At 41.7% G+C, this 133,778-nt stretch overlaps 5 protein-coding genes across 15 annotated transcripts; 3 read left to right on the forward strand and 2 right to left on the reverse strand.

Moving 5' to 3' along the window:
• The first annotated feature begins 1,302 nt into the window (after positions 1–1,302).
• CHGB (chromogranin B) lies at positions 1,303–14,994 on the forward strand. The gene is made up of 5 exons (XM_008995722.5): positions 1,303–1,475; positions 5,982–6,028; positions 6,507–6,600; positions 11,656–13,412; positions 14,603–14,994. Exons 1-5 carry the CDS (start codon positions 1,427–1,429, stop codon positions 14,678–14,680), a joined length of 2,025 nt encoding a protein of 674 aa, XP_008993970.3. The 5' UTR covers positions 1,303–1,426; the 3' UTR covers positions 14,681–14,994.
• Positions 14,995–20,996: 6,002 nt separating this feature from the next.
• Positions 20,997–33,688, reverse strand: TRMT6 (tRNA methyltransferase 6 non-catalytic subunit). 3 transcript variants are annotated; one of them, XM_035298330.3, is made up of 12 exons: positions 33,428–33,688; positions 29,225–29,352; positions 27,625–27,734; positions 26,988–27,079; positions 26,777–26,860; positions 26,395–26,519; positions 25,299–25,657; positions 24,831–24,916; positions 24,497–24,643; positions 23,827–23,929; positions 23,638–23,724; positions 20,997–21,879 (listed from the first exon to the last, which is right to left on the reverse strand). In XM_035298330.3, the coding sequence occupies exons 1-12, from the start codon at positions 33,553–33,555 to the stop codon at positions 21,688–21,690; spliced, it is 1,641 nt and encodes a 546-aa protein (XP_035154221.2). In that variant the 5' UTR covers positions 33,556–33,688; the 3' UTR covers positions 20,997–21,687. The 3 variants fall into 3 exon arrangements, with proteins under 3 accessions (XP_035154221.2, XP_035154222.1, XP_078227454.1); XM_035298331.3 differs by lacking the exon at positions 24,497–24,643; XM_078371328.1 differs by lacking the exons at positions 24,497–24,643; positions 27,625–27,734.
• An 80-nt stretch (positions 33,689–33,768) lies between these two features.
• On the forward strand, positions 33,769–75,533 carry MCM8 (minichromosome maintenance 8 homologous recombination repair factor). Of its 3 annotated transcripts, none has more exons than XM_078371325.1 (19): positions 33,769–34,389; positions 35,130–35,282; positions 35,543–35,647; positions 37,455–37,537; positions 37,948–38,097; positions 39,974–40,077; positions 41,018–41,216; positions 45,112–45,197; positions 48,951–49,102; positions 49,343–49,538; positions 53,335–53,365; positions 54,383–54,523; positions 58,105–58,246; positions 62,964–63,159; positions 64,757–64,976; positions 65,892–66,101; positions 67,234–67,310; positions 73,976–74,165; positions 74,739–75,533. In XM_078371325.1, the coding sequence occupies exons 2-19, from the start codon at positions 35,135–35,137 to the stop codon at positions 74,829–74,831; spliced, it is 2,523 nt and encodes an 840-aa protein (XP_078227451.1). In that variant the 5' UTR covers positions 33,769–34,389; positions 35,130–35,134; the 3' UTR covers positions 74,832–75,533. The 3 variants fall into 3 exon arrangements, with proteins under 3 accessions (XP_078227451.1, XP_002747384.1, XP_008993972.1); XM_002747338.7 differs by having other exon boundaries at positions 33,769–33,898; XM_008995724.5 differs by lacking the exon at positions 54,383–54,523 and having other exon boundaries at positions 33,769–33,898.
• Positions 75,534–82,654: 7,121 nt separating this feature from the next.
• On the forward strand, positions 82,655–116,636 carry CRLS1 (cardiolipin synthase 1). Of its 6 annotated transcripts, none has more exons than XM_008995727.5 (7): positions 82,655–83,365; positions 85,891–86,028; positions 92,030–92,159; positions 107,249–107,334; positions 107,948–108,016; positions 110,935–111,026; positions 113,463–116,636. In XM_008995727.5, exons 1-7 carry the CDS (start codon positions 83,240–83,242, stop codon positions 113,545–113,547), a joined length of 726 nt encoding a protein of 241 aa, XP_008993975.1. In that variant the 5' UTR covers positions 82,655–83,239; the 3' UTR covers positions 113,548–116,636. The 6 variants fall into 6 exon arrangements, with proteins under 6 accessions (XP_008993975.1, XP_002747387.1, XP_054111184.1 ...); XM_002747341.7 differs by having other exon boundaries at positions 82,655–83,082; XM_054255209.2 differs by lacking the exon at positions 92,030–92,159 and adding an exon at positions 96,885–96,981 and having other exon boundaries at positions 82,655–83,082.
• On the reverse strand, positions 115,994–130,322 carry LRRN4 (leucine rich repeat neuronal 4). 2 transcript variants are annotated; one of them, XM_078371326.1, is made up of 5 exons: positions 130,159–130,322; positions 128,442–129,095; positions 127,032–127,236; positions 120,803–120,940; positions 115,994–118,460 (listed from the first exon to the last, which is right to left on the reverse strand). In XM_078371326.1, exons 2-5 carry the CDS (start codon positions 129,088–129,090, stop codon positions 117,587–117,589), a joined length of 1,866 nt encoding a protein of 621 aa, XP_078227452.1. In that variant the 5' UTR covers positions 129,091–129,095; positions 130,159–130,322; the 3' UTR covers positions 115,994–117,586. The 2 variants fall into 2 exon arrangements, with proteins under 2 accessions (XP_078227452.1, XP_002747388.4); XM_002747342.6 differs by having other exon boundaries at positions 116,634–118,811.
• Positions 130,323–133,778: the final 3,456 nt, after the last annotated feature.

Raw genomic sequence — 133,778 nt, forward strand, 5'->3', positions numbered from 1 at the left:
AGAAAATTAAACTGAAACCTCGCTTGAGCTGTGCATGCAGACATCTTCATTCCCTGAATGAAGAAATTCCAGTGAAGTCTCACTCTGTTCCGAAAAGCTTGTGTTACTCTTATTCTGTGCAGATCACCTGCCTAATGCTTTTTCCCGATTCTTCATTAGGCCGAGGGAACCCACATCAAAAATATTCTGCCAGATGCTTTCACCTTGTTCCCACACATAATAACAAAAATACTTTACTGCCTCAATTTTAAAGCGAGAGAGGATGCACAGGGTTTGTAGTGTAGACAACTTCTTACCAGCAGGTTATTACGAGCCCCACCCCTGAGACTAAGGCTATGTTGTAAAGGAGTAATTAAAAACCAAAGGGGAACAACCTGAATAAATGCCCATTAGAAAAGGAACTGGTTAAATAAATTCTATTGTATCCATTCAAAGTAATACATCATTCAAAAGAAGATGCAGCTGTATATGTTCCAAAATAAGTCAAACCTAAATTACAGAGAGTAGTAAAATTGTGTTGACTGCAAAGAGGAATTGAGGAACTTGAGAACTAGAAATAAAGGAAGAAGGGAGACTTTTATAATAAATCCTTTTGTGCCGTCTGATTTCCTTTTCTTTTTTCTTTCTTCTTCTTCTTCTTCTTTTTTTTTTTTTTTTTTTTTTACCATGTGTATGTGTTATGTATTCAGAGGGAGGAGGGAGACAGTCATGAATAGGAGATAGAACCATGGATAGGTAGATAGACATAAAGACGAAAAGAAGTTTGAAGGAACAGCAGATCCCATATTCTCTGACTGCACTTTTTACTTTTAAAGCCATCACTGTATTTTCCATTTCCCTGACCAGCCGTTTAGTTCTCACTGGTTAGCAGGAGTCTTTTCCTCCGCTAGGTCGAGGAGACACAAACAGACCTCGTCATGCACACATCTCAGCACAACCACACACATAGTCTCAAACACACGGTTTTAGATTTGAAGGTGTAGGGGGGAGTGCAGGGGAGTTGGGGAGCAGGCTGAGACGATCTAAGCGGGACCTCCCGCCTCCCCCACCGTCTCAGATCTTCACTACTCCTCCCGCCCGTCCATTCTCTGGCGCGCCATTCGCCCCCACCCCCGCTCCAGACCCCGTACCCCAGGCTACTGGACTGGCGTAAATTTCCGCCCATTTGCGTCTCCGCCCTGTGGGGGCTGCTTCGTGACGTCAGGGCTGAGCTAGGGGGCGCCCGATCCTGGCTGCCCGCCCCTCCCGGCCCTGCGGCCCCCGCCTGCCCTTTAAAAGAGCGGGGCCTGCGCCAGCCGCGCCACACCGCGGGGACCAGGACGCACGCTGGTTTCCCGGGGCCGTTCCGTCGCGCCTTCCTCCTGCGCCTCGCTTCTCCGGTCCAGCCGCCATCTTCCTCTCCGCGCAGGGGCCGGCGAGCGGGGCCATGCAGCCAGCGCTGCTTCTCAGCCTCCTGGGAGCCGTGGGGCTGGCGGGTGAGTGGGCGCGGCGGGCCGGTCAGCACCGCGGACAGCGCCAGCATCGCTGTTCCCCGCCGCTCCCGCAGCCAGGCTGGCGGATCCCGGGAGAGACGGAGGGTTGAGGGGAAGGCTTATCTCTTGCTTCATTTCTTCTCCTTCCTGGGTGTTTTCCTTCAACTCCTCCCGCCCCTTTGACTTGGAAAAAGCTAGAGGGTTTCCCAGCCCAACCAGGGGAGCCTCAGTCTTTTTATATCTGAGTTTTCCTCTAGATAGAAGGAAGAAAACGTGCCGCACCTCCAAGGAAACCCCACATTTTGTATTAGCTTCTAAGATGTCATGCTCTCTCTGCCCGTCCTGTCGAGACTCTGTCGTAGTCTGATTCTGTAACTGTTTTGGCTTTTTAAGGCCAGGCGGCTACGGAGAGGCAGGAATACAAGTATGATGTTATTTAGCACCTGCATAATTTCCCTTATTATTGTTATTGTCGTATAAATATGATGTGATAAAAGTGAGTCCCATATGTATATGAGATATGTCCCTTTTCTTAACATGTCCATATATAACGTGTGTGTATGTGTGCTCATGTATGTACAGGTTTAATATAATATGTTTCTCTATTTTGTATTTCCATCTCTCGAGACATAATCTCACACCCAAAGGAATTTTTTTTTTTTACCTGTGAAAGCCTCAGCAGTCCTAAGAACATGTGCCCCTCATTTTTAAGTTATGAATGGAAACCGCAATATTTTGACTTCTGTACTCCAGGAAAATTATTAGAGTACAAAATAACCACAAAAGTACCTTCGGAGTAGTAAAAAAAAAAGTTTTAGTCGATTCAGGAGGATGGAATTTTCAGTAGTAGATATTTGACTGTTTCTCTTTTTGTGTGAAAGATTGTAGGATTAATCTGTCAAACTACTCTGAATCTCAAACAAATGATCTCTGAAGATCTGAAGTGTGTGTGTGTGTGTGTGTGTGTGTGTGCATGTGTGTTGGAAATAGAGTCACCTATGGGTATTGAGATATTGAGACTATTGCAAAGTAAGTATGCCAGCACCAATTTAAACCACAGGTTTTCTTCAGCTTTTAATGATCTTTAGAAAATTGTTCATATCTGAAATTGAGACTCCTACCTAGAATTGAGATATTGCCATCCACGAAGATGGAGATTTTATTGGCAGCAATTACTAGATCCAAAAGGTAGAGACAAAATGAAAGCCAGTCATAATTAATTTTATTGTAAGCTACGTACATTCAGAATTTGTTAAAATTCTTGTCATTCTTACAAATTACAAATAAATGTTCTCAATTTCATTAAAGAAACCCAAATGAATATTTAGAATTATTTCTGGTCAAAATACTTTCAGAAAGGAATTGCTTTGCTTAGGAGGCTGTAAATCACAAAAACAGTGACATTTGTGGGATTTATTTAACCATTGTGGTATAATACTTACAGATCTCTTGTGTAACAGAATATTTTAAATACAAATTTGTATTTTAATAGCAGCTAAAATGAAGACATGATAATCTTTTAAAAATTGAGCTATAATTTATATATCATATAATCCACCCTTTAAAAATATGTAATTCAGTGGTTTTTCGTATGTTCACAGATCGTGCAACTATTACCACTGTCAAATTTCAGAACATTTCCATCACCCCAGAAAGATACCACAAACCCATTAGCAAGCACCTCTCCATTCCTACCTCTCCACAGCCTCAGGCAATGAGATTTGTTAGCCTTCAAGTAGAGCTGGTTATTTGCAAAATCACAGGGCTGGGGGAAACCTCAAGCTCATTCGCTTATCCTTAAGAGCTTCTGAAAGGAGATCCACAACCTTCTATGGAAGCTATTGTGCACTCTAAAAATTAATATAAGGGAAATAGTCAAATGATATCCATAGTTTTGTTTTCTGTTCTTTTTTTTTTTTTTTTTTTTTTTTGAGACAGAGTCCTGCTCTATTGGCCAGGCTGGAGTGCTGTGGTGTGATCTCAGCTCACTGCAACCTCTATTTCGAGGGCTCAAGCAGTTCTCCTGCCTCAGTCTCTCAAGCAGCTGAGATTAAAGGTGTGTGCCACCACACCCGGCTAATTTTTTTTTTTTTGTATTTTTAGTAGAGACGAGGTTCCACCATGTTGGCTAGGATGATCTCTATTTCCTGACCTTGTGATCTGCCCACCTCAGCCTCCCAAAGTGCTGAGATTACAGGCATGAGCCACCACGCCTGGCTAGGAAAATGGTTTCTATATTCAGAAGAGCTTGTTTAACTTATTTTACAGCTGTATTTTCAATCTGGGAATCAAACCTTAATAGTCTTAGATTATTAGACTGAGTTACTCTCAGATTTACCACATTATTTGATAATTTTTTTTACCATTTGATTGCTTTACTTTTAGCACAAGCATTAGGTTTTCTTTTTTTTTTTTTCTTAAATCCCTACAGAGAGCATTAGGTTTTCTGTTGTGCCACCTGAATCTTGCCATATGCAAAAGTAAGTTGAAGTGCTTTAAGGATGACAACATGCCTTTGGCTATTACTTTTTTTGTCTTAGATTTTACTGGAAAAATACAGAAGCCCTAGATGTCTTACCAAGATGTCTAATATATGTTCAAAAGCAGACCCTCGTTTTTTTTTTTCCATCAAAAAGAGATCTGAAGAGCCTCAGTCAGAGAAACAATGGTTCTATAAATACAAACATGAGCTATGAGTTATCTAGAGTAATAAAAGAAAAATCTTTCTCTGTCCGCAAATCTGGTAACTATTAATGCTTTGGCAATACCAGTAGTTAATAAAAGCATCTATTTCACATTTGTAAAATTAAAGAAGAGTATTAGCAAGATATCAAAGGCTTAGTAAAGCTGGATTTTTAAAAAGTCATTTGGTTTGTTAGGGGAGTTATTGTCTCATAGTCATTGCTTTCCAGAGGATTTCATAGATTTCTGGCGGAAAAAGAAAATGCTGAAGTGGGTGTGTTCTCAAACAGCCATTTGGAGGATGAAAGAACAGTCCAGTATATTGGACCTTGGGTTCGAAAAGTGGGATCTTGCCTGATAAGCATTTCAGGAAGAACTTGGGGTCTTCACAGCTTGTTAGCTACTTCTCAAATATTTTTTAACGATTTCAATAGGCTGCATAACTTTGGGCTTCTTGAAACAATTGAAGTAGATCCCAGATTATGCTTTGAGAAGAAAAGTTTAGTAAAGTGAGTAAATGAAATAGGTGTTTTATTTCCAGGTTGAGCCCCATGATACGTAATTGATAGCAGGTGGAGAATGTTTAAAGAGGCTTAGAGCAAAGCATTGTGGAAGGAAAGGTCGGGTTGCTGCATTTGAATAGCTTTCCTGTCTGATGTCTGAGAGCTTGCCCCAGCTAGCTCTACTTTCTTCTCAGGGACTTAGAATAATTTTCTGCACTGAGCTTCTCCTGCCATAACAGCAGTTGCCTGCTGCAGGGAATGCCAAGAGAACTGTAGAGATGGACTTATATGTAAATGCTTTGGGCTGTTCCAATGGAAAGGGCTTACACAGAACAAAGTCAAAGTGAAAAAACAATCAAAGCAGCTTCGAGAGAAAAAAAATGGCACTGAAAAATTAAAATTACCTGAAGTATTTTCTAAGAAGACAAAGCAGCTTCAAACAGTGCTTTAAGATAGGCAGAATCTCATGAAATTTTATTGAAATAATTAAAATTTTTCTTTTAAAAAAGAAAAAAGTCTTTTAAAAAAGTCTTATAAACCAGTGGTTAACCATCAATTTGCATATAATTTAACGGACTTGATGCTGTACTACGAGGGTTAGGTATCTGCCATGTTTTTTACATGACTGTAAACAGTCGTTGAGGAAGAGAAACATAATGTTGATATGGATGCATGAACAAGCTTGTTCAGGCAAAGACCTTGCAGATAAAAAATGAGGTAATTAATTATGGAAGACAGTCATAACCGTGTCTTTGTCATGGAAGTAAGTTTTGGGAGGATATTTTTTTGGAAACAGAGATAGGGAGAGAGAGCCACACAGATCTTTACCCATTTGGGGTAGGCAGAGAAGGGTCAAGGAGGGCACTCATTATATTAGACTTAGTTTGGTTTATACTTTTAATTGAAGTAAAATATATAGAAAATTGAAGAGGTCATGAATATACAGCTTAATAAGCATACCTATGTAACCAGCACAGAGATTAAAAAACAGAACATTTCCGGTATCCCAGAAGCCCCTTCCGTGTCTGTGGTCAAGATTTGATTATAATAATTAATCACCTTATTGTTTACCCACAAGGCCTTTGCCTGAACAAGCTCATTTATGCCTTCCTATCAACATTGTGTTTCTTTTCCTCCACACTGTTTACAATCATGTTAAAAACGTGGCAGATTTATACTGGATCTAAAATAGCATTTGTTTCCATATATATTTAAGACATTGCCAGGGGGGAAAGCAACAACTCACGTGGGGTGATTTTGTGAGTCTGAGGTCACACAGCTTCCAAAAGCCAACTCATTTTCCATTCTTTTTTCTCCTTCAAAGCTGTCAATTCCATGCCAGTGGATAACAGGAACCACAATGAGGAAATGGTAAGTTGCAATGTCGATCTTAGAATCTAGGCTTGTATCTAGACTCTAGATTCTCCCAGTCTCTATTATACCAAACCAAACACATGCACATGTGCACATGCACACACACAAAAAACATAATCTTACAAAGCCAGGTTTTCATCCCTGACAGAATGTGGGCAAGGGATGCCCCTCCTGCACTGAGCCCCTGTCTCCTGTCAAGATGGTTTAGCACCCCCGAGGATAGCTGTGCCATTGCTTTGGAAATAAACGTTTATTTCCCTTCTCCTGATAATCCCAACTCAGTGCTTTCTTGCATTGTTCTGTGTAGAGGTTTGGAAGATTTCATTCTGTTTCTGTAAATCTGTATCTCCGCCCTAAGAAATACTGCATTGGCACAGTTCAGGTAGTCAAGCCTTCCTTGACAGCAGCTCTGGTTTGAGTAGTCTGTCATCCAGTGACACCAGCTTCTCCAACCTGCTTTTGGGTGTTTCTCCAGGTGACTCGCTGCATCATTGAGGTCCTCTCAAATGCCTTGTCGAAGTCCAGTGCTCCACCCATCACCCCTGAGTGCCGCCAAGTCCTGAAGAAGAGTAAGTGTCCCGCACTGTGAGCAGATCTTTGTCGCTGCAGTGATCCTTGTTCCTACTCCCCACATCACCTTCCACTTTATCTACAAATGACCTGGGGGCATAATACAGCAGGAAGAGTGTGGATTGACTAGGCCAGTATCTGGGAGACAGTGAAATGACTCCTAGTTCCTGCTTTGCCATTTTGCAGCTGTGTGACTATGGGAAAGGCCCTTTGCCTCTCTAGGTTTATTTCCTCAAAGTAAAATGAAGGAGTTGGACTCAATGATAGTCTTTCAGATGTCTATCCCTCTTAAATTCCTTAGTTCCATATTTTGCATTTTTAGGACAGGACTTCAGCTGGGTGGACAGAGGTGTGGGAAATGCTGGTTTGTGATTAGATGAGGAAGGGGTTTCTGGAAGTGCTGGAAGATGATAGAGGGAGATTTAAAAATCATTCTTCTCTTTGCCTTTTACTCTTCTGACACTGAGAAGCAGGAAGCTTAGGTGACTTAAAATTTCTGGCCTATTTACACAATAAATTAGCTAAGATAGTTTAGTGCACAGCTTACTAGAAGAGAAGGTACCACCAAATGGTACCAGGAGTTCCAGGTGAGGCAACTAATGACTTTCTGAGTCTCTGAAAGTGTTCTCAATATGAAACCATTTCTGCTGAAAATAAAATTTGAACAGTGATATAAGCAGTATCCATTGGAAACTGACAGTATGAGGTGAATTTTACAAGACTATGCAGTCTCTGTTATACATGATGCCAAACTGATTCAAACAAATCCAGGAAACACTGCCCTCTTCAACGCTGTCCTTTTCTTTTAAACTTTTAGTCAGGCTGGGAACAGTAGATTTTATCCTATATTTTCACCTTTAAAAATTTCTCAGCTGGGTATGGTGGCTTACACTTGTAATCCCAGCACTTTGGGAGGCCAAGGCAGGCAGATCACCTGAGGTCAGGAGTTCAAGACCAGCCTGGCCAACATGGTGAAACCCCATCTCCACTAAAAATACAAAAAAATTGGCCAGGCGTGGTGGCAGGTGCCTGTAATTCCACTACTTGGGAGGCTGAGACAGGAGAATAGCTTGAACCTGGGAGGCAGAGATTGCACTCTAGACTGGGTGACAGAGTGAGACTCCGTAAAAAAAAAAAAAAAAAAAAAAAAAAAAATCTCTCATTGCCACCAGCCTGGCCAACATAGTGAAACCCCATCTCTACTAAAAATACGAAAACTAGCTGGGCATGGAGGCAGGTGCCTGTAATCGCAGCTACTCGGGAGGCTGAGGCAGGAGAATCACTAGAACCTGGGAGGCAGAGGGCGCATTGTTTGTGCCATTACACTCCAGCATGGGCACAGCCTGGGTGGCAGAGTGAGATTCCATCTCAAAAAACAAACAAACAAAAAACCCACCAAAAAAACAACTCTCACCGCCAGACAAGACACTCTTGGCTATTGCTACACATGAGTCCTCATGCATGAAATAGTAAAAAGCAAATAGTGATTGGCCAAAAGAGAAACCTGAGGCCTTTCCCTTCCTTTGTTTGCTAGACCAATGCAAATGTGAGGGGTCTGTCCTGTCAGGTCACCAAAGAACCATAATTGCTTAGGAAAAGTTGCCTATGCCTGCCTGCCAAGATCTTAGCCCTTAGATTATGGCATAATAACTCTAGCCTCGGCTCCAGCCCTCATTATGCCCTGGGGTCTTTCGATGTCTGTTGAGCAAGACGTAGGGAAACTGGGAAAAAAAATCAAATGACGCTGGAGATGTTATACCCAGAGAGTGACAGAATGCTGAGATGGGGAAGGTTTAAGAGCTCCTCTGTGGCTGAGTCTTAAACACCAGCCAGGGCTAGGCAGATAAATAACACAAAGGAGTAAGGCAGGACAGGAAGTGACTCACAGACTGGAGGGCACATGCCTTTTCTGAGGGGAAGCAGATTATTTCTCAGCTCTAATCCCATTATGGAGAAATACAGACTCTGCTGTCAGATCTTGAGATTCTTGTTTCTTTTGAGACAGAGTCTTGCTCTGTCTCACTCAGACTGGAGTACAGTGATGCAGTCTTGGCTCACTGCAGCCTCTGCCCCCCGGGGTTCCAGCGATTCTCTTTTCTCAGCCTCCTGTGTAGCTGGGATTACAGGTGCACACCACTATGCCCGGCTAATTTTTGCATTTTTAATAGAGTTAGGGTTTGGCCATGTTGGCCAGGCTGGTCTCGAACTCCTGACCTCAGGTGATCTGCCACTTTGGTCTCCCAAAGTGCTGGGATTACAGGCGTGAGCCACTACGCCCAGCACATCTTAGGATTTTTCAAAAGAAGTTAACATTTTGATTTTTAAAAGACATCTGGTATTTTCATATTGCCTCTGAATTCCAACATACTAAAACCGCTATTTAGGTAAAATAGAATTCACCTCTTTGGCACCAGTTTGCAACTTTTATCCTATTCTAGTTTTCTCGCTCTTGTTGGTATATCCTAACTGATCAGAAAACTGGTGGAGCTTTTGGCCTACTGGTTGGATGAATGCGTTTCTACAGCCTCTGTCCACCCCAGGCCTATCTCCACTACCACTCTTACCTGCTTGTTTCTGAGTCAGCATATACTCACTGAGCAAATGAATATTTGGGAAGTAGGACAGAATCATTGTTTTACGGATTTAAGAGACCTCAGGGAAGACATAGTCTAATTTCTTAACAGGTACAAGAATGTCTTTGACTAGGGTTGATCTGGTCATCCTTACAACATGACAGATGCATTTCCCTCTTTTTGCTTGAAAGTAAGAGTGAACTTCACATCTTGGTTTTACAGATTGATGATGAGTGTGTGCTGCCAATCACAGACCTCTCCAGGCTCACCTGCGTGGGCTTAAGGCTAAATTTAGTAGGAAGTGCTCAGCCTCAGGCCATGCTGCTCAGGCAGTACAAATTTAATTGGGAAAAAAATTAAAATACTTCTGTTCCTGACACTTAAGACTCACAAACCAGTAGGCAATAGGGAAGGGGCCACAGTGACTCTGCCCCTGGAGGCTGATACCTTGTCTGATCAGCTCTAGTTCAACTGACTCTCAGAATAACATTATTGTCTTGTCTGTCTTAGTCAGTCAGCTCAGGCTGCTATATCAAATACCATAGATTGGATGGCTTAAACAACCAACATTTATTTTTCATAGTTGTAGAGGTTGGAAGTTCAAGATCAGAGTGTCTGATGAGGGCCCACTTCTTGGCTTGTAGATAGCTGTCTTCTCTCATGGTATCCTCATCTGGTGGAGAAAGAAATCATCTCTTTCTCATACCTCCCTTCTTAGGGCACTAATCCCATTATAAGGGTTCTACCCTGATGACCTGATTACCTTCAGAGGCCCCACTTCAACATGCTATCACATTGAGGATTAGGGCTTCGACATTTTAGAAGCACACAAACGTTTAGTCATTGCACTGCCCAGAGCCACCATGCTTCCCTGTGCCCTCTGGCTAGCCGTGCCTCAATGCTGTATGTACCACCATTGGCTTTTAAGAGGCAAAGAGACTGGTGACAGATGGGTCTTCCCTCAGATGCGTGGAAAAGGTCAGGGACATTTCTTTTGCCTCATAAACATGAGATTATTATTATCATGTCAGGCTGGGCTTGAAACAGAGAGGTATGGACAGTCTACTATTTCTTGGACATTTTTACAAAACAAACCAATTTTTTTTCCATTTTGCAAATATCAGTTCAAAATGACTCATCAGTGCCACCCACCAGAAATATTTTGTGAGCCACAAATATAATTTCAAATTTTATAGTAGCCACATTTAAAAAAGTAAAAAGAGATTGCATGGAAATTAATTTCAATAATGTATTTTATTTTAATCCAATATTTTTTCTAATACATAATTTTATCTATCTAATCTATTTGAAATATCTATTATCCAATACATCCAAAATATTATTTCAGCATATAATGATGTAAAAATTGTTGAGATTATTTCACATTATTCTTTATTCTCGGAAGTCTGATGTGTAGCTTACATATATAGCATGTCTCAGATTGGGCCAGCCATATTTCAAGTGCCCAACAGCACTTGGGCTTATGGCGCCTGCAGTGTAGACCCAGAGCTGTTAGTGGTCTTGGCTTCAGGGATTTTATCTGAACTCTGTGACACAGGTTGAAATCCAAGCCCTCCTAGCTAACAACTGAGACAGTGCCAACTGCATATCTCCTTTCATGGGGTGCCCGTGAGGTCAGAAGGATTTAGTAAGGGAGCTATTGATATTTGGAAAACATGGGCAAGAACAGCATTCAATTAAAATATCAGTTATCCCATCTACTCTGACTCAGGAAACACAAAGATAACTCAGTATACTGAAGTTTGTCCTCAACACCTGAGAACATGTTGGGTAGATGGAACCTGAGTGAAAGAAGGAATGGCCCTTTCTATTGATGTGCAGTTTTCTCAGGGAAGAAATGTACACCCTTCTTATCACCAGCTACTGAGTTATGTATCACATATTGCGAGGTTGAGTCCACAGGTGATTGGATAATAAAAGTCTGATACAAACTGATCATTTCAAATGTTTAAATTCTCCTTTGAATCTTGCTATTTCTTATTTTGGCTAATTATCTAGTTGGATTATTGGTAAAGCCATTCATATAATGCTAACTTTTTAGCTCCTACTTGGAGAAAATATGGAAAGAATGGTCTCGGATTATACCATGCTGAGTCTCAATGTCTTCAAAAAGAAGAGGTTGGACTGGATTACATGAATTCTAAGATGTTTTCTGCTTCTAAATTCTAATATTTCATAGATCTTTATCTGGGTTTCAGTTTGATCATTGGTAGTACCAATGAGAGAAGCTGGTTGAATATTCTGAAGACATAAAAATATAGACAATTTATTACTATTTAAACAGTCAAGGAGCTTTCATAGCATTTACTTTCAAGAGGAATCTGAGTATATTCTTCATTAAATTAAATAATTATTCAAGCAATTTTCAGTGTCCTCAGGATTTGTAGTGATTACTGAGGCTAGTTCTTGTTGAATCACAAGCAATTCTGAAGTTATAACTACTCTTCTTTTTCATTATAGATAGAAAAGAGGTCAAAGACAAGGAGACAACTGAAAATGAAAACACGAAGTTTGAAGTAAGATTGTTAAGAGACCCAGCTGATGCCTCAGAAGCCCACGGGCCGTCCAGTAGGGAAGAGGCAGGAGCCCCAGCGGAGAAGGACACTCAAGGCCTGACACAGGCAGACACAGAGCCATGGGCAGAGGGAGGCGGGCACAGCCGAGAACGAGTGGATGAGCCCCAGCGGAGCCTCTATCCCTCCAACAGCCAAGTCTCCGAAGAAGCAAAGACGAGCCATTCTGAGAAGAACGAGAGAGAGGATGAGGAGGAGGAAGAGGGAGAGAACTACCAAAAAGGGGAGCGAGGGGAAGATGGCAGTGAAGAGAAACACCTTGAAAAGCCAGGAGAGACACAAAATGCTTTTCTTAATGAAAGAAACCAGGCTTCAGCTACAAAAAAAGAGGAGTTAGTGGCCAGATCTGATACACATGCTGCTGGGCACTCTGAGGAGAAGACGCATAGCCGGGAGAGGAGCAGCCAGGAGAGTGGAGAGGAGGCAGGGAGCCAGGAAAAACAGCCGCAGGAGTCAAAAGGCCAACCCCAAAGCCAGGAAGAATCTGAGGAAGGTGAAGAAGATGCCACCTCTGAGGTGGCCAAACGACGCACGAGGCCCAGACACCATCATGGGAGGAGCAGGCCTGACAGGTCCTCTCAAGGAGGAAGTCTTCCCCCTGAGGAAAGGGGACACCCCCTGGAGGAATCTGAGGAGTCAAACGTCGGCATGGCCAGTTTAGGGGAGAGGAGGGACCACCATTCAACCCACTACAGGGCTTCAGAGGAAGAACCCGAATATGGAGAAGTAAAGAGTTATCCCGACGTCCGGAACTCCGAGGACCTGGAGGGGGAACGCTATAGGGGCAGAGGAAGTGAAGAATACGGGGCTCCAAGGCCTCAGAGTGAGGAGAGCTGGGATGAGGAGGACAAGAGAAACTACCCCAGCTTAGAGCTCGATAAGATGGCACATGGATATGGTGAAGAAAGTGCGGAAGAGCGGGGCCAAGAACAGGGAAAGGGACGCCATCACAGAGGTAGGGGAGGGGAGCCACATGCCTATTTCATGTCTGACGCCAGAGAAGAGAAAAGGTTCTTGGGTGAAGGACACCACCATGTCCAAGAAAGCCAGATGGACAAGGCAAGGAGGCGTCCACAAGGTGCATGGAAAGAGCTGGACAGAAATTACCTCAACTATGGTGAGGAAGGAACACAAGGGAAGTGGCAGCAGCAGAGAGACCTGCAGGACACTAGAGAAAACAGGGAGGAAGCTAGGTTTCAAGAGAAACAATATGGCTCCCATCACACGGCTGAAAAGAAGAAGAGATTAGGGGAACTGTTCAACCCATACTACGACCCTCTCCAGTGGCAGAGCAGCCATTTTGAAAGAAGAGACAACATGGATGATAATTTTCTTGAGGGTGAAGAGGAAAATGACCTGACCTTGAATGAGAAGAATTTCTTCCCAGAATACAACTATGACTGGTGGGAGAAAAAGCCCTTCTCGGAGGATGTGAACTGGGGTCAGAGAAACCTCGCCAGGGTCCCCAAGCTGGACCTAAAAAGGCAGTATGACAGGGTGGCCCAACTGGACCAGCTCCTTCACTACAGGAAGAAGTCAGCCGAGTTTCCAGACTTCTATGATTCTGAGGAGCCGATGAGCACCTTCCAAGAGGCAGAAAATGAAAAGGACAGGCCCGACCAGAGAGTTCTGACAGAGGATGAGGTACAGTGTGAGGCTTCTGTTTAAAATTACTTACTTTGGTCAATGCTAGTACATTATGTTCAAGACTATCCCATATTAATGGGGAGAAGTTGACGGGAATTAATCACTATGAAAATGGTGCACTAGTGGGGCCGGGCGCGGTGGCTCACACCTATAATCCCAGCACTTCAGAAGGCTGAGGCAGGTGGATCACCTGAGGTTAGGCATTCAAGACCAGCCTGATCAACATGGTGAAACCCTGTGTCTACTCAATATACAAAAATTAGCTGGGCATGATAGCAGGTGCCTGTAATCTCAGCTATTCAGGAGGCTGAGGCAAGAGCATCACTTGAACCCAGGAGGGGAAGGTTGCTGTGAGCCGAGATCACACCATTGTGCTCCAGCCTGGGTGACAGAGCGAAACTCCGTCTCAAAAAAAAAAAAAAGAAAGAAAAGAAAATAGTGCCCTAGTAACAGAGTGGAGGCCGCCTTGGGGGTCAGTTTTCACCTACCTCTAGCCATCGTCCACATCCTTGCCCACTCCCTCAGTTGCACTGCTTTTCAACCTTGTCTGCACACTGGGGTCACCTGGAGAGCTTGAGAAATTACTTTATTTGGAACCCAGCATCAGAGATTCTGTCTACTTGGTGCCTAGGGTGCTTCCTGGTCATCACGATATTTTAAAGCTTCCAGATGGTTGCAGCATTCAGCCAAGGTTGACAACTACTGTTCTGGTATCTTCCCCCGGTCATCTGACTGTTCATCACTCTCCCCCTGAGGTAGGGAGAATAGGTGATAGAGAAATTTACTTGCTAGACTATTTACTTTGCTATCTTTATTATTTCAAGCCCCCCTGCAGTCAGAGGTAACGTTATTGGAGCTGTACCTATGCAAACAATGTTTTTTTCCTGATATTTTTTATTTAGGTTGGTGTTTCTCAAAGTTGAATGTACACCAGGATGATTGAGGGATTCCTAGCCCCCAGAGTTTCTCATTTAGTAGGTCCCAGGTGAGACCCCAAAATCTGTATTTCTGACAAGTTCCTGGCTGATGCCACTAGTCAGGGGACCACACTTTGAGAGTTACTGATGTAGGTTGATTAATGCAGCTTTTAACATGCCTAAAATTCCCCTTTCCGTTCATACTCCATCAAACTACAGCAAAACAAATCGGTTTGGGACCTCATGCCTCCACTTTTCTGTATTTTCCAGGAAAAAGAACTTGAAAACTTAGCTGCAATGGATTTGGAACTACAGAAGATAGCTGAGAAATTCAGCCAAAGGGGCTGACTGTCACTGGAGCAGTGGGCGGTGTTAAGAAGCAGCCCTTGCATGATCTGTTTTTTTACCACTTCACTGAAAGACACCATTTATCTATCCAAGGGCAGAAAGTAGAACTTACTATTCATTCCATGTTTGACATAACTGGAAATGTCTTTAATTTTTGCCAGAATGCTATTGAAAATGTGAATAGCATGACTTTGTAGCATATTCTTTTTTGCAAAATAGACATATTAACATGCTTGTGACAATGACTGTGCTACTCTCTTTGGGAAAATGTTTGTCTCAGTTGGAAATAATAAAAGATTCACCTGAGACCAAAAGCTTCACTGTTCTTGGCTTCCTTTGGGCAAAGAGGGAGGAGTGTGACTTTTCAAATCTATTCTTTAAAGTAAATTGCAAAAGATGGCTCTAGGATTTGTTGTTTTTGGATGCATAATAAAATAAAAAAGCAAACCTTTTGCAGTAATGTGCAGGATATAAAGAGAAATAGATTGGAAAAAGACATCTGCTCCCCATGCTGAAAGAGATTACCTAGGCTTGAAAAACCTGTTTCAAAAACAATCATAAGATATTACCTTGAAAATTATATTATCTAAAGAGCTCTAGAAGCAGCCAGCCAGAAATCATTTTTCAGGGCTGAGAAGAAAGCTTGGATAATGGGAAGAATTCTGGGGTGGGAGTGAAAACATCTGGCCTGTCCAGACAGATCCCTGGTCCCTAAGATCTTGTCAGATTTCTACTCCTTAAGATAGAGGCTAGGCATGGTGGCTCACACTTGTAACCCTAGCACTTTGGGAGGTCAAGGTTTGCTTGAGCTCAGGAGTTCGAGACCAGCCTGGACAATGTGGCGAAACCCCATCTCTATAAAAATTAGCCAGGCATAGTGGTGTGCACCTGTAGTCCCAGCTACTCAGGAGGCTGAGGCAGGAGATCACTTGGGCCCTGAAAGTTGAGGCTGCAGTGAGGCGGAGGTTGCAGTGAGCCAAAATGGCTCCACTGCACTCTAGCCTGGGCACAAGAGTGAAACTCTATCTCAAAACACACACACACACACATACACACACACTATAATCAGATTTCAGGTGCTGAAATAATTAACTGTAGTAATTACAATTCTGCAGTCCAGGATCCTGACACTCAGATACACGACAGGCCTCACTGAGAAAGTATCTGTTGATGAAAGACCTAAAGAAAGGGCATGAGCCATGTGGACACCTGGGGGAAGGACATTTCAGGCAGAGGGAAGAGCAGGTACAAAGGCCCTGGGATGGGAATGTTCGGCATATCTGAAGAAGAACAAGAGGCCCAAGTGGGAGACTGTTGGAGGAGGTGAGCTTCGAGAGGCAGCAGGGGCTAGGTCATGCAGTGCTCTCTGTGGGTCCTGGTAAGGACTTTTGCTTTTGCAATTGGTGAGTTCTCAGTGGATGACTGATAGGATTTGCTCTATGTTTATAATGACACTGACTGCTGGATTGAGAGATGGCTGTAGGGGAAGTGAAGGCAGAAACACAGAAACCAAAAAGGAGGGCACTGTAATCACCCTGCTGAGTCATTGTGAAGGCAGGGTCTGGTGTGGTGGCACTGGGAATGGGGAGAAGTGGCAGGATTCTAGTTCTATTCTGGAGACAGAGTTGACAGGTAGGGCTCCTGGGTTTGGTGTGGCCTGAGGGAACAAGAGGGGGACACCACGGCTTTAGGCCTGAGCACTTGGAAAAACAGATGGGGGAGATTGCGCGAGGGACTGGTTCGGGAGGGGAGAGATGGGGAGCTCAGATTTGAACATGTTAAGTTTGAGGCGTGAATAGATAGCCAGTAGAGCTGTTGAGCTGGGTATATGAGCTGGTGCTGGAGGAAAAGGCCTGTGCTGAAGACTGAATGTGGGAGTCATCATCATAGAGATGGAATTTAAAGCCTTACAGCTGGGTGAGATCATGTAGAGTTATATAAGAGAGTCAAAGGTGGCCTCTGGATATTGGCTTAGAGATTGTTTATTTCTTCATTGCAGGCTGACACTGATTAGTGCAGAAGCCAAACTCAAATTTTCATACATCCAATTATTTTAAGCAAATTATAAGCCAATTTTTTAGCCATTCAGGGCCTTCCTGGTACACACCCAGTGAAACTACACCCAGTAACTGTTGACTGTTGATAACACATAGCCTTGTGGTTATAAGACCTCAAGTGCGGTGGCTCATGCTTATAATCCCGGCACTTTAAAAGGCCGAGGCAGGCAGATCACTTGAGCTCAGGAGTTCAAGACCAGCCTGGGCAACATAGTAAGACCCTGTCTCTACTAAAAAATACAAAAATTAAGCTGTGTGTGGTGGCGTGTGCCTGCAGTCCCAGCTACTTGGGAGGCTGAGGTGGGAGGATGAGTTGAGCCTGGAAGAAGGAGGTTGCAGTGAGCTGAGATCATGCCACTGCTCTCCAGCCTGGGTGACAGAGTAAGACCCTGTCTTAGAAAAATAAAGCCAAAAACAAAAAACAAACCTCAAGCCGTCCCTGCCCTTTGGAGCTCCCTGACCCAGAGACTTTCCGCGGCTTTGTTAAGCACCACCACCTAGACACGTAAGACTTGTTTCTGACCCTCCTTTCCCTTGGGGGTATCCTTGCTCTTTCTTCTCTCCTTCCGAGTAGCAACACCTACAGTGTAGCCTTTGGACAGACTCTTGCTGTAAGGGACATCCCCCTGCCCCCATGCAAATCTGCCAGAGTGCTGCTGCCATCTTGCGGTCATATCTTTCTCTTTGATCAGTCCCCAAATCCCTCAAACACCCTAGGGAGTGAGTGTAGACAAGAAAAGGAAGGAGTGCAAGTACTGAGCCCTGAGGCATGCCAACATTTAGAAGTTTCAGAGATGAGAAGGAACCAGCAAGAGAGATACAGAAAGGCTGGAGACGTATGAGGGAAACCAGGAGAGAGTGGCTTCCTAGAAGCCAAGTGAGGAAAAGCCTGGCAAGGAGAGGGACGGACGGTGTCAAACACTGCTGATGGGTCCAGAGACCCGAGAAGGAGCTCTGGATGTCACACGACTGTCTATTGTTGCTTGCTGCTCACACCAAACCCGCTCCCCACTGTGGCTGCTCCAAAGTGCTGTTCTTCTGTTTCCACCTATGCTGCAATCCCTCTCATCACACCACTGAAATCAGCAATCAGCAAACTTCACAAAGGCCCAGAGAGCGTTTTAGGCTTTAGGGCCATATGGGTTCTATCACAATTATTCAACTTTGCTACAGTGTCAAAGCAGCCATCGACAATATATAAACACATTGGAGTAGTTGTGTTCCAAAAAAACTTGTTTGAATTTCATGTAATTTTCCCATGACACGAAATTATTATTTTACTTTTCTGCTCCAGACACTTAAAAATGTAAAAACCTCTTTAAGTTAGAGGCCATACAAAAAATTTTTAGTGGGCCATATTTGCTGCCCCCTGATTTAAAATTAATGATATTCTTTCTTATTTTTATCTCCTCTCTTTCTTGAATTTGTCACCATATAACTTTAATTTATATAATTCATTCATTCATTTATAAGAGAGTCTCACTCTGCTACCCAGGCTGGAGTGCAGTGCCTCACTGCAACCTGTCTCCCAGGTTCAAGCAATTCTCCTCCCTCAGCCTCCCAAGTAGCTGGGATTATAGGTGCCCGCCACCACATCCAGCTATTTTTTTAATTTTTAGTAGAAATGGGGTTTCACCATGTTGGCCAAGCTGGTCTCAAACTCCTGACCTTAAGTGATCCATCCGCCTTGGCTTCCCAAAGTGCTAGGATTACAGATGTGGGCCACCAAGCCTGGCCTATCTCATTTAATTGTATGCCTATTTTGTGTCACTCACAGGTGACAGGAGAGCACTGAACTGAGACCACCTTACTCACCTGAGCATTTGATTGAGGAAAAGTACTCCCAAAAGGCAAGAGAATGCCTGCTATCATTCCCTCTGGATTAATTTCTCCACTTTTTAAGGTTTGCTGGCTTAGAATTATAACAGTATGTAGACCAAATATCCAACAGATTGATCTACCTGTTTCAAAACAAAATGTCCATAGCACCTTGTTACCTGTCAAAGCAAAAATGAAATGTCAAAATCTTTTGTCTTAATATCTCAGCTAAAAGTAAAAAAGAAAAACAAGAAACAGACAAACAAACAAAAAAAACCCCACATTATTAATAGAACTGTAAAACGGCCTCCCAACAGGAGTGGGTAGAGTATGATATTAATTTCCTGTGCCTCAAAGATTTTGCCCTTCCTCATAAAAACTCAAATAGCTGTGGGTGCCTAGTAACTGTTAATTAGGTAGTTAAAAGGTTACTAGTTGCTGTTTAAGTAGCTATTCAGGGACTTACCTCTCTCACCATCTGACCTGTGCTACATAGGTTAAGTTCAAGAAAAATCTATAATCCTTTTTACAAAAATTAATACTAGCTAGAGGCAACATTATATTTCAAGTACAGTTATTAGATACACTGTTCCTTTCTAGCACTGCACCTAAATGCATTACAAAATCAGGACAGAGTAAAGTGAATCTTGACCATGGATTTTTAGGACATGTGTTTTAGTATTTAGTATTGTTCTTGCAATATTTACAATCAACACTTTAAAACAACATGCAAACACTCCTTTTTTTTTTTTTTTTTTCAAAACTTCACTACATATTGAGAAAAGACTGCATTTTTTGGTTTTTCAATATACAACTAATGCATGAACGATTGCCCAATATTTGCTTCATACAATTCTAGTGTACCTTTAAGCTAAAAAATACCCTGTAATGGGTGCCATGCTATATTGCTAAGTACTCTAGTCCAATGGAGGAATAGGATGGATGTTACAAAATGATTTCTTTGAAATTCTGATTGCCATTCATTAAAGTGCTATTCTACATAACTCTCCTGGTGGCTAGATGTCCAGAAATCATAAAATTATCCATTCATCTGCTCCAAAGGTGAATATCCACTTTAAACACAAGACAAAAACATCCTGTATCTAGCTGTACTGGTGATGTGCACGCACACAATAGTCGTTCCTGGACCAACAGCACCAATGTCACCTGGAAACTACTTGAAATGCAAATGCTCTGCCCCACCCCACAAATACTGAAATCTTATTCTGTGGGGTGGAGGGTCCAACAGCCTCTGCTTACCAAGCCCTCCAGGGGATTCTAAGTTTACCAATGCTGTTTACAAACCACAGAATTAAATAATCTGTACTCAGAGATAAACTAAACCAGATGAATAAGAAAAAAAACACAGATTAGATTTGCTGTTGGTATTATTGGTAAGATGAGTTTAAAAGGGAACATGAGAATGCAGGGCCTTGGTAGCTCAGACCCCAGACCTGCTCAGGGAACTCAGACCAGATTTAGGGAATGGAACGCAACTTGGAAACTAGTGATCACGAGACCAGCCACTACTGGTTCTAATCTATATTCCGTTCTCCTTGCCCAAACTTGACTAGCTACATATGTCTGACAACAGCTCACAACATGTTCTGTGAGGTGCCAATCCAGGCATGTTCTCTACAATACACAGGCCATATGTCACAATTGGCTGAAAGCCAACATGACATCACTGATGGCATGAGTCAGATGAGTCACAGTAGATAACTATTTTTTTTTTTTTGAGTTTCACTCTTGTCATTCAGGTTGGAGTGTAATGGCACAATCTCGGCTCACTGCAACCTCTGCCTCCAGGGTTCAAGCCATTCACCTGCCTCAGCCTCCCAAGTAACTGAGATTATAGGCATTAGCCACCACACCCGCTTAATTTTTGCTATTTTCAGTAGAGATGGGGTTTCACCATGTTTGTCAGGTGTTTCTTCAACTCCTGACCTCAGGTTATCTGCCTGCCTCAGCCTTCTGAAATGTTGAGATTACAGGCCTGAGCCACCACGCCTAGCCAACATTTTTATTCTTTAATAGCAATTAGGAAAAAGGACTCAAAATCTTTCAAATGAACAAGAGCCTTGTCTGATTCTAAACACTTTCTTTGCTACAGCAGATGAGCAAATTATTTGACTAGAGTTTTTCAGAGTTTAGAAAGAATAACCATGTAATCATGCCAGAGTTCAACATTCATAATCAAGAAAGGCACTTTAAGTACATCTGACAAGGAATGACACTAATACAATGAGAACTGCTCTAAGTCCTGTACAAAATTTTGACATAGTTCAAATAGACTGCAGGCTGTCTCCATGTGCATATATATATTCATACAAGTGGTACAATCTATGTTTCCACATGTATGTATATATATCTATGTATATATATATCATCCATATACATATGTATGTGTGTGCAAATGTGTATCCATAAGACCGGGGGTGGGGAGAAACATTTCTGTTTCCTTTAATTCAATAATACACAAAAATTCTAGTCATTTTATTTAGAACAAAGAATAAGAGCATGGGCAAACTAATGCAAAGAAGTACCCTACTAAACCTCTCTATGCACAAAAAAGAGCAGTAAAATAAATACTCAGAACTTTCCCAGGTTGTCAACTATTAAAATAAAACCTTAGCATTTCAAAAAAGCTTATTCCACTGCAGGGAACATGGCAGACATTTTTGGTACCATAATATATCACACATTCACACATCCATATTGCTTAGGTTGAAGAGAACGGAATGAACAGAGGAAATTTCTTCCACGAATCACCCTCCTTTCGATACCCATCATGTTTTAGCTATCTTGTATTATTCTACTTAGCTTAAAATATAAAGTCTTGTAGAAACACATTTTTAGGTTGAAGTTCTCAAGATATTTGCACAGAGTATTTAGAAGTACTTGGAGTTTTGTTAAATGCAGTTGGTCATACTACATACCCTATGGCTGCAGTTTTGATAGATCAAACACATCTGTGTCAGAAATAGACAAAAGGCTTACTCCCCCTGCCCAGAAATGGGTACACAGACATGTTCTTATTCTTGGGATATGAAAAAACGTGTAGTGGCATTTAAAGTTTAATTACTAACTGTGTAATGCCTGAGAACAAAATTCAGAACAATTCTCAAGGGGTTAAGAGTTAGACTCCAGGCATTTCCGTTTTTTAGCTGCAGGCTCCTCAGTCTCGTGGGATTCTAAAGTGCTTGCATTGGATTTGAGGCTGGTGTCTGCTTTAAGGTTGTCCATGGCAACGGTGAAGCCAGAGAGAAGGTAACCCCCACCTCCACTCATCAGCAGTTTAGGATGACTTCGATCGGGCAAAACCTAACAAGACAGAAAAGACATTTATGCTTTCCCAAGACAATAAAGTCCATGCTAACAACACATATACCAAAAATAAATTTTTTTTTTTTTTTTTTGAGACAGAGTCTTGCTTTGTGGCCAAGCGTCAGGCTGGAGTGCAGTGGCGCGATCTCGACTCACTGCAACCTCCACCTCCTGGGTTCAAGCAATTCTCCTGCCTCAGACTCCCGAGCAGCTCTGACTACAGATGCACATCACCACTCCACCCAGGTAATTTTTGTATTAATCCGCCTGCCTCAGCCTCCCAAAGTGCTGGGATTACAGGCATGAGCCATGGCGCCAGGCCCAAAAATCAACATTTAAACAACACAGGTTCTCTTGATGATTTAAATGGACCAATTTCTTTCTTTCTTTTTTTTTCTTAAGAGACAGGGTCACACTCTGTTCCTCAGGGTGGAGTGCAGTAGTGAGATTCTGGCTCACTGTAACCTCAAACTCCTGGTCTCAAGTGAAACTCCTGCCTTGGCTTCTCAAAGTGCAGGGATTACAGGTATGAGCCATGGCACCAGGCTTTAAATGGACCAACTTCTAAGGAACTAATTCCTTCACATTACAATGCAGAGAAAAGTACACAAATTGGTTAAATTGATTTTCTTTTGAAAAATAAAGCTGAAGCAGTTTTCAGTTCAGCACAGGTTTCTCTGGAACCTGAAGCATGTTTCTGCTGGGGAATGGGGAATGGTCTGGGCAGTACTCTAGAACTGTGCATACAGCTTTCTTTCTCTTGGCTCCAGGAAGCTTCATGGCCAATAATGGAGCTCGGGTCTATGGAGAAATTGTTATTGAATGTACGACACTCCAAACCTCCCTTTCCTGCTACCCTGTTAACTCTGCCAAGGCAGCTTCTCTCCTCTTTCTCCTGTAACCTTAGCTAACTAAGACAACCTCCACAAAGGGCAGGGTTATTCACAGCTCAACAGCTCCCCACTACAGTATGATACAACGTGGAGCAACCAGACAGGGCCTGTGGCAGCATGGAGGTGCTCTCCTCAGATCCCCCCTCACAAGGGAACTGGCTGCAAGGCACTCAGGTAGTAGAAAGCCTCCAGCTGCCGCTCCTTTGGGATCCACTGCAGCATTCATACTGAAGGAGGCCATGGGCTGCTTCCAGTCAGTAACTGAGCGTGGGTACCAGGGCTGGAGCATTTCTGCTTCACACAGGGCTCCTCAAATGGGTATCTTTGCACCTGGGCTCGCCATCAGCCTCACGGAGACTTTCTCAGAGCAGCATCACAGGATCTTCCTCCCCTGTCCTCCTTTCAGATATATCTCTATTTTTATTTTGGGTTTTTTTTTTGAGACAGGGTCTTACTCTGTCACCCAGGCTAGAATGCAATGGTGGTACCTCAGCTCACTACAGCCTCGACCTTCTGGGTTCAAACAATCCTTCCACCTTAGCTCCTGAGTAGCTGGAATTATAGGCACCTGCCACGATAACTGTTCAATCAATTTTTATATTTTTTGTAGACACAGGGTCATGCCCAGCCAATTTACATATATATGTTTTTGTAGAGTAAGGGTTTCACCTTGCTGCACAGGCTGGTCTTGAACTCCTGGGCTCAAGTGATCTACCTGCCTCAGCCTCCCAAAGTGCCGGGATTATAGGCATAAGCCACTGTGCTTGGCTGAGAGATCTCTATTTAATGACTTCTAGTACTACAGCAAGGAGAGGCAAGTCTCGGGAGGGCAGCTCTTGGGAATGGCTCTAAGAAAACGTACCTGGTAATTTCTGAGCCAGGTTTCAGACAGCCTGAGGTTGATGACCCCTCCCCTCTCCCGCAGTTTTGTGTAGCATTCCAACAGAGGCTGCAGGCAAAAACAGAATTCTGTTAAGAACTACTTTCTGGGCTGCTGTGTAAGGATCAACATTCAGACTTAAGATTTCCTTCCCATTCCGTTCCATGTTACCTCTTTGTACTGACAGTAGACCACAAACGGCCTTGAAGGGGCCACAAAGTCCAGCAAAGACAGCAGCAGGGGAGTAGGATGGAAACGACTAGCTACAATTAAACTGTAAGGAAAATGTCAGACAAATTATTTCTCTACTCCTCCCAAGTGGAGCAATGTTTCAAAATGCATTTAAAATGATCACGTATTTAATCTGCATGACTCACACAAAGAAGAGATTTAAATATAACATTCTAAAAATCCAAAACAGAATAAAATCATGAGCTATTTCTTTCTAGGAAACACAAACTGGGTTAGAAGCTTTTGTGATGCTTGGCAACTCTAAGTGGCACTTAATGATATTCTTGATTTTTTTTTTCTTTTGAGACTGAGTCTCGCTCTGGTGTCCAGGCTGGAAGTGGCATGATCTCGGCTCACTGCAACCTCTACCTCCCTGGTACAAGCAATTCCCCTGCCTCAGCCTTCCAAGTAGCTGGGATTACAGGCGCAAGCCACCACACCTGGCCAATTTTTTTGGATTTTTAGTAGAGATAGGGTTTCACCGTGTTGGCCAGACTGGTCTCGAACTCGTGACCTCAGGCAATACACCCACCTTGGTCTCCCAAAGTGCTGGGATTATAAGCATGAGCCACCGTGCCTAGCCAACATTCTTGATTTTGAAAAAAATCACCTGGAAACAAATCCAGCACTGCATATGCTCTTTGTGGATATGTTACTGTCTGTATTGCAGCGTTTGAATGTTCCATCCCCTGCATCCTGGGGGACCATAAAGCCCGTCTTGATGCACTGTGATGAAGGTTCAATATCTTCTGAAACTCTAAAACCAGCATCATCAATTCCCCAGCCCTGTCAGCCTCAGCCTCCTTTCTTTAAAAAACCCCAAGACAAAATCCTCATCTCGGGTCCCATTAGAATCAAGGCAGATAAGGAGAAAGAGATGCCAATCTGTCTAAAGCAGAGCCCGCATGCACCAAGGAGTCTCCTGCCTTCTTTCACCAACGCACCCATCTGCGTTTCTTTCACTCAGCAGAGCGGCAGCCTCTAAATGTCTTTTCCTCTGCTCTTCTTGTCTCCTCTGTTTTTCCTGAATCTTCAAAAAGAAAAGGAAATCAATGACCTGGATTCATTCAAATTTATGGAAATGCTCTGGTCTACCAAAACATTTCAACAATATTTATCAACTTGGACTCAACCACTAGAAGAAGGTTGTTTATAAGGAAGTTGAAAGAAAACAAGAAAGGCTATACACTGTAAAAACTATTATTAAGCTGTCTATGCAATGCTTCTGTATCTAAAGCTCCATCTCAAAGACTGAATCACACACTTGTGTACATGTACACACACTTGTTCTGTTTTGATAGTTATCACCTTGGGAGCTAATACACAAAAGCCAAACCAAATCTCATTACATAACTGAAGTTAACTGAGGGCCTGAGGTTATGATGAGGGTGGTGGGGACTATTCATCCTTACATAATCTTTTTTGCTTCCTCTCTCTTTCGGCCCCATATGTTCTGCATCTTGAGAAATGGTTTCCACCGTTTCCTGGTCTTCTGGGTGGTTGCTCTCTGGGGCCTCTGCCATGCTGTCTTCATTTTCTTGTTCAGAAGCCTGTTTTTCCTCCAGTGTGCCATTTCTTTCTTCAACCAAAGCACTGTCTTTTGGCTCTGAAGATAACATCTCAGCAGAAAATGTTCCCTGTAGAAGACTGTCCACTTTGTTGAGAGGGAATTCATAAAGACCACTGAGGAAAGATTTGGGAAATCCAAAACATGCTGTTGCTGCCCGAACAGGTCCACCTCCAGGGTATAGCTGAATAATGGAGCCAAAACCTGAACAGATAAAAGAAGTAAACATCTGTCCATGGAGTGACTCTAGACTATGCAAACCCTGAAGGTCTTTCTATTATTACTTTGTTCAGAGACTAAAGGATGCTGCTACTAAGGGGGACTGTTAGGAGTCTATGAATATTACCAATGGAGGTGATATAATTCTAAAGCAGATAGCAGGAAGTCAAAGAAGCTTACCCCCACTTGATACTACTGTAAAACCCTATGTCTGCAAATCTGGATGTCACATGATTGGTGACTGACTCTATTTCCCCTCACTCTAATCCCCAAATGAAGCAATGATAAGTTCTTATCTTCTATGGGGTCAGAGAAAAAAGACAAATCAGGTTGTGTTGTATTCTTCCAGAGAGAATACATGCTTAGTCATCTTCCCATTCAAGCCCCTCAATCGAGGCCTAATGAAATGAGCACCAGCTACCCAGGAGTTTACCAAAAATCACTGTCCTGAAAGCCCTAGCTAGCCACAGGCTCCAGCATCATGCCTACCAACAGTGAAGCTGTAAAGGACAATCGCCATGGGTTGGGGGTACCCATGAGTGGGTATCTGGGTGACAGAGACTGTGAGAGAAGGTCCCCAGGCCAGGAACTGTGCAGGTTCACCCAAGTTACTTCATTAACCTTGAAGTAATTCAGTCTGGCTTTCCAGGAGTTTACATTTTTGGACCACCTTTATTCCCATCAGGGTGGGGTTTGTTGAAAATGAAAATACTAAATCTTACCTCCCATTCGTTCCATCATTGCACCCAGCACCAAGCCTGCACACGTCTCCATCACAATCATTTTGTTGCCAGCACGAATATTTCCCAACGTCAACATTTGGGCTAGTGTATCGTATCTCATGTGGCTAAAGTAAAAACAACAATTGATTCATTTTTTGCTAAGTAAAGCCTATCATTTTAATCATTTTTCAAGTGTTTGCTTTATTAAAATTATGTTGATAAGATTATTGATTGCTTTGGAGGTGACAGTAAAAGGACTTACAATTTATGAGGTAGGAGGATACTTTATGCAGGTGAGCAAGTTTTTCATTTTACTTAAAATCATGACTTTCTTAAAGACATATTTCCCCCAATTATACTTTTGAAAGGAAACAAAGCGTACTTAATTTTTCCAGGTTCTCTTGCATAATACATAATTGAAAGAATACGTGTGGATGGCTTCACAACAGTAATGATGGCTTCATATCTGGGGGAAGAAAAAACAGAACACCGACTTGAAAAAAATGACTTAAAATGGTTTATTTGTAATAAAATGTATATAAGTACATAAAAAGATTTAATATTGTCAGCCTTTTAAAATAAAAACTACTTACTTTTTTTTCTTCTTTTTAATATATTTATCTTGGGCAAATTCTGTCTTGTCTCGGAATGTTGTACTATTTTCAATTAACTGCTGAACTATTTCCTATAAGAAAAGGAGCAAGTAGATTTTCTGAAACTTTACTTCCACAAAACAAGTAATTTCCAAAGGCTTCTTACCCAAGAATGGGTCCAACGGTCCGATTCTCCAATCCCTTTTCCACAGAAGTCCAAACAGATGAACTTTGTATTTCTATACTCTATTTAGAATTTGTAATAAAATACAAGTACTTTATAACTCCATTTAAACCAAGGTAAAATGACAGAAATATCCAATAAAGGGAGAAGAGAGGTAAAGGCAACTAATTTCTGAAGACACTGGCTGAAAACATTACTGAAAATGAACAGTTAAATCCTGGTATGCACTGTCATGACATTTTCTACCACTAATATTAGTAATATCATTCACTTATATTCCTGTATATAAGACATCAAATTTTTGAAACGTTGAGTTTCACATATGTTTCAACCTATTTCTAAAAAAGCTATAATGTTATTTTTCCATTTTACCTTAATTACAGTCTGCTTTAAAAACCAGTTTCCTAAATGCCAAACAGACAAAAACAAAACTAAAAATCCTTTGAATATTACCTCTCCTTTAATGCCCTTGTCCTTCAAAGCTTTTATGTCATCTTGAGTAAGTTTCTGAGATTTCCCATCATCAACTATATTTCGATTATCAGTGCCCGCTTCTTTAGTCTCTAAGGAAAGAAATTGCTCTATTGACATTTATGGTCTGAAATTATTTGACACTTTCTTTTCCTGAGTTCATATCCACATCCAGTCCATTAGCCACTCAAGTCTGGCCTCCCAGCTGCACTGCCCCCGTCACACTATTCCTTCCTGCCATAAATATTCCAAGTCTCTAACTCATCTTCCCACTCCCAGTCTTGCCCTGCTACTATCCACCTGGATGCCAGAGTGCTCTTTGTTTAAATGCAATTTGACTAATCTATCCGATGCTTAACACCATACAGTAGCTTCCCATGGCAATGAGAATACATTCCAAAGATGACCTACAAGGTCATAAATGATCTGGCCCCCGCCTTTCTTTCCCGGCCTGATTTCCTGATACTTTAGCTTCAGCCACAACGCCCTTCTTTCTGTTCCTTGAACACACCCATCAAGGTCCCACAGCAGGCTTTTGGCACCTGCTGCTTCCTCTGCCTGGAAGTTTCTATGACAGATCTCTGAGTGGTTGGATCTTTTCTATCACTTAAGGCTGAGCTCATCCTTTTGCTTCGCCAAATTAGTACACACCCCCACTTTATTATCTTCACAGCAGGTGTCACACTTCGCCATCAGAAATCATGCTGTTTGCTTGTCTACTTGATTATTTTTGGTGTTCCAACTGGTAATTACATTTTATATGCCAGTCTATCTTATGAACTACTATAACTGCAGTGCCAAATTATACCTGGCATATATTTGGTGCTTAGTAAAAATGCAGATATTAATTTAAATGTACCTAAATAACTTGTTTGACTCAAAACTTTAGTAGTATTTATTTAACTTCAAATAATTACTTGTGTTTTAATTTTATTAGTAAGATATCCTCTATGTTCATTTTAATAAATATTTAACTATAATGAATAATAACAGCTTTTGGACAAGAGGGTGTTAATAGTAATAGCCAAAATTATGGCCCTTACTAAAAGCAAGACACTGTTCAGAATTTCCTGAGTCATAACATTGAACACTCAATACAACCTAGGCATTAAATGTCTTTATGACCCTATTTTATACATATAACTATGTAAGACTCACAGATATCAAACAACTTGCCCAAAGGTATAAGACAAGTAATGAAGCTAGAAATTGAACTTAGCTGGATCCAAAGCCAGACCTCTTAACCACTACACCATATGCTAACCACCGTGTAGCTGTTACATAACTTCCAGGCACTGAAAGAACTCTACATATGCTTTTGTAATGAGGCAGCAATGATTCACAGGATTAAATGCCTGGCCCAAGGTCAGAGAACCAGTTAATGGTGGGCTAGAGCCAGAATCCAGGTTATCTCATGGCCAAAGGTAGTACCTGCTTCACTACATTAAGCTACAGTTCTTAGATTATGAATTAAGATTTCTTTTGGGATAGCCTGGTCTAGCACTTGGGAATTAAGTGGAGGTTGAGATATTTCTGACTAGTCAGTTGGAGAACATCTATTTCATGCATCCAAAATGTGCACCTGCAGTAGGCTCTTCCCTCTTCTTCTTGGGCTGCAGACTTCCTCCGCTGGTCACTTCAAATGTGGTTCCGTAACTATGGCCAATGACGTTATCCAGGTAGAACCATTGTTTTTCGAAAGTTACTTTTCTAGAGAAAAAAGCAACCAATTAACTGAATATCTTTTGTATTCACTACAGAAAAGACATGTTCACTACAGTTTATTTTGAAAGTGGTCTCCACAATAGATGATCAGCAGCATTACCTCTGAGCATAAAGCAACAAAGGAACTAGAGAGAATCTGGTTGGGACAGAGACATAAAATGAATGAATGAGCCACAAGAACACTGAATTTTGGAAAGGGGAAGCAAAGACAGAAGACATTCCTCTTCTGGTGGACTGGGCTGATCCCACTTTGCACTGTCTAGCAGGATGTCCAAACGCGTAGGCTCTGCAGATTTCCTGAATGGCAGATGGGATCCCCAACATTGCCAGGCCTGGATACACACTGTGACACCTCTTGCAACTTACACCAGAAAATCTCAAAACTGAACAGTCATTGAGGTAACAAAGATTTAACAAATTTCCTGGGCTGGGTCTGATTGGCCATTTTATTTGAAAATTATCTAATAAAAGCAAATTATATTTGCAAATAACCACTGACGATCTACACACTTGGAAATGGAGCCTAACACTGACAAGACAATGCTCTACTGAGGACCAGCCAGCTTGAGGTCTTCCTATGATGCAGATTTTTTTATCTTATTGCAATTCAAAAGGAAAATCCCACAGAAACACAAACAAGAAGGAGACATGTCCTGAGTGACAATCAGGCAGTGTGTGCTAGGTGTGATTCATAGTTTTTCATTTAATTCTCAAGGCAATCCTGGAACATAGCTCTTTCCAGAAGAGCAATCTGAGGCCCAGGGAGAAGTATCTTGTCCAAGATTCACAGTTGTAAGGGGATTCAAATCCAAATCCATGTCTGACCCCAAGCCTCATTCTTTTCACTATGCCAAACAGGCTACTCCAGCAAAGACCTAATGACCTTAGAAAGCCCCACCTAGCTTCAGGACATGGACCATGTGCACAGAATGCTGAATTCTGGGAATCACGTAGTGGTTAATTGTTTGTGCCCCATCCCACTCCTTTTCTTCCTCTCTCTGTATCCCCAGGAAGCTATGACAGAATGTACTGTCACATCACCTACACTTCTGTATCAGAGGCTCCCCACCATTGCTGGTCTCTGGCTGTATCACCTTTACTGATTCCCTAAATCCTGCTACACTTTTGTGTCACATATTCATTAAAGCTACTCAAACCATGAGGGAAATCCTGCAAGATCATAAGTGATTCAGATATGGCCAATTCTTGCTCTTTGCTGGGTCCCTCGATACTTAGACACGATAGAATATAACAGACTCAGAATATTTCCTAACATAAACATCCTCAGATGTTGAAACTCAGCTCAGCCAGATGTGTGCCCCCCACCCCGATCCTTCAACCACCTAGGTGCTATTAAAGCCACTGGATCTGGATAGGTATGGTGGGTCACACTTGTAATTCCAAACTGTGGGAGGCCGAGGTGGTGGGTCGCTTAAGTCCAGGAGTTTGAGACCAGACTGGCCGACGTGAAAAAACCCCGTCTCTAACAAAAAATACAAAAATTACCCAGGTGTAGTGGCACACACGTGTAGTCCCAGCTACTTACGAGGCTGAGGCAGGAGAGTCACTTGAGTTCAGGTGTTTCTTTATAAAAAGTACAAAAATTAGCTAGGCATAGTGGTGTATGCCTGTAGTCCCAGCTACTCAGGAGGCTGAGACGGAAGGATTGCTTGAGCCCAAGAGGCAGCAGTTGCAGTGAGCCAAGATAATGCCATTGAACTCTAGCCTGGGCAACTGAATGAAATCTTGTCTCAAAAAACAAACTAGCAAAGCAAACAAAAACACTGGATCTGAAATGGGTGGGTTTACCTCTCTGCAAGCCTATCTGATGTGCAGAGGGGATGGGGGTGTCTCTCAAAACTGGCTGGTTTGACAGGTCACTGTGCCAGAGGGATAAGGCGGCCACATCTTCACTGGGAAGAAGTAAGATTTGCAGAGTCTCCATCCCAGAGAGCCCGGGCTGTTTTCTGCCCAGCCAGAGGAGCACAGCCCCAAGGGTGATGAGGAAGTCTGATCTGTGATGCAACTGAGCATATAGAGTCATTTTCTAAGTAAAACAGAAACTGCCACTATGACTCTGCAAAGAAGAGGGCCTGATGAAAAGTATTTCCAAATAAATGTTTAGGGCAGTGGTCCCCAACCCTTTTGGCATGGTGAAAGGGAAAGGCCAGGTGCAGTGGTTAACACCTGTAATCCCAGCACTCTGGGAGGCCCAAAGGCAGCTGGGCACGGTGGCTCACACCTGTAATACCAGCACTTTGCGGGGCTGAGGCAGGCAGATCATGAAGTCAGGAGTTCAAGACCAGTCTGGCCGACATAGTGAAATCTCATCTCTACTAAAAACACAAAAAATAGCTGGGCATGGTGGCACGCCCCTGTAGTCCCAGCTACATGGGAGGCTGAGGCGGAAGAATCACTTGAACCTGGGAGATGGAGGTTGTGGTGAGCCAAGATCACACCACTGCACTCCAGCCTGGGCAACACAGCAAGACACCATCTAAAAAAAAAAATGGTTAAAGGCTGGTGCAGGTATTACGTTTCTGGACTAAAAGAAACATAGCCCTCACAAAAGAATCTTTTTTTTTCTTTACTGAATTAGTGCTTGTTCAAAAACCTTGTTTATCACTAGCTTAAAGTCATGGAAACTTGTTTCATGACTATTTTATGATACCTGCTTCACCCTAAATACCAGTCAACAGTTTGCTTAAACCAGGAGTAAAATAATTTCTGATAAGTACTTACTTATCCGAAATTCCAAATCTCATACTTCCTAGTCTGCAGAAAGCTGTTCTCCTGATATTGCATTCAACTTATCTCCATCAAAAGTAATACAATAACCTAGCTCAAAAGAAACTGTGGCCGGGCACAGTGGCTCATGCCTTTACATGATCCCAGCACTTTGGGAGGCTGAGGCGGGTGGCTCACTTGATGTCAGGAGTTTGAGCTTGGCTAACATGGTTGTCTCCACTAAAAATACAAAAACTGGCCGGGCGTAATGGTGCCTGTCTGTAGTCCCAGCCACTCAGGAGGCTAAGGCAGGAGAATTGCTTGAACCCGGGAGGCAGAGGTTGCAATGAGATGAGATTGCACCACTGTACTCCAGCCTGGGTGACAGAGTAAGACTCCGTCTCAAAAACAAAAACACTGTGGTTGTATTTCTTGGATAAATTAATCCAAACATCCCACTAAATTTTCACCATTAATAAGCTATTAGGACTCACCAACCTCACCAGCCCTTCCAGAAAGTTATCAAAATCCCACTTCTATGCTATTATAAAACACAGTGATAATAGTCAGCACGGGCAAAAATCAAACCTAATTTTGAGTTCTGAGGTCTTGAGCAAATTGCTTTCTATCAGTTTTCCCAGTTTTGGATCCTTTGGTGTAAAAGGAAATTCGAAGTGACTCCACATTCTACGGGGATTGTCTCCTTCACTTATTCTGTGTATCCTGTTTGGGTGGAGAAGAGGCTGGAAAGCCAGACTAGGTAGGAGAGGTTTCATTTTTTTTTTTTGTGGGATAGATCCTGGCTCAGGGATTAGGGAGGAAGGAGGATCTATGGTGGAAGAAAAAGGGGAACCTGAAGGAGACTCTGGGAGACAAGGATGAGACCCTAGAGTGAAGAAAGGAGGGAGTGTTTGTGGGAAGATAGAAAAAAGATCCCAAGGTCCCAGGGAAAGAACTTCAGGACAGGTGATTTAGGGGTGTGGAGAGGGAGGCATTCGGGCACCCTAGGGCCAAGAATGGATGGAATTCTGGGTTAGAAACTCTGTGGAAAGACTGAAAAGGATGCTGAAGGTGGACGGCCAGATAAGAAATCATGGAGGGGGTCTCTGTGGAAAAACAGGAAGGTTAGGGGAGATTACGAGGTTTGAAGATAGGATCCTGGTGGGAAAGCCCTCTGTGACAGAAAGACCCGAAGAGACAACGAGGGCGTGGAACGGGGACCGAGTGGGCCAAGAATGGCACCCTGGCGGGAGGGATCTGTGGAGAGACCTGGAAGGAAGGGATATCTACAAGGTAGGGGCGGGGGACCCCTAAAGTCAGGGACCCGACTTACTTTCTCCGCTGGACTTGTACTGCTTTGAACACATCTTCTCGTTTCAGCACCACGAAGTCACCGTCGCGGATGCGGTGGTCTCCGGGATGCTGTGATTGTGGGCCCGGCTGCTCCCCTGAGCCCTCCATGACTCTCAGTCGGTCGCCGTGCTCCACGGCGTCTCGCCCCTCCTCCTCCGGTGTCGCCACCGCCGGCCTAGCTTTCCACAACCCCGCGGACTTGGAGCCCTGCTACCGGCACCGCCCCCACGTGTTGCACGCCGCTTCCGCTTTCCGGTCCAGCCCTCAAGACGGCTTCCGGGAGCCTTACGGCTTCCGTCTGGCCAAACTCCTTGATTGGCTACACTTCGTCCCGCCTCTCGCGTCTTGCCGCTTCTTGGAGCGAAAGTTGCATCACAGAAGCGCCAAAAAGGAATTTAGGGGAAGACCTAACTTTCCTTTGAGGCGTGTTTGCGGCGTTGTGCGCTTACAGGTACATTCTGGAAGCTGTGGTGGGGAAACTGAGGTTACCGAGCCGTTGAGACAGATGGGATTCAGCCCCGCGCGGGGACGACAGGAAAGCTGCGGCTGAAGAGAACCGCGGACTTGGCGGGAGTTGCCTGGGAGCTCAGATCCCGGAGACTCCTCGTAGCCCCGTGGTGCTTCCCTACGGGAGGGAGGGAGGGAGGGAGTAGCCTAAAGCCGGCTCAGCTGTGCACTAGAACAGCTTTGGGACCTCTGTCCCGAGCAAGAAAGAACTAAGCCTTAGAAGACGTAAATAAAGTAACGAAGCGCAGCTGCCCGACTGTGGCTCTTTTACTCGTTCTCCAGTCCTACTTCTTGGGTTTTGTTGGATTTGTTACTGTTCACCAGATTGGCTCGTTTGAGAAGGGTAGGCACGCGGCACGCAGCGTTGTTGAAGGGGCACCTCAGGTTGGGAGCCTGAAGGAGTTTTATCTGTACTGTCAACAAACTTTGATCTTGGTGGGTTTTCTTAATTTCTTTGAGCATCAGTTTCGTAATGCGTAATGCCTAGTTAATTATCGGAGCCCTGTCGTGCCGTTAAATCGTGAACTTTCTAGTTACTAACTTGTTGATTAACTAAAGCCCTTTAAGGATTTGGGTAAGTTCTTTTGTAATGAATTGCACTACAGCCTACAGATAAATCTTTATTTACTTTTATGCTTTGGATAGGAATCATTAAGTAGTCTTGTGTTTTAAAAGAACAGTTTTGGGTTCACAGAAAAATTGCACAGAAAGTGGATGTGACACTGCAGGACTGCCTGTATGTAAGAAGCTATGATCATGTATCCCTAGAGTCTCACAGGCCAGAATTATGTTCATCCTGTCCTGTCCTTTAAGGCTCAAATGCTGCAAACAAGTTTTCATAGAGTTACTTACCTGTCCTGTTTTCATTTCTGTGATGGAGACTTCTTGTAAACAGATACAGTACCTTTCCTTATTTTTAGCCTATGAGCCTCTAGTATAAACGATATTTAATAGTTATGAAACTATTAAATTATGGTATACCTTAAAAAGCAATAGAGATTAGAAACCTAACTGCAGAATATTTGAGTCTTGCATCATAGGTGTACAACCTTGCAAGACTGTTTGCTAGTATCAAAGCTAGAATACATTAATTTTTCCCTTTTTATTACCTTAACACATTTTTAGGAGCACTATTTACAGCTTGAGTGAAGACCTTTTAAATATCTATCTTTTAGGAGGGATGAATGGAGAGTATAGAGGCAGAGGATTTGGACGAGGAAGATTTCAAAGCTGGAAAAGAGGAAGAGGTGGTGGGAACTTCTCAGGAAAATGGAGAGAAAGAGAGCACAGACCCGATCTGAGTAGAACCACAGGAAAACATACTTCTGGTAGGTGTGGTCAATGATTGTTCAATTTTTTTTCTCTTCATGGAGGAAGCAGTTTGTGTCTATCATACAAGGTGGTTTATCTCATACTTTGGTTTGTCTTTTATACTACTCCTTAGTAAGTATTTGAACACTGATGTCCCAAATTCTTACTAAAACCTCTAATTAGATACTCTATTAATCAGAGTCTCATTTGGAAACAGAAGCAAATTGGAAAAATGTTCACTCTGTTTCTCCTAACCTAGTATTTTTTTTTTTTCCAGAACAAACCCCACAGTCTTTGCTTTCAACAAAGACCCCACAGTTAGTACAGTCAACATTGGATCGACTCATACCATATAAAGGCTGGAAGCTTTATTTCTCTGAAGGTAGGGTTAAAAAAGTGCAAAAAGCACCATAAATCATATTTCTTAAGTTGTCTTCGTATGCTACATCTCATATTACTATAATTTACTTACTGACATATACCTGCTTTAATCTTAGTTCACCCAAAGAACTAAATGATGTTTATGTTTCAAAAGCATTTTAGGTTTTATATCAGTCAGGAAAGCAGAAACCATACTATGTATTTCAAAAAGGGAATTTAATGCAAGAAATTGGATACAGAAATGGAAGACCGAAAGAGCAGAATGAAAATATTGAGGTAACCCCCTAGAAAGTAGTAACTTTGGGAAACAGCAAACCATCCTTATAGCTAAGAAAATAAAAAGTTCTGAGGTTACCAGAATGTAGGAATTCAAAGGTGGGAGAGATCACAGGATAGCTGTTATTTTGACTTCTGAGAGGCACCCTGCAAAGCTATGCTTGGGTTTCTGAAGGCTACCTTACAGAGCTGTGCTCAGACCACCGAGGCAAATGAAGCTGGTTGCCACTGGTAGCTGAGGGGGCATGACTCGGTGGTGCTTGGAACTGGAGGCTAGCATTATAGTTATCTTCTGCAGCTGCAGAGATGCTAAAAAGAATTGGAAACAAGAATAAATTCCTTTCTTGCTTCCTGCCACCCTCCAGTCTCTAAAGTACCTTCAAATGGCAGAATTTAATCTGAGAGATGTAGGGTACAGGTGTGAATTATAGCATCACAGAGCAGAAAATAGAACAGTGGGCTTGAAATCAAGGTAGAGTAATCAATACAGCTTGTGTAGAAGCACTGGTAAGGAATCTCCCTTTGATAATTAAGAATACCAGTTAACCTACATCAGTCTGTATAGGCGCTGGGAACTATCTTTTCTGCACTGTTAAAATATCGATTTGTTTCTTATGTCTCATGAGGGGTGTGTGTGTGTGCGCGCGCGCGCACATATATAAAATGCCTCATGAAGGATGTGCGGGCGCGCGTGTGTGTGTGTGTGTGTGTGTGTATGTTTGTGTTTTAATCACTAGACTATTGAGATCCAGGACCCTCCCTGCCCCCCAGGCACTCAGTAATCATTTTGTGAATGAATACTTTATAAATGTTTTCTTTATTGAGAATCTGTTTGATTTTTTCCATCAATAGAATCTGTTTCACGAATGATCTTTTGTTCCTTTAGGATGCATTAGCCACCAGCATTCACATTAGTCCCCTAGCAGGTAGTGTAGAAAACTATACGTGATCTTTGGACTGTCCTAAAGATGGAGTTCAGGAGGTGCCTTAGCCTTGACCATTTGTACTTCCTAACTACTTTATTATACTGTTCTTCTGTGGAAGACATATTTGAAAATACAGAACTTTAGAGTATTAAAAAAAAAAAAAAGCTTCAGTTTTGCCAGCAGAGTCAAGTGGTCTGTTGGTATATCTCCTGATCTCAGGAAAGACTGTGATTATCTTCAGCTCTGTTTCAGAATAAGAGTAGTTTATGTGTCTGGCTTTGGCTTTATTATAATTTTTGGTTTAAGTTTATTGTCTAAGTTATTTGAACTAACATGTCCTATAGGTGTCAAAGATTCAAAACAGTGTTTCCCAAATATTGGGGCTTTTAGAGAGAGACTTTCTGTCTGCATTTCACATTATGAATACCTAAATTTGTTTTAGAATCTTAAGTGTAAATTCTATACCAGTTCTTATATGAATGCAATCAAAATGCAAAGCAATTAGAAAAAAATCATCTACCATGTACATAGTACTGCTTTTGTTTCATGAAAAATATGTTTGTACATGTGTGATTATTAGTGTTAATGCCTTATTTGTTGGCTTAGTTTACAGTGATAGCTCTCCTTTGATTGAGAAGATTCAAGCATTTGAAAAATTTTTCACAAGACATATTGATTTCTATGACAAGGTGAGATTCCTCTACAGTAAAACCACCAGTCACGTGCCATCTTATCAATGTATTTGAGGTGTTGGTGATTATGAACAAGGCGGGAGTCATACTGCCTTGGTTCAGAACTCAGTTCTTGCCACTTCCTGCAGTATGGACTTTAATTAATTACTTCTCTGTTTCTCAGTTTTCTCTTTCATTTGGAGATAGAGGTATAAATACCTATCTCAAAGGTTTGTTAAGAGGCATCAATAAGTTAATGATTTTAAAATATCAGAATCATGCTTGGCACAACGCTTTTACTTTTATTGTACTTACCATTATCACATATAAACATCATAGGCTTTCTCAAAGTGTGTAATTAGAATGCTCAATCGTGGTAATTGACTACAGAAAAGCAATTATTGTTTTCACACTTTTATATTTTATAGGATGAAATAGAAAGAAAGGGAAGTATTTTGGTGGATTTTAAAGAACTGACAAAAGATGAAGAAGTAACTAACTTGTTACCAGATATAGCAAATGAACTAAGAGATGCACCTGAGAAAACCTTGGCTTGCATGGGTTTGGCAATACATCAGGTAACTATTTGTCTTATGCATACTTTCGTTTAAACTTTTTTAATGTATGCACACACACGCACACTTTATCTAAGTTTAAAGGAAGATTTTACAGTGACTACTTTCTCAAAGAGAAACTTAGTTTTTATGAAAAGACATTGGCTAGAACTGAGAGGTTACAATTTCTTCCTGAAAGATACCATTCATTCTATATACAACAGCTTCTTTAAATTAAATACTTCTAACTTATTTGGATTTGCTTAATTTTGCTAAAGATTGTGCAGAAATTAAACATTGCTTTCAAGAAGTTATACAATCTCCTAGGGAAGATAAGACAAGGAATCATGGTGTTATCAGTTATGAACTTAGAGCAAGACAGAGCAACCTTAGGTTTAGGTTCTGTGGCACGAGGCAAACCACTGAGTGTCCCCGTATATCAAATGGAAATAGTTTGTACTATGCCTGCCTGAGTTTCTTCCAGGGTCAGGTAACACGGCATATATGAAAGCACTTTATAGGATAGCAAACATGAATACTTCAAGGTAAAGAGTAGAAAATCGCAGGACAGGCATACACAAAGTGCTGGGACATTCAGAGGGGCATTCTCCTACCTCTTGCATATGCTGTCCATTCCACATAGAATCCCCTTCCCCTCACGTAGACAGATTATTTGGGCCTAGCTCAATTGTCTGTCTTAAAACCTTTCTCATGACTAGTTTTCAAAACTTGCATGGTATTTTGTCTGTACATCTTTATGGTCCCTATAATAATTACAGCTGTATATGTACATCATAGGTTGTCAGCAAACTACAGTACACAAGTAGGTATTAAATGTTTGTTTATTTATCTATTTCGAGATGGAGTTTCACTCTTGTTGCCCAGGCTAGAGTGCAATGGCATGATCTTGGCTCTCTGCATCCTTTCGCTCTTGTTGCCCAGGCTGGAGTGCAATGGCATGATGTTGCCACACTAAAGCTCCCAGGTTTAAGCGATTCTACTGCCTCGGCCTTTCAAGAAGCTGGGATTATAGGAATGCATTGCTATGCTCAGCTAAATTTTGTATTTTTAGTGAAGATGGGGTTTCACCATGTTGGTCAGGCTGGTATCAAACTCCTGACCTCAGGTGATCCACCCACCTTGGCCTCCCAAAGTGCTAGGGATACAGGCATGAGCCACCGCGCCCAGCCTGTTTATATTATTTAATGTAAAATGCCAAGGGAGTGAGTGTTAGATAAATTTTAATAGTCATCTTTATTTTCTCTGTCTTGATTAATCAATGAATATAGAGAAGTAGGAAAGTGTTTTTTTGTTTTTTTTTAATTAGAATCAAGAGGTTATGGTTTTAGGGACTACTATAAGGGCTTTTAATGTTAGGTTTAGTTGGAACAGAAAATAGCAGATAGGGATGCTGGAGTTTTTCAGTTCGGGGACAGCAAAATCCAAAATAAAACAATCCACCATAAAGTAAGTAGTCATAATTAAATATTAGGAGCCGGGCGCAGTGGCTCACACTTGTAATCCCAGCACTTGAGGAGGCAGAGGCGGGTGGAGCATGAGGTCAAGAGATCGAGACCATCCTGGCCAACATGGTTGGTGCATGCCTGTAGTCCCAGCTACTCGGGAGGCTGAGGCAGAAGAAACGCTTGAACCCGGGAGGTGGAGGTTGCAGTGAACTGAGACTGCACCACTGTGCTCCAGCTTGGGCAACAGAGCAAGACTCCATCTCAGAAAGAAAAACCAAAAAACAAATAATTAAATATTAGATTTTTAAAGGGCTGTTAAAGTTTTCCGTTTTTATTCAGTTTTTGTTTATAAACTTTATATTCTCTATAAAATAGTGTTCTGTAAAAAGAGTATTTTGTTTTCCAACTTAAGAGTAAATGTCTGTCCTGTTTAGGTATTAACTAAAGACCTTGAAAGGCATGCAACTGAGTTACAAGCCCAGGAAGGATTGTCTAGTGATGGAGAAACAATGGTAAATGTGCCACATATTCATGCAAGGTGAGGAATTTGATGTATTAAAGTATTACTTAGAATGGAGCATTGAAGGCCATTTAAGAATGAGAACCCTCATTTTATAAAAACAAGGAAATCAATAAAAGCATATGAGTTCCTTGCCATCTCATTGATCATCACACTGAAATAAACTCATTGAAAATTATTCAAAGATATCATGACAGGTATTTCCTAAATAAGGAAGAAAATGTTGATTTCCTAATGTGCAAATTTTTTAAACATTGATTTTGGATGTGAACTTAACAAGGTCCTGCCTTGTAAGTTTAATAATCCATGTATGAGTTGAGTATCCTTAATCCGAGTAAAATCAGAAATGCTCTAAAATTTTAAAATTTGAGCCATGACATAACACTGAAAAGAAATGTTCATTGGAATGTTTCAGATTTTTGAATTAGGGATACTCAACTAGTAATGTTGCAAATATTCAAAAGTCCAAAAAATCCAAAATACTTCTGGTTCCAAGCATTTTAGATAAGGGATATACTCACTCTGTAATACACTAAGTGGTGTGTATTTTGTTAAATTACTAGGTTTCTATTAGATATTTAGTTTTTCTTGAATTCATCTTTAAGATTTTAAATTTATTGGAAGAATCCATTATAGATGATCATCAGGTTTTGTTTTCCTTTTCCAGAATTTATAGAAGACATTTCCTAGCAGTTCTTTAAAAAGAACTTAAAAACTCAAAGGTTTTTTAAATCTGTAGATTTTCCTTTTGGCATTATTTTTTTCCTTGAGAGCAGCCTATGAGATAAGAAGAAAAAGGACGATTTGACATCGTTTCTTTTTAAGAATGGTTTAATTTTTGTGAGATTTCTGATGTATCAAATGGATGATTTGGTTTGGGAATTCCATAGTTGCTCCCAAAAGGAACTTGTGAAAATATAAACAACCTAAACTTTCTGTTCATTACTTCCTGTTTTAGAGTGTACAACTATGAGCCTTTGACACAGCTGAAGAATGTCCGAGCAAATTACTATGGCAAATACGTTGCTTTAAGAGGGACGGTGGTTCGTGTCAGTAATATAAAGCCTCTTTGCACCAAGATGGCATTTCTTTGTGCTGCATGTGGAGAAGTTCAGAGTTTTTCTCTTCCAGATGGAAAATACAGTCTTCCCACAAAGGTAATACTGTGTTCTTTAACTGCTTCTTTATCTTGATAAAGAAGGCAAATCAGAATACAGAAAACTTTTCCCAATGTTTTTGGACACAGAGCTTGTTTTTATTTTTTATTTTTGATGTTCTGCTTTTATATTATGAAATACTTCTGGTTAAAAAAATGTAGAAACAAAACATTCCACTACTCATCACCCCAAATTTACATTTTTCAACTCCAGACACATTTTTTAACAATATAAAGCGTTACTGGCACAATTAGTGTCTGTGTTTTACCCTTTCCTATAGCATTCCCAGGGATAATCATTTTCCTGAAGTTATAATATGCATCCCTTCCATTCATATTTCTGTTGACTTCTAGGTATACACACCAAGTTTTTTTTTCTCTTTATTTCTTCTATTTGGAAGTGATTTTTAAAAAATCTTTATTAACTTTTTTTAAACTAGACTTGAAAACCGTAGAAAACTGCAGAGAATAATGTAATTAACACTTACCTACTCTATGATTTGGCAAAATTAATATTTTGTTATTTTAGCTTAAATTTGTAACAAAAATATGGTTATGTAGTTAAATTTGAAGTCTCTCTGTTCTCCTCCTCAGTTTTATTCCCTTTATTTACTCCCCAGATACAGCCAGACTTCTGAAATTGGCATGTATTCTTTAAGTTTGCATTTTCATTCTTGACTATATAAGTAGGGTTAGTTTTTTATATTGTGTTTACATAAATAGTATACTGAATGTAACATTATGCAACTTTTTTTTTACTTGGTTATTTTGGAGTTCTACCTATTTTAATACATACCTAATACTTTCCTTTTTACTATTGTGGAGTGTTCCTTTAAATAAATAGCCACTGTTTACCCATTTTCCTGGAGGTAGACAATGTGCTGTTTCCAGTTTTTTATAATTACAACTGATGCTGCTGAGAACATTCCTGTATATGTTTCCTTAGCAGAGGAATCCTAAGTTGTAGGTTGTACTTATTTTTAACTGTACTAGATGCTGCCAAATTACTGTCCGGAGTATTGTTCCCAACTTACATCCCTTCTAGTCGTGTTAAGCAATTTCCATTTCTCCATATTTTCATTAACACTTGGTATTGTTGGACTTTTACATTTTTGGCAGTTTGGTAGGTGTAAGTAATATTGCATTTATAATGCGAATTTTTCTGATTTCTGTTGTGACTGAGCATCTTTTCATATCTTACTGGCCATTCAGTTTCCTTCTTTATTGAATTTTCTATTTCTGTCTTCTGTTCATTTTCCTGTTTATTGGTTTATTTTTTATTTTTGTTTTTTAGAGATGGGGCCTCATTCTTTTGCCCAGGCTGGAGTGTAGTGGAATGATCATAGCTCGTTGCAGCCTTGAACTCCTAGGCTCAAGTGATCTTCCCATCTTGGCTTCCAAAGTAGTTGGGACTACAGGTGCCAGCCACTGTTCCTGGCCCTGTTAGTTTTTTGGTTTATTTATAGGAGTTATTTATATTCTAGATACTAATTATTGTTGACTATATACATTACAGATGTCTTCTCCCACTCTTGGGTTTGTCCTTTAACTTTGTGGGTTTTTTTGTTGTACAGGTTCACATTTTGATATGATCAAATTGATGTCTTTTCCTCCATAACTTGTACATTTTATGCCCTGCTTAAGAAACCCTTCTTGGGCTGGGTGCAGTGGCTCACACCTGTAATCCCAGCACTCTGGGAGGCCGAGGTGGGCAGATCACCTGAGGTCAGGAGTTTGAGACCAGCCTGACCAACATGGAGAAACCATGTCTCTACTAAAAATAAAAAATTAGCCAGGTGTGTTGGCACATTGCCTGTAATCCCAGCTACTTGTGAGACTGAGGCAGGAGAATCACTTGAACCTGGGAGGCGGAGGTTGCGGTGAGATCACGCCATTGTACTCCAGCCTGGGCAACAAGAGCAAAACTCTGTCTCAAAAAAAAAAAAGAAGCCCTTCTTTACTAAGCATTATAAATGTATTTCCTGCATTTGCTTCTGATATTCCTAAGTTTTGTTTTTTATCTTTAGATCTTTTGTCCATCTGGAATTTATGCCATTGGTGAATGGCATAAAACTAGGGATTTAAGCTGGGCACAGTGGCATGTGCCTGTAGTCCCAGCTATTCAGTAGTCTGAGGCAAGAGGATCGCTTGAGTCCTGGAGTTTGAGACTAGCCTAGGCAGCATAGTGAGACCCCCACCTCTTAAAAAAACAAACTGGTGATCTAGTTTTTAGGCAAAAAGCTATTTGTCCTGACACCAGTTGATTAATTAAGCCCTCACCATGGATGCATTATGCTTTTTCGGTGGTGCCTGCAGTCATCTCTATCACCATTGGGCTTTAGTAAACTTAACATTTGCTAAATTTTTGCTCATGTAAAGGGTTGAATCCTTTGTGAGGTAAATAATCATTTGAAGAATTAAAAAGGGAAACGTAAAATGTTTATGTTTGAAATTTCTGATTGTATGTGAAATTCAGCTCTTGGTTCTGAATAATAAGTGGTGTTGATAGATGGGTTTCATCTACTATTTGTCTTGGCTTGAGGTTCAAGATACAGCCGTTATCTCAGAGGCCAGAATTTAAATCTTCTTCGTTTTTTTTTTTTTTTTGAAGACGGGGTCTCACTCTGTTGTCCAGTCTGGAGTGCAGTGGCACGAACACACCTCACGGCAGCCCTGACCTCCTTAAACCAGATATTTTCTAGACAGTATTTGTTCAGGGTATATTCATGCCCTCTAATAAAGTAAGTAGTAGCATTGACTCACGAGTGGTGTGAAGAGGTCCTCCATGTGTCTGAACTGTAGGGATTTGAAGTGACAGAAAGATGGCTGTTTCAGGTGATACCTGTTCTAGCCACTATTGCTGCATAACACCTCACCCTAAAATTCAGTGGCCAAAAATAAGCCGATCATTTTATTAGTTCTTATGATTTCTGTGGGTCAGGAGTTTGGAGGAACTACTCACCTGGCTAGTTCTGGCTCCAAGCCTCTCATGGAGTTGTAGTCAGACGGTGGCAGGGGTACAGCAAGGTGGCTGGGGACTGGCCAGCCATTCTTCTCTTTTCCATGTGGTCTCTCTAGGTGGGCTAGTTTGGACCTCTTGCACATAGTGTAGCAGCTCAGGGGACTCAGCCTGCTTGTATGGTTGCTGACAGCTTCAAAATAAGGAAGTCTAGGTGGTAGGCAGAAATGGCCTTGTTTTTTGTGAGCTAGTCTCAGAAGTCAGGCAGCATCACTCTGTCACATTCTGTTGGTTGCAAAGTGAGTCACAAGCCTTCTCAAATTCCAGGAGAAGGAATTAGACTCCATTTCTTAATGGAGGAGTAGCAAGGTTCTCAAAAGGCTTGAAGAGAAATATTGTTGCAGTCGTATTTGGCAAATACAGTCTGCCGCAGTCTGAAATTGTAAATGCTTCTTGAGATCCAAACACCAAACAGAGTGCCTGTGTGATGTGATAAATATTACACTGTACAGAAAGTGCAAAAGGAGCCTACCTGAGAAAGCTGAGGATTAAAGAAAACTCTGGAAAGGTTTTTAAAAAGGAGAGGATTAGCATTGGGTATGTGGGACAGAATGAGAGGGGGCATTGAAGGAGCGGGAGATGGCATGGGCACAAAGGAAGCAGTAAGTGCTTAGTGTGGGAGGCGAGCAAAGCACCTTGCATACCCATAGCCAAGTAAGAGCAGTAAGCAAGAAGGATCAGTTGGAAAAGTGCCTCAAAAGCTCTTGATATTCAATTGTTGCAGGAGGAAATAGAAAGTCATTAATCTCTCAGTGGATTTTACTAGCATCCTGAGACCAACTTTTAAAACAATATTAAATGAAATGTTTTAACTTGAATTTTACTGAAATGTGATTATAGTTTATCAAGATCTGAATGTGAATTACTTTTGTTTCAGTGTCCTGTGCCTGCGTGTCGAGGCAGGTCATTTACTGCTGTCCGCATCTCTCCTCTCACAGTTACAGTGGATTGGCAGTCAATCAAGTAAGCAATCAGACTTCCATAAAAGGCAGGCTTTAGCTGTCCCACTGTCAAGTAAATCCATAATTTTACTGTATTATACTGTGCATTTTATCTAAACAATGACAAGGTGTATAGTATAGTAGAAGATTTATTTGATCAAGAGTTTGTATGTTGAAATAATAATTGTCTTTATTTGAAATTTATTCTCTGTCAGATTCCAGAAAGGATTCATTATACAAATATTATGTATTACTGATAAATAGTTGACTTTAGATCTCAATTATGTGATTAATTGAACTGGATATAGGCCATAAGCAAACCTATGTGATTCCTTTCATAATGAGCTATGATAGAAATAATATTGTTTTGAAGTTTTCAGATAAAGAATCCCTTAGAAATGGCGTGTTTCATTTTGTGTTCTTACTGTCGCAATGGGGCATTTTACTAAGGTTTTTTTAATAGCTTTCTTTTTTTGCAAGTCAGAGTTTTCTTAGTGTATGTATTTTTCATCCCATAAATGATACCATTTTTTCTAGCCATAGACTAATAGCTCATTCCTAAATATAAAATAATGGATGGTTTTGAAGTCAGTGCTTTCCAGGAAACCTGGGTGAAATAAGATTGTCCTAAAAACTAAGAACCTAGGGAAAAGATGAGATGGTTTGCTACTAACTGCTTTACCCCCTTCTTTGAAAAATTAAGACCAATATGTATAATAAATAACTGTACTATACGGAGACTTTTACAAATATCCCATTTTTTAAAAGGGGAAATGTTTAGGGACTCTTGGCTGTGATCATATAGCCCATGAGTATATTAGAGCCTGATTTCCTGCCCAGTCTGTGGGACTTTTGCCACTTATGAGGGGACAAAGGGTTATTCTGGAGGTAATGAGTTATTTCAGCTATTCACAGTCACTTACAGATCAAACTCCTTGTTCTATTCTTTCCTCCCTTCTCACTACTGCACTTGACTAGTCTTTAAAAAGCCGTATGGGGGGCGTGAATTGACAGTGGAGTGGCGAGTGATCCTGGAGCAAGGTTTGAAGTCATGCAGGTTAGGTGGATGCCAATGCCTGGCCCATGACCTGAAAAACATTGAGAGGTAATCTAGATGTATGATGAATATATTCCAAAGTTATTATTTTAATGTTCAATGATTGTACTTACATTAATTATTTAAGTAATTAAGTAAAAAAAGCTTTAATGTAATAACATATACTTGTTTTTAAAAATTCAATCAATGTGGAAGGGCTCAGTCCCCACAACTTGCTGTTACATTATACATAACTGTAGATACCATTCTTACATGTCTTTCATCCTTCACTTTACTGCATCCATTCTGTGTGAGCTGAGGACATTAGAAACATACTTGTTCTTACATCTTCCACTCCTAGACTTTCTCAGTTCTGGCATTACTTTAGATTGTTAAAGGTTACCTTCTGTCTTCTAATTATAATTGTCTTCCAGGCTTTACTTATAGGTCATGTCAAATAAAAACAATAAACAGGCATTTACATTTTGATGTTAATAGAAATTCCCCAGATAAGTAATATGAGCTTCTGACTTCTCCCACATCTTTTCTACTGCTCCTTGTGTACTTAATAGTAGAAGCCAGTTCTGGAACTGGCTAGGCAGTACCTACCCTTTTAGTAGGTAACCTAGCATATGCAGAAGCCTCTGTGGATCTTAACCATCTTCTTGCTCCACTTGGCGGGTATCTCTTCCACTTCAGGGGCTATTAACTTTATTACCAGAATTATTAATATAAAATCCCCAGCTCTGTCCCAATATCAAACACCCCTTTTCGTCTGATAAGTCCTTATTACAGCAGTCCTTCTACTCCTTTCCCTTCCCATTTTATTAACATAAAGATGTAAATAAAGTTCAACGAAGAACCAAGTAAAGTGATCAAATGCCAGGCAAAGGAGATACAATTTATGTCACTGGGTTTTGCTGTTTTGTTTCGTTGGTTTTTACTCTTTAAATGAAAGTGGCCCAAGCATCAAATTATCTTTTCTTATACTCTGCTAGTTATTTGGAATTATCCCATATTTTAGTGTGCATCATATTTAGACTATAACTTTGTTGTTTAGTACTTCATTTTTCCTAAGGCTTCTAAGTGCTGGTTTTACATCTTAGAATACGCCTGTACCATTTCACCATAATTTTCCATTCTCTCTTCAATACTATGGAATATATGAAATCCACCTTTTATTCTAAAAAAAAAAAAAAACACCTTCCTCCTGCTTGAGTCTGGATCAGTAGTTCTCTAGTCCTGCATTCCTGCTTCATCCTGGGATCTTCCTTCATTGCACATTTGTTTTTCTAAGGAATATTCTTAGGTAAATTTTCAGAAAGTATGCATGAGAGGCAAAAAGTTCTAAGCACTTGCATGTCTGAAAGTGTCTTTATTTGGATCTTAGTCTGGCGAAGAGCTTGCCTGGCTTTTGAGGTCGCTTGGTTTTAATTTTCCTTGCCGTTTATGAGAGGGCTGGTGCTGGTCATTCCTTTGAGGACTGGACTTTTCCTCCTCTTTGTAACCATTTTATCTATGGTGCTCTGAAAGGGTGAGAGTGTATCTAATTGTCTCTATCCTGCTTGATTGGCAAGATCTTTTGTCTTCAACTCTAGAATATCTGACGTTTTCTCAGCTTCCTATCAGATGTATCCCTTGGATTATTCATTTGTTTTAACTTTTTTCTCACCCTTTCATTTTGTTTGTGCTGTTTTCTAGATTTGTTTAGCTTTTTCTTATATCCTCTCTACAAGTGTTTGATTTTTACATACATACTTTAAATTTTTTTGATTTTGTACTTGTTTTCCTATAGTTCCCTTTTTATAGCAGCTTATTCTTGTTGTATGATGGTAATATTTTCTCAAAACTCCTAGGCAGTTTTTTGTTTTTAATGCTCCCTGAATTATTGACATTTAGTTTTCAAATGTCTGATGAGGAATGAGAAAGTAGTTGAAGTAGGTAGGATAGATTTTCTTTGTAATTTTGTAGATAGTAGTTTTTTTCTCATAAGACTTCACCCCTGAATACAAAGATAGGGGTTTTGGCTATCAGATTTTGCTTTATAAATGTTTTTTTGAATTGGAATTTGGGTTTTCAAATGCTAGAACAGAGTCTTTATTCTGAGGCTCTGATATTCTCACTGCACACTTTAGCTCTCTTCACAGAAGGGAGGGGTTTGTTTTCTTATAACAGTGCTCTGGTTTTTGCCAGATGAAGAAGTACTCAGTCTTCCCTACCCACCTGTCCACCCACCTTCTCCAGAAACTGAACAGCTATTCCATGACTTGTCTTTCAATTGATTATCCTGTTTTCTTCCAGCCATCCACTTCTGCCTTCCATTCCTGCCACATCCAACTTGGAAGCTTCTCTGAGGCTCTGCTAAGAACACTGGGTCTCACTTTTCTTGTAGGTTTATAGGTTTTGCCTGTGTGTATTCTGGACTTCATTTTATCTGTCAATACTTTACCATTTGCTGTTTTCAAAAATTTAATTAATATCTCATTTGCTGATGATACCTCTACATACCACAAAATTTTTGGTGACTAATTTCGGTGGACATTTTGGAGGCTAGGCAAATACATATGCTCATTGTGCCATCTTGAATTGGAAACTGCTGAAGTAATTTTAGATACACCATTAAACTGTTCATAAACAAATCTGCCTTTAGCTCAGCATCGTGTGGACCCTGCAGAGTTAATATCTCACAGAAACCATCTAAAGTAAGTATTCTAACTGAAAACTATTGTAACTTTTTAGAATCCAAGAGTTGATGTCTGAGGATCAGAGAGAAGCAGGTCGGATTCCACGAACAATAGAATGTGAGCTTGTTCATGATCTTGTGGATAGCTGTGTCCCAGGAGACACAGTGACTGTTACTGGAATTGTCAAAGTCTCAAATGCTGAAGAAGGTATGGTACAACTCTTCATTATTTCTCTCTCAATAATGATTTGTCAATATTCATCTTTTCTAAGATGTTCCTGAATCTCAAATAATTTGAGGATTTCTTGTTCCTTACATAAGATGAAATGTCCCCTTTAAAAAAACATTTATTTATATAGCTCACTATGACTTTGTTTTATATTCTAGTTGAGTCATTGTAGGGAAAATGAAAATACCAACTGTCATGTTTAATACTTTGAATTTACAGGTTGTCGAAATAAGAATGACAAGTGCATGTTCCTTTTGTACATTGAAGCAAATTCTATTAGTAATAGCAAAGGACAGAAAACAAAGACTTCTGAGGATGGATGTAAGCATGGAATGTTGATGGAGTTCTCACTCAGAGATCTTTATGCCATCCAAGAGATTCAAGCTGAAGAGAACCTGTTTAAACTCATTGTCAAGTATGGATGCAGTTATTTGAAATTCTATTACATAAATGCATGTTGGGGGTTCTCTTGGCTACAGGTAACAAAAAACTAGTCAAAATGGTCAACTACAGTCCATGTACCAAAATCCATCACACCATCCACTTGAGTATGGCCCATGAACTAAGAATAAGAATGATTTATATATTTTTTTAATGGTTGAAAAAAATTAAAAGAATATTTCACAACACATGAACTTACATGAAATTCAGATTTCAGTGTTCATAAATGAAAGTTTTATTGGGACACAGCCACACTCATTCATTTATATAGTGTGCTGCTTTTGTGCTACAGTGGCAGAGTTGAATAGTTGTTACAGAGAATATATATATGGATCACATATTTTTGCTCTGTCCTTTTATGGAAAAAATTTGCTGATCTCTAGTTTAAACAATAAGGAATATTTAAGCTTACACAGGAAGTTTGTTGCTCAACAGAAGAGGGAGGGAACAGTGAATTCCAAAGCCATTTCAGTTAATTGTATGTAGGGTGGTGTTCATAGAGATTCAAATAGAAGTTACTTGTATTCAATAAGTATTTGATAGTTTTATTTCCATGCTATTGCCATGCCACGGAGAGGAAGCAAAGTATAGGCATTTTTTGCTGTAGTGGTTAAGAGCTTTTCTTTGGAGACAAACCTAAGTTAGGCTCCTGCTTTGGGCATTTACTTCCAGTGTGATCTGGGACACGTGACTTAATTTCCCCTTTATTTGTATCACCTTAAAATGGAAATAATAAGACCTATCTCAGAAGGTTGTTTTAAAGATTAAGTGGAATTTTATGATGTACTTGCCATAATTACCGCAACATAGTGTTGTTACTTTTGATAATTTTTTGACAGTTTTGGGGATAATTTTGAAGAAATAGGAGAAAATGAGAGAGACTGAATAACAGATATATCTAAGAGAGGTAAAGAACTGAGAACATTTTAATTAGCTAGGCGTTGTGGCGCATGTCTGTAGGCTGAGGCAGGAGAATCCCTTGAACCTGGGAGGGGGAGGTTGCAGTGAGCCGAGGTATGCCATTGCACTTCAGCCGAGGCAATAGAGTGAGGCTCCATCTCAAAAAAAAAAAAAAGTGATCTTGGCTGGGCACCTTTGCTCACACTTTTAATCTCAACACTTTGGGAGTCCTAGGCAGGTGGATCACCTGAGGTCAGGAGTTCAAGACCAGCCTGACCAATATGGCGAAACCCCATCTTTACTTAAAATACAAAAATTAGCCATGCGTGGTGGTGGGTGCCTGTAATCCTAGCTTCTCAGGAGGCTGAGACAGGAAAATCTCTCAAACCAGGGAGGTGGAGGTTGCAGTGAGCCATGATCATGCCACTGCACTCCAGCCTGGGCAACAGATCAAGACTGCCTCACACACACACCAAAAGGTATCTTCTTCTCTGCTATTCATTAGGCTTACGTTTATAAGAGGATTTGATGCTTTTTATTCCTTACTTCAGTATGTTAATTAGCTGACTGAGTAAAGAATAGTGCTCCACTCGGGTTTTTTGTCCTTAAATTCTCAGAGACTTCCCTCTGAATAAATAGCCACCAGACCCACCCTGGAAGAGAGGCTGCTCTAAACTAGGGTTGGGGGCTGGTCTGGGAGTGATCCTTTGAGCAGGTGGCCAAGGAAGCAACCTGGTTGAGAATTCAGACACGTCTTTGGTTCCTCTTAATGGTTAGAAATTAAAACTGAACATTTTTAGTGGTCCCTCTTCTCCCATACTTATAGAAAAATAAGTATGAAAAACTTGAGTTTTCTTCCCACAGTTTGTTTTTTTCTCCCCGTGTTAGTGATTTCAGCACCAAAACTAGAATTTTTCATAGTCCTTCATTAGCCTAGCAGAGATTGGCAAACTAGACAGGCTGCCTGTTTTTGTAAGTAAGGTTTTATTAAAACACAGTCCCACCCATTTTACTTACATTACTGTTCATAGTTGCTTGCACACTACAAGTTGAGTAGTTGTGACTGAGACAATATAGCCTGCAAAGCTGAAAGTACTTTCTGGCCCTTTAAGGAAAAGTTTTTCAACCCCTCCTAGGCGACAGTAGAAGTTTATATTTTAGTTTAGTTTCCTTCAGAAGCAATGACTTGGGTCAACATAGTTTACTCGGGAGGTGATTCTGGAGTTACTGGTAGGGAAATGGGGAAGTGATGGCAGCCATTGTATGGTGCCTTAACGAACAGGCGACCCACTAGCATCTGGGACATAATCTTCCTGGGCCAATAGAACACCCCACTGTGTAAAGCTAGCCTCAGTATTTTCCCATTTAAGGGCCAGCATTGGGGTCTGCCCCCAAGAGTGTTAAATACCTCAGCACTTCTGGCCTGCCCATCCTGCCTGCTGATGATGCCTGTGTGGCCATAGAAAGGTCTTTGGCAGACAGGTGCAGATGCCAATAGGAAGCTGGCAGTGATCATGAAGGCGCATACTGAACAGTAAGTGCCAAGGGGATACAAGCGCGACACCACCTCCTTCTGTGCTTACATATATTAAAAGGGAGTAAAGACTCACATTTAACTCCTGATTGTCTCTCCCACCCTATTTTTGTTTGTTTCTTGTTTATAGAATTGACAAATGTAAATATACTTCTTTATACTCTTTTTCTTTTTTTTGGAGACAGGGTCTTGCTGTGTTGCCCAGATTGGATTGCAGTGGCACAATCACAGCTCACTGTAGCTTCAAACTCCTGGCCTCAAGTTATTCTGCCACCTCAACCTCATAAGTAGCTGGAACTAAAGGCATGTGCCACTACATCTGGCTAATTGAAACATTTTTTTTGTGGATATCAAGGTCTCACTTTGTTGCACAGGCTAGTTTTGAACTTTTGGGCTGAAGCGATCTTCCCCCTTCAGCCTCCCAGAGTGCTTGCTGGGATTACAGGCATGAACCTGTAAATGAAAAATAAAATTCTAAGGCCCCCCAGCCATCTGAATGGACTTCCTCCTCAGCCAGGGCTCTTAAAATTTAATCTGAAAGACTGATTCAGGCCATGAAAGGAAGTGGGGGGTCAGACATGCCTTATTATACCTCTCTAGCATTTATGTCAACACAACAGTCTGATAAGAAACATTTTACAGCCTGTTCTCTCTGAAGGCTGCTAGCTAAATGCTTCATCTGCATGATAAAACTTTGGTCTCCACAACCTCTTATGCAACCCAAATATTCCTTTCTACTGATCTCAGGTCTTTAGACAAATTCAACCAATTGTCAACCAGAAAATGTTTAAATTTACCTGTAGCCTGGAATCCCATGCTTTGAGTTATCTCACCTTTCTGGTTCTACAAAACACTCTACTCATTTATTTAATTTGATCCTTTGACTTGAACTGAAAAAAAATGACATTTTATTCCATCTTACAGTATTATATATTAAGTTCACTCCTTAGCCTCCTTTCAGTGACTTGGCTGCACAGGTCTAAAGATGTCTATTCACATAAAATACAGTATGATCCTGTATCCTAAAGTGGAAGAGCATGATTGTGATGCATTTTAAGGCTAGATCTGTAAGAGCAACATTATATTTGGTTACTTATGATGCTTTGCAAGTATCCTCTTTTCCTTATGTAGGCAGTTTTTAAAACATTCTAACCTTTATAGATTAACCAAGAATTTTGAGAAATTTACTGTAGGAATAAAATTTGAGTTGAGGGGATGTAAATTTTTTACATTTATCTTTTGATATTAAATAAAGCAAGTTAAACAAATTGTAAAGGAGATCTAATGGGTCAGTGAAGTATAAATTAGAATTCATAAGTTGTGTTCTGTTTTTCAGCTCGCTTTGCCCTGTCATTTTTGGTCATGAAGTAAGTATTTTACTTAATCTTTACTTAAAAAGTATATAAAGTTAGCAAAAATAGCATATAAAGACTTTGCAGAAAGTAGCAAATTTCTCTTGGCCATTTATATTATACGACGAATTTTTATTCATAAATTAATGATATGGAGACAAGCCAACTACAGCTCCTTTTATTTATTTATTTTTTTTAAGACAGGGTCTTGCTCTGTCACCCAGGCTAGAGTGTGATGGCGCAGTCATGGCTCACTGCAGCCTTGAGCCTTGGGGCTCAGGTCATCCTCCTGACCTCAACCTCCTGAGTAGCTGGGACTACAGGCATGCACCACCATGCACAGCTAATTTTTAAAAAAAATTTTTTAGCAATGGGGTTTCCCCATGTTGTACAGGCTGGTCTCTAAGTCCTGGTCTCAAGTGATCCACTCAATTTAGCCTCCAAAGTGCTGGGATTATACGTGTCAGCCATATAGCTCCTTTTAAGAAAAAGCTCTTACCAATGAGAGTAAGTAGAAATGGGCTTTTATTTTATTTATTTTGAGATGGAGTCTTGCTCTGTCACCCAGGCTGGAGTGCAGTGGTGTGATCTTGGCTCACTGCAGCCTCTGCCTCCCAAGTTCAAACAATTTTCCTACCTCAGCCTGCTGAGTAGCTGGGACTACAGGCATGCTCCACCACAACCCAGCTAATTTTGGTAAGAAATGGGCTTTTAAAGTGACCAGATACTGCCAGTATTAAAGCAGAAACAAATGTTTCTCATTTTTGTGGAGTGGATTGATGTTTTGCAAGGTAGGTCTTGGTAATTTCTAAGATACCTCTCTGATCTTATATCCTTTCAAGTTTTTACTTTTTAATCATTTATATCATAGAAGTTTGTTTTTAGATTTCCTTTTCTTAGAAAAAAGAATTAACATTCAATCATCCTTTTAAAACAATCACCAAACAAATCAGTGTCATAGAAGGAGGACCCCTTTGCTAGTCATCTTTATGTTTTCCTTACTTCTGTTTTTTGTTCTTTTTCGCACTTGAGCTTGTTAAAGCAGGTTTGGCATTAGCACTATTTGGAGGAAGCCAGAAATATGCAGATGACAAAAACAGAATTCCAATTCGAGGAGACCCACACATCCTTGTTGTTGGAGATCCAGGCTTAGGAAAAAGTCAGATGCTCCAGGTAGAAAATCAGTCATTTAATGTTTGGTCTTTTGCTTACAAAATGCATGAATAATTCACAAGTGAATTTTCTCAAAGCATATAGTATGTGTGTTCCAGAGGACATTGTTAGGTGGTATAAGTGAATTGGAGTTTGTGTGAGTAATATGTAATTTATATCTGGCCGTATTTTTAAATTGAGCCAGTTTCCTGTTACACAGGCTGTACAGACACCCTGGTCTGTTGAGACATCACCTATTAGGAAATATTAACCGTTTCTCTAACCCCATAGTAGAGATGGGGTTTTGCTATGTTGCCCAGGTTGGTATTGAACTCCCGGGCTCAAGCAGATCTGCCTGCCTCAGCCTCCCAAAATGCTGGGATTATAGGTGTGAGCCACTGCGCTCAGCCAGTGTGCTTTCTAAAAATGCCTATGACCCCCTTCTGTCCCACTCAATGTGGAAAATTGACCAGGGCTTCCCTGGCCCTTTGGTAAGTTGTAGTAGTGTGACTTCTGAATCTTTGTCCAAGGATTGAGACTCTGGCTGTACATCACAATTACTTTTGGAGCTCTTTGAAAATACCATGGCCTACCACAAGCCAATTGAGTTTAGAGTTTTCATGTTAGGGTCTTAGTGTCTGTATGTATACAGCAGTGCACAGATGATTCTGATACACAGCCAAGCTTGACAACTGCTTTGATCTTGTCATTACATTGTAAACCCACTGTCCTTCATATCAGAGTCATCCTTTTTTGCCTGTGGTTGAGTGTTGAACCAGTCATCATTTTCATTCCTTCTATAACATTTCATATATATTTGGTTCCTTTTGGCCAGCTGAGGCTACTTTTTTTTTTTTTTTTTTTGAGACGGAGTTTCGCTCTTGTTACCCAGGCTGGAGTGCAATGGCGCAATCTCGGCTCACCGCAACCTCCGCCTCCTGGGTTCAGGCAATTCTCCTGCCTCAGCCTCCCGAGTAGCTGGGATTACAGGCACGCACCACCGTGCCCAGCTAATTTTTTTGTATTTTTAGTAGAGACGGGGTTTCACCATGTGAGGCTACTTTTTAAAAAAATTCTACTCTGAGACCTCACTATAAGCCTGACGACTGAGGTACAGGGTACCCCTTATAGGTGAAACAAAATAAGCCTTATAATGAACAGGAATCTGGGCACAGTGGCTCACACCTATAATCCTAATACTTTGGGAGGCCAAGGCGGAAGGATTACTTGAGGCCAGGAGTTCAACACCAGCCTGGGCAACAAAGTGAGACCCCCCCGCCCATCTCTACAAAAAAATAAAAGAATTAGCTGGGCATGGTGGCACACACCTGTAGTCCCTGCTACTCAGGAGGCTGCAGCAGGAGGACTGCTTGAACCTAGGAGTTGGAGAATGCCAGGAGCCATGGTTGTGCAACTGCACCCAGCCTGGGCAATAGGTCAAGATCTTGTCTTAAAAAAAAAAAAAAAAAAAAATGAAAACAGTATATTTAGAATATGTAGGAAAACATGCAGGTGGGGATCTGAATTGTTACAGCTTTTTTTTCTGCCTTTTGTGGTGTTGTACATGTGCATATGCATGTAACTTTGGAATTAGTGAATTATAGGTGGGAGCCTGCTTTAACCCCTAGAGTGTCTTTATTATCTGTACAAATCTCATAATTTATACATATTGCTTGCAGTATATACAACTTCCATTTTTTTGCTCTTTTTTTTTTTTCCAAGAAATGTTTCTTGGCAGATAGTTGTTCTAAAATATATCTAGTGGTATTGAAAGTGTTAATACCAAGAAGTTACATTGGCAGTTTTTCTTGTTTTTCAAACCTGGAATAATGCCTTCAAAACCCTTGACTCAGTTTAAAAATAGAATCTGTAACATTAATGGAAATTAAACATTGTGAATAGTATAGAGTATGACATGTAAGCCACACTAAGCCAGGGTTTTTAAAAACTATACTAACAGGCTGGGTGCGGTGGCTCATGCCTGTTATCACAACACTTTGGGAGGCCAAGGCAGGAGGACCCAGCTGGGCAATATAGTGAGATCCTGTCTCAAAAAACAATTTTTAAAAAATTAAGTGTGGTGGCATGTGCCTGTAGTTTCAACTACTCAGGAGGCTGAAGTTTTGGACCAGCCTGGGCAACATAGTGAAACCTTGATTCTACAAAAAATAAATTAGCCAGGCATGGTGGCATGCTCCTGTAGTCCCAGCTACTAGGGAAGCCAAGGTGGAGGATCACTTGAGCTCAGGACTTCAAGGTGGCTGTGAGCTATGATTGTCCCACTGCACTCCAGCCTGGATGACAAAGTGAGGCCCTGTCTCAAAAATAATAAATATAAAAATTAAGCTAAAACAAACAGTTAAGAACTACTTACTTTATATTTTTAATTCTCTTTTCTTCTGACTACTTAGTAAACCATCATACTCTTGTGTTATGAGATTTCTTATAAAGACTAATAACATGTATAAGTAGCAAAAATAATGATAATTACTACTTATTGAGCCAGCACCATAGGATAGCAGTGGGTGTTTGAGATATGAATACTGTCCCTTGGAATTGGGCAGTGCATTGCCATACACAGTGGTTCTACATTGGGCACTTATATGCCAGGTACCAAATTAAGTGCCTTGCATACATGATTTCACTTATTCTTCAGGGCAATGCTGTGATAAAACATGAGGAAGCTGAGGCTCAGAGAGGTCTGAGAGCCACACAGCTGGTGCATGATTTAAACAGGTCTGCCTGACTCCAGAGAGCTATCCTTTTTTTTTTTCCCCCTAAGACGGAGTCTCACTCTGCTGCCCAGGCTGGAGTGCAGTGGTGCGATCTTGGCTACTTTTAACTCTTGTGCTATTTACTTTTCTTCCTGCTATAGCTTGTCTGCTCAGAAGGTGAGCATGTATTGAGCCATTTTATTACCTGATGTTTAAAGAAGCATTGGAACCTTCAAAATTAAAATTGGTACTCATGCTTTTGCTTTTTGAACTTGAAAATGAAGCATAAATTGGAATTGTGTTGAGTATTTATATGACCACAGACTTCAGAATCAGACTACCTGGGTCTGATTGAATCCTGACTTTCCACCTTCATAGCTGTATAGTTCCTCATTCACTCTTTGTTGGCCTTGGTTTTGACATCAGCAAATCAGGATATAATGATACCTTCCTCTGATGGTGATGGTGCACCTTGTACCATAAAGTTCTTAAAAGGAGGCCTAGGCGGGCAGATCATGAGGTTAGGAGTTCAAGACCAGCCTCGCCAATATGGTGAAATTCCATCTCTACTAAAAATACAAAAATCACAAAATAAAGAAAAAAGAAAAAACACAACAAAAAATACAAAAATTAGCCAGGTGTGGTGGTAGGCACCTGTAGTCCCAACTACTCGGGAGGCTGAAGCAGGAGAATTTCTTAAACCTGGGAGGCAGAGGTTGCAGTGAGTGGAGATCGTGCCACTGCACTCCAGCCTGGGTGATAGAGCGAGACTCTGTCTCAAAAACAAACAAACAAACAAACAAACAACCTAACGTTTGTGAGCACTTGCGGTTAGCTATTACTTCCCTTTTGTTTTGGATGATTCTCTTAAACATTTTGTTTCCATAGGCAGTGTGCAATGTTGCTCCACGTGGCGTGTATGTTTGTGGTAACACCACAACCACCTCTGGTCTGACGGTAACTCTTTCAAAAGATAGTTCCTCTGGAGATTTTGCTTTGGAAGCTGGTGCCCTGGTACTTGGTGATCAAGGTGAGAAGCCAAAAGGAATAATTAGTGATTCTGGGGCTTTTTAAAAAGACTTTCCTTTTCAGTTAATTTTTTTACATTCTATTTAAGAGACATTTAGATAGCACAGTCCTAACCAGTGACTTGACACTGTCGGAAATAATCATTGGAAATGCAGTATCATCATTTTTATACTACAGAATTGAAACTGTACTTAATGTCATTCATTTTCAGAATCTTATAGCAGTTACAAGTATGTGTAAAAATCAAATAAATATGTGTAGTTCCCTAAACTTCCCATTTCATACCACCCATCACATTTGTGATCATTTTTTTTTAAGCCTGTTTTGAAGCTTTATAGTAAGCTCCTTGGAAGGTGAGATTTGGATGTCTTGTGGACTGCCATGTTCCCATTGCCTAGTACATAGGCATACAGTAAATACATATATTATTTAGTTTAGAATAGTTTAGAAACCTTGGCACTGATAAAAAAGGTGGATGTCATCCTTTGCTCACAGAAGACTTGCAATAAGAGATTAGAGCTGTTACTCTAGATGTTTTTTTCTTTTTATGAGACAGAGTCTTGCTCTGTCACCTACGCTAGAGAGCAGTGGTACAATCTCAGCTTGCAGCAACCTCTGCCTCCCAGGCTTAAGCCATTCTCGTGCCTCAGCCTCCTGAGTAGCTAGGATTACAGGTATGTGTGACCACATCCAGCTAATCTTTGTATTTTTAGTAGAGATGGAATTTCACCATGTTGGCCAGGCTGATCTCGAACTCCTCAAGTGATCTGTCTACCTCATCTCCCAAAGTGCTGGGATTACAGACTACAGGCATGAACCACCGCATCTGGCCTACTTCAGAATGAATAGTTTTGCTATATTGTAACCCAACTTGTTTTTTTCAGGATTTGAGTGATAGGTGATAAGAAATCCAGGCGTAGGCTCAGCAAGAAGAAACCTACATTGGGCTTTGCAACCTAAGTTTCTCTTTGTGATGCCTTAACCTTATTGAAAAACACATGTTCCCATTGCATGTGTCAGGCAGTGCCCAGATTCCAGTCCAGTAAGGTCATTCGTTCTTTCTGGTTTGCCAGTGACTTCCACATTTCTGAACCTCGTACCTGGTAGCCACATTTGACACAGTTAATCACTCCCTCCTCTTTGAGACCCTTGAAACTCTCCTTGGTTTCCAGGCCACTTTATTTCATTCTTTGCTTCTTTCTCAGTGTTTACTGGTTCTTCATCTCCATAACCTCTTATCTGTTGTTAACTAAGGTGCTTGCTTCTTGGACCCTTTGTCTTGTTGGTCTATATTTACCTTCATGTTGATCTTATATCATTTCATAGCTTTACCTCCCTATCTGTGAAAAATTCTAAATTTATTATCTCCTTTCCTTTAAACATCAGGCACATATATTGTCTACACAGTATCTCCACAAATTTCTTAAACTTAGCATGTCTAAAATTAAAATCCTGATTTTGTCTTTCAAATCTATTTTCAGTCTTCCTCATCTCAGTAAATGACAACTCTCTCATTCTAATTGTTCAAATCAGAAAACATGGAGCCATCTTTGACTTTTTCTCATGCCCCACATTAATCTGTTGGCAAATGTTGTTGACTCTACTGTCAAAACATATCCAGTATCAAACCACTTCTTCACCATCCTGTCTCACATGGATTATTACTGTAATCTCCCAGTTGGCATGCCTGTAACCACCCTTGCCCCTTCCTGTTATTTTTAATACAGTAGCATAATCTCATTAAAATTAGATTATGTTATTCTTTTGCTCAAAACCCTCTAGTAACTGCCCATCTTGCTCAGAGTGAAAGCCAAAGCCTTGAGAGTGGCCCAGGGCCATTCATGTTCTGGCCTTTCACCTCTTTTGCCTCCTTATCTGCTGCTTCCCTGTTTCCTCTTCTCTAGGTCCACTGGTGGCCCTACCTTAGACACCAGCAGCACACCAGGCAGGTCACATTTCCTCATAAGGGCCTTTGTACTTGCTGTTTGGTTTGCCTGGAGTGTTGTTACCCCACATATAGCTGCTAAGGCTTGTTTTCTTTCCCCCTTCATGTTTTGCTCAAATGTCCTGACCCTAATTAGGCCTTCCCTAAATATTGTATTTTAAGTCATAACCTCCCCTGCCCCTGCTGCCACCTTAGCAGACCTTATTCTCCTTACCTTACTCTATGTTTTCCTTCCATAGCACTTTTCACCTTCTATATGGTTTACTTTTTATTGCCTACCCTGCATTGGCTGAGTAGAACGTAAGCTTCACAAAAGCAGGGAATTTTGTCTTTTCACCGTCATACCCAGCATGCCTAGAACATAGTACTGGTATATAAAGGGCATGCAGTTTATTGAATTTATAAATCTATTGCATTTATATCCAGTAAGTATTTGCTGAAAAACAAATACATAAAACATGTATCTGGTTATTATATAGCTCATCAGAAGTAAGAATCTCTTTGCTAAGTTGCCAGGTGAAGAAAGTGTAGTAATAAAAAGGTAATAATTATTAAACCATGAAACTTTTCATTAACTAGCAGTAGAAGGTGATTTGGAGGGTTTTTAAAATTTTTTAATGCCAGCACTTTGGGAGGCTGAGGTGGGTGGAGCACTTGAGACCAGGAATTTGAGGCCAGCCTGGCCAGCATTGCAGAACTCTGTCTCTACTACAAATACAAAAATTAGCTGGGTGAGGTGGCGCATGCCTGTAATCCCTGCTGCTCAGGTGGCTGAGGCACAAGAATCACTTGAACCAAGGAGGTGGGGGTTGCAGAGAAACATGATGGTGCCACTGTACTCCAGCCTGGACCACAGAGTGAAATTCTGTCTCAGAAAAAAAAGTTCAAAGTTTATGTTTCATGCTTTAAAACAAGGGGTCAGTAAACTGGTCCATAGGTCAAACCAGCCAGCGGCCTGTTTTAGTACAGTCCACAAGCTAAAACTGGCTTTTTTGTTTTTAAAAGATTGTAAAGTACAAACAAACAGAAAAGCCCAAGAATATTTAAGATTGTGCATGGCGTGTGAAACTTAAAATATGTACTTCTGCCCCTTTGCAGAAAAGGTTTCCCAGCTCCTGCTTTACACTTTGAAAAGTGACAGCCAAAGTCGGAAGTAGCTTGACTTTCTTCCTACCCCATTCCCATCTCTGAGGAATGTGCTAGTAGTCTTGAAAATTTCCGATAATACCATGAATCCAGAGGTATAGGCAGACAGAGCAATGGGCAGCTCAGGGAAAGGTGGCAATAAAGCCTTTGAGTGTACCACTGCTAGGATCTTAGCAGAGGCAGGGAAGGCTCACCACGTCCTAGAGCTCCACATTGAACAGCGGGAACAGACTAATGCACTGGGATCCTCTGGCATGAATATGGGACACATTCCAAACAGAGGGGTGTGAACCCTCTCAGAAGAGACATCAGCAAGAAAGGTAGCACACAGTTCAACAAAGTTCCCCTTACCTCCCCCTTCTAAATCATTAGGTTACCAAAAAGTGCAAAATGTAGCTGGAAAGGAGAAAATGGGTCAAAATTACATTGAGAAGAGTATTGACAAGAATTCATGTATACCATGTTGGAAAAAATAGGTTTGCACAGAGCAGCCATTATTTTACATGAGCAAGGTAAAGAGACAGTATGGCAGCTATGAAGAAATATTCTTACATACACTTAATATGCCAAATAAAAGACCTCACTCTAGACAAAATTATAATCTAAGGAACAAATGAAAATTTCCCGTGAATGTTTCATGTTTGATAAGAACATGAATTTAATGAAATAGCTCAAAACAAGGAGATGATAAGGATATGAGAGACAAATTGACAGCTAACAATGTTATTAAACTTATATATAAAACTGACATTGCTGAATGAAAAATTATAAATAAAGGAAAGCCTTGAGATAAAGTGAATGGAAAAGAGCAAAGCTTAATACAATTAGAGGGGAAGTAACAGAGATAGAGAACAAAGGAAATTCAACATAAAGTAGGAAACCCAAACATAAAACCAGAAGTGCATTCAAGGATAGAAGAAAATGTGTTGAAATAAACTAAAGGCATTGTATGTACCAGGAATGTCATGTCTATTGCACAAGTTATTGGGGACTCTCTAACGTTACCTTGTAATATTTGTCTTTCCTGCTCCCCATACCAGTTAGTTTAGCAGCTGGGTTTCAAAAAGACTAAGCAGTTTTTTAACTGGTATGGGGAGCAGGGAAGACAAATACTACAAGATAATGTTAGAGAGTCTCCAATAACTTATGCAATAGACAGGACAATTCTGGTATATACAGTGCCTCTAGTTAGTGGTGGTCCATTAGATATGTTTAAAGAGGTTAAGTGATTTCCCTATGTGTATATACAAGTGTATAGTCAGTACATGAATATAGGTTTTGAAATACCCTTATTAAATGTGTGTGTGTGTAAAATCTCACCTGTTTGAATTTAAGTCCTTAAGCATTTTGAGGGTTACTCTTATTTCTTTTTCATTTTCGTAATCCTCACAACATAGTGCCTTGCCTATGAAAAATGCTAAAGGAATAACTATTACACAAAACTTAGTTAAATAAGACAAGTGTGTTACTTGCTGCGAAACAAACAGTAATTCTTCATTGTATGACATTTTATCATTTTAACTGCTGAAACAAATGGAAATAATTATTGTGAAACATTTTCTATCCTATAAAATTTGGAACTCAACCAAAGAAAAAATTTGTCTGCATTATTCTACTTTGATTGTAGGTATTTGTGGAATAGATGAATTTGATAAGATGGGGAATCAACACCAAGCCTTGTTGGAGGCCATGGAGCAGCAAAGTATTAGTCTTGCTAAGGCTGGGGTGGTTTGCAGCCTTCCTGCAAGAACTTCCATTATCGCTGCTGCAAATCCAGCAGGAGGACACTACAATAAAGCCAAAACGGTTTCTGAGAATTTAAAGTAAGTCTGTTTAAATATTTATACCTTTAAGATGGAGTCACTCTAATCAATAAGAAAAATAAATAAATAGCTCTCAGAACTACATGGGGAATATATGGATAGTTCACAGAAGTTACATGTGTCCAATAAATGCACAAAACATGTGCTTAAACACTCCAAAGTAAAACAATGAAGTACCACTGATAGTGGCAGACATTTTAAATACTAACATTATTTGCAAAGTAGTGTGGAAATGTTTTCTCACTGACGGGCCTGGTGGCTCATACCTGTAATCCCAGCACTTTGGGAAGCTGAGGCAAGTAATCACTTGAGGTCAGGAGTTCAAGATCAGCCTGGCCAACATGGCAAAACCCTGTCTCTAGTAAAGACATAAAAATTAGCTGGGCCTGATGGCAGCTGCCTGTAATCCCAGCTACTTGGGAGGCTGAGGTAGGAGAATTGCTTAAGCCTGGGAGATGGAGATTTCAGTGAGCAAAGATTGTGCCACCACACCCCGGCCTGGGTGACAGAGGGAGACTCCATCTCAAAAAAAAAAAAAAAAAAAAAAAGAAATTGTTTCTCACATACACAATTTAGTATTTTGAAGGATACCTTGGTGTGTTAATCATGATTCTAAATGTACATTGTTTGTTACAGCTACTCTACTTTTAGGACTGCTGTTCAGAGAGGCACACAAGTGCACAATGAGGTTTATAGCATGGGTATTGTAGCATTATCGCCACCAAAAGTTGGAAACACCGTAAAACTAAGTAACACTGTACAGTGGAAAGCAGCGATTATGAGAACAAAAGGGCTTCGTATGTACTAATAGGGGAACATGGCTGTGCTCTACTGTTAAGTGAGAAGAGCACATTAACTTACTTAAACATGTGGTATGGTTCCACTGTTTTCAAAACCAACGTTTATATCTGTATTATGCTTTCTCTTCTAATGCACTCTGTATAGGTTGGACAAAATGTTTGGAAAAGGAAAAATGTATGTAAGTGATAAAGTGAGACAAAAGAGTGCCTCCTGAAAAATTAGAGACTTTAGTGTGGGTGGAGCTAATTTTTTATTGTTTAATAATGTATCAGTATAGAAATATTCTTTGATACATAGTGAAATACACAGTTTATACTTGGAAATTTAGGATATTTCTCTACCACCACCACAAAAAGTCAACCTACTAGTAGTTGTTCTTTAGTAAAATGACAAGGTGCTATATTAGAAAAATCAGAAAGATCTACTAAACAAAAATCCAGGGGACTTGGATTCTGTTTTTAATGGTATGAACAAACTACTGAACTAGCTAACCTCTGATATGTCATGTAGCAGTATTGCCAGTTAGTGATAATAGGACATGAAGAAGAAGTCAGTGGGTTTGGTGGTGTGAGAAAGGGCCATGTCCTCAACCTACCCAGGTTAGGTACATGTAATTCTTGTGCCCATGTTGCAGTGGGCGGACATATCAAATCCAAAAAGCTGTTTGCTTATTTCTTTAACCTAAAGTTTGGTTTTTCAAGTTCTACATGGAACTTGAGTAGTAAACAAGTGAGTAAACAGTTTTCTAGTTTTTCTTTTTGATTCCAATCATTGTTTCTTCTTTCATGCTTTGTAGAATGGGGAGTGCACTCCTATCCAGATTTGATTTGGTCTTTATCCTGTTAGACACTCCAAATGAGCATCATGATCACTTACTCTCTGAACATGTGATTGCAATAAGAGCTGGAAAGCAGAGAACCGTTAGCAGTGCCACAGTAGCTCGTATGAGTAGTCAAGATTCAAATACTTCTGTACTTGAAGTAGTTTCTGAGAAACCATTATCAGAAAGACTAAAGGTATAAATGTTTCTTCTCCTTAATCATTCAGTTTGGTTCTGTTTGAATGTCAAAGTTCAGTGTATAGAGTACTTATTGTAGAGTCATGGGATATAACTTTTTTACCAGAACTTTTTAATGTTTCAGTACTAGAGTTTCAAACTTCATTTGAAATAATCTAAGTCGGCTGGGTGCAGTGGCTCACGCCTGTAATCCCAGCACTTTGGGAGGCCATGGCAGGAGGATCATGAGGTCAGAAAATCCAGACCATCCTGGCCAACATGGTGAAACCCTGTCTCTACTAAAAATACAAAAATTATCTGGGAGTGTGGGGCATACCTGTAGTCCTTGCTACTTGGGAGGTTGAGGCAGGAGAATTGCTTGAACCTGGGAGGCAGAGGTTGCAGTGAGCAGAGATCATGCCACTGTACTCCAGCCTGGCAACAGTGATTTCCTTCTCAAAAAAAAAAAAAAAAATCTAAGACAGCTAGGAAGAGAGCTACAGATACAGTGTTTGGTTGATTTGGAGATTCTTTTAGAATTATATATTTTTCTAAACAAGTTATTTTATTTTATTTTTGAGACAGAGTCTCATTTTATCACCCAGGCTGCAGTACAGTGGCACGATCTTGGTTCACTGCAACCTCCATCTCCCAGGTTCAGGCGATTCTCCTGCTTCAGTCTCCTAAGTAGCTGGGACTACAGGCACATGCCACCATGCCTTGCTAATTTTTGTATTTTTAATAGAGAACGGGTTTTGCTGTGTTGGCCAGGCTGGTCTCTAACTCCTGACCTCAGGTGATGTGTCCCTTGACCTCTTAAAGTGATGGGATTATAGGTGTGAGCCACTGCACCTGGCCTAAACAAATTATTTTAGCAGACAGATTTTATTGGCTACTTATCTGTGTTATCTTGGTCCTTTTGATCATGCTTCAGGTGGTTCCCGGAGAAATAATAGATCCCATTCCCCACCAGCTATTGAGAAAGTACATTGGCTATGCTCGACAGTATGTCTACTCAAGGCTATCCACAGAAGCTGCTCAAGTTCTTCAAGATTTTTACCTTGAGCTCCGGAAACAGAGCCAGCGGTTAAATAGCTCACCAATCACTACCAGGCAGCTGGAATCTTTGATTCGTCTAACAGAGGTTTGTTTCTTTTTATGGTCATGCTTTTTTGACTTATAGGGGAATGGTATGCCATGACTTCTCTTTTGAACTGTCGTCTGCATAATTGACTCAGTTTTTCTTTCTATTGAGAAACGTTAGAAATGGATGGATAAAAGTTTTTTAAAAATATTTTTGTCATATCTGTAACCTATCAGTGTATAATTACTTCTAGTCACAGAATCAATTACTTAGCATGCAACTTTTCTTTTTCTTTGAATGACACTTAGGAGCTCCTGGAATGTCTGAAAAGTGGTTAGGTTAACTAGGATTCTGAGATCCCCAGTTGAATATATGGGAACATGGAATGTGTCAGGTATCTTGAGTGTTTTATTTCATTACATGACAGGTTCACAAGGATAGTGCCTGGGTTTTTAATAGCAATAATATCTGCTTACAGTTGCAAAATACTAAGAGAACTCTGGCAGTTAAAATTAACTAGCTCAGAGTTTGGGCTTTTTGCTCCTAAAATCTGATTAGCTCCCCTTTGTTATTTTACCATATTGGTTAGGCATGGTTTCCTCAAAGTAAAAGGCAAGTATATTTAATCATTAAGTCTCCTGAAATGAACACCCAGAAAGATATGTTAATAGGTCAAAATGAGTTTTATCCTATTTTAAGTGAGTTATAATTTTCATATTCAAGATTTTAGAGATTTTTTTTTTTTTTTTGCCCTGAGTCAGGGTCTCCTTCTGTCATCCAGGCTGGAGTGCGGTGGCATGACCAAGGCCCATTGCAGCCTCTCCTCACAGGCTAAAGCAATCTTCCCACCTCAGCCTCCCAAGTATCCGAGACTGCAAGCATACACCACTGCACCCAGCTAATTTATATGTTTTTTTGTAGAGATAGAGCCTCACTTTGTTGCCCAGGCTGGTCTCAAGCTTCTGAGCTTAAGTGATCCTCTGGCCGTGGCCTCCCCAAAGTGCTGGGATTATAGGCGTGAGCCACCACCACTGGCCCAGATAATTTTTTTCATATTTTGACTTCTGATGTTATAACCTTCCTCACCTAAATGTCAGTTTTTGTGTAAAATGAGTAAATGAAATAAAGCTTAGACATACTATGGTAAATATATTTATCTTTTGTCATCTGAAAATGGTGTTTTATTTCAAAGGCACGAGCAAGGTTGGAATTGAGAGAGGAAGCAACCAAAGAAGATGCTGAAGATATAGTTGAAATTATGAAATATAGGTAAGATAGAAATTTCAAATTGTTTTGAATGAAATACCAGTTATCAAATTAGGTAATAGGCCAATGCTACTTTTGTTTAGCCATTGGGTCACTTATTTTCCTCTGAACAGAATATCATTTCTTTAAAATATCTCTCACTGTGTAAGTAATCTTTACATTAAAAATTTTTTTAAATGAGTAACTCATTTACATAGTGCTAAAATCAGTTGCAAAACCTACTGGAGAAGGGCTAGCTCCTATTCTGTTTACCACCTACTCGCCCCCTTCACCCAGACACCCATTACTTTTCCATACATAGTCTAGTATTTACACTCTTCTCTACCAGTGTTGAATTTTAACAATATATCCAGAAGATCTTTTCTTTTTTTTTTTTTTTTTTTTTTTTTGAGACGGAGTCTAGCTCTGTCGCCCAGGCTGGAGTGCAGTGGCACGATCTTGGCTCACTGCAAACTCCGCTTCCCAGGTTCAAGCGATTCTCCTGTCTCAGCCTCCCTAGTAGCTGGCATTACAGGCGTTCCGTCACCACGCACAGATAATTTTTGTATTTTTAGTAGAGATGGAGTTTCCCCGTCCATCTCTAGTTGGCTAGGCCGGACTCGAACTACTGAGCTCAAGTGATTCGCCGGCCTTAGCCTCCCAAAGTCCTGGGATTATAAGTGTGAGTCACCGTGCCCGGCCTTAGAGATCTTTTCTTACTAGAGATTCTTTTATTTATTTATTTTTTTTTACAGCTACAGAGTATTCTGTTGTGTAGATACATTATGTAGTATATTTAGTCAGTACCCTTATTACTTGACAAATGAACATTTTCCATTCTTGTGCTTTTAAATAATGCAACAATGAGTAATGTTCTACGTAAGATACTTCATATGTGGGTAAGTTGTACATCTACATGATAAATTTTCAGAAGTGGTTTTTTGGGTCCAACAGTAAATACCATAGGTTTTTGGTCAATATTGCTAAATTGTATCCTTTGCATTTTGCATCATTTAGTAGTTAATGATTCCTAAAAGATAGAAAAGAAAAATTAATTGTAGTTCTTTCTGCTAGCCAGTGGCAATTCTTAGCAGTTTTTTGTGTAACTACATATCTGTATATTCTTTTTTCCCCTTTGTAGACAAAGAGTAACTATAACATTCTATACCTTGCTTTTTTCATTTAAATTGCATTTTTAATATGCTCTCATAGAAATTAAAATATATATCTATTAGGAATCTACTTTTCCAAGACCAAAAAACATATTAAAGATGAAATTATCTTATTTTGTTAAGTAATTTCTAATTCTTCCAAGGTAGATGGATTCTTTTTTCCTAGTAGCTGCTGATTCTGGGGCTTGCGTGATGTCAGAACCAGGTGGTTTGCCCAGCTAGTCCCCTTTGGCTGTGAATAAAAGTGGTGCAGCACAGCTGGAAGAGCAAGGGCTTTGGAGTAAAACCTGGAGCTGCTATGGCAAGTTACACACTGCATCTCAGTTTCCTCTGGTGTAAAATACTCCACAAAGGAGCGTGCTCTGAGGTGTCATGTAGTGATTTCTATAAAGTGAGATAAGGTTCTGATACATTAGAAGACACTCAGTAAACACTATTTACTGTCAAGTCTTTTTTTTTTTTTTTTTTTTTTTTTTTTTTGAGACAGAGTCAGGCTCTGTCACCAGGCTGGAATGCAGTGGTACTCTCTTGGCTCACTGCAACCTCTGCCTCCTGGGTTCAAGTGATTCTTCTGCCTCAGCCTCCCAAGTAGCTGAGACTACAGGTGTGTGCCACCATACCTGGCTAATTTTTGTGTCTTTAGTAGAGATGGGGTTTCACCACGTTGGCCAGGCTGATCTCAAACTCCTGGCCTTAAGTGATCTTCCTGCCTTGGCCTCCCAAAGTGCTGGGATTACAGGCGTGAGCCACCATGCCTGGTCCGATAGTGCAAGTTAGTTTTGTTGATAATATTCAGATGAGGCTGAGCAGATCCCCTTTTCTCTGAGTCATAAATCAAAGGCCTCAAAAACTGGCAGACCTCACCCTAGGTAAGAAGTTTCCAAAATTACTCTTTTCAAAGAATTTTTATGGTTTAGTCCTCAATGCTATCCATTTAAATTGTCCACCATGTCTTAGCTGCACATCCTTTTTTCCTTGTCTCTTCTTAAAGGGTGAGACTTTACCTAGTTGTCTCGTTGTCCCCAGGCAGGTACTGGCCCATCCTGGAGGCTGCTTTCTTTTCTCTGCTGCCTCTAGAAGTATGCGTCTGGGTAGAAGGGCACCCATGCCACCTCCTGAAGGTGCAGTAATCTGTAGCTTGTTTCCTGCCCTTATAGGGAGTCCATGGAAGAGGAACCTTTCTCCTTAATTTGGTCTCTGAGTTTGTAAGCAACAGTGAGGTTCTGCTGGCTGTCTTTGAAAGCTTTAAAGATTCTAGAATTGACAGTTCTTAATTTTTTGTCTCTGGCACCAAACTGCACGACACCTCAGAGCACGCTCCTTTGTGGCCTATTTTACACCAGAGGAAACTGAGATGCAGTGTGTAACTTGCCATGGCAGCTCCAGGTTTTACTCCAAAGCCCTTGCTCTTCCAGCTGTGCTGCACCACTTTTATTCACAGCCAAAGGGGACTAGCTGGGCAAACCACCTGGTTCTGACACCACGCAAGCCCCAGAATCAGCAGCTACTAGGGAAAAAGAAGCCATCTACCTTGGAAGAATTATAAATTACTTAACAAAATAAGAAAAATTAATAAAAATGACACCCATCCCTTTCAGCTAATTCCTAGCAACTTACCTTCTCTGTCTAAATATCCTATTGGTATGACGTTACACAGTGCTTTTTTTTTTTTTGAGGCAGAGTCTTGCTCTGTCTTCCAGGCTAGAGAGTACAGTGGTGCCATCTTTGCTCACCGCAACCTTCACCTCCTGGGTTCAAGTGATTCTCCTGTCTCAGCCTTCCAAGTAGCTGGGATTACAGGCATGAGCCACCGTGCCTGGCATCACGCAGTGCTTGACCCATTAGTTTTCTCTCTTTATGTGATTCAGTACTAGGGTTTGAGTGATATTGTAGCTGAAAATTTTACCAACCTGGCTTTGGTCCCTCTCCAGTTGATCTCATTATGTTAGAGACCCTCCAGTTGCTATTTATAAGCAACCAGATACTCTAGGAGTTTACTAGACTGTCTCATACAATGTGCTGCTATGGGCTTGGTGTGCTAGCATATGAAGTAAAAGAATGGCCACAAAATCTTGTTGTCTACCTGACTTCTTGTGGGTGTGGCTTTCTGGGAGACCAGACTAGAGACTGACCAGCAGAGAGATTTTTTCCAATTAGGAAAGTAAGTCACAACCCCACCAAAATTTCAGATTTTTTTATTTTTATTTTTTTATTTTTTTTGAGACGGAGTTTCGCGCTTGTTACCCAGGCTGGAGTGCAATGGCACGATTTCGACTCACTGCAACCTCTGCCTCCTGGGTTCAAGCAATTCTCCTGCCTCAGCCTCCCGAGTAACTGGGATTACAGGCACACACCACCATGCCCAGCTAATTTTTTGTATTTTTAGTAGAGATGGGGTTTCACCATGTTGACCAGGATGGTCTCGATTTCTTGACCTCGTGATCCACTCCCCAGCCTCCCAAAGTGCTGGGATTACAGGCGTGCACCACTGCACCCGGCCAGCTTTTCTTTCTATAACAAAAACAAGGACCAAAAATAAGCCATTCTTATTTAATGATGATAAGTTGTCTGTTGACTTACAACATAGAATGTCTGCATCTTGTTTTCTCTGCATCCTGCACTTGAACTCTCCACTTTTGGGAATGTGGCTAAGACTCCCACTGCTGGCTTCCTTTTCCTTTTAATGACTTCTGTCCCTCTGGGTCTTCTGGTGGCTGGCTCTCCTGAATGTCACATTTCTACTTTGTAGACTGTTCATCTGTCAAGCAAATCAAGGGGTACAATACCTTGCTCCTTTTCTCTCTTAACCTGTAGCATTCTTTTGAGGCTTTACCATTGCTCAGTTTCTACAGGCCTAGACCTCAGGCATTACCTCAACTGTCTAGTGTTTCTCCACAATAAATTCACTGGTCTGTGGACACAGTAGCTTAGTTCTTCTATTTGAGCATCATGCTTAAGCAAAGTAAATTAGGCTCTAATTACCTTTTCAATAAAAATGCTATATTGCCAATTTATGGTTGGCTTATAGTTGGTGTAAGATTTTTTCTGCATGGCTGAATACCCATGTTGGACAGTGTTCGCATATGCTTTCCTGTTCAAGAGGAATGCTTAGGTCTTATCTCGTGGAACTCTGTACTGCTTCTCAGAGTTGCTTTGCTGGTAAATTTGAGCAAGTTTTAGATCAGTTTACATATGGGCCCCTGAAAAAAAAAGAGGTCTTATTAAGTGAAACAGTACCCATATGAGATTACCAGATTGTTTCCCTGAATTGTCTCAGTATGTTTACTGGTACTCATAAAAATTTTCAGGCAAAAGAAAATAGTTTGATAGGAATTACCTGGCACTATGTCCACAGTAGAGATCAGGATCCAGTGAAACACACTGAAATTAGATTATGAATTATCTGTTTGTTATGCTTAACATGCATTCTGTCCTTAGTGTATGAGAGCAGGGACCTTATCTGACTCACTTACCAGTATATTCCCAGGGCCCAGAATCATGCCTGCCATAAAGTAGGCCTTTGTTAAATGTCCTGCATTGATGGTAAAGTTGACCTTAGTAATCATTATCCATTTATTCATTAAATCTTCCATTTCAGAGTTTCATTTCTTCACTTTCATTGAATCTTTGCCCTTAATGTGGTTTTAAACCTTTAAGGTTACATTTTAACTGGGAAGCCAACACCTGAATAAGAAAGTTCTTAAACCGTGACATAGCTTGACTGAGTCTAAACAAAGCACTTAGCTATATTTTAAAAACTAAATGTTTACATTTAGTAAACAGTTCACATAAGCTTTCTTCTAAAATTGAAAATATACAAGGTAGCAGAATAGAACAGAGCCACCTTCAAAGATGAGAGATCATTGTGAGTTTTTTTTTCCATTTCAGGAAACTAGCTCAAATATTTTACATAGCCTTTTAAAATCTGAAGTAGTGTAGCACAGATTCAAATCTGAGATATGCCACTTACTAGTTGGGTAACTTCTGGCAAGTCACTTTAATGTTAGCCTTGTTTGGTACAAAAGTAATTGGGTTTTTGCCATAAGAAAAAAATCTAAAAATCACTATTACTTTTGCGCCAACCTTATAAGAATGTTCTTTCATTCGTAAAATGGGAATAAGAATAGTTCCTAAGTCACAGGATTGCTCGGAGAACTACGTGGAATAGCCTATGGTAAATATAATTAAGATAAATGTTACCCATTATTATTAACCTGAAGCTTTTTAAAATTTGAGTTGGAGTCTCGCTCTTGTTGCTCAGGCTGGAGTGCAATGGCACGATCTTGGCTCACCACAACCTCTGTCTTTTAGGTTCAAGCTATTCTCCGTAGCTGGAATTACAGGCATGCACCACCGTGCCCGGCTAATTTTTTTGTATTTTTAGTAAAGATGGGGTTTCTCCATGTTGGTCAGGCTTGTCTCTAACTCCCAAACTCAGGTGATCCGCCCACCTCGGCCTCCCAAAGTGCTGGGATTACAGGCGTGAGCTACCTCTCCTGGCCTACCTAAAGTATTTTTAACAACTTTGTCATGAGAAGCAAGCATATGGGAGGTTCATCATAAAAGAGATTATGCTGTATTTCAGAGGAAAATACTTACCCATCTTATTGTTTTATCATTTTGAATAGTCTTATTTGAATGACTCATTCTTACTGTATAATGTAGGCTCTTAACTCTATTCAAGGAATGAAATGAAGCTTTATTGTTTATAACCCATTAAAATCATCCCTGCATGCTTCTTAAGGGGAGGAATTATACCTGTTTTGTTCACCACTATAAGCCTATTGCTCAGCAGGTGACCAGTATGTATTTGATTAATTAATTCCTGATTAATTAACAGTTTTGCCAGTTATCCTGGCTGTGAAATACAGCTGTCCCATTGGTCAAGCAGGGAATCAGCAATAGGGTTGGATTAAACAGGTTGGTTAATTGTGTTTCTAACTGGTGTTTCCAGACTTCTAGCTAAAATTCACTATCAAGTATGTATTTCTTTCCTTGGTGATACTGTGAAAATAAGAGAAAATAGAAGAAATCTGGCAGTAATAGGTGTATCCTTTAATATCTAACCATTATTACTGCAACTCAGCATAACCTTTCTAGTTCATCCATAGGATATTTTCAATACCTTTTATTTGCCAGATGCTGCACCAGGAGACTGGACACATTTTTATTTCGTAAAGTCTAAATTTATTATATTTAGAATTTCTTTTCTTCATCAGTCAAAAAGAATGTCCCAGGTATTTATATTGTAGTTTGTCAATTTTGTGTTTTTATGCATTTCTCTCTTGAAATTTAGAAGTTTCTTAAAAATGGTAACTGTGTCCAAAATATTTTTATCCCCTATCAATCCATATCATAGTGAATTTCAAAGTGACCACTCAGTAAACACAGGTTGAAATGTTTGTTAAGTGAGCCATGTAGCTACTTCAAAATTTTTCTTCTATAACCTGAAAGCCCAGAACAATAGTTTCTATGGCAGTGCCACGTTGGGTAATTTTTTCTTCCTTTCCTTTTAAGCATGCTAGGAACTTACTCTGATGAATTTGGGAACCTAGATTTTGAGCGATCCCAGCATGGTTCTGGAATGAGCAACAGGTCAACAGCAAAAAGATTTATTTCTGCTCTCAATAACATTGCTGAAAGAACTTATAATAATATATTTCAATTTCATCAACTTCGGCAGATTGCCAAAGAGCTAAACATTCAGGTATGTTAAACTAGTTAATCTCTTCTGTAACAATTTCTGGAGGTCTTTATTAGCATATACTAGAACAGAAACAGTTTTTACTTATTTAAAATTCATACCTGCTTCTTCTCAGTCTTTTTAGCATCTTGATGGTCAGAGGGAAACATTGTAGTAAGACACAGTCTCTGTTTTTCTGACAGTCTCTTGTGGATAAGTCATTTTAACATCAGTTCCCTCATCTGTTAAATGGACATAATTATACCTGCTCTTCCTACTTCAAAGTTCTCATGAAAATCAATATTATAGCACTTCAAACATGTGCTATTACACATTATTGAAAATTGCCTGCTTAATTTCAAAAGTCTGATATTTGTTTTTCGGCTAATCTAAAATGTAAAATATTCTCTGCCCAATGGAATTTTTATTTAGGCATTATAGAATCCAGAGCTCAAATGTAGGCAGTTTGCTCTATAAGAAGAAAAAATATTGCCCAAGAAACTTTACGGTTATATATTATTGTTTGAGAGATTTATTTTAAAAGTAGTATTTTGACATGTTACTTAATGAGATAAACTTTTTGATGTTTTCTTCCAGGTTGCTGATTTTGAAAACTTTATTGGATCACTAAATGACCAAGGTTACCTCTTGAAAAAAGGCCCAAAAGTTTACCAGCTTCAAACTATGTAAAAGGACTTCACCAAGTTAGGGCCTCCTGTGTTTATTAGCAGATTAAAGTCATCTCAATGAAGATATGTGTGTGTGCACACACACTGAAATACTGTTCTCTGAAAAGTGATGTCCCAAAAGTACTATAATAGGAAAAAAAGCATTAAATATAGTAAACTAATTTAGGAATTAATACAATCTCCTGATGCAGTAGCTAACACTGTAATCACAGTGACTCAGGAGGCTGAGGCGAGAGGATTGCTCAAGGCCAGGGTTCGAGACCAACCTTGGGCAACATAGCAAGACCCTATTTCTTAAATTAAAAAAAAAAAAAACTTAGCTGGCTGTGGTGGCACATGCCTGTAGTCTCAGCTGCTTGTGAGGCTGAGACAGGAGGATTATTCGAGTCAAGGAGTTTGAAGTTACAGTGAGCCATGATCACACAACTGCACTCCAGCCTGGGCAATAGAGTAACTTTTGACTCAAAAAAATTTAAAAAAAATTGCAGTGATAGTCTTTGTGTTAATTGTTAAATAAATTCTCCAAAAGGCTAAAAGTAAATTACTTATAAATTATTTACAGTTATGTTTTTGACCTACCTTTTTATATGTATGAATATTTCATAGTTTTGCATATCAAATATAGGCATTCAGACAAATACATAAACCAATGAACATATTACATATTCTGTGTTCCAATAAAACTTTATAAAGGACACTAAAATTTGAATTTCATAAAATTTTCCCATGTCAAGAATACAAAATACTTGATTTTTGGTTTTAGTCATTTAGTAATAGGCCCCATTTAGTCCACAGACTGGTTTGTAGTGTCTTCGTTACAAACAATAGAAACTGACTGATTAAACAGAATTTTTTTTGAAAGAATTTTGGTTAGCTTATGGAATTTTTAGAAGGCAGGTAAACCAGAAGGGTAAGCTTCCAGCAGCAATTTGTAAAACCACGCCTTCGAACTGTACTAAAGAAAAAGCTGCTGATGCTTTTCTGCCACACAGGGCAGTAGAAGAAAGTGATACTGCCTCCATGCCCCACCTTTGCCACTTCTGCAGCAGGAATAGGTAGAGGAATGCCCCCACCCACACTGGAACAGCAACAAAAAGATTCTCTGTGAGGCTTCCCTAAATTGCTGAGTTCAAAAAGGAAGTCTCATCCAAAGACATCTGATTGAAAAAAGCTATTTTATATACCCTTTTCATAGGCTGCTAGGGAGTTTTCCCTGGTTCTACCTTTGGGTGGTGGGATCAATAAAACCAGAATTTCTCATATGTTGTGGGAGGATTCAGATGTTACAGGGTTGCCAGCCAAACTATCAATCATGTATAAATCTTAACAGTTTGTAACATACAAGAACTCAGGAAATGTGAACCATTGCTGGAGAATCTACTAAAAATTCAACTTCCAGCAAACCAGAAGATGAATGGAAAATGTAAATAAAAAGAACTGGCAGTGTATATCAGATGTTTAACTTTAGGACCAAAACTAAAATGTGGAGACTGTTGCCATAGACCACAATGTAAACTTTTTTTTAAGTAAGGAAGGAAAAATCAGGAATCAAAAGAGGCCAGGTGCATTGGCTCACATCTGTCATCTCAGAGCATTGGGAGGTTGAGGCTGGAGGATTACTTGAAGCCAGGAGTTTGAGGCCAGCCTCTACAACACATTGAGACCCTACCTCTACAAAAAATAGACTGGGCATGGCAGTGCATGCCTATTGTCCTAGCTACTGTGGAGGCAGAAGTAGGAGATTCACTTGAGCCCAGGAGTTTGAGGTTACAGTGAGCTATGATTATACCACTGCACTGCATTCTGGGCAAGAGCAAGACTTTGTCTTTTAGAGAAATAAAAGGAGAAAGTAGATAGGAGTATAAATAATAGTGAAGTCTTTATGAGTTAAAAGATCTATAAAGCAAATTAGCCAGGGATGGTGCATGCCTGTAATCCCAACCACTAAGGAAGGCTGAGGCAGGAGAATCACTTGAACCTGGGAGGCGGAGGTTACAGTGAGCCAAGATCACACCACTGCACTCCAGCCTGGGCAACAGAGTGAGACACTGTCTCCAAACTAACTAAATATATATATTTAAAGCTAAAAAAATTATTAATAGAATTTAAAACATTTCATAAAAGTCAGCACATAATATCAACCATGATAAAGTGGTAGACAGAAGAGGAAACGTACTTACTGTTTAGAGGAAAATGAGTCTCAAAGGTTAGGGTTATTATGTAAATTTATTTTAAAAAGACATAAACTTATATTTTCAGAGGAAACTGTTTCATGTTTCCTTAGATTCTGTCTTTAGCATCCATTAATCACAGGGCCAGACTAAAAAGTTTAGCTTTCCCTTACAATACAGCTTTTGTGGGTATGCAAACATCACATTACAGTCCCTCCAACCCCAAACCCCGACATCTAGTATTTCACTTCCTGCCCAATAGGGGTGTCCCCACACCTTTCAACCACTACTGCAATCAAGCTCTCGCCTAGGTTTTTCACTTGCTGCTTTACCTCCTGACTGACTTTCCTCATGTGGCCTGGTGTGGCATGGCAAGCCCTCTTTGGAGATGAAAGTCCTCTTTTTTTTTTTTTTTGAGATGGAGTTTCGCTGGAATGCAGTGGCACGATCTCAGCTCACCGCAACCTCCGCCTCCTGGGTTCAAGCAGTTCTGCCTCTGCCTCCCAAGTAGCTGGGACTACAGGTGCGTGCCACCATGCCCTGCTAATTTTTGTATTTTTAGTAGAGACGGGGTTTCACCATGTTGACCAGGATGGTCTCAATCTCTTGATCTCGTGATCCACCCACCTTGGCCTCTCAAAGTGCTGGGATTATAGGCGTGAGCCACCGCGCCTGGCCAAAAGTCATCTTTCATAGGCAATTGTTTGTGTCACCATTGCTGATTAAAACAATTCCTAAGTACAAGTAGAACAGAAACATGCAAAGCAAGAAAATACTACATCATGAAAGTTTTCTTTTAAGAGGTGGTGGTCTAGCTGTGTTGTCCAGGGTGGACTTGAACTCCACAGCTCAAGCAGTCCTCCCACCTCAGCCTCCTGAATAGCCTGGACTATAGGCATGCACCACTATGCCTGGCTGCAAAAATATTTTATTAAGAGATGGTCTTGTTCTGTCGCCCAGGCTGGAGTGCAGTGACATGATCAAGCCTTGATCTCTCAAGCAGTCCTCCCACCTCTGCCTCCTTAGTAGCTGGAACTACAGGAATGTGACACCATGCCCGGCTAGTTTTTAGAGATGAGGGCTTGCTTTGTTGCCCAGGCTGGTCTCAAACTCCAGGGCTTCCTGAGTAGCTGGGACTACAGGTGTGAGCTGCCATGCCCAGCCTCCTCTTTCTACCAATATTGTGCTAAGTAAATTGTTTGGTGGTAATCAACTTGATCATTTCATCCTTAGGATAGAGGATACCAAGGCGAAAGTATAACTGAACCAGAAGAGGAATAAACACCACACTGTGATTGAGGGATCTTTATAGCTCCCCTTTGATAAAGAAGGCAAATGCTGTACTTACATTAACATACTATAGTTGCTGTGGCTATACAGAAGAATATTAAACAATATTTGTATATTTATGAATGCATTTAATTCATAAACAATTATATGGGCCAGGCGCGGTGGCTCAAGCCTGTAATCCCAGCACTTTGGGAGGCCGAGGCAGGTGGATCACCAGGTCAAGAGATCGAGACCATCCTGGCCAACATGGTGAAACCCCGTCTCTACTAAAAATACAAAAATTAGCTGGGTGTGGTGGTGTGCACCTGTAGTCCCAACTACTTGGGAGGCTGCGGCAGGAGAATTGCTTGAACTCGGGAGGTGGAGGTTGCAGTGAGACGAGATTGTGCCATTGCACTCCAGCCTGGCGCCTGGCAACAGACCAAGACTCGGTCTCATAAAAAAATAAATAAATAAAAATATGGATATGAATTAGCCAAAGGGATAGATAATAGTAGATAGAGTAATACAGTGATTTGGTATTCAGTATCCATTCTACCCTCCTAGTTTGCTTCCTACAATGCAGAGGCTGGAAGGTGAGAAAATAACCACATTTCCCAGACTCCCTTTGCAGGTAGATTTCCAGATGTGAATTGGGTTTCACTAATCGGATACCCATGTGTGAGATTTGGAAGGTAGACTTGAGGATAGAGCCATCTTCCTCTTGCTTGTGTTCTGGTGTCATGTGTGGTTGAGGAGACATTTCCCTGTAGCAGAATTCTTGCTCTGTGTTCAAAAACAAAATGCTTCACGTGGCTGAGCGAAGAAAAAAGTGGTATGTTTGCATTCCATTTGCAGGTATTACATAACCCCATTTTAAATAAAGTGCCTAGCTTTCGGTGGGGAAAAAAATTGTCTCATGTTCACATTTGAAGGTTCCTCTCAGAAATAAGCCATTTAAAGAGACCACAGTACCGGTGGTTGGGGCAGAGGGAAACAAGTGGTTTACCGTCTTTCGAAATTCAGTCACATGTTGTGAATAGGAAGACAGTTAGATGTAACATTAAAACAAGGCTTTCTGAACCAGCAATCCCCAACCTTTTGCCACCAGGGACTAGTTTTGGGGAAGACAATTTTCCACAGACTTGAGTAGGGGGATGGTTTTGGGATGAAACTTCCACCTCAAGTTATCAGGCATTAGATTCTCATAAGGAACACACAACCTAGATCTCTCGCATGTGCATAGGGTTGACACTCCTATGAGAATCTTATGTGCTATTGATCTGGCAGGAAGCGGAGCTCAGGTGGTGATGTTTGCCTGCTGCTCACCTCTTGCTGTGTGGCCTGGTTCCTAACAGGTCATGGATTAGTACTGGTCCACAGCTCGTGTAACAAAAGGAAAATAGTATGGAGGAAGCGAATGGAAAATAAAGCAAGATGTACACTAATTGATGTTAAAAATCCCTTTATCACCTTTAAAATATTATAAGCAGAGGGGAAAATATTAAAACCAACCCTTTTACTTTCTTATTTGTAGATAATCCCTGCCTATTTTTAAAGGTTCCGAAAGTACCATATAAAAACTTAGTAATGATTTAATTGTTCACATATTCAAGTGACATCAATACTTTTTCAGGAAGAAATATGGAAAGGCTGGCATCAGAAGTTGACATAAGAATTAGTTTAACCAGATGCAGTGGCACATGCCTGAAGTCCCAGATACACAGGAGGCTGAGGCAGGAGGATTGCTTGAAGCCAGGAATTCTGGGCTATTATACTGTGCTATACTGATTGGGTGTCCACATCAACATGTTGACCTGGGAGTGGGGGACCACCGTGTTTCCTAAGGATGGGTGAACCTGCCCAGGTCAGAAATGGAGCAGGTCAGTAGTGGGATCGCACCTGTGAAAAGCCACAGCACTCCAGCCTGGGCAACATATGGTAAGACCTTTTCTCTTACCTAAAAAATAATAAAAATTTAAAAGAATTAGTTTCGCTCTCTTGATAATTTAAACAGTAATCTAAATTATAGAGTATAGGTGGAATTTATGTCTGGAAGGCCTTAGGAGCTATGCCCAAGATTGCACCACTGTACTCCAGCCTGGGCAACAGAGACTGTCTAAAAAAAGAAAGCAGGGACAATAGAAAAGGAGAGAGATTGTGGTGAGAAAAGGAAGAGGTCGTGACAAATATTAACAGCAGCTAAACTCTGGTAAAAGAGAGGTAAAAGCCAATTTAAGAGGCTATATTTGAAGCATGTTTGGAAATGCCAAGTACCAAGGCAAATGCTCTCCTCTGTCTGCTCTCCAAAATCTTCAGTTAATTCTATGTTGCCCACCGATGCTACTGCTACTAGGCAGGTGGAATTTTGTTTCTATGAACCTCAAAGAGAACAGCTGAGGTTACAAAGAAAGATGGCATACAACTTTTATTAACATAAAACTAGTTTCTCTCAATTCTCAATAAATATTGAACAAAGCTTTTCAAACATACATTAGTTTGAAGAGGCACCAAAGCACTGCCCATCTGGATGCTCATATACATCTCAAACCGACCTTGTACAAGAATATACTGTATCTATTTCTCCTACTAATTTTGCCCTGCTTTAAAGTTATTCCTCCATCTTTTCCACCCTTCTCTCAACTATGCTTTTATGCAGCATGAAGTTTTTCTTTCTTTCTTTTTTTTTTTTTAAAGAGACAAGGTCTTGAGCTCCGTTACCCAGGCTAGAGTACAGTGGTGTGATCATAGCTCACTGCAGCCTTGAACTCCTGAGCTCAAGAAATCCTCCTCTCTCAGCCTCCCGAGGAACTAGGACTACGGCACATGCCACCACACCCAGCTAAGTTTTAAATTTTGTGTAGAGAGGGGGTCTTGCTACGCTGTGCATGTTGGTTTCAAACTCCTGGCCTCTCAAAGCACTGGAATTACAGGTGTAAGCCCCTGTGTCCAGCCAGTTTTCTAAGGCATTTCAAAACTTTTATGAAATAAAGTTGCTGATAAATACAAATAATGTCATACATGATGATGGCTAGCCAGTCCACAAAAGCCCTTCTTTTATAAAATTATTTTCCAGTTTTAATCTGAGATCATCTGAATAAATCCTCCTCTCCTCTACCAAAACCGACATTGTGGTATCAAGGAGCACTCCTCTTTGTTCATCTGCTGAGGGAGTAGAAGAGGAAGGATGTTCAATCAGCCCAGGGCAGAGTATTCTGCAGGGCCATCAGAGAGGTGTAGAGCAGAGACAGAAAATAAATCTGTGGGGTACCTGCAGCTTCCTGCTAGCATGAAACCTGAGCAAAGCTATGACTTCTACATGCTCCCTGGTCATGTATCCCAGTTCCCTGGGTCCTAACAACTGGCCACTGTTGCCCCCTCTATTGGGAAAACCAACTCTTCGCAATATTTCTCTTTATCCCAATACAAAGAAAAGTCATCTCAGATCTCCTCTCCTTTATTTCTACCCCTAAAGCAAGCACTCAGCTCTTTGGAAATGTCTAAGGGTGTTTCTCCGTTTCAAAAAAAAACCACTTTAAACTCAACTTTAAGATGGGTCAGCCATCATAAATGGGGATGGAAGGGGGACAGAGAGGCGGCAAGAACCATTCAAAATCAGTTCAACATTGAGTTCAACAAGAAAAAATTCGGTAACATTGCAAAATAATACTGATATATCAATAATGTTTAATATACTAATCCAAATATATTGTTAATGAACTGATTCATAACTATCGGATATTATATAACAAGCAAGTTTCTTAACCTCTCTACACCTAGGCTTCCTCATCTGTAAAAATAAAGGTAATAATGGAAACCTAAAGGTAATAATGGGATGATGCACTACAGCCTGGCTATAAAGTAAGCACTGTTTCAGCAACACAATTAGCCATTATCAACATTTTCTAATATTTTTGGCATATGCATCTTTATTCAATGCTCAAAAAGAAGAGTATTAGAGGGCCAATATTTATTAATCATTTCTTCCATACCAGATACTGTAAACCACCCACAAGAACCCTAGGGCGCGACATACACCTTGGAGGGGGCCTTTTCGCCGGCCACCCGCCTCGGAGGGTTTCAGGCCAGGGCCTGGGGTAGCTCCTGTCCCTTCGGGGCTACGTCGGCTGCACGGTCATGCCACCTCGTTCGTTTCTCTCCTTCCCTCCCCACCAGCCTTGGCTCCTGGCTATGGACAAAAAAAGGAGGGCGCCGGGAACCGACTGCTTCCTAAAACCCACCGGGCCCGACGCGCGCGCCTCAGCAGCGCTGGGGGCGCCGGGCAGCCCGACGGCGACGGTGTCGTAAAAGCGTCGCAAAGGCTTCCGCCCTTGGCGGCTCCCTGCCACCTGCATAAATGGAGCATGTTGAGGGTGTGAAAACTAGTGTGGAGGCAGAGGCGGCGCGGGTTGTGTTGGTTCTGGGTCTCCATGTTGAAGCAGTTCTCCAGTGTCCCAGGCTGCTGAGATCTCACCGGCCGAGTCCCCGCGGCGCGGCCGCAGTGCCATGCTAGCTTCGCGCGTGGCGCGCGGTTCGTGGGGGGCCCTGCGTGGCGCCGCTTGGGTTCAGGGGACGCGGCCGGGCAAGGGGCGCACCTGCGGGGCCCTTCTGCCACCCGTGCCCTGCTGCTTGGGCTGCCTGGCCGAAGGCTGGTGGCTGCGTCCGGCCGCGCTTGGCTTGCGGTTGCCCGGGGTCGGCCAGCGGAAACACTGCTCGGGCGCGGGGAAGGCGACCCCCAGGCCAGCGGTCGGAGCGGGCGCCGCCGCCGAAGATCCGGGCAGCCAGTGGGGCCCGGCTAGCGCTCCTAGCCTGGTACGTACGGACGAGGCGGCGGCGGGCCGGCACCGGGCTGGGGTCGCCGGCCCTGGACTAGAGTAACGTGCTCTGGGTGGTGCAGCTCGCACGCTTCCGTTGCCTAACTTTTAGACCGTCCGCTGAAAAGAAGTTACTGGCAGGTCATTCTGTCGGGATGAATTTTAGAGTTACAAGCGGGACCACCTACGGTCTCGGTGGTCAAGTTAGAAACCCTCTCTCATCCCCCTTCTATCTGCACCCGTTGGTGAAAGGGCCTCCACTGCATACTGCATTGGTAAAGGTAGAGCTGGCTTGTCTTACTAAAAGCTTATTTTTAATTCTTCTGAAGCGAATCCCCAGTATTTAGGGCAAGTCTTTGGGAATCTTTAGAAAGGTGTACAGGCCCTTCGGTTTGCTCATGCAAATTTCGTTCACCATCATTTGACCTTTGGTAACTTTACACATTATAGGATGAAGGCTAATTAAATAATTTAGGTCGTAATTAAAAGATATTTGAACTTATAGAAAAAGATTTAAACTATTCTTGGGGTGACAGAGGGAAATATATGTCCACTTGTTGATATGTTGCCCAGATAGAAGACACCGGAGCATGAGTGTGGTAGAGCTTTTGATGTCATGTTAGCAAGACTCATGCAATTATTACATCTTCAATTGTTATGTCTTCCGTGGCCCCTGTACTGCTTTCATCAGTTGCACAGCATGGGTTGAGGTGGCCAGATCCTGGCAGGGGTCTCAACTCCACTAATAGCTAAAGCATGTTGGGGTTTGAATGCTGGATACTTTGAAGTTGCCATATCCTGACTGAAGTCCTTCCCAGAACGGCATTAGTTGGTCGAGTATGCCACAGGTTATCTGGTTGAGTAATCTGAGATTAACTCTCTTAATGTTAAGTTTGAAACGTTTACAGATTTAATGATTACAAATTAATGAGACACTTTAACTGAAGTACTTTGTGTGGAGCTAAAAAGAACTCCCTTTGCTGTTCCAGCAACGTTCAGTTCCGTTTGTTAATTCACCAGATGAAATGATGTTTCTCTTTACAACTTTCTGAAGTTAATTGGGTGCTCTTTTTTCTGATCTTTTGCTTTGTTACTGCTTTTTCGCAACCGTGTGCCCCTCCCCACTCTTCCCTGTAGTTGCTCTAACCTTTGATCAGTATTTGACTTATTCTGTACCAGACTATGGTCAACAGACTTATCTTTTTTCTCTGGACTCTGAAACACTCTTTTGAACTTGAATTTGGGATGTATTCCAAGAATGTTTTTATTTCATTAAATAATATGGATTACTTTCAGTAAAATACCTCATAGTAGAGGTTTGTATTGCTTCTTGTTTGTGATTGCTCTTCAGATAATTTGAAGTTTTCCTATAGTTTTCAATGACAGTATTCTGCCACTTAACCCCAGCAACAGCTATTTAATTATCCCTTCAAGCTGAGGTGCTTTCTTACTGGGTTCTTTTTATAAACACAGACATAATATCTTTAGAGAATACCTTTTTTTTTTTTTTTTTTTTGCTTAACATGATAGTTCATGGAATTTTAAAAGATGTCTTTAGAAATGGACTTTGCCACCTTTTTTACAATCAAAATTAAGATTCAGGCAAGTTTGCTAGTACTGATTAAGAAAGGTTAAATGGGGTTCTAGTGAAGAGAAAGTCCCATGAGGTGGACTTGGCAGTCTTGACTCAGTGGAGAAAAAAAATCTATGCTTCAGGGAGAGGCGTTTTCTTGGTGTTATTTCTGTACCCTGTTGTGCAGGGTGTCTTAACTCTGCTGGGCTGAGGCTTTTCAAAATTGAAATACCCTCTCATGAGTCAGATTCTGTTTGGCAAGGAGGGGATGCCCTTCAGACAGCTGCCAAAGAGCTCTTTTGTTAGTGCCAACTTCAAACAGCTTGGCTCCAAATGAAGTTTCAAGGAATCGCAAAGCCCCCATATGGGAACTGTGAAAGCCCTTAGTTTTTAGTTGAGGTTGTTTACATTTCCTTGACTGTTTTGAACAAATTTACAAAATTTCTCGATTTCCAAATATTGCGATCCCTATTCCTATCTCCATTTTCGTCCTGTAATTCTCTGACTTAATGATGAGGTTATAGAATTAAGTGTTTTTATTCTCTTCATTCATACCTCCATACACTGTATAGCATTTAGCATTCTTTAGATGTGTATGGGGAGTGAGGGACATTCTTTGCAGTAAATATTTGAAGCTGAATGCCTGGTGTTGATAATTTGGCTTCTGTGACACTTTTGCTTCTAAGTAGACACTATTTATCTGCTTACAAGATCTTCCTGAAGTTTCACCTCTTTAAAAGCAGAGTGTTGAAAGTTCTGAGTTCTTGCAATGAAATTATATGTTAAAGGCTTAGCTTATATGGCAATTATTACATGTTTTCTGTTTTCCCTCTTAAGAAAACCTGTAAGATCCCTTAGTCTGTGTTTGCGTATGTGATGCATCTTCATTTTCTGTATTCTTTTTTTAATTAAAGAAATTGAGATGGGGATCTCTCCATGTTTCCCAGGCTGGTCTCTAATTCCTGGGCTCAAAGGATCCGCTTTGGCCTCCTAAAGTGCTAGGATTATAGGCATGAGCCACCACACCGAACCATCTTCTGATTCTTGAAAGATTTTGGGAAGATATCTGTAAAAAGAACACAATGGATTTAAAAATTCAATTTAATGTACTAAAGTTTATGTAGCTTCTGACTCAGGCTGATGACTGATGAAGTATATTTTTCTAATGAATATAGTTATTCAAAGTATGAATTCCTTGTATTTCATTTAAATTTTTTTGTCTTTGTGTTTCAGTATGAAAACCCATGGACAATCCCAAATATGTTGTCAATGACGAGAATTGGCTTGGCCCCAGTTCTGGGCTATTTGATTATTGAGGAAGATTTTAATATTGCACTAGGAGTTTTTGCTTTAGCCGGGCTAACAGATTTGGTAAGTTGTAAATGCCCTCCCATTTTGCTGTCCTTCCAAATTCCCGGGTCTCTACTGCTACAGCGAAATAGCACACCCTTAGCCTGCTTTTCCTTGGGAGGAAATCCTCAAGATGAATTTGACATAGTACTTTGTGTGAGGACTTTGTCTTTAGCATCTGTATGGGACTCTTTTTTTTTTTTTCCATATGATCTCAGGGAGGAAGTGAAGTTTGTAGGGAAGTATAGGAGGGGATACTTTTTATTCTTGTTTTTTAAGAGTAAAAGAAATACCTTTAGAAATTCCCAAAGAGCTGAGTGCTTGCCTTAGGGGTAAAAATAAAGGAGAGGAGATCTGAGATGACTTTTCTTTGTATTGGGATAAAGAGAAATATTGCGAAGAGTTGGTTTTCCCAATAGAGGGGGCAACAGTGGTCAGTTGTTAGGACGCAGGGAACTGGGATACATGACCAGGGAGCATGTAGAAGTCATAGCTTTGCTCAGGTTTCATGCTAGCAGGAAGCTGCAGGTACCCCACAGATTTATTTTCTGTCTCTGCTCTACACCTCTCTGATGGCCCTGCAGAATACTCTGCCCTGGGCTGATTGAACATCCTTCCTCTTCTACTCCCTCAGCAGATGAACAAAGAGGAGTGCTCCTTGATACCACAATGTTGGTTTTGGTAGAGGAGAGGAGGATTTATTCAGATGATCTCAGATTAAAACTGGAAAATAATTTTATAAAAGAAGGGCTTTTGTGGACTGGCTAGCCATCATCATGTATGACATTATTTGTATTTATCAGCAACTTTATTTCATAAAAGTTTTGAAATGCCTTAGAAAACTGGCTGGACACAGGGGCTTACACCTGTAATTCCAGTGCTTTGAGAGGCCAGGAGTTTGAAACCAACATGCACAGCATAGCAAGACCCCCTCTCTACAAAAAATTTAAAACTTAGCTGGGTGTGGTGGCATGTGCCGTAGTCCTAGTTCCTCGGGAGGCTGAGAGAGGAGGATTTCTTGAGCTCAGGAGTTCAAGGCTGCAGTGAGCTATGATCACACCACCGTACTCTAGCCTGGGTGACAGAGCTCAAGACCTTGTCCCTTTAAAAAAAAAAAAAGAAAGAAAGAAAAACTTCATGCTGCATAAAAGCATAGTTGAGAGAAGGGTGGAAAAGATGGAGGAATAACTTTAAAGCAGGGCAAAGTTAGTAGGAGAAATAGATACAGCATATTCTTGTACAAGGTTGGCTTGAGATGTATATGAGCATCCAGATGGGCAGTGCTTTGGTACCTCTTCAAACTAATGTATGTTTGAAAAGCTTTGTTCAATATTTATTGAGAATTGAGAGAAACTAGTTTTATGTTAATAAAAGTTGTATGGCATCTTTCTCTGTAACCTCAGCTGTTCTCTTTGAGGTTCATAGAAACAAAATTCCACCTGCCTAGTAGCAGTAGCATCGGTGGGCAACATAGAATTAACTGAAGATTTTGGAGAGCAGACAGAGGAGAGCATTTGCCTTGGTACTTGGCATTTCCAAACATGGTTCAAACATAGCCTCTTAAATTGGCTTTTACCTCTCTTTTACCAGAGTTTAGCTGCTGTTAATATTTGTCACGACCTCTTCCTTTTCTCACCACAATCTCTCTCCTTTTCTACTGTCCCTGCTTTTTTTTTTTTTTTTTTTTTTGAGATGAATCCTCTCTCTGTCGCCCACATTGGAGTGCAGCGGTGTGATCCCGGCCCAGTGCAGCCTCTGCCTGTGGGGTTCCATGAGTTCTCCTGTCTCAGCCTCCTGGGTAGCTGGGATTATAGGTGCACGTACCACCACACCTGACTAATTTTTGTGTTTTTAGTAGAGATGGGGTATCACCATGTTGGCCAGGCTGGTCTCAAACTCCTGACCTCAGATCATCCGCCCACCTCAGCCTCCCAAAGTGCCAGGAGTACAGGCACCCCTGACATGTCCCTTCTAATCTCAAGGCCTCCACTCATTGTTAATATGATCTCCAAGTCTGCCAAAGGGCATTATACAATAACAACTTCTTTTCATATAGCAGACGATCTTTTTCAGTTCCTGTAGTCACTTCTGTCTGCTACTTTTTTTTTAAGCTGCCAAATGAGATTGCAGTATTCATTGACTGTTAGAGAGGTCCCATTAACATTTTCCTAAATACGTTAGATGATGTTTGTGGAAACCTGGGTTAACAGGTGCCACATTTCACCTTTGTTCCATGGAGGTGTTAGTGCCTTTAGATTGGCCACTTGGAGATGGCTGGACTCATCAGTTTAAGTCAGGGAATAATGGAGTCTGATTGGGTTGTATGTGGAAAATGGATTATAGATAGGCAAGAGTGGAAGCAGAGTAACTGGTTAAGGGGCTGACCATGATCTAGGGCAGCAGTGGTGGGAGCTTAGACTGGGGTTGGAGTTTGGAGTTAGAGAGAGGTATGTGGGTTTAAGATGTATTTTAAAGACAGAGGTACTATGTTGGTAGATTAGATATATGGAGTGAGAGTAGGAAGAATGAAATATGAATACTAGGCTGCTTTTTTTTTTTAATTCTCTTCTAAAATCAGGTGCTGTCGGGCATGGTGGCTCACGCCTGTAATCCCAGCACTTTGGGAGGCTGAGGCAGGGGGATCACCTGGGGTCAGGAGTTGAAGACCAGCCTTGCCAACATGGTAAAACCCTGTCTCTACTAAAAATACAAAAATTAGCTGGGCGTGGTGGCGCATGCCTGTAATCCTAGCTACTGGGGAGGCCGAGGCAGGAAAATCGCTTGAACCCAGGAGGCAGAGACTGCAGTGAACTGAGAACACACCATTGCACTCCAGCCTAGGCAACATAGGGAGACTGTTTCAAAACAAAACAAAACAAAAACCAGGTGCATGGAAATGACATTTTCTGTGATGGGCAACACTTGGGTAGGGCAGAGTTTAGTGGAAAATACTAAGAATTCTGTTGCCTATCCACATAGAGGTATTGACTGGGCAGTTTAGCAGTTTGGAGTCAGAGGAAGTCATCCTTACAGAGAGAGAAATTTGGGGGCTGTCAGATACAGATGGTCGGATATGTGTAAAATCATTGAGGCTCAGGTAACAGAAATGAAGGGTTAGAGAAATGAGCAACAAGTCGAGTACTGGAGAAGAAGCCAGTCGGGAACCCTGAAGGAATAGCTGGCAAGGAAGGAAGAAAATTAGGCAGTAAGATTTCCTGGAAAGTGGAGAAAGTGCTTCAGTTGTGTTGAGGTCAGTTATTGTCGGTGACCTTTATGAGCCTCACTTCTGGAGGGGTGGGGACGATTGGAGTGGGTTGATTAACAGGTGTGAGATGGTAATGACATGTTGCTTTGAGGCAGTTTTGCTTTGTAGGGGAATAGACAAATAGGATCACAGAAGGGTCTTTTAAAAAGATATATTGGGGAATTATACATATATATTATATATAAAAATATATATGCCATATACATATGTATATATGTGTATATACACGTGCATGCACGCGCGCGCGCGTGTGTGTGTGTATATATATATATATATATATATATATATATACATATATATATATATATACATATCCTTTTTTTTGTTTTGGAGGGGGAGTTCTTTTATTTTTATTTTTTGAGATGAGTCTCATTGTGTTGCCCAGGCTGGCCTTGAACTCTTGGCCTTAAATGATCCTCCCACCTCAGCCTTCAAAGTAGCTGGGACTATAGGTGTGCCACTGTGTCCAGTGAATTTTTGTTGTTAGTTAACTGATTAATTAAATGATCAAGTAGAGAGATTAAATTAAAGGAAAGGGAGAGATTGATGGTGCAAGGGGAGATGGGGAAGAGGGAGGCAGGTCCCAGAAGGTGAGAGGGCTTGGGAACGGATCAAGGAAGGCAGAGAGAATGAATGGATGCAGGTAGGTGGGGGATTTGGTGATAGAAATATGAGGATGGGCTGACCCTTTTTCTTTTGTCTTAAGGAAAATATAGACATGGCCATGAACTAGAGGGATGGAGTTAGATCTGAGGTGAGAGCAGAGACAGTGTGAAGAGAGGGTAAATACAGTCAGCAGGTGTGGGATTGCTAGACAGTGAGTGCCCATGGGATATTTGTGTTCACCGGTTTGAAGTGAGACTAGTCTTCCCATTTGTCTGTTTTCCTTAAGCATTGTTCAGCTCTTAGGTGCAGGCCCAGAGTACATGGAGAGTTGTTTTTAAGCAGGGCTGAAGGAGAGTGGAGTAAAGGAAAGTTACAGATGTTTGCAAAGGAATGACGTTGATGACCTTGGAATCTAATCTGGGTTAGAGGAATGGTGAAGACGAGAGTGTGATGATGGCAAAAAAGTGAGAGGTTAAGTTCCCTGAGATGAGAAACCGAACTAAACCTGATCTTCCAAGGTCCCAGCTCCCCAGTTAGTAGGCTTTCTGTTAGTAGGCTTAAGAAGAAAATAGCTTTTTTTCATTGTGATAGTGATAGCTAGTAACTGCTTTTTTTTGAGGATTTACTAAGTGCTAAGTGCTGAAAAGTATTAATTACTATATGTGCTGAAGACAACCAACCCTTTGAGGTAGGTAATTTATCTCTGTTTTACAGATGAGGAAATTAAGGCTTAGGCCAAATAACTTGTCCAAGGTCACACAGCTGGTAAGTGGCAGAGCCAAGACTTGAACAGCTGCTGTTCTGCTACAAAGATCACATTTTTTTTTTTTAACCCCACGGTCCTGGACTACTGCTGTCTCCTCTAACTCATTGGTGTACTTGAGATAGGGACAACTTATTCATTAAAATGAACCGTGGTTAATTACATCTAAATTAATCTTTTTTTCCCTTAGAAATAGTATTAGAGAACTCAAATATTTGTTTAAGCTTGAAGTTAAATGAGTAAAAGCCAGGAAGGGACTTGGATAAACCAGAAAATATCTGCCTTGTTTAATGTGGATAGGCAATATTGGTTTCAGTCCATTTTGTGGCCCCAGAGATCTGTTTTTTTGTTTTTGTTTTGTTTTGTTTTGTTTTGTTTTGTTTTGTTTTTGAGTTGGAGTTTTGCTCTTGTTGCCTAAGCTGGAGTGCATTGGCTCACCACAATCTCCATCTCTGGGGTTCAAGCAATTCTCCTGCATCAGCCTCTTGAGTAGCTGGGATTATAGGCGCACGACACCACTCCCAGCCAATTTTGTGTTTTTTAATAGAGACAGGGTTTCTCCGTATTGGTCAGGCTGGTCTCGATCTCTTGACCTCATGTGGTCTGCCTGCCACTGCCTCCCAATGTGCGGGGATTCCAGGCATGAGCCACCACACCCAGCTGAGACCTGGGTTTTTATGGGAAGATTTTTGAATACTTAAATGTTGATTACTAATTATTGTTTTTAAAAGCTCTGATAGATCAAACAGAACCAGCTTGCAGGCTCCATTAGGCCCAGTCGCAACTAGGTACAACTTGTGCCTTAAAATATGGTTTCTTTTTCATTGTAATAAATACTATAAAAATAAGTAATTTAAGTATCAGAATTTTAACTAAGCCAGGTAGACAGGATTGAGCTTTTAACTCAAATGTAGTTAATGCAGATACAGTCAGAATATGGAATAAACAGTGATATTGAGCAAAATAAGTTGAAAAACAGAAAAATAGTAAGTTTTAACAGTTGGATTATATTATTCTCGTCCAGGCTCTGCCATTCATGCTTTCTTTGAGTTTTCTTTGGGTTCTTTATATCTCTAAACACATCACTAAATGTATCTCTAAATGTGTGTCTGGGTTCATCCCACAAAGGGGCCTTGTGAAAATACTGAGAAATAAGTAGGCCTTGAGGGAGAAAAAGAAAAAAACGCATTTATTTTAAGACCAGTTGCTAATTTAAAAATGAAATGTATACCAGTGAAAGAATAACAATGTTTGGGGTAAGAAACAGAAAAGATTTTGTTAACATTTTATGAGAGTATAATTGTTATTCTGGTGTATCTTAGGCTTCAGGATATCTACTTTGTTCCTGTTATGACATTTATAAAAAAAAAACAAACTTCTATTTTCAGTTGGATGGATTTATTGCTCGAAACTGGGCCAGTCAAAAATCAGCTTTGGGAAGTGCACTTGATCCACTTGCTGATAAAATACTTATCAGTATCTTATATGTTAGCTTGACCTATGCAGATCTTATTCCAGGTAAGAACGCATCATGCGTACTTTTTAATAGCACAGGGAAGAATGAAATTAGTCAGCTTAGGATTTATCTTGAGAGAGAAATAATTTTTGTTCCAAAAATATATTTTTCAACTTTAAACTGTTTCCCTAATTTTAAACTGTTGAACTATTTTGTTTGTCAAACTACTTGTGGATTTTAAAATTTATGTCCTTGTTTTACTTGTAAAATCAATTGCTTTCCTAGTAAGATTGCTTAAAATTAAAATTGAGCAAGTATTTCACAGTGCCAATTCATGTCACTCTGGAATTTTTTGGTGCAATATTATTTATTTTTAGTGCCTAGCTTTATGAAAGCAATTTAATTTTCCTAAGTTTATTATTACCTTTATTAATATAGTTTATTCATAATAAATGAGAACTCTGAAATCCTGAAGATGTCTATAAAATTTCACATTGTTATTTAGATCCTATTATGCAATTTTTAAATCATTCATATAGTTTATACATTATATGAATACTTTTCCTAATAAGATTTTAGATCTTTTACTTTGTATTTTGCATGTGCTTTTCTGATTGTTCATTTTCTACTTCAGCTGTGTTTCTCAATCAGTTTTTCTCCCTCAGACCAGGTTAAACTGTTTTTTCCCAAGAGCTAGGAATCATATCTGATCATGCTGGGACTTCCCTTCACTGTCAGTCTTAGAGTTTGCATTTTTGAGGGTTAGAAGAAGAAAAAACAAAAGGAAGAAAGAAAGAAACCCTATCTGAGAACAAAGAAGCTGCCACATGGTCCCTCGGTATCATGTTATTATTGACACTTGGTAGAAAGAAGTATAGTGGCGTTCGGTCTAGTGTACTAGAAATTGTTTTTCTTTTAGTCTTCTAAATTCTCACGCCCAATTAAAAATAAATTGGACCAATGTTTACTTTTATGTGCTTCTTTGAAAGTTAGAATTGAGGTGTGGTATGTGATTGGGGAATGGGTGTGTGTGTGTGTGTGTGTGTGTGTGTGTGTGTTGCCTAGGCTGGTCTCAAACTCCTGGGCTCAAGTGACCCTCCCTCCTCGGCCTCCCAAAGTGATGGGATTACAGGCTTGAGTCACCATGCTTGGCTCCTCCTATTTTTTCAAAGTTATATTGTATTTTGATGTATTGTTTTCCAATGGCCTTATAGAAAAATATAAATTTTTCAGACTCAGTGCGAGGTCATTTCTAAGTTGTCTGTTTTTTTCCCCATTGATTCATCTGTCTTTGCATCAGTGCCACTCTTCTTATTGCTTTGCTAAAAGTCTCAATATCTGGTAGAGCAAATCCTTCCACATCTGACATTCATAGCCCTTTCCGTTTGTTTCCATTTGTTACAAATTTTAGAATCAACTTTTCCAAGAATTGGCAATTTTCCAGAGAAAAATCTGTTCGGATTTTGATTGGGATTGGAATGAGTTTATGATCTGTTTGGAAGAATTTGCTTCTTTGCAATATTAAGTCTTCATGCTATATCTACTCTATTCAGGTCTTTTTAAAATATCTCTCAAAGTTTTATAGTTCTCTAAAGAAAGATAATAAGCATTTTTTGTTAGACTTATTTGTAAGTACGTGATAGTTCTTGGTGCTTTTACAAATGGTAGCTTTTAATTTTCATTTCTGGCGGGGCACAGTGACTTATCCCTGTAATCCCAGCACTCTGGGGGACCGAGGCAGGCTCACTTAAGATCAGGAGTTCAAGAGTAACCTTGCCAGCATGGTGAAACCCTGTCTACTAAAGGTACAAAAATTAGCCATATGTGGTAGCATGTGCCTGTAATCCCAGCTACTCGGGAGGCTGAGGCACAAGAATGTCTTGAACCTGGGAGGCAGAGGTTCCAGTGAGCCTAGATTATACCACTGCACTCCAGCGTGAGTGACGGAGTGAGACTCTTTCTCAAAAAAAAAAAAAGAATTTCATTTTCTAGTAACTCCGTGTTATGAAAAAATCAGTTCTGTTTCTAATGTTGATTGTTGTGTCTAGTGAAACTTGCTAACTCGTGTTCTAATACTCATGTTCTAATAATATACATATAAATTATCTTGGATTTTTTTTATATGCTCAATTATGTCTTGTATGTAATTAATAACAGTGTATTTCTTCTTTTCCAGTCCTTATACTTTTTGTTTCTTTTACTTACCTTACTGCACTGGGTAGTACAGTGTTGAATAGAAGTGATGTCAATGTTTTATTCCCAATCTCATAGAGAAGCTTTTAGCATTTCACTGTTAAAAATGATGTTTGCTGTTGGTTTTTGTAAGTATCCTTTTTCAAGTTAAGACGTTCACTTCTGTTGGGAGTTTAAGAGTTTTCTCATAATTGAGTACTAAATTTTTTAATGCTTTTTTTGTAGAGATGCAGTTTTGCTATGTTGCCCATGCTGATCTTGAACTCTTGGCCTCCCAAAATTCTGGGATTATAGGCATAAGCCACCACCTCTGGCCTGGATATTAAATTTTATCAAACTTCTTTTGTGTATTATTATGATCATATAATTTTTCCCATTAGCTGTTAATGTCTGGTGAATTACACATATTAATGTAAACCTGTGATTTCTGGTATAAATCTAACATTCCCATGATATATTATAAAGAGATTGCTGGATTTGACTTGCTAATATTTTGTGGAAGATTTCACATTTTAATTCATAAGATTGGCTTGGAATTATATTCTCCATATATTCTTGTTGGGTTTTCGTATCAAATTTATAACAAGCCTCATAAATCTTCCATTCTTGGAAGATGTTTGATTATGAATATTTCCACTTAAATGCTTAGTAGAATATTTTAAAGCCATTGAGGGCCTGGAGTTTTCTTTAGGGAAGAGTTGTAAAATAGGTAATTTATTTACTTTGTTACAGGATGATTCAGGTTTAAAGTACATCTTTGTTTTTTAAACCTTCAACCAACTCACTCCATATTACATCTTTTGACCATTTTTTAAGTTGTGATGTTTTTTCTAGGAATTTGTCCATTTGATCTACATTATAAAAAGTTTAGACAGTATTTATGGTAGCCTCTTTATTTATTTATTTACTACTACTTGTGGAGCAGGGCTACCCCATAGGCAGTGTGCCCAGAATAGCTCTCCATTAACTTTTTGATGTTTGTAGAATATGTAGTAATGTCCTTCCTTTCCTCTTGGTTATTTTTTTGTTCCTTTTTTTAAAAAATCCTTTTTGCCAGAGGTTTGTCAGTTTTATGAATCTTTTCAAAGAACCAACTTTGAGTTTTGTCAGGCCTCTCTGATATGTTGTTTACTACTTCATTAAATCTTGCTGTTTTATTTTCTTCTTCTTCTTCTTCTTCAGGTTTTCTTTGCTGTTCTTTTTCTAAATTCTTTTTTTCTTTTTTTTTGAGTGCAGTGGCATGATCTCAGCTCACTGCAACCTCTGCCTCATGGGTTCAAGTGATTCTCCTGCCTCAGCGTCCCAAGTAGCTGGAATTATAGACATGTGCCACCACACCCGGCTAGTTTTTTTGTATTTTTAGTAGAGACAGGGTTTCATTATGTTGCCCAGGCTGGTCTTAAACTCTTGACCTCCCCTCCTCTGCTCTCAAAGTGCTAGGATTGCAGGTATGAACCACCACGCCCAGCTCTGATTTCTTTAGATCAATTCTGTCTAGAAATAACATGGAGATTCATATGTAACTAAAAATGCTTGATAGCTATTTTTAAAAAAGGAAACATGAAAATTGTAATAGTATATTTAATTCACTATATAAAAAATATTGTCATTTTAACATGTAATCAATAAAAAATGATTTTTTTTTCATATCACACCTTCAAAATCGTGTGTATTTTGAATGATTCGGGTATAGATGGATACTTAACTTGTTTGTCAGCTTTTCTTTTCTAAAGATTGCATATAAGACTGTATATCTTCCTCTAAGTATCGCTTTCTTTCTTTTTTTTTTTTTTTTTTTTTGAGACAAAGTTTTGCTCTTGTTTTCCAGGCTGGAGTGCAGTGGTGCGAACTCGGATCACTGCAACCTCCGCCTCCCAGGTTCAAGTCATTATCCTGCCTTACCTTTCAGAGTAACTGGGACTACAGGCACGCACCACCATGCCCAGCTAATTTTTGTATTTGTAGTAGAGATGGGGTTTCTCCATATTGGTCAGGCTGGTCTTGAACTCCCAACCTCAGGTGATCTGCCATTGGCCTCCCAAAGTGCTGGGATTACAGGCGTTAGCCACCACCCCTGGCCTAAGTGTCACTTTCATTGCATCTCCTATGTTGGTTTCAGTGTGTCATTGTGCAGTATAGAATATTTTCCTAGTTCCATTATTATTCTTTCACTGACCTGTTAGGTTAAAAATAAATATATCTTAGTTTGTCACCAATTCGTGGGGAATTTTTTAGTTATCTTTTTGTTATTATTTCAGTCATAATAACCTTGTGTTCAGAGAACATTCTTTGTGATTTCAGCCTTTCAGCTCAGTAGAGTCGGATTTTATAAATAATCCATGAATCCTTCAAATGAATGTATATTATGCAGTTCTTGAGTATGATGTTCTTCATATGTCTGTTAGATCAAGTTTTTAATCCTGCTATTTAAGTCTTCTGTTTCTTCACTGTTTTTTTTTTGTTTGTTTGTTTGTTTTTGCTTTTGGTTTGTTCAGCAGTTAGAGTGTCCTACTGTGTGTCTATTTGTCTCTGTAGTTGTGGTTTTGCTTTGTATATTTTTTGTTGTTGAGCCAGAGTCTTGCTCTGTCTCCCAGGCTAGAGCGCACTGTTGCCATCTCAGCTCACTGCAGCCTTCGCCTCCTGGGTCGAAGGAATTCTCTGCCTCAGCATCCCGAGCAACTGGGATTACAGGTACCCGCCATCACGCACAGCTAATTTTTGTATTTTTAGTAGAGACAGGGTTTCACCATCTTGGCCAGGCTGGTCTCGAACTCCTGAACTCGTGATCCACCCACCTCGGCCTCCCAAAGTACTGGGATTACAGGTGTGAGCCACTGCACCCAGCCCTTTTTAATATTTTTTAAATTATATTTTCTTTCACTCCACCAGTTTGAAAGTTTTACACTGTTCCCATTCAGTTTTCCTCCAATTAAAACATTCATCTTTATCAAGATATGATCTTAATAATTCTGTACTCATGCTGATCATGGAAGGCACCTTCGGTTACTTGAACTCCCAATTATTTATCTCAGCTTAGGTTACTGTTGTCATACTTTAATTTTACATAATTCTTAAACTCACAGATATGTTTATACAACTTAAACATTTAAATTTATCTTCATAGTTACTACTTTTTGCTAGTCTGTATTATTTGATGTATTTCAGACCTCCCATCTGAGATCATTTTCCTTTTGTCTGAAGTATGTTCTTTTGGAATTCTTTTTAATGTGGGTGTACTGGTAAGTTCTTTTTCTCTGAAAATGTTTTTATTTTGCCTTTATTCTTGAAGAATATTTTTTGTTGCCTATAGAATTCCAGGTTGGTGTTAATTTTTCTTAGCGTGTTTAAGGTATTGCTCAGTTGTCTTCTTCCATTGTTGATAATAAAGAAATCAGCTGTTAATCCATTGCTTTTTTTTTTTTTTTTTTTCCAGACACGGTCTTATTCTGTCACTCAGGCTGGAGTGCAGTAGTATGATCTCTTCTCCCTGTAGTCTCTTCCTCCTGGGTTCAAGCAGTCCCCCTACCTCAGCCTCCTGAGTAGCTTGGACTGTAGGGGTTTGCTACCACACCTACCTCATTTTTATGTTTTTTAGAGATGTGGTTTTGCCTGTTGCCCAGTCTGGTCTTGAACTTTTGAGCTCAAGCAATCCACCTGCCTTGGCCTCCCAAAGTACTGGGATTACAGGCAAGAGCCACCATACCTGGCCACACTGCCTTTTTTGAAGGCAATTTTGTTTTCTTCTGGCTATTTTTTAAGATTTTCTTTGTCTTTTGCTTTTCTCAGTTTCACAATAATATTTCTTGTTGTAAGTTTATTTTTTATTCTGCTTGGGATTTATTGGACTTTTAAATCTGTGGATTAATATCTTGAAGTCAGTGCTAGAAAATTCTCAGCCACAATCTATTTAAATATTGTTGTGTATTATTTCTTTTCTCTACTCTTGGGACTACAATATACCTATTGTAGACATTCGTCCTGTATCCATCACATCTCAGTGGGTTTTTTCTGTGTTAGCTCATTTTTCTTTTTGAGCTCTATTCTGGGTGTACTAATAGGTTCACTATTTTTCATTTCATTACTTCTCTGTTTAGCTGTGCCTATTTAATCTTAACTTCTATGTATTCTTCAGCTATAGAACTTCTATTTTATTCTCTTTTGGGCTTGCTAAGTCACCTTTTATGATTTTGGGTTCCATGCTGAAGTTTTTAATGTTGACTTTTATCTTCTTGAACATCCTAAGCTTGAATTTTTCATCAGATTAAAAAATCTCACATCTTTTGGTAGTCTCTTTCATTTGTCTATGGTTCTGTTTCTGTTGATTCTTACTCATGGTATTTTAATTCTTCGTTATTTTTTACTTTGAAAAATAATTTGGAGGAATATTTGATTCTCATGAACATGGCATTACTCACCAGGGGAGATTTTTTTTGTTGTACCAGGTGCCTAGGAATGCTAACAGTCTGGGACCACATAGACAACCAGGTGATCAGACAATCCTGGGAGTCCTCGTTTACTTTGTGCCATCTTTTCTCCCAACCTTGTGGGAATAGTTATTTAGATCTTAGCCCCAAGGTGGGACGTAGTTTATCAGAGCCCAGCCTCGAAGGCTCTGGACTTTGACTACTGTCACCCCATCATAACTGAGCTTCATGGATTGAGTCCCTTTTTTTCTTTCAGATTTTATTTTAAAAATCTTTGTCTCTTTTTTCTTCTGAAAGATTCACCCAACATTACCATTCACCCCTTCTGTTGACTATTTTTTGGCTCTCATTTTGAATTTTCAAGAGCTCATGTTCTTTGTGCTCTTTAAAAAAAAAAGAATTCTTAAATCCTGGATGAATGTTATTCAGGATATCTATACATACATGTGCTTACCTCTTTTTATTACATTTCATTTTATCGCACTTTGCAGTTTCATTTTTTACAATATTGAAGGTTTGGCAATCCTGCGTTCACAAATCTGTCAGCACCATTTTTCTAACATATATGCTAATTTTGGCTCTCTGTGTCACATTTTTTTTTCCCCTGAGATAGGGTCTTACTCTGTTACCCAGGCTGGAATGCAGTGGCCTAATTATGCTTCACTGCAGCCTTGACCTCTTGGCCTCAAGGGACCCTCTTGCCTTAGCTTCTTGAGTAGCTGAGATTTACAGATGTGTGTAACCACACACCTAGCTAATTTTTAAATTTTGTATAGAGATGGGGTTTCCCTATGTTGCCCAAGCTGATCTTGCAACTCCTGGGCTTAAGTGATCTTCCCACTTCAGCCTTTCAAAGTGCTGGGATTACAGGCGTGAACCATAGCACCTGGTCTCTGTGTCATGTTATAATAATCCTGCCAATATTTCAGACGTTGTCATTATTAAATCTGTTATGGTGATCAGTGATCTATGATGTTACCGTCTAATTGCTTTGGGATGCAATGAACCCATCAAAGTCATCCATGAGGGTTGGAATCAACTTCTTCCAAAATCCTGTTAATCAAGAGTGAACTTAATTGATTAATGTTGTATATGTTCTGACTGTTCCACCAGTCTGTGGGTCCCCTATCTCTGTCCCTCTCCTCAGGCCTCCCTGTCCCCTGAGACACAGTAATATTGAAATTAGACCAATTAATAACCCTACAGTGTGAAAGGAAGAAGTTACATGTCACTCACTTTAAATCAAAAGCTAGAAATTATTAAGCTCAATGAGGAAGGAATTTCAAAAGCTGAGATAGGCTGAAAGCTAGGCCTGTTGTGCCAAATTGCTAGCCAAGTTGTGAATGCATAGGAAAAGTTCTTGAAGGAGATTAAAATTGTTACTCCAGTGAACACACAAATGTTAAGAGAGCAAAGCAGCCTTGTTGCTTATAGGAAGAAAGTTTGAATGGTCTGAATAGAAGATCAAGTCAGCCAAAACATGCCCTAAGCCAAAACCTATTCTAAAATCAAGGCCCTAACTCTCTTCAATTCTGTGAAGGCACAGAGAAGTGACTAAGTTGCAGAAGAAAAATTGGAAGCTAGCTAACTTGGTTTGTGTACTTTAAGAAAAAAACCATCTCCATAACATGGAAGTGCAAGGTGAAGCAGCAAGCACTAGCAGCAAGTTATCCAGAAAATCCAGCTAATGATGAGGGTGGCTACACTAAACAGATTTTCAGTGGAGACAAAACACCCTTTTTATTGGAAGAAGATGCCCTCTAGAGCTTGTATAGCTAGGGAGAAGTCAGTGCCTGGGCTTCGATGGACAGGCTGATTCTCTTGTTAGAGGCCAGTGAAGCTAGTGAGTTTAAGTTAAAGCCAGCGCTCATTTACCATTCAGAAAATTGTAGGGCCCTTAAGCATTATGCTAAATCTACTCTGCCTGTGCTCTAGAAATGGAATAGCAAAGCATGAATGACAGCACATCCATTTACAGCATGATTTACTGAGTATTTTAAGCCTACGGTTGAGACCTGCTCAGAAAAAATGATTTCTTTAAAAATGTTACTGTTGATCTGGGCATGGTGTGTCAAGCCTGTAATCCCAGCACTTTGGGAAGCCGAGGTGGGCAGATCACCTGAGGTCAGGAGTTCGAGACCAGTCTGACCAACATGGAGAAACTGCTGTCTCTACTAAAAATACAAAATTAGCCGGGTGGGGTGGTGTATGCCTGTATCCCAGCTAATCAGGAGGTTGAGGCAGGAGAATTGCTTGAACCTGGGAGGTTGTGGTGAGCCGAGATCGCGTTTTTGCACTTCAGCCTGGGTGACAACAGTGAAACTCTGTCTGGAAATTAAAAAAAAAAAACTGTTACTGCTCATTGACAACAAACCTGGTCTCCTAAGAGTTCTGAGGGAGATATACAAGAAAATTAATATTGTTTTCATAGCTGCTAATGCATCCATTCTGCAGTCCTTGTTATTTTGACTTTCAAGTCTTATTATTTAAGAAATACATTCCCTAAGGCTATAGGTGCCATAGATAGTGATCCTCTGATGGATCAGTTCTAGATGCCATTAAGAATATTGGTGATTCATGGGCGAAAGTCAACATACCACCATTAATAGGATTCTTGGGAGAAGTTGATTCCAGCCCACATGGATGACTTAGGGGTTCAAGACCAGTGGAGGAAGTCACTGCAGATGTGGCAAAAATAGCAAGACAGCTAGAATTAGAAGTGCAGCCTGGGGATGTGAGTGAATTGCTGCAATCTCACAATAAAACGACCTGAGTTGCTTCTTAAACAAAAGAGGTTTCTAGAGATGAAATATACTCCTGGTGGAGATGCCACGAACACTGTTGAAGTGTTTAAAATACTAAACAGAGGATTTAAAATACTAAACAGACTTAGTGGTTAAGGCAGCCACAGGGCTTGAGAGGATTGACTTCAATTTTGAAGGAATTGTAGCGTGAAAACAGCCATAGAAAAGATACAGACTAGTGATTGTGAATATATTTTGAAAGAAATTAAATAGCAGTGCATGGTACAGAGAAATCTTTTGTGAAAGGCAGTGTCAATTAATGTGGCAAACTTCATTGCTATCTTATTCTAAGAAATTGCCACAGCCACGCCAGCCTTCAGCAACCACCCTGATCAGTCAGCAGCTATCAGCACAGAGGTAACACCCTCTACTAGCAAAAACATTGATTCATTAAAGGTTCAGATGATCATTAGCATGTTTTAGCAATAGGGTATTTTTAAATTAAGGGGTGTGGCCGGGCACGGTGGCTCAAGCCTGTAATCCCAGCACTTTGGGAGGCCGAGGCGGGTGGATCACGAGGTCAACAGATCGAGACCATCCTGGTCAACATGATGAAACCCCGTCTCTACTAAAAATACAAAAAATTAGCTGGGCACAGTGGCACGTGCCTGTAATCCCAGCTACTCAGGAGGCTGAGGCAGGAGAATTGCCTGAACCCAGGAGGCGGAGGTTGCGGTGAGCCGAGATTGCGCCATTGCACTCCAGCCTGGGTAACAAGAGCGAAACTCCGTCTCAAAAAAAAGAAAAAAAAAATTAAGGTGTGTGTGTGTGTGTGTATAGACAATGCTATTACTGTACACAATAGATTACAATATAGTGTGGCTACAACTTTTATATGTACTGGAAAACTGAAAAATTTGTGTGACTCACTTTACTGCAGTATTAGCTTTTTTGCAGTGGTTGGAACAGCCTTCAGTATCTCTGAGGTATACCTGTATTTATTTAAAAAAAAAAAAAGCCTCTGCATTGTGTCTGTTTCCTTCAGATTCTATTTTTTGTTTGTTTTTGCCTCTCTTTTATGATGGAGACTTTATTGAAGTGCATAGTGATCCTTGGCTACTGACTTATATTTGAATGAGGCATGAAAAATTCATTGAGAGCTCCCTAGGCACTGGCGTAAAGGGCCTGAATTCTCAGTATCTTTAAGCCTGTTGTGTAGATCCTAGTTCTCCATCTGCTGCTTGGGGATTATGGAGGCCTTCGCACTAGGGTTTTGGGAACTAAGCTGTGGGAGAAGCCTGGGTTCTCAGTGTTCAGTATGTAGACCTCTGCTTGATCCCTACTGCACTCCAGTGGCCCTAGGTTCAGAGATTAACATGTGGACTGGGGGATGGTAACTTTTCCTGCAGATGGCCAGATAGTAGTCAATATTTCCTGCTTTGTGAGTGATTGATCTCTGTCACAACCACTCAACTTTGCTATTGTAGCATGAAAGTAGTCATAGAACATATACAGTGAATGTGAATGTATTCCAACACAGTTTTACTTATGGACACTGGAAATTGAATTTTTCTTTTTTTTTTTTTTTGAGGTGGATGGAGTCACGCTCTGTTGCCTATGCTTGTGTGCAATGGTGCAATCTTGGCTCACTGCAACGTCTGCCTCTGGGGTTCAAGTGATTCTCCTGCCTCAGCCTTCCAAGTAGTTGGGATTACAGGCACGCACCACCATGCCCGGCTAATTTTTTGTATTTTTAGTAGAGATGGGGTTTTGCCATGTTGCCTGGCTGGTCTTGAACTCCTGACCTCAGGTGATCGACCCGCCTCAGCCTCCTGAAGTGCTGGGATTACAGTCGTGAGCCACTGCACCCAGCCTGGAAATTGAATTTTGTAGAATTTTCATGTGTCTTGAAATACTGGTCTTCTGACTTTTTTACCCTCAACTATTACAAAATGTAAAAATCACTCTTAGCCTCAGGGAGCCATAGCCTGGTATAGAAACCTAGCAGAAAGGTGTTAGGGAATGCTGGACTTCTTGAGTTTCTCTGCTGAAGTTGCTTCTCATGGGAATTCCTTTCTGAAGGACGAGGTTTCGGCTCTCACCACCCTGTTACTAATAAACTTAGTTAAAACTTTGAATCTGTCTCTTCTCATTCTCTTTGCGTTTTTATATCCTTTTATTTCTTTGCTATTATTTTAGGAGAGTTTTGGAAAGTAGAGTGTTGCATGTATGCAGTCTTGCATGTTCGTACTTTTATGCTGGATTTTTTAAAAGTCACATCTACCTTCATTTTAATTGCTTTGTTTCTCAAAGAGTAAGAAATAGCTTCTGCAGGACTGGAGATCAAAAAATTTTTTTGCTTTCTTCCTTACCTAAAATAATACATCATTCGGCCTCTTCATCTTTTTATGGGATGAGGAGAAGGATGAAAACAGATTCTTTGGCTTACTGTGTTGATTAGAGAGTAGAAGGCAAATCCAAGTTAATTTCTACTTAGATTTATTTGCATTGAATAGATCTATGTGTATTTGTTCTGCCACATTTTTTGTATTATTGTATTATTTCTGGTTTATCATATCATAAATTCTTATTTCTTTTTTAAATCAATTTTTAGAATATTCTGTTAAATTTATTGTTTTCAGTGCAATAACCTATGGTGTTGACATTAACCATTTTTAATGTATAAATATTTTATGAAATATTTCTCTTTAATACTAATAAAACTTATCCATGATGTCTGGCTTCATGGGCTATGTGATCTCTGTCACAGCTACTCATCACTGCTGTTGTAGTGTGAAAGCAGCCACAGAAAACATATAAATTAGTGAGTATGAATGTGTTCTAATAAATTTTTACTTACAGACACTGGAAATATCATTGCAAATATTATCTGTGTTTCAGACAGAGTTTGCAAGTAGGGAGAAAAACCTGGAGAAATCCTTGACCCATTTTACACTGTCCTACCCCTCACTATCTTACTCTAGTAGGCAAAATGAAAGCTGTTTTAACTCCAGAAGAGGAGGCCAAGAGAGAAAGCTAGGATATTGGATAAATTTTTTTAACCATAGTAGGAGACCGCGTCTTTCAGTTGGCTGAAGCCTTCAAGACCAGCTGGTGCAGAAATGTTCTAGGATTGCTCTACATAGGAGTCACCCAGAGGAGAGCTTTCATCTGGGCTTTTACTGAGCTCACTCAAGGTGATTTTTAGATGGGCAGTCAGTTTAGGGAACCCTTGATTTTTTTTTTTTTTAATAGCTCTTTCCCCTACCAGACTGTTACAGATGGTAAACTGAGTCCAGAAATGCTAATTGTTAGGTCACACTGTTGATTTGGAACCTAATACACTGTCCCAAGCACAGTCGGAATTCCATAGGCTACATTCCTGGTTAAATGCAGTCTTGGATGTGTTCTTCCATGTATACTATACATAGATTTTAATTTGCATGGGCGCGATCTCAGCTCAACACAATCTCTACTCCTTGGTGCAAGTGATTATCCTGCCTCAGCCTCCTGAGTAGCTGGTGTTACAGGCATGCACCACCACACCTGGCTAGTTTTGTATTTTTTTTTTTTTTTTTGAGACGGAGTTTCACTCTTGTTACCCACGCTGGAGTGCAATGACGCAATCTCGGCTCACCGCAACCTCCGTCTCCTGGGTTCAGGCAATTCTCCTGCCTCAGCCTCCTGAGTAGCTGGGATTACAGGTACGCGCCACCATGCTCAGCTAATTTTTTGTATTTTTAGTAGAGATGGGGGTTTCTCCATGTTGATCAGGCTGGTCTCGAACTCCTGACCTCAGGTGATCCTCCTGCCTCGGCCTTCCAGAGTGCTGGGATTACAGGCATGAGCCACCACGTGGGTTTGCTGCAGTTTAAAAATATGATTGTTGTTAGATTTTGCCAGCTAATGATTGCTGCAGAAAAGTTTGTTTTACAGGCACAAAAATGTTCTTAAAAATTATGCCTTGCTGTTTTCATGGTTGGCTCATACAGCCATATCTTGTTTGCTCCAAATGCCATGACTTCAGCGGATAAGCATTTTTTTCCTTGGAATAATACTATCTATCAAGGACTAGGGCAAAGATCAACACTTTCATCATAGCTATGACCAGCAGAGATTTAAATTTTAAGTCTTTAATTAATTAGAGATTTTCTTCAAATTGCAGAGCCAGTTGAACGTCAATATTGGAGAGGACCATAAGTACAGCCTCCAATAATTCACAAAAGATTTGTTTGAAAGTACTATGGAAGGGATGTTCGTGATCCTTTTTATTTTTATCTTTATTTATTTGAAACAGTTTGAACAGTGTTTGAACTGAGTATTTGAACTCAGGGGTTTTTTTTCCCCCCTTTTTAAAAATAATAATTTTTTTTCCTATAAAAGATATGTTCACAGTTAAAAACTTTCTGTGGTGCAGAAATAAATAAAATGAAGCAAGTTATCTACTGTCTCATTCCCAATCAGTAAGGGAATAGGGGTTCCTTGGGTATTTATTGTAAAATATCCTTCTATTGCCTATGGCTCTGGGACCATGTTGTAAAATCTGAGGAATAATGACAAAACTGCTGACAAGTTGAATTCGTTGAATGGGCAAGGAGCAAAATCACAATTCCTGGTAAGGAACTGGCTGGATAAGTATGAAATATTTCTGGCTGGGCACGGTGGCTCATGGGCATGTAATCCCAGCACTTTGGGAGGCTGAGGCAGGCAGATCGCTTGAGCTCAGAAGTTTTAGACTAGCCGGGGAAACATGGTGAAATCCCTCCTCTACAAAAAATACAAGTTAGGCGTGGTGGTGTACACCTGTGTTCTCAGCTACTTGGGAGGGTGAGGTGGGAGGATTGCATTGAGCCCAGGAGGTCAAGGCTGCAGTGAGCCATTATTGTGCCACTGCACTCCAGCCTGGGCAACAAATCAAGGCCCTGTTTCCAAAAAAAAATTGTTTCTCTACTAGTTACACATAACAGCAAATTTTACTCTTCCGAGAATATGCAGAACAAGCAATCAAAGGTCCTGAGATTCCAGAGGAGTTTGAGGCCTCCCACATCCTCCACCTCTTTATCATCTCTTTCTGTGTAATTCTGAATATGGTGATCTTTTTTCAGATGTACAGAGCTGAGAAGTAACAAAGGAGGAGATAGCGCTAATTAGAGCTGATGCTGATAACTGCAGACTAGTAGCTTAAAAACATGCAAGAAAAAAAACAAAACAAAAACAGTTGAGAGGATCAGCATACTGAAAGACAGATACAGACTTCAAAGCCATAGTCTGTACTTCACTTTGTTTTGAGGGTGGGTTAAAGAATATAAAAATCAGTGGTTTGCTATAGGGGACCCTAAACCATTGATGGATATTCATTATACAATTTCTATTTTTGGCTGGGCACAGTGGCTCACGCCTGTAATCCCAGCACTTTGGGAGGCCAAGGCAGGCGGATCACCTGAGGTTGAGAGTTCAAGACCAGCCTGGCCAACATGGGGAAACCCTGTCTCTACTAAAAAATACAAAATTTAGCTGGGTGTGATGGCAGGTGCCTGTAATCCCAGCTACTTGGGAGGCTGGGGCAGGAGAATCGCTTGAACCTGGGAGGCAGAGGTTTCGGTGAGCCGAGATTGTGCCATTGCACTCCAGCCTGGGCAACTAGAGTGAAACTCCATCTCAAAAAAAAAAAAATTCTATTTCTGGAAAACAGCAGTTTGTGGTAAGGCTGAATGAGATGTTATTGTATTCATAATGTATATTCGTAATTTTCAGAATCCCAATTAAAATTATTTTATGTTTGATTTTCAGTTCCACTTACTTATATGATCATTTCAAGAGATGTAATGTTGATTGCTGCTGTTTTTTATGTCAGATACCGAACTCTTCCAACACCAGTGAGTTTGTTTTCAAAAAATATTCTTTTAGCATTACTTACGATTTAAGGAAAAAAAAATATTTTTTAAGTCAACCTCTTCAATTGATGGCACACAAAACCAGGCCAGCCAGCCCTTATCACTAGAAGCAGATTCTTTAAAGGTGTTTCACATAGGTCCAAGCCATATTGTTGTCTAATTTAACCTCTACCATGGATAGTCTAGAACTGGTTTTACAAATCACAGTTGTATGAACATGGGATGATTTGTTTGCATGTTTATTCACGAGCTCTATAAATATTTGGGCACATACACATAGCATATTAACCTCTTTGGCCCCCAATCTAGTGAAAATAGAGCAATATTTTGTTCATTTTATTTTTTAATTAAAAAAAATAGTGAATATGGAATTTTGAGTTTAGTATAATTTTATAAAGCAAACTTTATAAGTATTGTGTTTGAATTTTACAGCAATTGAGAAATAGTTATACATTTTTAAAAATCAATTTTCAGCATATATTGATTGTATGATTTATAAAATTATGTACCTAAATATAACAAAATGTCTATTTTAAATAAAATGACTATTTTAAACGATAAATTAAATACTTAATTTTTTTTAATCCTCTGCCAGCGAACACTTGCCAAGTATTTCAATCCTTGCTATGCCACTGCTAGGTTAAAACCAACATTCATCAGCAAGGTAAGAGAATGCAGTGTTTTCTTAATTTATTCCTTTGTATATTTTTATACTAGATATAAACCTCAGTCAAGAACAGCTGAAAATGAGACAAATTTAAATGCAGTGCATATAGAGGCTAGGGAGTGGTGTTAGGCAGGCAGCTGTAACCCGGTTCTTTTGTCTTCCATTACACTATAACATGACATCCCTCAGCATGCTTGCTGTTCATCTACAATATCGCTGCCCAAGAAGCTGGCATTTACAGGTGAGCACACACAAAAGGGTCAAATTCACTAATGGACCCATCCATGTTTTTTGGATCATCCTTATACATGTTGTGCCTTGGTGGTGGTCTGAGAGTTTAAGCTCTGAATGAGGTAATTGGGCCACTGTTTAGGGAAAGGGAATTGAAATGTAATTGCTGCTTTTTTTTTTGAGACAAGGTCTTACTGTGTTGCCTAGGCTGGAGTGCAGTGGTGAGATCCCGGCTCACTTATAGCCTTGAACTCCTGGACTCAGGTGGTCTTCAGCCTCCCAGGTTGTTGGGATCACAGGCACACACCACTGAATCAGCTAATTTTTAACTTTTCTATAGACATGGGGTCTCACTTTGTTGCCTGGGCTAGTATGGAACTCCTGGCTTCAAGTAATCCTGCCTTGCCTTCCCAAATTATTGGGATTACAGGAGTGAGCCACCAAGCTTGGCTGTAACTGCTTCTTGGTTGAGTTTCACAGATTGTGAAGAGTCCCTTGTGGTTTCACTGCCTCCCTCCCTAAGGTAAAAACACTAAATGGCCTTTCATTTTCAGGATTGACAAGTAGAAGGGATAGGAGAAAGTTTTGGTCATTAATAAACAACTGCTACTCTTAGTTGTCCATTCTGTTTTCCTGAGCATTCAGAACAAGTATATGCCAGTCTTTGCACACCACAAGGATACTATTAATGCTTCTCAAGCCATATCTGTTTTTTAGTAGCTTTGATAAGTTTGCTCAAATCATTCTTTTTTCCCATCTTTAATGTCAAGGATTTAATAGTTTAAGAATGCTCATTATTTTTAGGAGAGAGGGGTGATTGCTTTTATACAGAACTCCCTGAGGTGGACTTTTACCTACATGCACAGGGTTTTTTTGTTTTTTTTTTCAAGTGACTTGTATTTATATCAAGTATAGCAATTTGAGTGTAGCAGTATATGGAAAGTGGCTTAAAGAGGTACAGGGCAAGTACCTTATACTTACAGGAAGTTCTTTAGATAAAATTATGTATGTATGTATGTATGTATGTATGTATGTATGTATGTATGTATGTATTTTTGAGATGGAGTCTTGCTGTCTTGGCCAGGCTGGAGTGCAGTGGCTCAATCTTGGCTCACTGCAACCTCCGCTTCCCAGATTCAAGCTATTCTACAGGTGCGTGCCACCACACCCAGCTAACTTACTGTATTTTTAGTAGACATGGTGTTTCACCATGGTCTCTATCTCCTGACCTCGTGATCCGCCCACCTCGGCCTCCCAAAGTACTGGGATTACAGGCATGAGCCACCTTGCCCAGTTATATTTTATTTTATTTTTGAGACAGATTTTTGCTCTTGTTGCTCAGGCTGGAGTGCAGTGATGTGATCTCCGCTCACTGCAACCTCCACCTCCCGGGTTCAAGCAATTCTCTTGTCTCAGTCTCCCAAGTAGCTGGGATTGCATGTGTCACCATGCCCAGCTAATTTTTTTTGTTTGTTTTTTTTAGTAGAGATGGGGTTTCACCATGTTGGTCAGCCTAGTCTCGAATTCCTGACATCAGGTGATCTTCCCACCTTGGCCTGCCAAAGTGCCGGGATTACAGGCATGAGCCACTGCGCCTAGCTATTAACTGTTTCTTAAAATGAAGCAGAATCCTTGTCATTAGGCTGCTTGAATGGGTGATAGAACATTTGTCTGCTTCACCCGCTTTTTCATGCTTTCAGACTCTTCCATGGAATGCTTCTCATGATGACAGAGGGAGTCTCCAGTATATTTCTTGCTCAGTTTTCTTTTCTCTCCAGTGCTGTTTTTTAGTGTAGGGAAGACTACTCATTTCTTTCTCAAGAGAGGCTCTTTTATGGAGATGAGTGCCTTTTCTTTGAACCAGGGTCTTGCTCTGTCTGCCCAGCCTTGAGTGCAGTGGCATAATCATAGCTCACTGCAGCCTTGACCTCCCAAGTCCAAGCTATCCTCCTACCTCAGCCTCCCAAGTAGCTGAGAGTACAGGTGGATGCCACCATGCTTGGCTAATTTTTAAATTTTTTTTAGAGTTTGCATCTCGCTGCGTTGCCTAGGCTGGTTTCAAACTCCTGGGCTTAAGCAGCAGTGCTTCTGCCTCAGCCTCCTGAAGTGCTGGGATTGCAGGCATGAACACTCCATCTGTCCTGGGATGAGTACATTTTAATGTTTTTCTCTTCTTTTTCTCAGAACATGCCACTTTAACATTTTAGTTTTCTAACCTCACAAGGTTTGACAGGTACACAAGTGAAAGGAGCGTTTTATAAGGCCCCAGGAAATCTAGGTTCCAGCTTTGGTTCTGTTGTGGGCTGACTGCAGGCAGGTCACCCAACTCATTACCCTTTTATCCATGAAGAGGTAGCTTAATTATTTCCATATTCTATTTTAATGGGCAGTTGGAAAAAAGGCAAATAATTTTGCAACATTTTTGAGTTGCCATAGGAATTTAAGGTAGTGGTAATTTCTGACAGTTGTCATTACTAAAGGGCAGCTGTGCCCTTAGTGAATTTGACCCTTTTGTGTGTGCTCACCTGTAATGCCAGCTTCTTGGGCAGCGATATTGTAGATGAACAGCAAGCATGCTGAGGGATGTCATGTTACAGTGTAATGGGCTGTGCTTTTGTCTTGAAAGCTTGAAATAGGGTCCAGTTGGCACTATTCATTTAGAACTTTTTCTTTTTTTTATTTAGGTAAATACAGCAGTCCAGTTAATCTTGGTGGCAGCTTCTTTGGCAGCTCCCGTTTTTAACTATGCTGACAGCATTTATCTTCAGATACTGTGGTAAGCTAAATTTAGAATCACTTGCTTAGAATGTCAATAGAATGACTTCCTCTGGTAGCCCTAGAATGACCTTATTCTTACAGCCTCTATTGAACACTGACTGGATAAAGCTGTGGCTATGTTCTGTGATTGATACCATTCTTAAGAGACTTCCTGCCAAGTATGGGATGTAGAAGTTAGCTTTTATGCAAATTAAAAGGGATAAAAAGTACTGATAATGTGTTAAGGTTTTGGAGGAGGAAGAGATAACTTTGTAGGAAGAAGAGGGAAAGTTTCAGGGAGGAAGTGGCATTTGATGCATGAAGCGTAGGTGGACTGTGTAGGAAGAGACTGAGAGGAGGCCACTAGGTGAAAGACAGGGCCTAAGCCAAGGCAGAGGGTAGGAGAGTGGGTAGGGAAGTGGAGTGCAGCCTGTTGAAAGGAGTGTCGTAGGAGGGAAAACTGGAGAAAGGAGCTGGAATTTTATTATATTAATTGCTTATTTATCATCTTAAAACTGTGTCAAATTCAAGCTTTCAGAGTTCAAAATGTGTCACCTTGATACTGGAGAATTATATTTTGGCAAACTTTTAACTAGAATTCAAATTATCTTGCTTGGTGCAGTCTGGACCAGAAAGTGGTGGCTAATCACAGTCAGTTAAGCCAGGCAATCTTTAAAAAATGACAACTACTCTAAACTTCTTATTTTAATCTAAAATATTGAAGTGTATATTTTTCCTGATTCATCTTATACCCTCTGATGTAGGAAGGCAGCTTTTTGAGTGTTGGTCCATCAATGGTAGCTTTTTCCTTGGATAAACTACATTCATAATCCAACCTCTCTGATTTTCATTCTTTACTTCTTCTTTAAGGTGATGCAAGAACTTAAAGCATTTGCAAAGCAGTCTAAGAACTGTTTAAATTTTTTCCTCAGTCTTTTCACAGTCATCTTGCATCTTTATTTTGACAGTATTTCCCCCCGCCAGGAACTGATGAAAAGACGGTATTTTTTTTTTTTAGTCAAGTAACCTCTATTGAGTCTTTCTGAAGCATCCAGTATAGTTTTCAGAAGTAGCAATTTTAAAAACATTTTTTTTGGAGACAGGGTCTTGCTCTGTCACCCAGGCTGTAGTGCAGTGGTATGATCATATATCACTGTAACCTTGAATTCCTGGCCTCAAGCGATCCTCCTGTTTCAGCCTCCTGAGCAGCTGCAACTACAGGTGTGTGCTACCACACCTGGCTAATTTTTTTTTAATTTAAACTTTTTTTTTTTTTTTTTTTTTGAGACAGGGCCTTACTCTGTTGCTCAGGCTGGAGTGCAGCGGCCTGATCTCTGTGCACTGCAACTTCTGCCTCTCGGGTTCAAGCAATTCTCCTGCCTCAACCTCCTGAGTAGCTGGGATTACAGGTGCCTGCCACCACACACAGCTAATTTTTGTATTTTTAGTAGAGATGGGGTTTTGCCATGTTGGCCAGGCTGCTCTCTAACTCCTGGCCTCAACTGATCCACTTGCCTTGGCCTCTCAAAGTGCTGGGATTACAGGTGTGAGCCGCCGTGCCCAGCTACTAATTTTTTATGTTACTATTTTTTGTAGAAGCAGGGTCTTACTGTGTTGCCCAGGCTGGTCTCAAACTCCTGGCCTCAAGCAGTCCTCCCGCCTTGACCTCCCAAAGTGGTAGGATTATAGTCATGAGCCACTACATCCAGTTAGAAATAGCAGTTTTTCTAACACATGTATTTCATTGGTTTATGCATGAATTTAGAATATCAAAGTGGCATGAACAGGTTCAAGATGCAACAAAAGGGAATCTTGATTCTGCCTCACCTAATAAAAGCAGAAGCATGTGGGTGCACTAAAAAATAATCCTCTAGTTGTGGGCATTCAGCATGCCATGGGCATCACGTGATGTCATTTCAAGGAGAATCTGGTTAAGGGTAATTTGGTAAAGAAAGCTGAAATTTATTTAAAATGACTCAGATATATTTAGAATTCTCAAAAGCTACAGGAAATAGAGTCTGGTACTCTGAGCAGCATGGGGCAGTAGAAAGAGCACATGGTCTTTAGAGTTGAAACCAGGTCAGGCTCAAACATAGTTCTGTTATAAGCCTTGAGGAAGTTCTCTGGGTCTTCCATTTCCTCCTCTGGAGGATGAGGTTGTTGGAAGAATACAATGAGGATGTAAGACACCTAGAGGATGCCTGAGTAAAAACGACTGTTGATAGTAGCATTAATTTTTAGGGCTCATTACCTAGAATAATTTTGTTTGACATTACTAATTCAAATGAGGTCTTAAAGAAAAGTAGTGTATTTAGACTCTTGTAGTTAAGAAAAATTATGCCACAGAGCCCTTTCTACTTTGAAAACAGATCTTTTACATGTATTCATTATTATTCCCACTGCTACTATTTTTTAGACTTGACAACTAAATCTTATTTCTTTTCTTCTATAAAAGGTGTTGTACAGCTTTTACCACAGCTGCATCAGCTTACAGTTACTATCACTATGGTCAGAAGACTGTGCAGGTGATAAAAGACTGATGAAAGTCATCCATCACCGCTAGCAAGGAAGCAATATGCATCATTGGCAATCGGGTCCGTGGAAATCTACAAGAGTTTCCCTATTTTGGTGTTCAGCTTGAAAAAGGACTTGTCAGAACCAAAATTTAAGTAATGTGCATTGAAAATAAGCTTTGATCATGGTCATATGCAGAATTTCCAATGTATTTTTAAATACAAATAAAACCATAATTTAGAATTTTTAATCTCAGGTTTCTTGATTAATTTATAAGAGATCAATCATTGTCTATTTTTTTTTTCTTTTGAGATGGAGTTTCATTCTTGTTGCCCAGGCTGGAGTACAATGGTGTGATCTTGACTCACTGCAATCTCTGCCTCCCGGGTTCAAGCGATTCTCCTCCCTCAGCCTCCCAAATAGCTGGGATTACAAACATGCACCACCATTCCTGGCTAATTTTGTATTTTTAGTAGAGACAGGATTTCTCCATGTTGGTCAGGCTGGTCTCAAACTCCCGACCTCAGGTGATACACCTGCCTCGGCCTCCCAAAGTGCTGGGATTACAGGTGTGAGCCACTGCATCCAGCCATCAGTGTTTTTTATATGTTTTTAAAAAACATAGTCCATAGCATGGACAGAGTTGACACCTCTCTTCTAAATGAATTTTGGATTGCTCACAAAATACTAGGAAATGTCTTGGGGTTCAAATATATATCCTGCGCAACTGGGCAATACATTTTGTGTTTGATTTTTAGATCTGTGTATACATTAACAGTTTTCATGTAGTTAACACCTGATCATTTGGTATAATGAAAGTGAAGTTAGTTGTGAATGATGTAAAGTTATAAAAGAGATTTAAAATGCAGTAGGTTTTTAAGATAATAATCAAACAGAATAGAAAGTATGAAATTCATTTTCAGTAGTCTTCCAAAATCTCAGGTGCCTAATACTTTAAGTATCAGGATAACAGGCAACAAAGGCAGTTGAGATAGGAGAACATGTTGCATCTAAAAGGCAGTGGGTTACATCCTGCCTTCCGCTGTGTTTCTGACATAGCAATGTTTGTTTGATATTGGAACCTGTACTCATATATAATGTAAATAATATCAAGCTGTATATTTTTCAAAGGTTTTTTAAACTTTGGAGAATCTTCTTTTGTTAAGAAGTTAAAGGAATAAAAGAGCTGCAAAAAAATTGTACCTTTAACTCAGATTGTTCCATATAACATACTTCTCCTTTGCTGTTACGTAAGTTTTCCGATTCACAAAGTCTGTTTATGTACATCACTTCCACTTAAATTGTAAAAATAATTAGGTTGACCATCTGGCTTTAAAAGACATTTTTGCTACACCTAATGTTTAGGAGAATGTGGGCTATGGGGAAGGGGAGAAGAAGACCATGTCCGGTGGTAACTGGTTGCTGCTGCTTAAGAGTAGAGGCCTACTGCTGCCCATTGTCCCTGGTTTTAATCCAAGCCTATTACGGAATCCTGCCGTGAGATTACCCATTCTCAGCCTGTTGAGCTGCATTAAATTAGAATGGGAGGCTGTAAGTAAAACCCACCCCTCTTGGCCAGGCATTCTGTACCAGTGTCCCTCTGTGGCTTGCTGGTCCTGGCTTCTTTGTTCTCAGACCAGCAGCTGCGCTGCACTTGGCTTGGAGCATACCGAAGCCTGCAGCCAGGGACACTGCCTGCCATTGAATCAGATGGAGGGGGTTGACAAGGCGGAGAAGTGGGGCACGTAGCTGGCTATTCTCGCTCTCTGGAGAATATCGTTATTGTTAATAAGGTGAACTTCCCACTGTGCAACCACCCAAGATGCACACTGAGTGAGTCTCTGCATTAGTGACAGGTAAACCACATAAGAATAATGTTTTAAAAAGGGAGGACTTGAAGTAGTTAATGGGAAAATTTAGAACTTTGCACCTTGTTATGCTTATTTATGGCTTAGTGTTGATGCCATTTGGAGTGACTTATGGGTTGGACCCATAATCTCTTTATTATTAAGGTCTCAATCTGGCTCTGGTTAATAAACTTTGTCCATTTCAACCTTAGGAAAATGGTCCAAGTCTCCTCAGGCTTTTGGATTCTGAATTGTTATAAAACATTGAAATTATATTAGACATGTCTGAATATATACTTGCATATAGACTCAAAAATGATGAAAATTCATTTCAGTGTCTTCACAGAATAGACTTAATCTTGATAGTAAGCTTAAAAATAAACATTAGTGGTATTTAATTACATTTCTGTAGTCATTAGATTTTTGGCTTTGGCAGTGTGTTGGAATGGGGGCTTCATTCCTGAGCCCAAGCAATCCTTTCACCTCAGCTTCCCGAGGAGCTGGGATTACAGGTGCACACCGACCTTGCTTTGCAGTTTTGTTTTTTTGTGTGTATTTTTTTTTTTACAAGCCCACAACTAACATCATAGCTTTGTGCAACAGCTGGCAGAGATCTTTGAAATCATTTAGTCCAATTATCTTGGTTATATTTGTGATGAAACTAGGGATCTAGCTTAAAGTTTGGGTAAGAGAAGCTCTTTCAAAACTTCACACACTGTAAATATATAGTGCAATTCAGTTTTAGCTTCTGCAGCTTGGTGTGGAAACAAAACATACATGGGATTCAAACTTGATTTCTTTTCTTCTTACAGTAGAAGTAAATGCTATTGTGGGTTGAATTGTGTCTCCCAAGAAAGATATGTTCAAGTTCAAACCCTCAGTACTGTATCTGTGACCTTATTTGGAAATAGGGTCTTTTTAGATGCAATCAAATTAGGACAAGGTCATACTGGATCACAGTGGGCCTTAACCCAATAACTAGGTTTTTTGGTAAGAAAAGGGAAATGTGAACAGAGAGACAGAGAATGTGTGAGATGATGGAGGGATAGACTGGAATGATGTCTGCAAGCTAGGGAATACCAAGCATTGCTGCTGACCGTCTGAAGCTAAGAGAGGAGGGAAAAACCCCTCTGATACTTTGATTTTGGATTTCTGGCCTGAACTGTAGGAAAATAAATTTCTGTTGTTTTAAGCCAGTTTTACTAGTTCGTGGTAATTTGTTACAGCAGCTGCAGGAAATTAATAAATGCTGATGTTGAAAATTAAAATCTAGAAATATGGCTTTAATTATAATTTCACAGAACCATTTTTCCCCTGAGTTTGTATAAATGTGAAAAAGTAGAGGATAGAGTGGATGCATCCCACATGAAGACACAAATTATTGAGGCATTGATGTAATTATGGCAGAGAAACTCTTTGGCTTCTAGCTAGAGCCTGGGGTTCTCTTTTGCTCATTTCTTCCCTCTAATTAAGAAAAAATATTTCCAAAAGTTTATGCTTCCTAAAAAATGAATGTAAAGTTCATTTGTCCATGTAGTCGTAGGTGGAATGCAGTAACACTGATTTTAAAGAATAGCCTTTCCCTGTGTTTGACAGACGTTGCCAGAAAACTGGTTTTAACTGTACAGGTGGAAATACATGTTCTTGCCATGTCCTGAAATGGAACTAATAAACCCAGAAGCCCTTATGAAGCAACCACTAGCCCTCCCCCTTGTCCTGGCTCTCAGGAACTGGAACTGGAAATCCACTGGAATTGATTTCTTGAATTAACAGAGCTGATTATGCCTCAGCCAGAGTTTGATCATGAAGGAGCTTCCGCTGGAAAGACGTGAGGATGTGATTTCTAACATGGCCCAGGAGGCTGGGTTATGCAATTTCCCTGTTTCACCCCTTCCTCCTTCCATACACTATTGCACTGGGTAGAGGGGCACTGATGCTGAAAACCCCAAATGAAACAACACACAAGAAGGCCCGCGGCAGTGGGAGTGATCTGGCCTCTACCATCAGGTTTCTGGGAACAGAGAGTGAAGTAGAAGGAAGGGAGGGCATTTGTTCCTTGGACTGAGAAACTCAATGGGGCAAGTTCCATGTGTGCCCAAGGCATTCTAGCTTCACGGGAATTAGAAACCCTAGGAGCGGATACGGTCGCTTTTGACTCTGTATCTTCCTTTCTGCGCTCAGATCCAGTTCGATTGGAGGCATTAGCCCAGAAGCTGGCCTAACTGACGGTCTGGAGCCCCAGCGGGTAGTCAAAGGCCGGGTTTTTGTAGGCCAGCAAGTGTGTGTCGCAGCGCTGCAGGCGGAGCGTCCGGCCCCGCCTGCAGAGACACGCGGACAGCACCAGGGTGCTGACGAGCAGCAGGCCGCTAGTAGCGCACAGCCCCGCTAGCAGAAGCGCGAAGCTGGGCTTGGTGGTGAAGGTGGTGCACGCGCTCCTCCAGCTCGAGGACCACGGCTGGCTCAGGCCCGCCCTGTTGGCTGCCAGCACGCACACGCGATAGGTGGTGCCTGGTGACAGCCCGTACAGAGGGTGCTGCCGGGCTGTGGCGTAGATGACCCCCACCACCGACTGGTTCCCCGTCCAGCCCTCCGCAGAGTAGCGGATCTGGTACCCGTGCACCACTGAGTTGGGGGCACACCAGTGGACCAGCGCCGACGTGTCCGTGGTCTCCGTCACCCCCTGCAGCCTGGGCGGGTCTGGGATGGTGTCTTCCCCGCTGAGGCCGGGGCACCGGCACCGCGAGCGCCTCTGCAGCTCCGCACACGGGGTCTGCAGGTGCTTGCAGGGGTGGTAATCACAGGAGATGTCCTGGTAAAGCGCTCCCACCTTCTCCTTCGTCCCCTCCTCCTCCTCACTGTAGTCATCCAGCAGGAAGACTGGAATCCCGCCCTCGGAAGGAGTTGGGTTGGGGACCTGGGGGGTGGCTTGTGCCCTCTGGCCGGGCCGAGGTGAGTGTATGTGGTTCCATGAGGTAGGGAAGGGGCCGAGGTGCTTGCTGGCTAGTGGGGTGGAGGCAGCTGAGATGTCAGGCTCAAGGACAAGGCTGGGGGCATGTTCTCCTCGCTGCTGGGTTCTGGTGGTGCTGGCAGCCCTGGGGAAAACGCTGGAGTTGCTGTGACCTGCTACAGAGTTGGTCGTGGAGGGGGCAGTGCCCTCCCCTGCATCACTGTGCAGCCATGCAGCTATTGAGCGGGAGCCCACAGGGGCGGTAGGGGCCTTGGAGACATTCTGCTGGCCTCCTGCAGGTTGGTTGTCGGGAGCTGCACTGGGCATGAGGGTGGGACCCTGTGCGTAGGTGGAGGGGTCAAACCAGGGTAGGTATGAAGCCCGGAGGGTGGTGCTTTGGTCAGACTGGCACACTCCAGGCAGCTGGGAGAGTGACAGGGAGGCTGAGAAGGGGCCGCTGGATCCCGCAGCTGTTGTGCATACAGTGTCTGCTGCCCTGGAGGGGAGGCCAACCAGTTAGAAGACGTCTGGCTTTAGGGATGTGTCTGTGCAGAGCTTTGAGTTTTCATTGCTGGCATAACTACCTGCCAAGCCCATCAGTGCATCTCTGCCAGGCACCTCAGGGCACACATGCTGCACACATCATCACCTCACTGATTCTGGGAAACCTTTGGAGGAAGCTCCTGTCCTCACTCCCATTGGGCAGAGAAGCAAACAGAAGTTTAGAAGGAGGGACTAGTTGCCCAAGACATCAGCTAGCAATGGCAGAGCCTACACTGGGGCAAGCATTGTGAGAGAGAGTCCAGATTCTCTGAGTGTCGGCTGTCATTTTGTTCTCACCTGTCTGCTTCCTGGCAAGTAAGCACTAGCAACGAAAACCGTACTTATACTATAGGTACCATTTCTGAGTGCTTACCACGTGCTAGGTGCCTATTCTTCACACTCTACTGTGTCAAGTAATGTGGTCTGCACTACTTATGCGGGAGACTCTATTACCCCATTTTACAGATGAGAGGGAAGAGGCCAAAGTAATTCAGAGAGGTGAAATAACTCAGGTCAAATCAACAGTAGTAAGTAGGCCAGGCACAGTGGCTTATGCCTGGAGTCCTAGCACTTTGGGAGGCCTAGGTAGGAGGATCACTGGAGGCCAGGACTTAGAGACCAGCCTGATCAACATAGTGAGACCTCGTCTCTACCAAAACAAAAAAACCGTAGCCAGGTATGGTGGCACATGGCTGTGGTCCCAGCTACTAGAGCGAGGCAGGAGGGTTGCTTGAGCCCAGGAGTTTGAGGCTGCAGTGAGCCATGATCATGCCACTGCACTTCAACCTGGGTAACAGAGCAAGACCCTGTCTCTAAAAAAAAATAAAATAGTGCTAAGTAGGATGAAGCTGGACTCTCTGGCTGCAGAGCCTGTACTGTCAGCTTCATCATTAATACGGTGATGAGACCCTTGACTGCAAAGGGCCTAGGAGCTTCTCTTTGGAGGCAATGTGGGGTTGGGGGGCAGACTGAGCCCCACTTCACAGCTGGACTTGGGTGGGAGATGAGAAAAGAATCTTGGCTGGGCGTGGTGGTTCATGCCTATAATCCCAACTCTTTGGGAGGCCCAGATGAGAGGATCCCTTGAGTCAGGAGTTTCAGACCAGCCTGGGTAACATGGTGAGACCCCATCTCTACAAAAATAAAAATAAAAAAATTAACTGGGTATGGTGGCTTGCACCTGTTGTCCCAGCTACTCCAGCAGCTGAGGGATGATCACTGAACCCAGGCGGCTGAGGCTACAGTGAGACATGATCGCACCACTGCACTCCAGTCTGGGCACCAGAGCAAGACCTTATCTCCAAACAAACAAACAAAAAGAATCCTGCAGAATGGTGGGGGTGGGGTGGCAGGGGTTGCCTCCCAAGGTGTAGTGGTTGCCTGGTAGAACTGGTTTGAAAGCACTCGGGACGAGGGGTGTTCCCAGCCTCCCAGCTCCCACTGTCTCCTGGTGGTCAGCCTAGATGTGGCTCCCCACTGCATAAACAGCTCTTCTAGCCAATAGCAATTACAGGAATTTCCCAGGTGAGCTCTGTAAGCCCATGGACCTAAGACTGGATAAATCAGGAGCAGGAGGCCAGATTCCATCTTGAGGATTCAGTAGGGCCCAGTGGTTAAGCCGGACTACACTTCCCAGCCTCCCTTGCAGGTAGATGTGGCTCCTGGCCAATGAATGTGAGTGGAAGTGAGGAGTATCACCTCCCAGCCTGGCTCACTAAAAACCTCCCATGTCTGCTCCTCCATGTCCTTTGCCCCTTCTGGCTGGCTGGAATGGAGGCAGCTTCCATCACCTGGGTCCCTGAATATAACTACATGGGGGAGGCTGTTCAGCCCAACATGGCCAAAGTGCCCAGCATGGTCACGAGAGCAAGACGTAAGCTGGAGAACTTCAGCTCCTGAAGGCTGACCCTCACCTCTCAGTCATCTGCTTTGTAAATGTGTTACCTGCTTAGGACAGTTCTCTTTGCATCCATGAGGAGCCAAGACAAGTCACAGCTGCAAGTGAGGGGGTTGCCAAAGAGGTTGACTGTTAGGATCTGGGAAGAATCCAGGGTCCAAGGAAGGAAGGAACTCAAGTTGCAGCTGAAATACATACAAAAAATCAATTAAGTCAGTTTTTTACATTTGAATCAAAGATATTCCCAGAGACACATGGTATCAGAACCATGCCCATGGTGTCAGAACTGTTCTGATAGGGGTTGGAGAATACTGCTTCGGGCAAAACTCTTAATGACCTCGGACTTCATTTTTTGTCCTCTGTTGTAAAATGGAGATACCAACCTAACAGGAAATATACCTCATCAACTGGGGACAATATTTTCATGACCAATGGTTATATCAAAAAGAGTGTGTGTTGGCCAGGCACAGTGGCTCACACCTGTAATCCCAGCAATTTGGGAAGCCACGGTGGGTGGATTATTTGAGATCAACAGCTTGAGACCAGCCTGGCCAACATGGTGAAACCTTGTCTGTATTAAAAATACAAAAATTAGCCAGGCGGTAGTGGCATGCCTGTAATCCCAGCTACTTGGAGGGCTGAGGCAGGAGAATCACTTGAGCCTGGGAGGTGGAGGTTGCGAGAGCCAAGGTCATGCTATTGCATTCCAGTCTGAGCAAGAGAGTGAGACCCTGTCTCAAAAAACAAACAACAACCAAAAGAATGTGTGATGATGAAAGTGTTTGTAAATGCAAATCTCTACATACAAGTAGATGTTGTTATCATGGACCAATATTATTGCCTATGGCTGGTGACATTCAATGACAGTCCTTTGGAAGATGCTTCATTTAAGTGCATCAGTGAACTCTTGCTAAGTAGAGCATATCCCCCAAACTTAGTAACTTAAAACAATAAATATTTATTCTTTCATATGATTCTGTGGGTTGGCTCAGTGGTTCTTGTGGTCTGGATTAGCTCAGCTGGGACCAGATGATCTGGGATGGCCTCACGTCTAAGCCTCAATCGGGTGTGCTGGAACCTCTCTCCATGTGTCTGTCATCACCCAAGAGGCTAGCTTGGGCTTGTTCACATGGTTGTGGAGGGACCCCCAATGGCAGGAGAGGGCAGGCTCCAGTGCTCCACTGCTTTCTAGTTTCTGCTTACATCACATTTGCTAATGTCTCACTGGCCAAGCAAATCACAAGGCCAAGCCCAGCTTCAAGAGGTAGAACAATAGACTCCTTGAAATATGGGGCCTGGTGTGATGGCTCATGCCTGTAATCCTAGCCCTTTGGGAGGCCAAGGTCGGAACATCACTTGCAGCTGGGAGTTTCAGACCAGCCTGGGCAACATAGCAAGACCCTATCTCTACAGAAAAAAATTTAACAATTAGCCAGGTGTGGTGGAGTACACCTGTGGTCCCAGCTACTTAGGAGGCTGAGCTGGGAGGATTGCTTGAGCCCATGAGTTCGAGGTTACAGTAAGCCATGATTGTGCCACTGCACTGCAGCCTTGCCTCTAAATAATTTAAATTAAAAAAAAAATATATATATATATATAGGAGGTGCTGCAATCATGTTGGAAAGAGATGTGCGTACAGGGATGGGAGAAATTACTGAGGCCATTTTTGCTTATAGTCTGCCATACCTAGCAGCGGCAGATCTGCTCCTACCTCCCTTCTTTCTTCCCCAGAATCTCACGGAGTGTTCCACTTCTGGAGTCTCCTGAACCTCTCAGATTTTGCCTCCTTTACACATACTGAGTTATAATTCATCATGGGGAATGGGAGCTGCATTGTACCATCAAGTCTCTTCTGACCAAAGGCTGGCCTTCCTTTATCCCCTGGGAACCTGCCTCCTACTACTCTGGGGAAATGTTCTGCTCTATCACTTCTGGCCAGTGGGAAAGTGACAGTCACCTCAGGAACACCAAATGTATGTGTGTGTGCCATTTACATTAAAACTTGAGCCATACTTGCATATACAAGTGTGTGTGTGTGTGTGTGTGTGTGTGTGGTTTTTTTTGCAGATTTTACATAGCTAGAATGGAAATCTTAGAATGAGAGTTCAATCTATTTTTTTGTGCAAAGGAAATGCTTTTTTCCCCTGAAGTGGAAGAGGATTACATATTGTTTGGAGTAACACTGCTGAATCCTTTACCTACATTGTCTCATTGTCATCATTATGAAAACTTAGTGAGGCAGACAGCATATTACTTGCTCTAACATGTAGAACATGTAGAAAGGAAAATTCTTGTACCTTCTTAGAGGATAAGGTACAATGCACTTCGGTGGTTCTTTCTGCCACCCAATGCCACCTACATGTGATAAAGTCCACATGCTGAGGAAGGACAGAGCCTGGCTGGTTGCTGATGCATGTCACATTCGGGTATTCCCTACATCTGACAGGGCCCTAGTGTGGAAGAAGTCCCCATTTGCTCTCCTAAATAATTTATATTGGAGAACTGCTACTAGAAATTGCAGATATTTTTCCATGTCACTTTCCAGGAGTTCCATGTTATTTACAATCATTAAAACAATGAAAGATATTAGACTTACTGGTAGATTTTGTCACTTAAGGTGATAAAGAAGTGCACGCACGCGCGCACACACACACACACACACACACACACACACACACGCATCACTCTTCTGATACGAGTGAACCATGGCCGGGCGCCATGGCTCATGCCTGTAACCCCGGCACTTTGGGAGACCAAGGCAGGTGGATCATGAGGTTGGGAGATTGAGACTATCCTGGCCAACATGGTGAAATACAGAAAAGTTAACTAGGTGTGGTGGCACATGCCTGTAATCCCAGCTTCTCAGTAGGCTGCAGCAGGAGAATAGCTTGAACCCGGGGAGGTGGAGATTGTAGTGAGCCAAGATCGTACGACTGCACTCCAGCCTGGTGACAAGAGTGAGACTCCATCTCAAAAAAAAAAAAAAGAGTGGACCCACACGCAGACTTCACCAGACTGTCGAAGAGTACAAACTATAAATGAAAATAAGACTGCCTTGCTCTAAAATGGGGCCCGTGATGATGGGAAACGTGTTAGAAGACAGGAAGATGATGGGAAATGAGAGGACTTGATCCAGAGCTGCCCTAAAAGGTCAAAGGGAAGAGGGCTGGCACAGGATCTGCTGGGGATGGAAATGGGATGAGTGGGACTTGACACCTGCAATGACTCATCTGCCCCTTTCACCTGGCTCCCTTGGGAATGAAAGTTGCTGATGTCCCACATTTTGCCAAATCCTGGGCCCCTGCCCATTCTCAGCTGACCGGGCTCCTGATGATCTTGCCAACCACTCCTCCCTCCTTCAGCACTCTCTTCTCTTGACCTCCAGGACATCACATTCTCCTGGTTTTCTGCTACCTCACTGGTCATACATTCTTGGTCTCCTTTCCTGGTTTTGCTTCATCCTGACATTAAGAGTTGGGGTTCGGCCAAGCGCGGTGGCTCACACCTGTAATCTTAGCACTTTGGGAGGCCGAGGCAGGTAGATCACAATGTCAGGGGTTCAAGACCAGCCTGGCCAACATGGTAAAACCCCGTCTCTACTAAAAATACAAAAAATTAGTTGGGCATGGTGGCAGCTACCTGTAATCCCAGCTACTCAGGAGGCTGAGGCAGGAGAATCGCTTGAACCTGGGAAGCGGAGGTTGCAGTGAGCCGAAATTGAGCCACTGCACTCCAGCCTGGGCGACAGTTAGAGACACCTTCTAAAAAAAAAAAAAAGTTGGGGTTCTTTAAGGCTCAGTTCTGGGACCTCATCTCTCTATACTCTCTCCCTGGTGATCTCATGAACTCCTTTGGCTTCAAATATCATCTTAATAGTATTTGTGCCTCTGGCTCAGACTCTCCTCCTCCAGGCTTCAGTCTGATGCAGCATTGTGTTTCAGGTATCAGATGTGGAGCCAAACTGCTTGGGCTCAAATTCTGATTCTGCTATTTACTAACTATGAGAACTGAGGAAAGTTATTCAACATCTCTGTATCTCAGTGCTTTCGTCTGTGAAATGGGAATAATGATTGAATCCTCCCTGTCTGGACTGCTGCAAGAGTAAATACTTTCATATATGCTTAGAACTATGCCTGCCAGGGTACAAGAGGTCCATGTTATTATTATGGAACATTTCCACTGGATGCCTCATAGATCTTTACTATCCTGCAGGCAATTAGATACTCGATTCTGGGGCTCATCAGAAGGCCTTGGCTAGAGATATTCAACTAAGCATCCTCAGCACAGAGATGGAGGAGGATGTATCAGGCTTGAGGGAAGGGGACGGTGCTGGAGTAGTGCATCCGGTAACAAATGACCTGCACGTTATAAGTGGAAATAGGTAAGGACATTAAGATTGCCTAGCCAGGAAGGCTGGAGAAGCAGCAGGGCAGCATACTGGGGCCAAAAAACAGAACGTCCAGAGGGAGGAAATAAACAACAGGCTCCATAGACAGATGTGTCCACTGACTTGGCAGCTGATGTGGGTAGTCAGATTGCAGTGAATTGACAAGCAGCGGATGAGCAGAAGTGGTCACCACTGCAGAACCTGGGATGCTTGCTCTTTTGGGTCTGGATGGCCTTTCTCCTCTGACATTCACTTGATGAGCTTGGACTTGTCTTTTGAGATATGGATCAATCATGCTGTTCCTGAAGAAGCCTCTCTGATCCGGTCTGATGGATCATTACCCCCACCTGCCTAATAACAGCACATGGTGTGTGTCTCTGCTCTAGATCATGATGTATTATAAATGGCAGATGTCTGCTGCCTATATTGAACTGTGAGCTCCCTGAAAGCAGTGGCCATGCTGTCATTGTCACTATCACCAAAGTCATCATGACCATCAACATAATTATCTTTATTAATATCACCACCACTGTCACATCACCATTGTCGCTGTCAGTGTTCTCACCACCACTAGCTTGTTTGTTGTTGTTGTTATTGTTTTTTGAGATGAACTTTTGCTCTTGCTGCCCAGGCTGGAGTGCAGTGGCATAATCTCGGCTCACTGCAACCTCCACTTCCCAGGTTCAAGCGATTCTCCTGTCTCAGTCTCCTAAGCAGCTGGTACTGCAGGCTCATGCCACCACACCTGGTTAATTTTGTATTTTTTTTTTAGTAGAGATGGGGTTTCACCCTGTTGGCCAGGCTGGTCTCGAACTCCTGACATCAGGTGATCCACCCACCTCAGCCTCCCAAAGTGCTGGGATTACAGGCGCACATGAGCCACCATGCCCGGCCTCACCACCACTATTATATCATACAATCGTCACTATCCTCGGCATTATAAATAGCACCACCACTCATCATCATCACCATCATCATCACTACCAGTGCCATCAACATCACTGACATCAACCAGCATCAACACCATCACCGTCACTGTCATCCCCATCAGCATCACCATTAAGACCACCACCATCTTCTTCACTAATTGTATAGGACCAATACCATGTGCCAGGCACTGAGCTAAGTGCTCTACATAAACCATATGCTTTTTTTCTCATGAAAAGACCCAAAGCGAAGTGTTATTGTTATAGCTCTATTATTCAGATAAAGAAACTACTTGATATTTGTATCCCAGCACTTTACACAGTTCTTGGGTTTTTATCGAACTCAAAGGAGTCTGAGCCAGAGACATAAAGAATTTCCCCTCACAACATTGTGTGCTCAATAGCTATTCATTGAATAAAGGATAGAATGAGTGAATGCTTCTGACTTTGCTTTGAAAAACTGTTCATCCTTTTAGAAGAATAATTCCATCTTCAGTGACTGTGTAAAACAGGAGTAGCAAGACCTGCCCCTAGACCTCCCAGGGATTTTCGGAAAATATCAATACTTTCATCCCTAGACCCACTCAAATTCTGACAGGGACTGAACTTGCATGACATGTGCAGAAGAAGGTGGACCCAGACAGAGAGGAGATCTGAGGTCCTCCTTGCCTCTTCCTGCTGTAAATTTCTAAGTCTGGGCTTAAAATTAACTTTAAAGGCATAGGCGTTTTGTGCTCTAATACTGCTCTGGACGGGACTGAGTTGCAAGGCTAGATGGCTGCGTGGACTCTCTGGGGCCTGCCCAAGATATCACCCAAAGGGTGGGGAAAAACAAAGCCCCAGAGAGGATTTAGAAGAGCAGTGGGAGCAAAATTAAGGTCTGGTTTGTTCTGTAAAATTCAACATAGTATAATGGGCAAAAATCAGTCATGCGATTAAGAGATGTGCCTCTGAAGCACTTACTTCTGGAACAGAAGGACCTGTAGTTGCGGGGTGTCTTGAAAGATACGTGTGGCAACAGAAGCAAGTGCTGGCGAGTCCTGACAGTCCAGCTGCCGCAGGTTGGGGGTCATCTTGAAAATGTCCCCCTCCAGGGTCGTCAGCCGAGGCATCTTCCTCAGGTGGAGGGATGTGAGCTTTGGCAGGTCTCTGAGCCACGCTGACTCAACTGAAACACAAAGGGGAAACTGCCCACTACTCCAGGAGGCACAAACCCAGGAGGCCAGCATGGCATGAAGGACAGAAGGAGGAAAGAAAAAGAGTGGCAGAGTGAGTAGTGAAGGTCATTGCTGAGCACTGGCACAGTCAGCAGCTCTGGGAATCACAGAAGCGTGGCCATTTCAGCTGGAAGGGCGCTCAGGGAAAATCAGTCCTTCCTTCTTCCAATCTGAGTCAAGGCTAGAGAGGGGACTGACTGGCCCAAGGCCACATAACTGGAAAGGGGCAGAGACAAGGCTTGAACCCAGGACACTGTCTCCAAGTCTGTTGCTGCCTCACATTCTCATTAAAGTTCCCATGGAAAATAACCAGACGTCCCTCTGATGTCTGTCAGGAGTCAGGAACTTCAGCAGAACATAATTATGGAGGCAAAGGGCCCCAGAAACCTAATTCTGTGGCTCTCTTAACAAATGGAGAATGTGCCCCTACCCCTCTGTAGTCCCCATTCTAGCTGTTTTTTTCTCTTTGTCTGTGATGGAACAGGTGGCTATAGACTCGTGAAGTGTTTTTAAAAAATAGTATAACCAACCTTGTGCATCAAAGAACACCATGAACAGGAGACCGGTCATCCTCACCACTCTCCTGTGTCTTGTTTGAGTGATTCAACATTCACAGAAACGGTTTTGCCCAACCAGGTAGAGAAATCAATGAAACAGTGCTGAAGCCTCAGTCACCGCAGCTAACTGCATGTTTGCAGCTCGGTTTTTCTATTAATCAGCCGCAAAGCCTGCACTCACTTCCCCATTCCACAGGCACTTACCCAGCCATGCTGGGAAGCAGTAGAACCGCGTGGTTAAAGTTTTGGGCTCTCCCAGAATGCCTGGGTTCAGATTTGCTCAATGAGCTGTGACACCACAGGCGAGTTTCACCTTTCTGTGCTTTGGCTTTGGGTCCCTCATATGTAAAACGGAGATGGTAACGGTTCCCACCTCTTAGGACTCAAGAAAGTGACTCCTGTGTGGCGCTTCAAACTGGGCCCGCTTGCTCGAAAAATGTAGCTGGTGTTTTTTTGTTTGTATGTTTTGTTTTAAATGCTGCTGCGAGCTGAGCACCCGGGTCACCCCTCGAGGAAGAACGCAGTCCTGCCCCCAGGAGTGAACGCGCAGCCTGGCTCTGCGCTCAGAGCGGCTGACAACGCGGGACACCCGGACTCACCCCGCTCGAGGAACGTGCCGCTGAGATCCAGGACCTCTAGTGTGGCCAGAGGCGTGCCGTCCTCTCCAGCGAACGCCGCCTCGGCAATGCCACCCTGGGGGCCGCGACCCAGCGCGGTGAAGGAGAGGTTCAGGAGCTGCAGCGCAGGGAAGCAGGCGAACGTCCGGGGCTGCAGCGACTGCAACGGGTTCTCGGCGAGCCCCAGGACGCGGAGGCTGCTCAGCGCGGGTCCGGCGCAAGGCGGCAGGGCGGCCAACTGGTTGCAGCTGAGGTCCAGGGTGTGCAGCCCCGCCGGCCCGCCCGGGCCCCAGCGCAGCGCGGCGATGCGGTTGTGGCGGAGGGCCAGCACCTGCAGCTGCTCCAGGTGGCCGAGCTCCGACGCACTCAGGGCGCGCAGCAGGTTGTGGCTGGCGTCGAGCCTGCGCAGTGTGCGCGGTAGGCAACCGGGCAGGCGCTCCAGGCTGCGGTTCGCCAGGCTCAAGGCCGTCGCCTCCGCGGCGGGCAACCCCTCGCAGGGCGAGTCGGTGGCGTTGCTGCCACTGCTCCCCCAGGGGCCCTGCTGAGTGACCCGGAAGAGCGGGACCCTCTCCTGCGGAGGGTCTGCCCAGCTGGTGCGCAGCAGCAGCAGCAGCAGCAGGGCTGGCCGCATGGCCTCTGGGGAGAGAACAGCAGGACGCTCATTAAATCCACAGGAACCCCCGAACAAAGGGGCAGATGCGCGTCCCACCCCCACCCCAAGGGCCCTGTGGAGGAGCACAGGCCCTGGATGTTCCCTGAAGGGCAGCGAGACGTTCCCAGAGTCGCCTAGTGTGCAGCGACTTCCCCCCGTCTGCTTTTGCCCTATCGTCTCCCCCAGGAGCGCCGTGGTACCGCCTGCTCTTCCCGCTCAGGGATGCCTTTCCCTCTTTCTGTGGGAGGGATGCCTTCCTCATCGGTCCAGTCTGGGCCTGAATCTCTCCGTAACTCCCTCTGTTTATGTATCCCCATCCTGTGAGCTTCTGCAGGAAAGGGATGCCCCCTTTTACTGCTGCAAACTCTCCCCAGGTAAACAGTCACTGATCCATAAAAGTGAATGCCCTCAGGAAGAACCTCTGCTTAAATAGAAACATGGACTGGAGGAAGATTTTTGTCAGTCCATCAGCTCTCAGTTACGCCGCTTTTCTCCTTTAGAACTGCCTAACCACAGGGGAATCCTAGTTTGCCTAAAACAAGTCCTGGGGTCCGTTTCTTGGGAGGATGCTCAGGGTTGCCTTCAGAAGAAAGCAGCCCTGGAAGCCCAAGCCCTGTGGACCCCGGAGACCCTGCAGCCAAGCATTTCCGGGTCCCATGTGGTTCCAGCAGAATCCAGAGCCCCCAGTATTAGCCCTGCCCAGAAGGGATGGCTGAAGGCTGCTAGTCGTGGAGTTTCTAGGGTACCTAGGGTTGCACAGGTCGGCTGGGGGATCAAGCTGAGGTAGATCCAGCAGCCATGAGTTTGCTTGGGAGTGGCAATGATGCTGTTAACCAGGGGCTGACCATGAGGTCACTGCTCGATATCCCTCATGACTGCAGATGTATATTCCTGCTCAGCTCTCTGAGCCAACCAGCAGTTGGCTCCAAGCAACCACGCAGGCTCCAGGGGAAGGGTCTCCCTACTGCTAGCTGGGAGCAAAGGCAGTGAGAAGATCTTGGAACCTGAAGCCAGGAGCGTGTGCGTCCAGCAGTGTGTCGTGCTCACCTGAAAGTGGTCCTTTTGGAGTGCGGTTCCTCTGGATGCACCTCTGCAGTTCTCAGTTCTGTTTTGTAGATTCCAGGGACCAGTGATTTGGACAGCAACTCAGCTCTGAACTCCACAGGGAGGCCGGTCTCCAAGCTGCCTCTCTCCCACAACCCCCATCCACTGAGAGGGCTTGAGACACTCCAGCCTTTCCCATGCCCCTCCTTTCCCATCAAGACACTGTTGGCTTTAGCTGACACCCTCATTGCTCAGCTCCCTCCTCTTCCACTAGGGCCTGTGCCTGCCCCTTCCCAGGCTTGGCACCTCCTCCTAGCCCTCCCCATCTTCACCTCTCCTAACACCACCTTTCCCAGGCAGGAGAAATGAAAGGAGTCAGCGCTGAGGGCTGCTGGAGTGCCGTGAGGCAGACCAGCACTGTCACCTCTCTGGAATCTGATCCTGCATTTCCTGGGATGACTGGAGGCTGAATGATGAGCCAGCAAGAAAAGCAAGCCATTTCTCCCAAAGGAGCATCCAAGTCTAGAGGACGCTCGTAGGGATTTCCAGGAAAACGTAGCAGGAGAGGGGATCCTCAGAAGGGTCTGGGGCAGGAGCAGGCTCAAACCAGACCCAGTAGGCCCCAAGGAGGGTTTGTTTGGTGGCTTTGGGATCCCGCTCAGTGACAGTGTGGACATTCGTCTCTCATAAGGAGTGAGAATAAACAGAGGGCAGAAATGCAGAAAAGACATTCCCGCTCCATGCCTGGGAGGATGGGTCCCGATTACCAGCAGCCCCAGGTCTCCCGAAGATGTGATGCTTGAGTGAGCTTTGTTTAGGGCACGTTTGTTTAGAGCAGACAGCACCTCTCTCCCCCCAAAGTCCAGTCACTTCCTCTGAGGGCCTTTGATCTGCACCTGCTCCTCATCCCACCCAGCCCAGTCTGAGAGTTCATCAAGGTTAATGAGCCCCAGCATCGAATGAGCCCCAGCATCGTGTGACAGATGCTGAGACCAGACAGACCCCGAGACCAGAACTGTACATATCTTTCCTCTTGTTAGACCTTATCTGGGTAGCCCTGATGCATTCCACGATACCTCAGAAACTGGCCTGTTAGGGTTGATTGGATAACTGGAAATTCCTTTGAGGCCTTTCCACCCAAAGCCTGCAAAATATCCTTCCAGTCTCAGTGCCAGCTAGGACCCAGCTGCTCAGAAGCAGGGAGGGGCTGCTCTGTGCTCCCCAGCCTGGGACTCACGCAGTCACCTCCCAGGGAGCCTGGGCCCAGGCCCCAGAGGTAGAAAGACATGCCATGGTGACCCAGCCAGGTGCGAAGGAGAAGTCAGGGAGACGTGGGGTCAGCATGCGGGCCAGTGGGCAGCCTGCTTCCTTTCTGCCTTTGCACCGAGGGCTCCATGCCCGAGAATTAACATGAAGTTATGCCTGTAAACCCAGCATGTTGGGAGGCTGAGGCAGGCAGGCAGGAGTTCGAGACAAGCCTGGGTGACATAGCAAGACCTCGTCTCCATCAAACAAACAAACGAACAAACAGAATTGGAACATCGTGTTTCCTTCAGAGTCAAACCAGCCAGTTCCACCCATGAAGGCGACTGGCCATGCTGAGGCCAGCAGGGACTTGGGGAGCCCAGGCAGGACTTTCCCAGATGAAGGGAGCCAAGTCCATCCTGGTTTGAACAGAGACCCTGAGGAGGAAGGAAGCTGGTTCACGTTGGAGGCCTATAAAACAGGAGCTCGGGGAGCCATGCCGAGGTGCCACTCCTCTGTGCACCAGTGGATGAGGGTTCTGGAGCAGCCTTGACTGAGGAATCCTCCTGAGGTCACCATCCTGTGCTTTCCTGGAGCCCCAGATCTTCAGAGCCGACTTCTTGTCACTGCTGTTGCTGGCCAGTTTGCCAGTAGTGGCAAGGGCCTGACCTGGCCAGGCTGACGTGAGGTTGGCCCTCTGGATTGCCCTGTTGCCCTGGTCATACCCAACTCTGGCATGCACATCCTTGGCAGGCTGCCCCATTCGGCTTCTGAGCTGGGGAGGTTGATGGCAGATGCATGTGGCAGGGTTTGCTTTTCGGTCTTTCTGGGGTAGTGGGTTGGCTTTGCCCCACTGGGCACACTCTGCTGGGCATCATCATCCCCCTTTTTAAAATTGAGCACCTACTGTAGTCAGATCCTAATGCCATGTGTGTGGTCCCATCTAATCCTCCCAGGTACTCACTATTATACCTATGCTACAGATGAAGAAACTGAGGCTTGCTAAGGTTTTGTGCTATAGATTCTGGAGCACATATGGGTAAGATTTAACCACTGTCTATTTTTTGAAACAGAGTGTCCCTCTGTCACCCAGGCTGGAGTGCAATGGCACAGTTGTGGCTCACTGCAACCTCTGCCTCCCAGGTTCAAGTGATTCACATGCCTCAGCCTCTCAAGTAGCTGGGATTACAGGCATGCACCATCATGCCTGGCTAATTTTGGGGGGGTATTTTTAGCAGAGATGGGGTTTCACCATGTTGGCCAGGCTGGTCCGGAACTCCTGGCCTCAAGTGATTCACTCACTTTGACCTCCCAAAGTGCTGAGATTATAGGTGCGAGCCACTGTGCCCAGCGAAACCAGTGTCTTATATTGCCTTCCATAGACTTCAGCATTTGATACTACAATATGCCCTTCAGCACAAGAGAACCTTTTCCAAATACTGAGACCCAAATTGTGTGAGAGGCCAAGACACTGGGAAATTTCCTTCCATAGTTGAGGAGCTCGTTCTGCAAATACACAGAGCTGATTTCTTGGGTCGCTGTGGGCCCAAGACTAAGGAGGACGACTGGGTAAGGCCTACCAGGCACCTCTCAGGGAGGGTCAGCCCTCTTCTCCAGCCCTTTCTGCGAAGGTGTTGCAGCACAATCCCGGAACCCACAAATGTGCGTCCTTCAAATGCCACGCCAAGTGCCGTGCCGTGCCTTGCCCTCTGTGGCTTTACTGGAGCTGTTCCTCTGCCTGGGTATCCCCCCACTCGATTGCCTTAGTCTCCATGCCAGCTAATTTTTTAAAATATCTAGTGTGCGTCCCCTTGAAAGGAGACCCCGAGATAGAGATCTGGGTGCCCTGCAGGTAATTTATTTGGGAGGCGATCTCAAGGAATGCGGAGATGGAGTAAGAAGTAAGACAGGAAAGGCGCTGATGATGCGTTGATGAGCAGGGACTGCTGTGGACAATTGGAACTCCATCTTGCTGGGGACCTCTGCGAGACTGTGTAGAGCATACCTCAGGGTTGTTCCATCAAGTGGCCAGGAAGAGGAGGTATCTACCCACCAGCTGCTGCTTCTTGTTGGTTTGAAAGGTTCTCCCTGGGGGTTTAACTCCTGGCACATAGATCAAGCAACTCCACGGAGAGTTAAGGGGGTAGGGTGGGCATTGACAGCACCTGCTGCAGTGCCCTTTGAGACTTCCCCAATGGATGCCCTCAAGCAGAATTAAGTGCATTCCTTGGTGTCATTTCCTAGGTAACATTGGCTACCTGCCATCAAGCAGATTGATGTGGCTCTTCTGTAATTTAGGACTAAACTTCCTGATAACTGGGCCACATGACTTATTTCCTAGCCCCAGTGCCCAGGGTGGCGTCTGACACACAGGTGAA

Source organism: Callithrix jacchus, chromosome 5 (genome assembly GCF_049354715.1).
Source record: "Callithrix jacchus isolate 240 chromosome 5, calJac240_pri, whole genome shotgun sequence".
Taxonomy (NCBI): domain Eukaryota; kingdom Metazoa; phylum Chordata; class Mammalia; order Primates; family Cebidae; genus Callithrix; species Callithrix jacchus.

Excerpts from the sequence above, each read along its gene's own strand:
- CRLS1 (XM_002747341.7), top strand. The coding sequence starts at position 82,777 with ATGCTAGCTTCGCGCGTGGCGCGCGGTTCGTGGGGGGCCCTGCGTGGC. Across the intron at positions 107,335-107,947 it reads ACCGAACTCTTCCAACACCA|CGAACACTTGCCAAGTATTT; the intron begins GTGAGTTTGTTT and ends ATCCTCTGCCAG. Across the intron at positions 108,017-110,934 it reads AACCAACATTCATCAGCAAG|GTAAATACAGCAGTCCAGTT; the intron begins GTAAGAGAATGC and ends TTTTTTATTTAG.
- TRMT6 (XM_035298330.3), bottom strand. The coding sequence starts at position 33,555 with ATGGAGGGCTCAGGGGAGCAGCCGGGCCCACAATCACAGCATCCCGGA. Across the intron at positions 27,735-29,224 it reads GAGGGAAGAGCCTACTGCAG|AGACTAAAGAAGCGGGCACT; the intron begins GTGCACATTTTG and ends TTCTTTCCTTAG. Across the intron at positions 23,930-24,496 it reads AGTGCTGGATTTGTTTCCAG|TTTAATTGTAGCTAGTCGTT; the intron begins GTGATTTTTTTC and ends TTTTCCTTACAG.
- CHGB (XM_008995722.5), top strand. The coding sequence starts at position 1,427 with ATGCAGCCAGCGCTGCTTCTCAGCCTCCTGGGAGCCGTGGGGCTGGCG. Across the intron at positions 6,601-11,655 it reads CCGCCAAGTCCTGAAGAAGA|ATAGAAAAGAGGTCAAAGAC; the intron begins GTAAGTGTCCCG and ends TTTTCATTATAG. Across the intron at positions 13,413-14,602 it reads GAGTTCTGACAGAGGATGAG|GAAAAAGAACTTGAAAACTT; the intron begins GTACAGTGTGAG and ends TGTATTTTCCAG.
- MCM8 (XM_078371325.1), top strand. The coding sequence starts at position 35,135 with ATGAATGGAGAGTATAGAGGCAGAGGATTTGGACGAGGAAGATTTCAA. Across the intron at positions 63,160-64,756 it reads ACGGTTTCTGAGAATTTAAA|AATGGGGAGTGCACTCCTAT; the intron begins GTAAGTCTGTTT and ends CATGCTTTGTAG. Across the intron at positions 67,311-73,975 it reads GTTGAAATTATGAAATATAG|CATGCTAGGAACTTACTCTG; the intron begins GTAAGATAGAAA and ends TTTCCTTTTAAG.
- LRRN4 (XM_002747342.6), bottom strand. The coding sequence starts at position 129,090 with ATGCGGCCAGCCCTGCTGCTGCTGCTGCTGCTGCGCACCAGCTGGGCA. Across the intron at positions 127,237-128,441 it reads CGGCACGTTCCTCGAGCGGG|TTGAGTCAGCGTGGCTCAGA; the intron begins GTGAGTCCGGGT and ends TTTGTGTTTCAG. Across the intron at positions 118,812-120,802 it reads AAGAGAACTGTCCTAAGCAG|GGCAGCAGACACTGTATGCA; the intron begins GTAACACATTTA and ends CCTCCCCTCCAG.